The sequence below is a fragment of the Prionailurus viverrinus genome, chromosome F2, assembly GCF_022837055.1.
Source record: "Prionailurus viverrinus isolate Anna chromosome F2, UM_Priviv_1.0, whole genome shotgun sequence".
Taxonomy (NCBI): Eukaryota; Metazoa; Chordata; class Mammalia; order Carnivora; family Felidae; genus Prionailurus; species Prionailurus viverrinus.
The window spans coordinates 23,923,425-24,046,429 of record NC_062578.1 but is presented as its reverse complement, the minus strand read 5'-3'; the positions used below and the strand labels follow the sequence as shown (position 1 = coordinate 24,046,429).

Here is a 123,005-nt window from a genome sequence, read left to right as displayed (position 1 = left end):
TAAAGCTAATTTTATTTGACAGAATTTGATATTTACAAATCTGGACTGTGGATCCTGACTCTGAACTCTGACTCTGAACTCATGACTCTAAAGTGAACTGCCTTTATGTTAATATGTACTGAAGTTAAGTTCTTTATTCATTTAAATATTTTAAAGAATGAAGTGAAAGTGAATTTGATTAATGTTAGAAATAATAGATCACATAACCTCTCCATGCCTGAGTCACCTGACCTATACAATTACGATAAAAATTCTCCAGATATTCTGGCTATGCAGATATAACCAGTTTGGGAAAGGTCCTTGTGCTAGACAGTTATAATATGTCCCTTTGGTGTCCTCTGCTTCAATCAAGTCTTGATTTATCATAAAGAACTGTCATGAAGGAATGATGTATATATTTATAAAAGTTACTATTATTCAAGGTCCTACCAGTCATCTATTTTGGCAGGTATTAGGTAATATACGTATATGTGTGTGTGTATATATATAATATATAATATATATTCTTTTAACATATATCAACTAAGCCAGAGATCTTGAAACCTTTTGACAAATTGTTAATACTCTAGGTTTCTGTTTTTTAAAGTACTTTTATGAATGACCACAAGAGGTCTCTATTTTTTTAAGAATAGTCTTTCTTTTTTTTTTTTTTTTTTTTTGCTTTGCAAATTAGAAAACAGAAATGGTGGTATTCCCAGGAGAGTACATTTAACTAATTAAGCTATCTCATTCAAAATCAAATTTTCCAAAATCAGAAGAAAATCTTTTACTCATATGTAGAAAAACAGCATTGTCTCCACTTCCTCCTGATAATAGCAACCTTAATACTAAGCACCCAGAAGCTACTTCCCCTCCTCTGCTTTGACCCATGCCAGTTATCTGACCCATGTGAATTGCATAGAATTTGTAATTGGTGTGAGCATAAGAAAAAAGGAGGGGAAGTCCTTATTTAGAAATTATTTTTGAGATTTTTTTTTTTCAGACGTGAATAAATCCTGTTGTCTAACATTCTCAAGCATCTGCAGGACTCAAGGTATTATCTAATTGAATGGGCTAAGAGATGGCTCCTGGAGTACATTGATTTGGTAAAAGAACTGCAATAATTCTGGCTAGTTGACCAGAGCTCTAATCAATGTGACTCCTGTACTTGATTTATCATAGTGGTTCTCAAAGTGTGAACCCCTGACAGATCAACCTCACTTGGCAACTTGCTACCCATTCTACTGAATCAGAAACTCTGGAGCAACTGGTGTTTTAAAAAGGCCTCCAGGGGGCGCCTGGGTGGCTCAGTCGGTTAAGCGTCCAACTTCAGCTCCGGTCACAATCTCGCGGTCCGTGAGTTCGAGCCCCGGGTCGGGCTCTGGGCTGATGGCTCAGAGCCTGGAGCCTGCTTCCGATTCTGTGTCTCCCTCTCTCTCTGCCCCTCCCCCATTCATGCTCTGTCTCTCTCTGTCTCAAAAATAAATAAACTTAAGAAAAAAAAAATTTTTTTAAGCCCTCCAGGTTTCTCTGATGCCGGTAGGGTTTAAGAACTACCAATTCAGTATAAAATTGATGAACGGTTCCAATTCTCCATCCCTGTTTTGCCCCATCTGTAAAATTTATAAAGAACAGGGTATGGAAGTCAAAAGCCTGACTTATGGTATCTGGGGAAAAAAGGCAAATAATTTGAAACTACTTCCACAAAACAGTCTGGTAAAACCATGGTGCCAAGTTACCAGTTATAGTTTATAGGCCCAAGATGCCAAGACACCTCCACCTTCCTCTCCAAAAATGCAGATTACCTACTGCAGGCTTCTGAGCAAAAGTCCCAATGACCTTAGAATAGCCCAAACTTGCTTCTGAAACTCTAAAATGTTGCCTCTGGTCTTTCTTGCATCCCAGAGCAAATAATCATATTCAATACCAAGTGCAACTTATTAATTCAGAAGGCTCTAGCTGTGAGGTTACTGTAGACTTATAATAATTTGATTAATTTTCTAGTCCCTCAAAGAATGCCTACTAATGTTAATGCACTAAGTTCTTTATTTTTGAGTAGAGAACTCACTTTGAGCCATATTTCTGGTGGAAAAAATTTGACATATCTGTTCAGCCTCTCATCTATCTCATCTATCTCTGTGATGAATGGTATACAGTTCAGAATAAACACATGAATATGGACTAATATATACTTTGAAGAAAGATGTATTTGTCTTACATGGTTGCTAATATTTTTTGGAGTGTTTACTGTGTGCCAGGAACTGTTTCAAGCACTTAGGTGTAGATTGTATTTAACACTTGCAAAATCCCTTAAGACAGGGAGAAATATCATCCCCATTTTATAGATGAGGATATTGAGACACAGACAGGTCACAAAATTTCCCAAACCCACACTATTAACCCCAGAAGTCTGGTCTAGAGATCATGTTCATGCCACTACAAGATGCAGCCTCAGTATATGAGGGACAACCATAGTGTCATCAGCTCTGATTTCTCTAGCCTCATATGCAAATATTACCTATTCCTTCAGTCACCAACTGTTTTAGCTCAGGAATTTTTTGTCCAGGATTGTTTAGAGTTCATAGAAAACAATGGGGAATAACAGGACGGAAAAACTATGCTCTTAAAACTAAACACTTATTACAAATTTCTACCAACACTCCTCTAATAGTATCTAATATCTTTCAAAAGTTTACAAAGTGCCTTAAAAACAGTATTCATTTGATTTTCCCAACAATCCCCCTTTTAGAGATAAGGAATCAGCACTGAGATAAGACGTATACCACCTCACTGATCATTGGTAGAGCAGGAACTAAAGGCTTCCAGCTCTAAATCCTATGCACATCCTATGCCACCCCACATCTTCCAAGAGGCTCCCCACTTGCCTCAGCCAAGATACGGGCCAACCCAAGAGCCCTCCATTGTTTATTACATCACAGTCTGACTTCGGTCCATTTCTTGACTGTCCAGTGAAGGATTTGGACACAGCGATCCCATATCTATCATGGGATCCTCTCGTTGTATGGGTGTGGTGCCTGCAGTTATACTTCACTGTGTAACTTGTCCACTTTAATTTAGTGCCACCCCCCACTGCAGACCACAGCATAGCAGTTAAGAGCTCGGACTCTAAAGTCAGAGCAGGAAACAAATCCTTGCTCCACCGCTCACCAGCTATGTGATCATGGGCATAGCTTCCTCACTTACAAACCAGGAAAAACAATCATATCACTTTCATTGGGATAGATTGAGGATTAATTGTGACTTATAAAGTGTTAAGTATTTAACACAATTTTTTGCATAGGATATATAAGAATTAGAATAGTGATAGGATGGTAAAAGTAACCGGTATTTTTTTAACACGCTGGGTAAATGTTACCTCTCCAGTCAGAGGAGTTTCGCTGCCACATTGGCTGAAACTTGGAACTTCATTTTTGGCAATTCTCTCTAATAATTTCATGTAAATTTTAGCTATTTACACTTCACAAATACATATTAAAGCATCAGCATTAGGTGGAAACTAAATATTCCCAATGAAAGAAATAACAAAATACTTAGGTACTACGCATAGATCTACACAAGTTCATTTCTAGACTTGATGCTAGCCACTGGAGTAGATCACTAGAAGAACATTTTGATGATTGTATTAATCATATTAGGCAAACATCAATTATAATATGAAGGTAAGAGAGGTCAAGGAGAAAAAAAGGAGTCGCTTCCCAGTGTGCTTAACTAGTATTTGGATAATATCACTAATGTTTCTTTCATTGATGACAATAATAAAAAGGTCTATTTATAAATGTTTGTAGCTCTAAAAGCCTCTAGGATACTCAGACACAGTCTTAGAAAAAGCATATTCCCTACAAGATACTTACAGCTTGGCTCTGAAATTACAGCTTTGTATTAGTTATCTTTCCTAAAGTTAAGAGTTTTCTTACCAATTTACAACGTGCTTGTGTACTGTTTACCCTTTCACGGCAGAATGCCATTCTCTCAGTGGAAAGTGACTTTTTCTCCCCATTTCCCAGTAAGTGCCTCAGGTAGCCTTCCCAAACACCTTATCATTCTCCTTTTATGTTTAAAGGAATCTTTCCAGGGATGTAAGATCATTCAGCGCTTATCTTTGTAATTCAAATTAGAATATTCAATAATACGTTGGAATTTATTTTTCCAATACCCTCGCTTTTGTGTTCTTTCAGTCACTAAATAATAAGTGGAGAAGTTAATTTATGCCCACACTGTCTCTGGCCACATGAGAAAAATGGCATAAAAACTCAGAGACATAAGCTTTAAAGAAAGAAAATGCTAATGTTGCAAGGATTGCTCTAAGTAAGATTTTGCTTTGTTAATGTATAAATAGGACAAGATAAGGTTCTGGGCAGCAGCGTATCCTGGGCACCAAATAGTCGTCTATGTTCCTTTGGCACCAACTCCAACACAATGGAATGACTTTCTTCTTAACCACCCAATGTCACCAGGGATGCTGGGAGAACAAACATAAGAGCTAATGCTACAGAAACGACTTCATTTATCTTCTTGATCTTAACAAGATCCTAAAGAAGCATAAGATAATAGTGACAATAGAATAAAGTGCTGCATGTTACATGGAGATAGCAAAGTCTAAAGCAGCATTTGCTTTAATTTTTACATGCCTTTTTTTTTCAGATAAAAGCAATATTCTGGTTCATAGAGAAAAGATTAATTTAAATCCTAAGCATATAACTGAGACAAATGACAGCATGGAATTGAATCTGTACTTGTTAAAGCTGCGTGAGAGAAATGGGTGACGTGACCACAACGAACCTGTTTACAACAACTCCCTAAGTGACATTGGGGACTGGTTGGGGAGACCAGTGAGCCTCACAGAGAAAAGGAGCTTGGCTTTAGAAGGAATTACATCCTTTTAGGGCATGGCAGTTCAATAGAAAGAAAAAAAAAAGCTGGTCAAATTCAGGTGATACTTTGGGTTCCAAAAAGATGCGTATGTCAACTTTTCAGCCTAAAAGACTAGTGTTCCATGCAAGTTCTGCAAACGTAAAAGCCCAGTTTTGCCAATTCCAAGTGGCAAAACGATATGAAGATGGTAAGATCACAAGCACTTGGAGAAATGACCATACAGTATGTGACACTGAAATACACACGAAGTGGGACAGATGAAGATGAAGCGCCATGAGTCCCAGAAATGTCTAGAGCCCAGAAACTTGGTCTGGATAGGAGACTTGAGTAGCTTTAGAGGGAGGGAGACGCCCCTTCCTCCCAGACTTTCCCAGAGCGAAGGTGCTGATTCCGTACGATGAAGTAGCTGAAATCCGATGGGCCCTCCTCAAATAACCGATGACCAAGAAGAGCCCTCTTTTTCACCTTCCTCGTTACACAGGTGCCTTGATGGCTGTGGCAGCTGCAGATAACAGCAAGTTCTCAGGCAGACGTGCAAGGAAGTTCACGGCTCAGCTCTCAAGAGTCCTGAGCCAGCTGTCCTAAAAGCTGATTTAGAACTTAGTCCCCTGGGGCCAGAAGGCTGCAGGGCCCCGTCTAGCTCTGTGGTGGGTTCTGTGCCCTCTCATGTCGTGTGCTAAATCACAGCTCCAAAATCAAGCCTCTCAGTCAGCATCAGCTTTTGTACATGTCTCCTCCCAACTCCTGAGCCAGCCCCCCATCGCCAGGAGGCCTGCTTGGTGCTGCAAATGTGATCCTGTCTGTCGTTTCGGCCTCAGCAGAAGAGCGACATGACCATATTTATTGCTGTTGCTATTCTGGGGCCCGGATGACGTTTTTCTCCCCTTGTGGCTGAGCACTGCCCGTTCATCTTTCACCACTCCCTCCAAGTCTGCTAAGGCTAAAACCAGGGATACAAATAGACTCTATCAGGAGGAGAGTTATAATGAGAAGTTCTTAAGTATTCCTAGTCTATTTGTTTTAATGCTATGGCTTTAAAAGCTTTAAATTCTGTGGTCCTAAGTTTTACATGTGTACCATTTGCATCCCACTGTTATCATAAACTGCTGTTGGTGGTAACTTTGCTCAGGAAAGAAAACTTTGCAAAGGGAGAGGGGGGCGGGGATGGAAGGAAACCTGACTGATAAACACAATTTGGAAATTTGGCAAATGTTGAGTTTTCCACTGCTGTCTGTTGGGAATGTCCAAATGTTACCAGAGCACTTGAAGACCTCACTTGGTTCCATCCCTTCACTCCTCGTTACTAAGACACTCCCCTCTTGGGACATGGAAGGGACCAAATGACAAACCGCAGAAATTCCTATTAAGGATACAATGATACAGGGCACAGGTGACAGCTCCTGGAAAGTAACTATATACAGATTTTCTAAATGAAGAACGTGGACACATAAATAACTAATTACCACATGCATTACCCCATGCACCAGAAGTGAGTGGCTCTGACTTTACCACTGGCCCCTAGTCATTCCCAGTCCGTCAGGTCTTCAGCAAAGCTCATAATCCGTCCACGTTAGTGCTCACCTTGGCTGATCATCTGCACTTGGCAATAACCACGTCTCTAGCTTTGCTAACAGGACTCTTTAGGTTTCACGTGCCCTGACACAAATCACATTGGTAATGGACACGGAAGCAGAAAGCGTGGGGGAAGCAGTGGGGTGCAGGGGTGACACGTGTGCCTGTGTGGGCTAGGAACCAGCCACCTGGGTTTGAAGCCCTGCTCAATCAAGGCCCCGCTGGGGGACCTCTTTAAGCTTCCATTTCCTCTATAAAAATCAGGATGATAATAGTAGCCCCTCAGGGGTGGTTGTAAGAATTAAATGAGAAAACTATATGGAAACACAGGAAGATTAAAAGGCTGAGAACGGAAGCCTTGTTTTTTCATTTTAGGTAGGAGAAATTTAACCTCACTCTAGCACATTGTGGTTCTCCTTCTGTCTGGGCCTCTTAAAATGACAATACGCAGTTGTGCTCCAGATTCTGATGTTTCTGGCTGCCAGCCGGGGAAATACCTTTTCAATGTCCAGGGTAGTATTTAAAGTGTACTATCAGCTGGCACTTGGATAATTTTCACCTGGACAGTCCATAAATTACAGAACAATTTAAATAGAGGCCCTTAAAACAAGGCCTGATTCTTAGTGTTAAAGTGATATAAATATATATCACATATGCAACCTTTTGTGCCCTGATTTATGTTTTTGTCTTTACTCCCTCTTTTCAGTTGCATATTTCTGCATTCATTTCCACTGATGGTGGAATAACTAAGTAAGAGACCCATTTCCACCCATTTCCTCTTAATTTTGTCCCTTTCCTGGTAATTCAGGCACTGCCATATAATACAAGTCTCTCTGAGGTAAATACTCATTCTCCATTATCCCTCTCTCTGGTGGTGTGCGTGGGGGCGGGGAAGGGTCTAGTGTTCTGATGCCTTAGTTTTCACCTGACCTCAAGAAAAGGGACATCTGACTTGACAATTGGCCTCTTGTCCTCACTGGCCTCCCTGAGGTATCTTGTCCAGGTGGATCTTTGGAACTTGAGCTCTGGCCTTGCTGCATGTGGTGGAGGGTTTATGTCTGAGGTCATGCATGGCCGGTCCCTCCAGCATGGCCAGGCGTAGTCAGTGTGTGGCGGTCTCCCCTCCCCAGCACTGACTCAATCTTGGCTCTAACTAATCGTCTGGAATTCAACCACATCTTCCATCCAGTCCCTGCCCTTGTGTCATCTACCCCACTGCTGATGGATGGGAAGACTTGTGACAACTTCCAACAGTAAACTTTAGTTGACATTCCACATATATTAACCTGATCAATTTACTACTACATCATCTTCTGCCTTGTCAGGAAATGCACATTTATTTTACCGGCTCTTCTTTGCATTTGGAAAATTATACAAACTGTTGAGTGCTCAGTTTTACAGAGTCCCCACTCACATTTCTTTGAATGCTGTTCTTTATGTGCCTGAGGGCAGAGCTAAGCTTTCCCAGGACCCTTAATATTTTCTTCCCACACTCCAATGAATGGGTTTGTGTACCTGACTTGGGAAGCTAGTGCTAGAAGCCTTTTCACCCACAAGGCCAGGGAGGCAGAGAACTCTGGATTGCCTCTTTCTGATCTTGTCTTCCTTGCCATAAACAGGAACCACGGGCACTTGTTGACGACACCCCAGTTGGTCTCTCCTTAGGCTCAAAACTTAATGATCCCTCTTGACTCCACCAAACCTTGGATTCCAAAGACCCCTTTGGAGACTGTTAAAAGAAACAATTCATCCTGTCCCCATGGCTCTGTGAGAAGGAATAGTTTCCTCTAGGAAGACTCTGGGAATAACCCACTCTCATATAGAACTGTCTTCCAAACAGAAGTCTACATGCCCGTGGGAGTTAACCCATGTATTCTAAGGGGTCTAGTAATTCCAGATTTTTCCATCTCCATGGACCGTTGCTGATCTTGTATTAACGTTTAGGCTAACTTTGGCACTGAGTCTTTCTACTTTGTTTATGACTAATGAGAAGAGAGGCAGACCTAGTTGTAAATGATGCACTTCTACCAAGCAATAGTCAAATGGCATGCCAGTACACCGTACAAAGAAAGGCTTCCTAATAGATCCCATACAGGAGTCCTCAAAGGCATCACCATGTGCTGAATCAGGAGAAGCTATGTCTCTGTGGGCATGGCTATAATTTTTTAAAATGTAAGCATTAGTTTCAATTCATCAAAACATCACCTGTCACATTAAATTCAGGTTGTTAATTTCAGTATTGCTTCAACTTATGTTGTTTTATGTTGTAAATAAACTAAGCATACAGAAGTATACTTTGTGGTTTACATATTTAAGTATACATATGCAATGATCACACATTCAAATAAAAATAAAATTATTTAAACCACCATGGGAGGAAGATCTGGATAAATTTTTTTTTCCTTCAAAACCTATTTGTACATCTCTCAAGATTGAAAAACACCGTTCTCTAGAAGAGGGGGTCACATCTTGCTTCAGGGTGTGTATCAGAATGAACAAGGAGAGGTTGGCATTTAGCACTAATTTCGTATTTTTCTTTCCAGCACTACCCTTCTTCCTCTTTTTTTCTTCTCTGCCTTACCTCCAACTATGGCATAAGTGACAAAACAGTCATCATTTCTTACTGACCTCTTAGAATAAGATCACAAATATGCCCTCATTCCTGCCTCCCTCCCCACTATCATCTCTCACCAAGATCCTCTCCTTTGCTCAGTGAGCCTCAGCATATTTTCCCACTTCAGTTCCTTCTATGTGCCAAGTTCTGTTCTACCTCACAGTTATTTCCTCTTCTCCAGCTGATCTCCTATGTATTTTCCAGGCTATTTCCTGCTCGTTCTTCAGAGCTTAGCTTAAATGTCACTTTGTTAGAGAAGCATCTGAGCCGTATCTATTGGTATGATGGATGGGTAGATGGGTGGGGAGGCCTTTCCTGACCCTGCAATCTAAATGAAAGTATTGCTTGACATTCCTTTCCATAGCATTACTTTTTCTTCTATATTACAGCGATTTTCAATGATATATTAACTTACTATCTATCCACACCCCCCTCAGTGGACTGTACATTACATGATTATTACATGTAATATAATTAAATATATATTACATAATACATATTATATATATAGTATATATACTATATGATATATATATAACATATATATAGTAAATGAACAGAAGGAAAACCTGAAGACTACATTCACAGGAGTAAAGTAACTGAAAACACTTTAATGTCCTTTAAATAATTATGACATTAACATGGGACAATCTAAAGAATGATAAATTTTGAGGAAAATGATAAATTTTGGCCTTTGAGGTGAAAAAGAACCACAAACTAAAACCGCCCTTGCATACAGCCAGCCCCCTGAGACTCTAATCAAAGAAAAAATATACACATTATAGCCAGTGTGAAAGTGACTATAAAGACTACAGATTTTTTTTAGTAAAATTCAGTTAGCGATTGGGCAGAATGGCTCTTAAGATATGTATGATTCAGTCTTCTCTAAACCATTTGCTCATAATAGATTTTTTTTCACTTAACGGATATAATTATTTTTTTTAAATCTAGAAGACGTGGTCCCAGGTTCATTTGGACACATTTTCTTCCCATGTGTTTAGCCCTAAGCCCCTCCTATCTCAACAGTGCTCTAAACTCCCAAGAGTGACAGAAAACCCACCTAATCCAGGTACCAATAATCAGTAGCAGGGGGCAGGCCAGTGTGCCCAGTTGCCACAGTGCCCAGCTAGTCCAAGGCCACATGACACTTGCCAGGTAATTCTAAACTGTCTGGAAACCTCAGGAGCTGGGGCTCGAGGTCCTTTGCTGTGTGGTTACCCTCAGGTCTTCCCATCTTAGCCCAGACTCTGTGCCCTGCTGCTTCAAGATGGATGAAGGAGACAGTCCTCTCAAAGCCAGTGATCACTAAAGATAGCATAACTCCCTGAGTCAATGCCCCAGAGATGTTAGGGAAAGGAATGGTGATTGTGCCTGGCCACCAACTAATTTGGTCTAGAGTTATCAGATTTTTGTTAAGGTCTAGATCGCAAGGCCACCCCAGTAATGGCTTGTTTTATTTTGTAAGTATTCACTGTCTGCTGTGCATTTATCCTCAGGAGACAGGCTCTTACATAGTACTTTTGAATTTTGCTTTTAAAATGATGGGAGAATATTATTTGTAATATCAAAGCATTCTGAAAGAGAATCCATTTAAGAAAGATGAACTAATATTAGGATCACTGGTGTCAGGCAACATTGAATTTGTTTTATCAATTTATGGACTATAAGGTAGTCCACATGGAGGGACTGCCTGCCCTACAATGTTTCCCTGAAGAACACTCTGATTCCTGAGCCCCAACTGAAACCCACTAAATCAGAATTCACCATGGGAGACACTTGGGCATGTGTATTATTTCACAAGTAACCCCTGGTGATTGTCATGAGGGGAGTTTTGGAAATTGCCCTACATAAGTGATTCTTCATCAGGGAAATACATTAGGATCATGGGGATGCTTTCAGAATGTATGTGATGAGATTTTGCTAGGGGAGAGGGGAACCTGAACAAGCATCTTTTGAAAATGTTCACCAAGAGATTCAAACCTGCACTTTGGTGAAGTATCAGTCCTAAAGGAATATTTCATATGGATCTGAGGTGTGGAAATGAGGCATAATTTAGCCTAGGCTGTAACACAGAAGAAAAAACACGGTGGTGCCTACTTCCTCCTAGAAGTAGAAAACTTTTCAGACCAGCAAACACAGCAGGAATGATACACCAGTATACAGCTGGAGGTTTCTAAATGTCCACTCTGCCACAGCCAGGCAGACAACCTATGAATTATTCAATCAGTTGGTGAGTCAGAAATCACTCATGCCATCTGGACTACCCAGTCTTTTTCCATTTGGGATGCTGTTTTTGAGGGTCATAAAATTCATTAGGTCCACTCACTACTATACACATTACTGTGTCATATGCCAACCAGCAGTCTATGCAATCATGTATAAAGTACTGACTTTTAAAATAACATGCTAAGATGCAAAATTGATTACAATTATCAATAGGTAGTACAATTTCAAGGTTCAAATTAAAAGCAAATTAAAATAATCTTCAGGGAGGACTGCCACCCGCTTCCCTCTATTTTTCTCTGTATCTTTACAGGTTTTTACATACATACAAATAAAAATACAGCCATGTTACACACACTATACTGTACCTTGTTTTTTGCATTTAATAGATCTTAGGGAGTTTTCCATATCATTTCATAGAGAACTTTATTCTTTTTTTCAAAAAAATTTTTATTTTTAAGAGGGAGAGAGAGAGCGAGACAGAGAGAGCGCACACGCAATTAGGGGAGGGGCAGAGAAAGAGGGAGAGAAAGAATCCCAAGCAGGCTCCGTTCTCTCAGTGCAGAGCCTGACGCAGGGCTCGATCTCACAACCGACCCTCAAAGATCATGACCTGAGCAGAAATCAAGAGTCACTTAACTGACTGAGCCACCCAGGCGCCCCTAGGGAGCTCTCTTCTTAAGGGAAAGCTTAGAAAAGGGGAGTTAATGGGACAAATAGGAGCCCTGTAGTAGGTCCACAGTAGCAGTAGACTGTAGTAGGTCTTGGGGCTGTGAATGATTATCTTCTCCCTTTCCTCTAACCATTCTAAATTCCCCTCACCTACCTTAGCGGCAGGTTCTAGTGGTTTACCTGGTGGTGTGACCTAAACTTTCATTCCTAGAGGGTCTGAATCTTGGTAAACCATGCCTTTCTCATACCTGGGATGCTGAATGTGTGCATCCATAGTCATAAAGGGTCAGTGGAGTACCAGAAAGCACCCAATGGACCACCTGTGTTCCACATATCTTCCCTACTGTCCCCATTAGAGAAAAGCCTCCTCCTCCTCAAAACTTGCAGTTAAACAGGACTCTCATTTTGTCCTCTTACAAAAGTACTTCCCTACTAGACACCCTGCAAAGCCCAGACTTACAGGGACAGGAAGAACAAAGACCATGAACAGGTCATTGGACATAAGGTTGAGTGAGGTACACTTGCTTCCACCTCTTAGTTCCCAGGCCTATGGGTTCTTCCTACTGAGCATAGTGCTACACAGAAGCTGATTTAGTGAATATACTGCATCCTGAAGGGTACCACTCCACCTTTGCAGATCACTACCAGCAAACTGGAACTTGAGCTGTGCCTTTAAACCATTCCATCACTCTGTGAGGCTAGCTCCTCATAGACAATAGAGGTATGCAGTATCTAATATGTAATGCAGCATGTAGTAAGACCAATGGATCCCATGGTCAGGGCTCATTTTAGGATCTCGTTCACTCTGAAGTAGGTCCCCTGGTCACTCGTGACATGCGAAATTCCATGCCTGTGATCAGGTATTCTATAAGTTCCTGGCTAGTGGTGATACTGGTTGAGGTTCTGTGAGCAGAACAGGTAAACCCATACCCAGAAGAGAGTCTCTCCCTAGAGAGGATAAACCACTGGCTCTTCCAGGCTGGAAGGGGCTCAATATATAGTCAACTCGGCACCAAGCAAATTATTGGTATTCTCAAGAACTAGTCTCTGTTGCTGACAGGTTGGACATTCAGAGGCAGAAGTAGCTAAATTGGCCTTGATAAGCCTGAGTCCTTCTTGGCGGGCCCATGTATAACCTCCATCTCTTGCCACTGAGGCCACTAAATTCATATGTCCCTTGTTCCAGATCTGGGGTGGTTGATAAGGAAGAGGGCTGACATCAACTGGCTGAGTACTTTTGTCTGCTTGGGTTTTCAGTGCTTCTCCCATGGAAGGCATTGGCATGCAACACAAAACTCTTTACATTTCCTGTCCATTCCCATGTGTTCATTCCCACGTCTCTACCCTAAACTTCCATGTCTCCAATCTTCTAGTCTCTTTCCTTCCAGGCCTCTGACTAGATGCCCAGGCTGTTGGCCATTACCTAGAAGTCTACATGCATTCCTACCTCAGACCACTTTTCCTTCCACACAAAATAGATGACCAGGTTTACCACTCACAACTCTGCCCCTCTGAAAGATTCTCCCTCTCTAGAGACTTTCAAGACCACTCCTGAGTGCAGCCTCCATTCATTTTCAGCTTCACCCGCATACTGAGCCTGTCCATCTATAAACCAAGTGCAGGCTTTTCTTCCTTTTTCAGCTAGTTGTATAGAACCCCAATCTTCCCACAGGTGAGAGTTAGGGAAGGGGTCCTAGTGCAACACTACAGATATGGGGGTCTGGGCAACCTGTTCTGGTAACTTACTCATGCCCCCTGCTTCCACTCAGCTTGATTCTGTACATACTGTATCCAACTTACAGTATACTATTTTGACCCCTTCTGATTTTTGTTTTGGCAGGCTCCACAAGACCCAGTTTATAATGGGAAATTCTAGATGACTGGTCCCTTGGTGTCCTATGGTCAAGCATTCCTTTTCTACCAAGGTCAAGCAACTTACCAGGAACTGTTTCTCAAAAGATAAACAATTCTAGGGGCTCTTAGGTGGCTCATCAGTTAAGTGTCCAGCTCTTGATTTCGGGTCAGGTGATCTCAAGGTTCGTGAGATCAAGCCCCGTGTTGGGCTCTGTGCTGACGGCATGGAGCCTGCTTATGATTTTCTCTCTCCCTCTGCCCCTCTCCCCCCAAAATAAATAAACTTTTTTTTTAAAGAAAGATAGACAATTCTCTTTTGCAGATGATATAGCCTTGCCTCAGATCCCCCACGGACCTGCATTGTGATTCTTCCACTGGGGCTTGCCATGATCTCCCTACTGTATCTTTTCTCACCACTGACACCAAACACCAACACGAAAGGATCTGCCTGATCATATGGCCCAAGAGGCAGGGGTGCCTGCATTACAGCTTGGGCCTTCTGCAAAACTCTTCCCTGCTCTGAGCCCTCTCCAAGATGGTAGCTTTCCTCCGTGTCACTCAGCACATAGGCTGCAGCAGTTTGCAAGTGTGATCTGTGTTGCTTCCATGGCCCAAGAGGGCTACCTTTCTGGATAAGAAGGCATAAGATACAGCAGTTTGCCTTTTGTTTTGGAGGGGGCATCCTGGGAAGAATGTGGCCTTGATGTGACCACCACAGCAGATCCGAAGTTGCACCAGCTAGAGGCTGTCTGATAAGTACCCTCCTCACTGCAGGGTCTCTCTAAGCGAGATCTGAGTGCTGCTCTCCATGGCCACCCCATAGAGTGTTTCTACTTCTCAGTAAGCTTTACCAAGTGCTTGCCATGGGAAAGTAATAAGGAAAACGCCAGCGATGACAAAAATGCTAGGACATGTTTAAGGAAAGGAAGAGGAATTTAAGCTTTATCTGGAACACAGTCAGCACCTGAAGAATCCAACAAGGCTTCGAAGTGTGCATGTTGAGGTGAGCTGTGGATCAGGACAGCAACAGTTGGCAGGGATAAAACATTCTCCTGTGTCATTCAGTTAGAAGACAGCCTTTTCTATTATTGGCTATTATTTCAAATTCCATTCCAGAGCTCTTCATTCCCCAATTGTAACTTACCTTTCTTTTTACTGCCTAATAATTGATCTTTTTTCTCTCCTTCAGCTATCAGGCATCTACCAGCTACTTACCTTTAGTTGTGCCTTCAGCAAATTGTGTACCTCCCTTCTTTATTCAATTCATTATAAAAGGGTTATCTCATCAATTTTCAAAACTTTTAACATCTTAATACGAACACTCCCATGAGCACCAGGTGTTGTACAAAGTGTTGAATCACTATATTGTACACTGGACACTAACACTACGCTGTGTATTAACTAACTATATTTTAAGTAAAAATCGAAAAAATGCCAGCACTTCCAAATATGTTTTTATATTCTTTTGCCACCCCCAATGTGTGCTATTTCCAATATCCAGTTGCCTCAACATCTTCCTATTTTCAGAATAAAGCACTGTGACTTTCCAGGTAGCACAAGAGAAATGAACTTATCACCTTATGTCTGCAGATTCCAGGAGGCCTCCTCTTGCTCACCATCGCAGGCGTGTGTTCCCTTCACTCCCTCCCTCTGTAAGGCAGCTCTTCACGCAAGAAGGTCATCCTGTATAGATGTCTGCAAGAGAGCCCCTTCTATTTTACCCACAGAGCGAAACAATATGCATGTGATTCCTACAAAACAGCTTCAGGTACCACAGCCCACAAAAATCACTCTGTCCTCTGAGCTCCTAGGACACTTTGCATCTATTTGCTGCTTGTAGTTGCCTCCCTTGTCCCTTTATTACTTTTCTTTTTAGATCTTCTGCCTCTAAAGAGATGTTTTATACCCTTAGGAGCAAGGGCTGAGCCTTCTACTTCTCTGCGTCTCCAAACCTAACCCACTACTCATATATACATGTACATATCGGCACACATATGCACATAAACACAGACACACGTACACTTTATGTTTGGCTTCATTCAGGTACTGGGTCTTTGGTACAGACCTGCAGTCCACATGGTGTCTTCAAGCTTACTGCCTGTTTTAAGTCTCCCTTTAGTCTGTTTTCATCTTTGTCACTGTGAGAACTTTCCTGAAACCTTTTGTAAGCCTTATCATTGGACATATACACTAAGTCCACGTGGATCTCTGCCCATTAGGAAGAGCAGGCAGAGACCCACAAGGGACAAGTCATGGGAAGAAACCAAAGCACTGCCCTTAAGACTTAAATAAGGCTCAGCTGGTGTTTTTATACCTGAATTAGACTATTTCTAAATTAGACTCGTAGCCCCTAGGGCAGGATTGCCTAGTTGGATAAGATAACCCAACAAGTATCCAGCAATTATACAAAATTCTGCTACCAAGAAGCTAATGCTTAGAACACAAAAGACAGCCTAAAATTAAGGAGACTAGAAAGGGATAAGAAGAACATACAGGGGATGAGACAGCCGAAGTGGTGGGAGAGGTACAGAGCGAGCAGAGGCGAGAGATGCGGGTTTTTCAGAAGCTGAGGGAGAGAACTGCTCACAAGTATCAAATTCACAGCTGCCACTAGTGGGATAGAAATTGAAGAGCTGCCATTATATCTGTCAGCTAGGAGGTCCCTAATGGTGAGATTAGCTTCATTAGACTCGTGAGGACAGAACCCAAATCGAGAGGCCTGCGAATGAGAGCTGGGATACGTGAATGTATATATGAACATATATGATACTTGAATATGTATGTTTTATGAATGTAATAGACTTTCAAGGAGGTTAGCAGTTTCGAGAAGAACAAACATAGAGCACTTGAGGTGCACCAGGAAATTCGGACTGTTTTTACATGGAGGACACATGAGCATGTTTGTTGGACAGAAGAAAAGAAATAACAACATATTCAAATGAGAGGAGGAACTGACCCAGAACAAGGAAAAGAAAAGGGATATCTTTTCCTCTGGGACACAGTAGGTGGGAAAAGGAAGAAAATGAGAACCAATGTTAAGTTTCAAAGAGAGGAAAAAGAGGGAAGATGTTCCCAAGTTAGCCCTTCTCCTCTGTGAGGGAAAAGAAAGGCCCCTGTTCAACGGGAAGCAGCTGGGGCTGAGAGGGGAGCAGATGACAAGCATCTGGAAGTTTCCTGGGAAGAGATCTGCTGTGTGTGTGGAAAGACTGACATTTGCCATGGCAATGGCATTCAGTACATGATGTGCTTGTCTCCAGAAGGGGCTTCCTAAGAGCAGGGGATGAGATTGGGGATTGGGCAGGCACCAGATCACTGTGTAAAGCACAGTGTGGTAGAAATCATTCACCAGGGCCTTCAGGCAGGGTAGGGAAGGGATAGGAGGACATGTAGTGCATGAAAGGAGTAAAGACTGGCTAGTCAAGGGCTTGTTCAGTGTGTGGAAAAGACCAGACAGTGTTGTCAAAGAGTAGGATTATAAACTTCCAGCTTTCAAGCTGGCCTACGTCACAGTCAAAGTAAGGTCCAGACTGTGTCTGATGATACATTAGGATAAAGGTCATGATGCTGAGAAAGACAATGGACTGTGAGGCAGGACAAAGCTGCTCAGGACAATGACTGGGAACAGTGTGTGGGGTGAAGAGGGCATGAGCCACCAGTCCTGGATGAACATGGGGCAGTGACCTAGAGAAGATGGAGCCAAGTTAAGAATTATTTACTTATTGACTAATTTATTTCTAGTTTTTGACCTGCATTACCCAACTGTCTACTGAACATCTCCCCTGGGATATATTTCTGAATCTTTTTCTCCTTAACAAACCTATCTTCCCACTTCTGTAATTTACTCTTCTTCCTCCATTTCTCTATTATTTCTTTAAATGTTTGTTTATTTTTGAGAGAGCACAAGCAGGGGAGTGGCAGAGAGCAAGGGAGACATAGAATCTGAAGCAGGCTCCAGGATCTGAGGTGTCAGCACAGAACCTGATGTCGAGGGGGCTCTCATGAACCACAAGATCACAACCTGAGCCAAAGTCAGCCACTTAAGCCACTGAGCCACCCAGGTGCCCCTTTCCTCCACTTCTTTGATTTTATACAGTAGCATCACCATTCATCTGTCCAGCTAGTCTAAAATATAAGAAATAAATGTCACCTTCATCAGCCCTTCCTGCTCTCCACCCAGCCACTTCCTTCCCTCATTTGAAAGCTCTAATCCTTGCTCCAGTGAAGGATGGTAATAAAGAGAACCATGTCTGAGGTGCCTGGGTGGCTCAGCCAGTTGAGCATTTGGCTCAGGACATAATCTTATGGTTCTGAGATCAAGCCCCACGTCAGGTTCCATGCTGAGTGTAGAGCCTGTTTGGGATTCTCTCTCTCTCTCTCTCTCTCTCTCTCTCTCTCTCTCTCTCTCCATTCTCTGTCCCTCTCCCCAGCTTTCTCATACTCTCTCTCAAATTAGAGAGAGAGAGGGAACAAACTACCTCTAGAGTCAGACAGACCTGGTTTGAATCCCAACTGGACCATTTCTACCCAGAATGATCTCAGGCACATAAAGTGTCTTAAACTTTATTTTCTTCTTCTGTTAAAAAAAAATTATACCACTAATATTAATCGCATGGGTATTATGTTATTATGAGATTTAAATGAATTAATGCATGTAAAGAACTTAGCACTGCATCTGGCACTTAGTATTTGCCTTCAAAGTTTTGAAGACCATTAATTTTGCAATTTTCTTCCCCTTTTGATATCAAGTTGTCTGCAGAGCTTATAACCATATTTCTTAACTTTTGTATCTATTCCACACAACATTAAATTTTTATGAATGCTGTATTAAAAATGTGATAATGATACTCAGTTTGATTTATTTACCTAATGCAGTAATTAATTGCAAGTGATTTTTTTACACACGTTGAAGCAACAAACACACTTTAGACCATACACACCTACAGATTAGACTTTGTCATTTGTAAATATTTACCAAGAATTTCAACAATTCCAATATGTAAATAAAATGGGGTCCCCCAATACATTTTTAAGCACATCTTCATCATAAAGTATTAAATTCTAAACAAAACATCCTCACCAACAGGTTGTCACTAGACATTCACACTCAAAATGGCTTACGTTTTGTTACAAATTTTTTTTTTAGAATAGAAGCCTATAATAGTTGAATTTTGAGCATGGAGAAAAACAAACTGCTAGAGTGGTTGTTGGCCCCTGGGCTTTGATGGCCTCCCCCATCCCACCTGTCAAACCAACATTCACATTCTCTTCTTACTAATCCCTTCTTAAAGCTAAATTCAACTCCCCCTTATCCAGGGCAAAGGTTCAGAGTGTGAGGGAAAATAAGGACATTACTAACCCCGACTAGTGAACTGCAACATTATTCCACTGCTTACTATATGCAATGCCCTCACTGTCAGCACCTCTTCCTTCTCCTACTTCTCTTTCCCAGTCTTCTCCAACCATTGAACCTGAACACTTACAAACTTAACAAACACATCAGTGTGACTGGGGAAACATTCCATTGTGATGGCAGCAGGCAAGTGGAAGCATGGCTTAAATGGTTACTGTGCCAAAGTTGTTCTTTTGAATTTTGAACCAAAAATTCAATACTAATTTCCTCCCATGAAGAGAGCCAATGGCAGACTCAGGTTAGGATTATAATTACTTGAAATGGAATACCACTATCTGGTGGTGGATTATCTCTTTTAATGAAGATTCCTTCCAAAGAAGACATCTATTAAGGACAGCAAGAGATAAAGAGACAAATGGCCTTGTCTCTTATCTTCCCCTAATCTCCATATTCTATCCAGATATTTGTGCATCATCATCCTCTATCCACCCACCATAGATGGAGTAGACATCCGTCACAGAAGCCAGAAACTTGCTCAGTGAGAGTTAATTTCAGAAAAATCCATCATTTGCATGAGAGCTCATTAGGAAAAGGTTTTTTTAAAAAGTGTTTCTGGGGGCGCCTGGGTGACTCAGTCGGTTAAGCGTCCAACTTCAGCTCAGGTCACGATCTCGTGGTCCGTGAGTTCGAGCCCCGCGTCGGGCCCTGGGCTGATGGCTCAGAGCCTGGAGCCTGCTTCCGATTCTGTGTCTCCCTCTCTCTCTGCCCCTCCTCCCTCGTTAATGCTCTGTCTCTCTCTGTCTCAAAAATAAATAAACGTTAAAAAAAATTTTTAACAAAAAGTGTTTCTGGGGTGCCTGGGTGGCTCAGTTGGTCAAGCATCCGACTTTGGCTCAGGTCATGATCTCACGGTTCGTGGGTTCAAGCCCCACATTGGGCTCTGTGCTGACAGCTTGGAGACTGGAGCCTGCTTCAGATTCTGTGTCTCCCTCTCTGCCCCTTTCCTACTGTGCGCGCGCACACTCTCTCTCTCTCCCTCTCAAAAATAAACATTAAAAAAAATTTTTTTTTAAGTGTTTCCACCATGCTTGCAAACAAAAACTTAGCCGTGAGATGTTCATATATGGATTCTAACACAAACGGGTGTGTTATTTTTTAAACAATAAAAAGGCAAAAGGACAAAAGTTACTTCATGAGAAAAAACAGTTTAAAAAGAAGAAAAAGATGTTGATTTGAGTAACTACACTGTTTTTCACATCAAATAGAACCCCCCAATAGATGGCAATGTGCGTCTCTATGCTAGATCCTGATCGTGGTGTACCCCATAACAGAGAAATGGAATTATGGCTCAGCTGCAAAGTCCTGGGCCCTTGTTTTCCCAGTGGCCTAAATTAATCCCTAGTCCAGGACAAGATGCTGAGCAAGACGCGTAATTATTCCAGGCCACTAGGGTAAGCACTATTCCGGGCGACTCTGCAGGCGGTGCCGTGGATGAGGGTTTCTAATTCTCTTTGGTGATTTTGTTCTGTGTAAACTGAGATTTTTCTTTCAGTATTTCAGCCAGATAAGCAGGGAAGGCCAGCTCCAATCCTGAGATAGAGCCAATCAAGGTCAATTTCGGTTCCTTTCCTGTGTAGTTTAATCTATTTTTCTCCTGCTCCCTTACCCTGACACCCTGACATCAGATCATTTTTATCTGATTATCAAATACCTACTGAGAGAAACTTTGGCAGCCTCTGGTGCTCCCCCAGTCATCCAAAAGCCTCTCAGCCTAGGAATATCATGAATACTCTGCAAAGCAGTGTCCTTGAGAGGCCAACCTAAGACTCCAGGCGATGAACCACAGAGAGGTGTCTCCCATAAGTATTTTGAGGGTGAGGTTGAGACCAATGCCTGCTTTCACCAGAGACAATACTAACTTATTCAACTTGCCTTTTACCAAATCTCTAATTCTTGGTTTTGCACTATACCACAACATACTCAGTTATTATCTAACATAGAGAGGGGCAAACAAATCTTGTCATTCCCATTAGGCAGATAGTGACACAGAGGTTTGCAAGTTCAAAAGAGTTGCCTAAAGTGAATTCAACAAAGCAGTGTTGTAGCTGGAAAGTAGATCAGCTGACACCTGTCCCCAGTTTTTTAGGTCACAGGCTTTTTGTAAGTTTAGATTAAGCACTGTCTTACCATATTCCTCCTTGAGATCTTCTATTTACTTTGGTAAACTGTGGATACCAGTGGAGAGGTACCAGGTGTACATTCCAGATACTTACACAATATTCAAAGACTGCTCTGTCTGCCTGTTGGGTACATAGCTCCTGGCTGAAGAATTTCTAAGGTTGTCAGAAGAACAAATGAGGCATTAGGGGCTCTGATGTGAAAGGAAATAGCTCATACCCCTGGAAAGACAGATGAAAAACATCCTCTTCGTTATTACAAATAAAAAGCTAATCTATTTAGTCTGCGCCTTTTCAAAGTTCATTGCTCCCCCCGCCCAGTATCTTCATTAAATAAATGCAAACACATGTGCTTAGAAATGGGTAGGTGTAAAAGAACATTCTGCACAATTATATCTAGGCTGCCGGAGATTTATATCACATGCATACATCTATCTAGGAGCTGTTAATTCACGATGACAGCTGAGCATGACAAATGCAACAGTACACAAGTTGGAATGCCGAAAAAATGCAACTACAAACCCCATGCAGACAAACACGCATACAGGAGTTTTCCCTCAACGCACACGTGGTCGCACTTACAGGAGCTTAACCACTTTGATAAACCCCAAACACAAACATAGGAGGCTCCGCCGCCCGCGAGCTGCCCCCACACATGCAGCCGCGCCTTCGTCTACCGGCAGGGATTCTCGCGCGTCCCTGGCTACACTCGCCCCCCACCGGCATCCCACTGCGCGAACACACGCGCGCCAACCGCTCCCCGCGCTCGCCCGCCCGCCGGGGAAGCGTTGGCTCCCGGGGCTGGGGGCAGGGCCGGGTGGGGCCGGAGCGCCGCGGGGCCGGGCCTCGGCGCCCGGGGAGGGGACGAGGGGCGGGCGCGGGGCGGCGCCCGGCTCACGTGGGCGGGCGGGAGCAGCTGAAGGTCCGCTCCGGAGCCTGGGCTGTCCTCTCGCGCGCGGCGCTGGCCGGGGCGGCGGCGGGGAAGGAGGAGGAGGAGGAGGAGGAGGAAGGCGGCGGTGGCGGCGGCGAAAGAAGAGGGGAGGACGGGGGCGGCGTCGGACTGGAGCCGAACGGCGGCGCGAGCTGCCCGGGGCGCTGTCGTGAGCTCGCCCGCCGGGCCCCCATCCCCGAGCTACACCCTGCCGTGCCCAGCTCTGCCCGCGTCCGTGCCCCCGCGGGGAGCGCGCCGGGGCTGCCCCCCGAATGACGGGCGGAAGGTTCGACTTCGACGATGGCGGCACCTACTGCGGCGGCTGGGAGGAGGGCAAGGCGCACGGGCATGGCATCTGCACGGGGCCCAAGGGCCAGGGCGAGTACTCGGGCTCCTGGTCGCACGGCTTCGAGGTGGCTGGAGGCTACACCTGGCCCAGCGGCAACACCTACCAGGGCTACTGGGCGCAGGGCAAGCGGCACGGGCTGGGGGTGGAGACGAAGGGCAAGTGGATGTACCGGGGGGAGTGGTCACATGGTTTCAAGGGGCGCTACGGGGTCCGGCAGAGCCTGTGCACCCCCGCTCGCTACGAGGGTACCTGGAGTAACGGGCTGCAGGACGGGTACGGCGTGGAGACCTACGGGGACGGAGGTGAGCAGCGTCGCAGGCGGCTCGGCTGCTCCGTGAGCTGGTGCGGTGGGCTTTGCCCAGGCTGCGGGGAAGCGGGGAGGACGAGAGGCGCACGTGTCCGGAAACCCGCCAAAACACCTGGGAAAGCCTCCCACCCACCTCCCGCGCCAGCGTGGAGACGCGACTAGTGCGCGGGGGTTTGATCTGCCCTGGTTCTTGGAACGGGCTGTGTGTCCACACCCGGGGGAGCAAGGCGTGAATATACCTGGCCGGCGCCAGCGCTGCACTGCCACCAGGAGGGAGCGCCGCCCGGGTGGGTTGGGCTGGAGAGAGGACGCTGTCACTTGAGCCCGTCACATTACGTTCCTGATCCCTCCCTCTCCCGGCCGGGTTTGAAAACGCCACTCCCGTGGAGTTAGAGCGAACGCCCTGGGCTTGTGAGCCTGGCGGTCGGTGCTGACCGCTCCCCGGATTGGTTTCACGTGGAGTCGTATTTCGCTTCTGGTCCTCTCGTAGCCTAAAGATAGAAAACAGAACCCCATAACTAGGATGTAGGGGAATTGTGCCTTATTTGGAGTGCATTTGGAAATATCCTAGCTAAGGAAGTGGAGAGGCCACCTGATGCAGGTGGGGCTCAGAGGGTGTGGGTTTTTCTTCCTAGTTTTCATTCGTTCCTTAAAGTAGTGGCTTTCAATCAAAAGAATGGTTGGTAGTCATTGTTGACCTGGAGAGCTTTGGGCAAATTACTAGGAAAATGTCTCAGAAAGGAACGAGGAAGCCTCCGTTTTAAGAAATATGTTAGAAAGCTCTGGTCCTGCAGTTGCTAAGTTAGCCACTTTACTCCAGAGAGTGGCAATATGGAATCACCCAATTGCACTAAGGTGTATGACCTCAACATGCTGGCTATGCACAAAATCACCTTATTTTAATAATCAACAGTATTTGCAAAATGAATTGTGTAGAGGCAGAGTCCTTTTTTTTTTTTAATTACAAAAAGTATACATTACTGAAACAGGTGCAAAACCTGATGAATTTCCTTGTGCAATAAGTGGAGAAGGATGAATGGGTTATACTTTGGCAAAATACATTTTCTGGTAATAAACATAATCATAGTTAATTGAAAAGGGTTATAGGAGGCAGTGTCAGCTTCGTAATTATGCAGCTCAGAGCTGAAGGGTATGAAAAGGATCCAATTAAAAGTTTCTCCAGCCCACTGCAACCTCAGTTAGGCCACTACTTATATAAAAGCTTATACAATTTGTACACTTCAGTTACTCAGAACACTTGGGCTGTATTTCAGATGCAAAACAGTACAATGGTAGAATTCGATAAAACGGACATCTTTCCATCCCACAGTATAAATAAAGGATATGGTTCTCATGGATTAAGAGGCGGGGGGTGGGGGGGGGACTGTTTCCATAATACTTTTATAAGGGTTGCATGGGTCTTGAGCTCCACAGTAGTTAATTCGGGCCCTTAAATGTTCTGAATGGGCATATAGTGCCTTGGTTGACAGCCCTATAAATATGCTAGCTTGTGATAGGATTTTATTGGAGGCCCCAGATCTGTAATATAACTAAATTCCATGCTCAAAAGTAGAATGCAAAATTTATTTTTTAAATGTGCGTGTTATTTTACAACCTTTTAAGAAGGACAAGGATAGTTCTCTTCAGTTTGGGAAGGTTAAAAATAAATTCATCTTTTAAAAGTTACTACTCATTAAACAAAATCTCTTAGTTTAGAATATTCATTACACTTAGCAATAAAATACATGTATATATATAATATGTAGCAATAAATTATATTGTGTGTGTGTATGTATATATACATATATATATATATATATATATATATATATATATATATATATATAATATGCAGCATAGCAAAGGTCCTCTATGTGTTTTAGAAGCTCAATTAAGTGACTGGGATGACTTTATGGATAATCTGCCTTCTGCTTTAAAACTAACTTAAAAATTTTTTAAACCCTTAAAATTTGGCATCACCATAGGACTGTGGTTTTCCTTTTCTATTAAAAGAAATCAAATATGCTACCAATTAGGAAGGGAAAAAAACCCTTAAAAATCACTTTCAGGGTCTCCTCTGTGCAAGTTGATTTTCTGCTTTCTTTCATATGTCACTCCATTTAATTAGAAGGTCCTTAATCATGAAGTGGTGCTCTAAGTAGAGGTATATTGCAATAACTTATTTTGTACAAAAGTTTTGGCCAAAATAGGAAATATCACCTTCCCTATTCTTACTTAAGAATTAGCTTATTTTTGTCTCTGCACCACCACATGCCCATCCCTGTGCACCTTCTGTCAAACTTAGGTAAAATCTGATTCCATGTATTTTGTGATGACATTAAACGAGAAGTTTCATGTGGGAAGTACCACTTATTTCATCAGTAATTTGTGTGAAGTGTTGCTGGCATAGAACTTGCCTGAAAATTAATTAAAAATAAATTAGTACCATAGTAATGAAATCACATCTAGGTGCCCAGATTTTTTGCATAACTTCTGATCTGCACCTCATTTTTTTCCACCAGTCATAAAACTATTGAAAATATCTAGGAAGAGGCATTGCTTTATCAACTGTATATGCTTGCATACGCCCATTCATAGCACGTAGATGTAAGTTTGGCATAGCACAGTATACATTTTACTGGAACTGGATGCCTTCCACTACAAGGCTGTAGTTAAAATGGCTATATCTAGAAAACCAGCTCCCAGATGAAAAATCATAGAACGTAGTTTAAAAACCCATCAAAATACTTTTTACACTTGTGAAATATGCATCTTTATTTGAGGAATGGAGAGGAACTAATTAGAACTTTATTTGGACAGCGGGGAGAAGTTGGTACCCACCTGCTTCATAAAAATAGAAGCCCTTTATTCCTAAGTTCGTTGACTAACCCTATTTTAAATTTCAGATGAACTACTAACAGTTTGACTGTAAATTGGTTTTTAGCAATTCTATGGAGGAAGCCTTCCATATACTGTGATTTAACAAAATAGGATGGGAATGTGGCCAATGCTGTTGCCCACCCCCCACTTCCCTGTTTGACAGTTAAGCATAGAGATAAACTTTCTAATTACTGCTGTTGCCTCAAACTGCTTGGATTTTCAAGCAGTACTTATTTGGAAATTCTGAATGCTTGTCTTACTTTTGGAGATACCAGTTCAAGGAAGCTACTTATTAATTCTCCCTCACTGTTAAACATTTACTAAGATGATATGGTTGCATTTTAAAAGTATAAAACTTAATTGATCTCAAATAGCACCTTTGGAAACTATTTTTGCAAAATTAACTTGGCATGATGTAGAAAGGTAGGAGATGATTATAGGATTCCTTGTTTATCTAAACAAAATATTTTTTAAAAAGGTTGTTTTAGTACATGTAAGTCGAGTTGTAGAACTTTTATCCTGGAACTTGTATTTTATCTATATAGACAAAGGAAAAGTCAAAGTTCAAATTTCCTAATAATTTAATTCCCTTCCCTGTTAAGGTGGTGTATTTGGAAATGGCTAATATTCAGTAGAAACCTTCTTAACCTGAATTGTCTAAATGACTATCTTATCCTTTTGGATTTACTCCTTTTGAGAAAGCTATGGCCCACCTACCTTCTTAGAAGTTCATAAAGGTCAGGTTCAAACTTTTACATTTGCCTAGAATAGGACATTCACAGTACCAGGCATCCTAGAATTTCATTGTTGCCCTGCTGTTAGGTCTGTTTATAGGACATAAATATATCAGAATAAACAAAAAGAGAAGGTAGTCTTGAAATGAGTCAAAACTTTTGATTTTGGATCCATTACAGTTTTAACTTCTAAATGCAATGAAATAATCAGTACGTATTAACACAATGGTACAAAACCACTAGCATCATTGCTCAGTATTTAAAAAGTAAATGTATGCCACACAGTGGAAATCTGCGTGTAGCAATATAAAATGAAAGGCGACTGCAAGGTGGATCTATATAATCAGAAACAGAGAGGTCAAGACATTTGATTACATCAAATAATTATATCACTGTAATTTATTTTCTATGATATTGTGAGTTACTATGAATCATACAGAAATACATCTTAAAATTTCTAGATAACTTATGGGGGATACTGTAATTTAAAATGTGCCTTTAAGTAAAGGAAATGGCCTTGATTTTGAAAAGAAAATTCTAAACTCCTAAATTTAATTTTTTCCCTATGTTCCCTAATATTTTTTAAAGTTTACTTATATTTATTTTGAGAGAGAGAGAGCAGGTAAGGGGCAGAGAGAGAGAATCCCAAGCAGGCTCCATACCACCAGGGCAGAGCCCAATGCGGGGCTCAAACTCCCAAACCATGAGGTCATGACCTGAGCTAAAAATCAAGAGTCCTGCAGCTGACTGAGCCACCCATAAGTTCCCTAATTTTAGTAGTCAGTTTTTCATGTGATTATTTTAAAAGCAGCACTATGTTATTTTGCTAACTTGTTTAAAAGTCTACTGAGCACAAATGCTTTAGATTAGAGATTATCCTATTCCTAAAAAGGCATAATATTCATTGAAGTGATCCAGTGTCAACAGAGTTTTGAGGGACACTGTCAAACACCCCTTTGCTCTGAGATGAATTCCAGACTGTTAAAGAATGGAAGTTTTACTTTGGCCTTAGTCCAGTTTTTCTAGGGGTAAATAGCATATTCTTTTGAGCCATCATAGCTGTTTACTATAAAGTCATCAACACCTGCAGACCACAAGACACATAAACCGTGAGACTGGAAATTTTGCCCTCGCTTAGGAGGGAACTCCTGCTCTCTGAGTGCTTCTAGTCCATGATGTGGCTCATGTAGTGGCAGTGACTAGGGAAATCCATGAAGAGAATGACAGGGAGAAAGCAGAAATCTGGCAACGAGTACAGGGCAAATCTTTGACCATTTCGCCTGGAAGTACAAAATGTTAAATTGCCCATTTTTTTCATGTCCCACAATATTCAGGAGCTGTATCATATTTGTCAAATCACTCTTCGCTTCAAAAATTTCTCCCAAATCTAATCCTAAATATTAAAGTTTTCCCTGCCCTAAAAAAAGATGGTGAACATGAAAGAAAGAAAATGTAAAGTAAAATAATGTGTTTGATGACCCATGTCCCGATCATTAACAATTTTAAGTCTTTTAGCTTGTTGGAATGTTATTGTGACAGACCTAGAGATTTTAGAGCTTTTCAGCTGAATGAGTAAAATTAAAATTCAAGAAGAGAACTCATTTCATCTTCTGTGACACTGCCTTCCTATGAGGGATTTTGATCAGGGGAGAAAAGTTGTTTTCTAATGATCACTCTTTTTGTATTAGAAAGTGGTGGTTTCATCTGAAGCATTCGTATAAATTTTTAAATGAAAAGGAAAATTACCAAACTTGGAAAATGCTAAGCAATTACATTGAAACCATTGACACAAAATTACAGGGCGGGAACCCACAGTGGATGAAACGTAAGGTGTCACTTAGAGTTGACTTGGATACGTGTAGGATTTGACCGTGAGCCTGCCTGCTCTGAGCACCGGGCTCTCCTGGGACGCACCCAGGTGCTGGCAGGCGAGATTGCACCCCTTGCACCCCCGACTCACACTGTGCTTTCTTGCCATCTCTCTCGAAGGTACTTACCAGGGCCAATGGGCCGGCGGCATGCGGCATGGCTACGGCGTGCGCCAGAGCGTGCCCTACGGCATGGCCACCGTGATCCGCTCGCCGCTGCGCACGTCCATGGCCTCGCTGCGCAGCGAGCAGAGCAATGGCAGCGTGCTCCACGACGCCGCGGCCGCTGCCGACAGCCCCGCCGGCACCCGCGGCGGCTTCGTGCTCAACTTCCACGCCGACGCGGAGCTCGCGGGCAAGAAGAAGGGCGGCCTCTTCCGAAGGGGCTCCCTTCTCGGAAGCATGAAACTTCGCAAGTCCGAATCCAAGTCTTCCATCTCCAGCAAACGCAGCTCGGTCCGCAGCGACGCGGCCATGAGCAGAATTAGTTCCAGCGATGCCAACTCCACGATCAGCTTCGGCGACGTAGATTGTGATTTTTGCCCGGTGGAAGACCACGTCGACGCCACCACCACGGAAACCTACATGGGCGAGTGGAAGAACGACAAGCGAAATGGTTTTGGCATTAGCGAGCGCTCCAACGGCATGAAGTATGAAGGAGAGTGGGCAAATAACAAGAGGCATGGATATGGCTGCACCGTGTTTCCCGACGGCTCCAAAGAAGAGGGGAAATACAAAAATAATATTCTGGTCCGTGGAATAAGGAAGCAGCTTATACCAATAAGAAATACAAAAACTAGGGAGAAGGTGGACCGAGCAATTGAAGGCGCGCAAAGGGCAGCTGCCATGGCGAGAACCAAAGTGGAAATAGCAAATTCAAGGTATGTAAATGCAGGGCCGGTGGTTGTGCATGGTCGTTCAAAACAGTGGGATATCAAATATTTTGGTTGTCATTCTGTTGGTAACATCACCATATTTGCTTCTGTAACTATCAGAATCAAAGTTAGAAAATGATTAATTCCAATGGAATGAGAGTCAGAAATGTACCTGCACTGTTCTGAACCTGGCCGTCATCGCAAAATGTGGAAGCACATTGAGATCCCCTTGCTGTCACAAACTACTTCCCTAATACTTAACGTCGGGTCACTCAGACTATGCACATTTTCAGGAATCGAGAAAGTTACTTTCAGGGGTGTGTTGTTTTGTTTTAATACTACCACAGAGAATGATTTTTTCTTTTTTTCTTTCTTTCTTTCTTTTTTTTTTTTTTTTTTTTGAGAAAGCCACCAAGATCTAGATATGGCAGAAATGGAAAGTTACAAGACCAAATCTCCTATGCATTGTTTAAAACAACAGAGCTCAACTGTGGAATGGCAGAGGGACTAAGGCTGATACAAATTGTCACATTCTATGCTGGAATGATTAGATCACCGGTGTATTAAAAGGAAAGGGGTGGGGGGAACCTGCCATGGACAGATGGGACTGTCAGTGTGCCAAAGTTGGAAGAAAGTAGAGCAGTAGAGAAGGGATGGAGTGAGTAGGAGATCGCGATGAATTATAGATTGAGAAGTGGGGTGTATGTGGGCACAGAAGGACTATGTGCTTGAAGTTTTGCCATGAATAGCTGGATTTGGGGTCCAAAGAGAGGGATGGAGAAATCTATTGGGAATGGAATTGTCATATTGTAGACAAAAAAAGAAAAAAAAGATGGTTATAAATGGAAAATATGATTTTTAGGCTTATTTACATGGCCACCGAATGGCCACAGTATCATGTGACTTGAGGCGTACATTTAGCATAGGATATTAAAAACCCTTTTCTTGCTTCAGTAATATTTTCCTGTAGAAGTAAATGTCCTTTGGACGCCACAGAATATTAGCGTGTCTTCAGGTTTTTATTCTTAGCATTGATTTAAGCTTCTCTTTTCTTTGGTTGAACCATACAAAATTTCTGATACTTGAACTTCTTGATGTTCAAAAAATGGCACTTGCACAAGGTTCAACCTTATACTTTCAGACTTTTGAGGTTTCTTTAAAAAATAAAAACTTTATGGTCACTGTTTACTTCTGAGTATCTGAAACATTACTTGGAAAATGAAGAGGTCATGTTTTTTGTGTTGTATTGAGATAGGTGTCAAAAGTTTTCAGGGTTTCCATCTTTATCCCAAACTCCTCCTATTTTAAAGTTAATACTGCTTATTGTTGATTAACATAAACTTTCGGGAAGGGCCTCTCCGCGTTTCTCTTTTGAGCATATTTTATTTTAGACCATAGTTTCCCTAATAGCCAAGCGTTGAATTACTTGCTTTTCGGTTTGCTTATAGATGGGATACTTGGCACCTCTAATCTTACTGGCTTCCTGGCCCTCAGCTAACTTTTGACCTAGTGCTATACCTTTGATTATGCCCTGGCCTCTAATTTTAAATGCACTCCTGGATTTTTCCATTTGCTTTCACCTTACAACCTAGTGATCCTAGTAGAAGCAGTTTGATCTCTGCAGATGCAAAGTAAAACTGTGCAGGACACTCTAGCAAATGATTTTCTTAAGCTTGTTTTAATTATTGACTTTTATGATTAGTTTAAATGGGAGGAATCTACATAATGAAAGGGAAAGGCTTGTAATTCAAGGATCTCTGATTATACTAGTATCATAAACTCCTACCCAAGTGCTAGCCACATCCTCTCTGTTGAAAATCTTTTGGGGGTAGTGGTAATATAGTTTGAGATTACTGTGTTGTATAGTTTTTAATCAAATATACTTTTGGCCAGTTAACTACTTCCTAAAAATTTCACCTAGCTATCTTTTCAATGCTCAATTCATTATAGTAAGTGAAATAAGCCAGTCACAGGACAGATATTGCATGATTCCACTTAAGTGAGGTGTCTAAAATGGTCAGACTCCTAGAAACAGAGACTAAAATTGTGGTTGTCAATGGCTGGAGGGAGGAAGAAATGGGAAGCTGCTGTTGAACAGGTATAAAGTTTCAGTTAAGCAAGACGATTCTGCATGCAGTTAACAATACTGTATTGTGCACATAAAAATTTGTTAAAAGGGTAGATATCATGTTAACTCTTCTAACTACAGTAAAAAATATATGTATACTATTTGGATGATGCAATAGAGAAAACAAAATTCTCAAGTAACCTTTTATGTCTTCCTTACTTTCATTGTGTTACTCCTCTTTCCAGATTCCTTGCTTTAATGATACTTCAGATACAGAGTTTTGCCACTTGTTTTTGTAGAAAATAGCTGATGGATTGACATTCCCCTTCAGTAGCTCTGAGTTTAAAGTTCTACGTTCTTTTAAAAGCTTTTTTGTTTTTTTTTTTAAACAAAGAGAGGGACACCTGGCTGACTTCATTGGTTGAGCCTCAGACTCTTGATTTTGGCCAAGGATCATGGGATTGAGCCCCACGCTGGGCTCCGTGCTTAGCCTGGAGCCTGCTTGGGATTCTCCATCTCTCCTTCTGTATCTCCCCTGCCCCAGCATGAAAGCATGCTCTCATTAAATGAATGAATGAATAAATAATAGAAAAAAAAAAGCTTCCATTAAGGTTTTGGAGATTGCTGGCGGGGAGGGGGGGGGGGCGGAGAACTTCTTGCTATATTGTCATAAACCATGGCTCTTTATAATGTCTCAGTATCTGCTCAGTACTTCCTGGACCCTCCAGTAGTTACTGTTAGTGTTTTGGTTTTACAAAATAGCAGAAGTTTAAGAACATAAGGTGACATTCTCCCCCTCATCCTGCCCCAGTAATGGCAGAATGACAACTAGAAATAACTACCTCCTGGCAGCTGCTGATCTCAAAATCACTTGTTCGCCATTAGCAACAGAGGGAGATGATAACTTTAATAGTTAGTGACCATCTTAGTTTGCCACCCAGATAGTGGCAATCATTATTCTGTTGCTGTTATTTCATAGGCTGTGGAGAATTTTTGTTACTTAAGTCTCAGGGAGTTGGATCCATTTGTGTACCATCACCTTATATTATCCTGAAGCAAAGCCTCAAGTTGGCTTTGAGAGAAAATAATTATATCCTCCTCAGGGAGATGGGGGGACATGGAACCAACCAACTTCAGCCCAGAAACTCAAGAAGGTCTGTGGACCTTTCTTTTGCTTCGTTGAATAGGGAGTAGTGGTGTATCTCCGTAGGAAATGCACAGGAGGCGTATTTCACAAGACTTATTGTGGGCCCCTGTTTAATTCTTACAGATAAGAGAACGTGGGGAATCATGTTACCAGTAGATAGTAAAAATAATGCAGCAGATAAAGAATCAGTAGATACTGATCCTTTACTAGCAGGTTAGCACTTAAAAAGTGACAGCTCTGGGGCGTCTGGGTGGCTCGGTTGGCTGAGCATCTGACTTCAACTCTGGTCATGATTTCACAGTTTGTGAGTTCGAGCCCCGCATTGGGCTCACTGCTGTCAGTGTGCAGAACCTGCTTTGGAACCTCTGTCCCCCTCTCCCTCTGCCCCTCCTCTGGTCACACTGTCTCTCTCAAAAATAAACATTTTTTAAAAGAAAGAGTGAAAACTCTAAGGGGTACTATTAATTTGCTGACTCCTGTAACTTTTCCTCAGGTTTCTGTTCTGATCTAAAAAGTACCAAATGTATAAGATTTAACAAAATGCTTTCTTCCCTTTTTGTCTTGGTCCTGCGGGTAAAAATTACCTGCTAGAATTGAGAAACTGTCTCACCCTTGTTTTTAAAGAAAGGTTCCCGATGTAGGGGAGCAGCTCTGAATATCTCAAGCCCCTCACATTCAGAGGCCGAGACCAGCGCTGTGCCCAAGATCACCCTTCCATACCTGTTGTTTCAATGACAGTTCTCATTTGGGCATTTTTACCCCATTTAACTCCTGTCTTCAGTAATTTCTTAAGACATGTTCAGAGTACTGTTTCTTGAGAAAAATATTTTAAGGAGTTTTAAAGTGAGGCATTTGGCTGAGATAGCATATGAGTGGCCCTCAGAGAACCACTCTTCTCTGGAAAAAGATCGTTTAGAAAAGGATGTAGACAAAAGAAGAGGTTTGTAGACTCTGAGCCCCAGAGGACATGGTTATCATGCTAAAGGATGGAAGAGAGCTGGCTTAAAGCAGTTGAGAACCTGGGACCCCTGGGGGGCCCAGTCAGTTGAGTTTTGAACTTTGGTCCAGCTCATGATCTCATGGTTTGTGAGTTCAAGCCCCACATCGGGCTCACTGCTGTCAGCACAGAGCCCACTTCGGATCCTCTGTCCCCCCCTCTCTTTGCCCCTCCCCCATTTCCACTCTCTCTCAAAAATAAATAAACATTTGAAAAAAATTTAAAGCAATTGAGAACCTTAGGCATTTGTTTGTACTGCCTTCATTGAAGCACACAGATTCGAAGAAAGGAAATAAGGTGGGAGTGTAGAGTGGAATGGAATAGTTACCCTGTTCTCTGACTCTGTGGCCAGACTGCCTGAAGCTGGGACGGTGCTCACTCGACTGGGCAGGCTTCCAGGACTACCGTGACGTGTCAGTGACTGCTGTTCCCAGCCTCTCCTGAACTTCAGGGGGTAACAGCAGGGCCAGTAATGTCAGGAGGGAGCCCTGTGCTGTCCCTGGCCCAGCACTCTCCCTGCCAGGCTTGTCACAGATGCAGTTGTACAGGGGACAGAAACACCAGGTCGAATGTGGAGGCCTGAAGCCCAAGGAACTGGTGCACAGGTGTGCCTGCTGCACCTGTTTTCACAACTAGAGATTGGATTCCATGTTGCCAGGTTTGGACTTGAATATGAAAAATGGCATCATTTTTTTCAAAACTGCTACATAAAAGACATATTTTCCATACTTTTTTTAATGTTTGTTTATTTTTGAGAGAGGGATAGGGAAAGAATGAGGGGGGGAGAGGCAGAGAGAGGGAGATGCAGAATCTGAAGCAGGCTCCAGGCTCTGAGCTGTCAGAACAGAGCCTGACATGAGGCTTGAACCCATGAACCTGCAAGATCATGGCATGAGCCAAATTTGGATGCTTAACCCAGGCACCCCATGCTTTTTCATTTAAAAAGGTATTTTAAGGGGCGCCTGGGTGGCTCAGTCGGTTAAGCGTCCGACTTCAGCTCAGGTCATGATCTCACAGTCTGTGAGTTTGAGCCCTGCATCGGGCCCTGTGCTGACACCTCAGAGCCTGGAGCCCGTTTCAGATTCTGTGTCTCCCTCTCTCTCTGCCCTTCCCCCACTCATGCTCTGTCTCACTGTCAAAAATGAATAAATGTTTAAAAAAAATTTTTTTAAATAAAAAGGTATTTTATGATTTCTTACCACTCTCCCTGTTTCTTCCATGGCTTGAATGATTCAGCCACGACAGCTTTCCTGAAGTTCTAAAGGACATCTTTGCTCATCCCTTCCCTCTTCCTGGTGCCCTGGCCCCAGCCAGCTGCTCAGGGCTGCTCTGTCTTCAGGTCTAGGCATCAAGTCTCCTCTTCATGGAGGGTTTACCCAACCCCATACCCTCCCACTCTACTGCCACCCCCTTCCACCTAAATGCCCATTTGTCTGAGCTCTCGTCTAGTTCAGTATGTTTGTTTCACATCTCTTTCTCCAACTAGATCAGAAAGCCAGGCTCTGAAAGCAGCTTTGCTCACTTTGGTACACCCAAGGAGCTAGTTTAGATCAGGGCACTTTGGTAAGGGCTCCGGTAAATATTTGATGAATGAGTGAATTAAATTCTCACTACTTAGGCTATAAACACTGCCAGTGCTTCTAATTCTGTTTTCTTGGGCATTTATAAACCAGCTTTAAAGGAAGGAAACATAGCTCTCATAATTCATCATGCTATAATCTGACCGTAGTGAAGGAAGTACAGAAAATGCAGAAGTGCATGTTACAGGTACCTTTTTCCTTAACTATGTCAACAGCATTAAAAAATCATAACAAAGGCAAGGCTGGGAAATAAGAACTTGAGGTTAAGCCAAACTCTTATCTCCATTCTTCATAGGTGTGAGCTGGTCCAGTGATACATGTGAGTGCTTCCCGTAAACAGATATGGAAACTCCAGGAAGTCAGCTTATACTCACTATAAAAATATTAGCTCATCCCTACCTGGTTGACATCACCAAAATATGGGACAAATCAGAGCAGAGCCTAAGAGCTTACTGTTTTTTAAAAACCTGTTCGCCAAATGCTCACTTGTCTTTTTTTCCTTTTGAAAGTTTTTCTTGTCTTACCTCTTTCTTTTTCCTGGTCATTTTTCTTAAGCTCAAAAAATAGCGTTCAATGGAACAGTTCCTCACAAGATTACTTGACTTGATTCACTTCACTTATTAGTAATTAAAACCCAGAGTCAACCATGAGTCAGTGCACATTATGGATCCAAATTAAACTTCTCCCAATTTTAGAAAAAAAAAAGCTGAGTCTCTTCCAAGTTATTGTGAAGAGCCAGGAATTTGAAATTCTTAAATTCAGTTGGAGAAAAGGATTCTCGTTCTCTTTTGCAAATCAAAATTCTACTTTATATTCTATCTTTATTTCTTTTCTGTAATGTTAGTAGTCCTATCATATCTTTAAAAACCATTGTAGTTTGTCAGACCATTGTAGATGATCTTCTACTGGGGCTCTGGTTAATGTTCAGTTTTTAACGTAAGTGATTTTTTTTTTTTTTCAGGAAGGTTGAATTTTTCTGTAATGCCTTGTAAGCCATTTTAATGAAGAGGCTGTTAAGTAGGTAAAGTGATTTTGGAGGAAATCACCTAAAATATGGGAATTCACTACTGAGGAGAGCATTAATTATTTGCCTTATTTAGGCCTCCTGTACTCTTCCATATCAACCTCTGCTACCCGTCACCCCTTTCCCTGTTATCACCAGCTCTTCTACAAGCAGATTCCAGAGGCTTCGTTAATACACTCAGGCTGGGGTGCAAAAAAGTTATTGTAAATGGGAATTGATAGTTGCCTCTTTCTTCACAGGAGAGTTGTTTAAACAGTTGAATGAGAGAGTGGGTATCATAGGGCTTTATAAACTGTAAATAACCACATATAGTTTACGTTTTGTGAGATGTGTCGCCATTTAGTGGGTCATTACACATAACAGGGGAACCTACTGTGTTATGGGAATCTTGTTTCTGAAGATCTTTCTTGAAAAAACTCTTCCACCTGCCCTCTCGAGTCCAGCCCCATTCAGAAACTGAGGCCTGGAGGTGGCCGGGTGTCCTAATGATTTAACAAGTAGGTTCAAGCAATACAAATGTCACGAAAATTAGTCTTATGCCGTAATAATGAGAGGGTCACACAGTTATCCAGACTTCTGGGCCATTAGAAACATACTTTTTTAAACCTGGGGATCATAGAGGCATGGCTTTCCACTTTGATTAAACAGAGAACATAAGGAGGAGATGCTGTGTGTGGTGTGCATGGGATACGAGGTAGTGTTCAGTCCTGCGGAGATCAACTTGGTGAAAACTGGGGCAAAAAGACAACGTTCTAAGGGGAGGGTAAGCCAGGTTTTTGGGACACATGTCACCCTTGTTTTAACTATAGAAATCAGAGTTGGCTTAGACGGTACAAACCGCAGCAGGTTCGATCTCCTTTATCTCTGAAACGTGACATTTTCCTGATGCCGTAAATATGAAGAGTTAAAGCAGCAGTGACTTTCTCACATACATGATGAAAGCCACAAGTGTGATAGCATCCATGTTCCATCTCATGTGCTCCTGGAGACAGAGCCTCTGTCTGCAGGCGAGTGGCAGAGCTCTGCGTGCACGCTCACAGAGCCAGGAGACTCCTCTGAGCGGCAGCTGCCCGACAGCCAGAGGACCCCGCTCACAACTTTCCATCATGGATTAAGCTGACTCCGCCAATCTCACTTTACTCAAGACACCAAACTGGCCGCTTGCAAGACTAGTGCCTTGCAAATCTTTGAGATGCTTTTCTTATTATAGATGAAATATGAACATTGTGTTTAGGAACAGGATCCAACAAATGCCAAAGGTATTTATGTAACTCATTCAGCTTTAGTACAACGGCCCCTTGAGAATAAAACTAAATAAGCCTTTAATAATTTTGCCCTTCTATTTTAGTCGGTGGTTCACATTTATTTGTATAATATGCTTCAATTCAAAATAAGCTTCTTTATCAGAAATTTAATTAAGATGTAAGGAATCAAGATTGCCTCCAAAAGAGTGCAACTCTTTGAAGTCAGATCTTCTTAGGAATTCCCTGTGTGCCGAAAGAAACTTATCCAAGTCAAGTAAAATACATTAACTCATTTTCTAACATTTTAAAAATAATTGTGCCAGAGATTAACAAATAACTGTTAGATTTTTTTCAGTTTTCTTTTGAATAAGGTTAAAATTTTGCTGAGTTTTACTACATAAAGTCCATCAAATTTTGATCTCAATTGGCTTGGTCCAGAGATCCCTGTTTAATTTTTTACATTGGTGTAAGAGCTTTTTGAATTAGTATTTCAAGATTTCCTACACTCACTTCCATCCATTGAGGGAAAGGTTTGATATTCATGTGGGGACCCTACTAAGTCAAAACATGTTAAGGAAAAACCCCATAGAAGCTGGACTTTCAGGTTAAGGAGTAGGAATGGAGGAGTGTCTGGTGACGGGGCCATACCCACCCACTGCCGGCCCTTGTCCCTCATTCCCACCCCTCCTGTTCACTCTAGCAATTTGAGAATGAGTTGAGCTGTGACTGATAGATACCTTGCAAAGATGAAAATGCCCTGGAAGGGCCATTAGCTAACACGTTAGTTAACACTCTGGTCTGAACTTACAGAAAAGACTCTAAGTTACCAGCCCATTTTATAAGGTTTGGTTTTTTATCTCAGGGAAATAATGATTTTAATCACTCTTATAATATTAATCGATGACATACTATGTAAATGTAATATTATGATTAGGATCCAGCTCTTCTAATCATACAGCCTGGTTAGGACAGATAAAATTGCAATTACCCAGGCACCTGGGTGGCTCAGTCCATTATGCAGCCAACTCTTGATTTCTGCTCAGGTCATGATCTCACACTTACGAGATCCCTCCCTCATTTGCTCACGCATGCACATGTGTTTTCTCTCTCTCAAAAAAAATAAAAATGCAGTTACCTCTCAGGTGATTGGTACCTGGCTACAAGCTTAGCACATAGGAGGAGCTTAGTCATAGCCTGGGGCCGGAGGCATGATTGTGCAGGTGGTATCCAGCTGGTACAAAGGATAATGGCCCACATGTATTTGGGGTATTGTAAAATGTTTGGTATGGCTAGAAAAAAGACTACTTAGGTGTGGGGGGTGTTGAGAGATGAAGTGGAGATGAGATGAGGGGCTCACTGACCTATAAAGGGGGAGTTTGGACATTATCCCAAAGTCCGAGGAGAGCTACTGATAGTTTTAGGCAGAATTACATGATCAAATTTAGAAAGATCACTCTGGATGCAGGTGATATAGGGACTGGGAAGAGTAAGGGGCAATACAATTGGAGGCCGATTAAGTGGTAATGTGCTAACTAGCAATCTAGGTAAGAGCCCATGGGCTGAGCTAAGCAGTGACAGCAGGGATAGAAAGAAGAAAATGTATGGTGACAGCGTCCCGGGCAGACTTCATAGGACTTGATGGTTGGTTGAATAAATGTGGCAAACCTAGAAGAGGCAGAGTCAGAGTGACCCCTGAGTTTCAGGATTGGCCAACTGGATGGATGCTAGTAGTGTTTATTCAGACAGGGACCGGAGAGGAAAGTATGGGTTTAGAGAGGAAAATTGGTTTGGATTTTGACTTCTTGAATCGGGAGATGCTGGCCCCAAAGACAAAAGGGAACATAGCCTGGAAGTCAGATTTGTACCATACATAGAGAGCTCAGACCCAACCCTGAGGAACAAAGACATTTATGAGGCACATTGCAAAAGAGGAATTCCATGTCCAGGATACTGGAGGCAGCTCTTTTAAAGAAGCACAAGTAAAGCACTTCTTATGTTAAGGACTAGGAGGAATCTGTTGCCTTAAGACCATGCAATTCAGGTATCAGAATATCTATTCTTGAATTTGTGAAATTATGCTTTCTAAGATTTGTGCTCAAAGGACCGACCCAGTGAGCAAGATCTGTTGGCCTGTTTCTTTCTTGGCAACATCCTGGAACAAAATATCACCCTCACAAATTATTGTGCTGAAGAAACATCCTTTGGCAAACATTTATTTAGTGCCAGCTCTGTCCAAATACGATACTAGGCCCCAGGAATACAAAGATGAATAAGAAACAAAACTTGCCATTGAGAGCAAATACCCTGGGGCGGTGTGTGTTGGGGGTGGGGGGTGTCATAGCACTTCCGTGTGGCAGGTTGGGAGCTGTGAGCCGGATGGGGGCTGTGAGTTGGAAGCACCCACTGGGAAGCACCTGACCCGCTTGGGTGAGCTTGTCACCAACACTCCCCTGTGCTGTTTGCACAAGCAGCTCTCTGCCTGGAACGCCCTCACACCCACGCCCCTTTGCCTAACCTCTCTTAGTCCTTTGTGATCACGCTCAAGGTCCATACGGGACTGAATTAAGAAAACCTAACAAAATGTCTTTTCGTATATGTAATTTTACCCCTGACAATAACAGTGCTAATCAACGGAATATACATAGGTAAGAGTTGAATAGTACTAGGGAGAAGATGACTAGCACTTTCTTTAAAAAACAACAGCAACAACTAATGGGGCCCCTGGGTGGCTCAGTCACTTGAGTGTCCAACTTTGGCTCAGGTCACGATGTGACAGTTCATGAGTTCGAGCCCCGCATCGGGCTTGCTGCTGTCGGCAGAGTCCACTTCAGCTCCTCCATCTCCCTGTCTCTCTGCCCCTCCCAGGCTTGCGTGCAGGCGTGCATGCTCTCTGTCTCTCTTTCTCTCTCAAAAGTAAACATTAAAAAAACTATTAAATTTTTCAGGGTGACTGAGTGGCTTGGTCTGTTAAGCACCCAACTCTTGGTTTCGGCTCAGGTCATGATCTCACGGTTTGTGGGTTCTAGCTGCATATCAGGCTCTGTGCTGACAGTGCAGGGTCTGCTTCAGATTCTCTCTCTCCCTCTTTCTCTGCCCCTCCCCCACTCGCTCTCTCTGTCTCTCTCTTAAAAATAAACTTAAAAAAATTTTTAAGTTTTTCAATACTTAAATTTTAAATCACATTTTAACTCATCTCTGCATAGAATCTGTAAGATGTGATTTTTGATGGTAGCAGAATCCCAGCATCATTTGGACATAGAAACATCAAAGTTAGCTATTTTGCGGTAAGTTGATTTTTTGGCGGTGTTTCCAGCTAAGGAAGCAGTGTCGACACCACTAAACATTTCCCCCACGTATCCTACGCACCAGTGCAAGCACCCTTCCCCTTTTGCTCTGAGGATTGCAATTTTGGTGATGCCTTTTAGCCACATACAAACAAAGCTGACCTGGTTGAGTGCTCACCTGGTGTCTGAACCTATGCCATGACCTTGGCATCTGTAACCTCCCTTAATCCCCATAGCAACCCCGTTAGTGACGTAGAAAGTTCACACAACAAGTAGGTGCCCTGTGTATGGTGGACCCCAGGCAGTACAGCATCAGAGCCCAAGCCTTTAATGTCCACTAGATTTTGAGAATTGGGGTAGGAACTTTTTTCCTTTTACCCCACCTACCTGCCTTAGGCTCATAAAGGAAGATCCATCTGGGAGCAGTGTGATTTAGTCACATGCTTCATGTTGCCAGTTTCATTTAACCAATATTCGTTTGATAGCCACAAATCTTGTAGATGAGACAAACAGACGGATTATGTCAGTTTAATATGGTAAATTCTAAGAAAAACTGAAACCACATCAGAAGAAAGAACACTGAACACATGTGGGGCTGAGCCTGTGCTGTGGAGAGTGAATCGAGATTCCGCAGGAAGCAAATGGTGGCAAGGATGCCCCAGACAGAAGGAGTATCTGGAGGAAGATGGAGTGGGATAAAAGTACATAGGGTAGGTTCCTACCGGCCTTTGGATAGAGGTGACATTGCCTCTCCAGGTGTGGTCCATCCACCCCCTGCAGCAGATCGGAAGGGGCACTTAAAATCTTTTGGCTCCCATCTACTGCTGATTTCACATCTCTTTGGGTGAGGCTCAGAAGTTTGGTTTTACAAGCTTCCCAGGTTATTCTGAGGTATGCTGAAAGTTGAATGTAGGTTAAGATAGGATAGGAAATGATGTCATGAAGGTTTGGGAGCTGGATTGTCTACTGTTTGTTGGCCTTGGGGAGTCTTTGAAGGAAGGTGAGCAGGGAACCATCTGTCTCTGAGATGGATGTAAGTGGGGCCAAGGCTGTGGAGGCCTGGGCTGTGGACAGATGATAAAGACCCATGCCCTTGCCTGAGAAGCAGGAAATGAAATTAGCAGGAATTGGTGGGTAGAAGTGGTGGGCAAGGAACAGAGGCACATCTAAGACATTTGTGCGTGTGATATTCTAATGCTTCTGAATAAGATTAGTGAAAAGGTTCATCATCCCTGGAATGTGGGTCATTTATTTCAAACATACAAAGTAAAGTAATCTTTCTGGGTCTCTCATCAGTGGAGATGAGGAAGTGAGGAACTGGACCACACTGTCACAGAAAGCCCAAGTCTGGGCCTCCACTGTTGTGTGAATTCCCTTCCTTTGCCAGTTTTTGCACTTCACAAAACCACACCAACAATATTTCTTACAGAAATTATTCAGATAGGAAACATGGTGGAACATATCACTGACGTTTCACTTTTCCAACTCCAGATTTGTCCTCAATCAGAAGATGGTGTACTGAAAGGACAAATGTCCTATTGTGTATACTGTTAGGAACAAGATTATAGTGAGGGACATATCACCAAAATCAAAACCATTTTTGAAGTACCCATAAACATTCCAGGAGCAAAACTCACATGCCAATCATTCTTGATCATCTGAGGGGTATTAGTCAATGCTTACACACTTTGTACTGCCCTAGACCTGCAGTGAGAGAAAGGAAGCATGGGCCTGAATCTTCCACAAGTTTAGGGTTGATTGGAGAGACCTCATACCTGTAGGGAGTCATTAAATAATAAGACACCAATTCATTCAGTCAGCTGTTTATTAGTGCCTGCCTCATCCCATACAGGTCTTGAAGTGGTTTATGTAAATGTCTGAATGGTCAGTCTTACGGGAATTAAAAAAGAATAGATGGACCAGTCCATAAAGCACCTCCCAAGGTTTTTTTTTTTCTTGGCCACTAGGAATATTTTGAGGTCTTTTTTTTCATGTTACCTCACAAACTTGACAGAGCATTTTTCAAAATTATGTTATTCTTCTTAACTCCTCACTAAATCAGAATAACTTTCAGCCCATTGTTGGAATGATTAAAATCTAATTATAGAGTGAGCAGACAGTCTCTAATGTTTCATTCTATAAATGAAAACAAAGGAAAGACAACCATGTGTAACAGTTTTCTCCCCGCCCCCTTCGGAATCTCCAGTAATAGGTTAATTTTGTGGTGTTAAAGTTCAGTTACTAACGTTTACTCTTGAAAAGTTTTCTTTAAATTACAGTTTGCTATATTTGTAACAGTTATAGAACCTCCTCTATTCAGTGCCTGATAATGGAAATTTCAAAGGAAACAGAAGGCATAAGCCAACAAAGGGAAGGAAAAAAAAGCCTCAAGAATCCCCCCATAAACAGTGTCTATGTGAACGTGTATGCATATGAATGTATGTAAATTCATGTGTATAAGATGCTGGTCCTAAGGGAATGCCGAGTAATGAGAAGGGGGAGAACAATGAGAGAGACAGCATGAGTAAAGGATGTTCTGGTATAATTGGCGTGTCTGGTGTCAGGTGGAATTGGTCTGGAAAGATTTCATAAGGAGTTTGAGCCTTGAGCGATATTTTGAAGGGAAGCGAAGGCATGATTTGTCACAGAGGCAACAGAGATTTTACCAGGTAGGGCAAGAATAGTGTCTCTGATGACTCACAGCCTGAAGAGAAAGAAAAATGCTTCAAGGCAGTAGAGATCACCAGTGTTCATTATCTGAGGGCATTACTGTGTCCTTGTGCTTCGCTGCAGTGGATATTACTTTTGGCCTCATTGCCTTATTAACCTTTTGATGTTCTATGTTGATATTCCGTGGTGACTCCCATGGCCAACAGAACCTGAAAACAAGGGTCTTTCACATGCAGACCCTTCCCTCTCCCCCTCCTCCTACCACCCAGGAAAAAAAAAAAAAACTATCCAGAAAGTTAGTAAATTTGGGCGTAGCAGTAGTGGTGCTAGTCTGAAGTTCCTGAAAGCTAATGCGGTTGGTTTGTAGAAAAGAATAAAAATCATAGGAAGGTGGGAGGCTAGGGACACCGGATCTAACATTTCTGTTAGATCTTTACTCTGAAGCTTCGTCCTCTTTTGAGAAATCTTACAATATGTGTACAAAAACGTACTCAAAACCCTTCTGGATTGTACACCCCACTGCTGGTGTGTAGAATGTAAGAGGCACAGTATTTTGCTTTGTAGTGGGTGGTGTAGAGTACAGCTGAGTCATGGTGAGAGAGGAGGACAATTAGATAAGGGTGCTGACTATTGAAGGATCTTAAAAGCTCTAATCAGGTGTTATGCAACACACAAGTGGAAACCGTTTCAGAGTCCTGAGGAAGTTAGTAACATGATCAAAACAACATCTGAGGAGAATGGTTTTAGCTGTCATGCACAAGGTGGACTGGAAGCAGAGTTGGAACAGGACCATCAAGGGCATGAACAAATCAGTCTACATGTGAAAAACTGGATCCTTGAAAATGGTAAAGGAGAACTCATCTTGTATATCACTGGTTGTGTGCAAGAGAGTTAAAACCCTAAGGATCTGAGCATAGTCAGCTAAGAGCACACATGGACCGTATATAATGGTGGTGACACTTTGGGGAGAGGGATAATGAATCTTTGAGTCCCGGACTTTCAAAGAAGAACAAAACAAAGAGATTCCTGTAAGGATGGTGCTCAGAAGCCTCTAAATGGTGCATTTAAGAGCTTCCAACGGAAATGAAAACATCAACATCAAAGATTTCCACAGTCACTTGTAATAGTTGTTAGGAAAATGAGTAGAGAAGGCTGGGGTAGAGAAATGTAGAAGGAATCATTGGAGATAGCCATTTGTGGAAACAGGAATTATTTTATACTAAGATAAGTTTTAGGCAAGATACTGGCCAAGGTTTGGGGTTATAACCAACATCTCTATTCTCATAATTCCGTTGTCTGAAATCAAGTCAAATTAGCAAATCCTTTTAATTTTTTATTTACTCTATTAATAGAGTAGCCATCGAAGTATCTACATGGTCAGCAGTATAGTAATCAGAGCTTTCATTAACTCTTTATGCTGCCTGTTGTAAAAGGTTGAAATTGACATCTATGATTTTCTTTGCCTTAGAAAAGGTATCTTTGATTTTTGATTCGTTGTTGTGTCTACAAAATGGATCAAGAAAATAAGCACATGACTTGCATGAAGATGCCTGAGTTACTAATTAAACAAAAAGCGTGAAAACTTTGTAGAAGCTAATTTCAGGCCCCAAACCTTATCAGCTGGGACCTCCCTCCAGAAGGACATTAGTAGGTATTTTACCTACACAGAGGAGGTAGGACCAAGAGCAGAGAGTTACGAGTCTTACAAAGAGCACGTGAGTTCAGCTTAAGATCAAAACCACGGGAGAACCGGGCGTCTGTTTTGTGATGATTGTGTTCCACAGCAGCATCTACATTTTTTTCTCCCCCGGGTCTCTGGTCTAACTCGTTGCAAGTTTATTTTGTTTGGCCCCTCTCTGGTTTGTAATAGAGAATCTGCCTGGCCCCCCAGAGCAGGAAGATCCAGGAACACAGTCCACCCTGCCTGCAAATTCTTGCAGTGGCAAGTCCCAGCTTGAAGAGGCCCCCTGCTCAGCAGGGTCTGACCAATCACCTGAGAGATCACCCCTCCTGCTGGAAATCAGGCAGGTGCAGGCGTGCTTGATGAGGTCCAGGGGTCTCTGTTGATCGGTCTCAATTTTTCCATTAAGAAGAAACTGGTTACCTGTATATTGTGGTCTAGTCGGTCAGCAGTTTTTCTTATTCTCATGAAACAGGAAAATATGAAAAGAAAAACAACTTTCACTAAATGATGAACACTTATTAAATGAATCAAAATATAAAATTGTAGCTCTTTCAAAAGCATGGATTACATCGAGTCATGCTTTATAACTTTTGTGTGTCGGAGAGGACTCTGAATTAGCTAAGAATGTAAAAGTTTAGGTGTTCAAGCCATGGAGATTAAGGAGTTAAGGATTCCTTAATCAAGGATTCCTTAATTAAGGATTAAGATTTTTTTTAGGAAAACAAAGGTAAAACTTGTAGACAAATAAATATATTTACAGTCCCTGTACCAAGCAGGTGTAGTGACTTTTAGGAGCTTAAAATAGGCCATATATAGCTGGTTTTCCTCATGACATTTTCAAGATTTTTTTTTCTCTTAATTTTGTTTGTTTTTCCTTTTCTTCATCCATTGTATCTCTGTATACAGTTAGTATGAAATTCTGCTCACCTCAGTACTAAATAATTTTTAGAAATCTGAGTTACTGCTAAACTAATGAACTATAAAGCTGTTTAGAATTACTATAAGTTTTTCCTAATAATTACTTACAAATCTAAATATGCTGGAATCATTCTTAGTAAGAACTATGAGAGTTATGCCCAGAATAAGATGTTTCTTACACCTAGAAAGAAAATGATAATTGTGGGTAAGTGGTCATTTTTGGTCATTTTTAGACTTCAGTAGTCTACTTTATGTTTATTAATATAGACTGTGTAGCAAATAAAGCTAATTCTATCTTACACAGTACATGGGATCCAGCACAAGTATCAAGAACTCATAGGCACTTGAAGTACTTGGTTTTGATTCGTTTGTCATCTCTTTCTTTAAAATTTTTTAATGTATTTATTTATTTTTGAGAGATACAGGGACAGAGAGAGAGGGAGACCCAGGATCTGAAAGCAGGCTCCAGGCTCTGATATGTCATCACAGAGCCCGATGTGGGGCTCAAACCCATGAACCCTGAGATCATGACCTGAGCCGAAGTTGGACACTTAACCAACTGAGCTCCTCATTAGTCATCCTTGAGTTGATTTTCTCCCCCAGGGATTTAAAATCCACCTCAAAGCTAAGACCTCATCAGGTTTCTGATGGTTCATATATCAGTTCAATACTGCGTAAATATATATATTTTTTAATTTCTGTGCTGAGATCATTGCTTAAAAGTTTTTAAGTTTAATGAAAATGATCATTCATTACTGAGTCCTTTATGGCTAGTGACACCGATTTCCTAGGGCTCAGTTACAACACACACGCACATGAAACCTGAGCAATAGGAGACAAGCAGGTGAAAGAGTTGAAGTTTGAGAGGTCTGATTCACTCATCACCTGGAGACTGTATCCCTTTCTCAAACAGGCTCAGAGCAGGGCCCAGGAGCGAGACCCCAAGAAACCCATTCACAGTCAACCTGAAGAACATCCCGCTCTTCCTCATGGTATTGGCCCCACCTTATGTTTGGGGACCAGGATGCCAGAAAGACTCTGGGAGCTGAGCAAACTGGGCTGAGGTAGGAGATTTTATTCAGATGTCATCTAACCATGTGACATATTAAGCCTTAGATTACTCGTCAAAAAATGGGATGATTTGGCATCCAGCTCACAGAAGTTGGGAGAATTCAATTTGAATGCCCCTAACACGACAAGTAGTACTCAGTAGGTATTAAATGAACTGATAGAACCAGCAGTCCTTGAATACTTCCGTGTCGAGTACTGTATAAAGACAGCCCTCACCCTCTGAGGCATATTCCAAGACAGGAGAGGGGGAGAAAAGCAGCAGATTCTATGATGTGATACAGCAAAAGACAGTGCATATAAGAAAGCAACAGAAGATCCCTCGGTATCTGGAGGAACTGAGAGAGACTTCAAGGGGCAACTCTTGGGCTGTCTTGAGGAGACAAGTAGGCATTGCCGGGAACAGAAGGGGGAAGAAAGACTTTCCTAACAGAGGGAGCCACATGGGGAAAAGCCTGGAAGATTTAGACCTCTCGTTTGTTCCTTCCCTGATAAAATGCTATTGTCATTTATACTCCTGGGGTTCCAGGGCATAGAGAGGCACTGTGTGGTCTTTGTGGTTAAGAACACATGCTGTGGGGGCGCCTGGGTGGCTCAGTTAAGTGTCCAGCTTCAGCTCAGGTCATGATCTTGTGGTTCGTTTGTTCGAGCTCAGCTTCAGATCCTCTCTCTCCTTTTCTCTCTGCCCCTCCCCTGCTCGCACTCTCTCTCTGTCTCAAAAATAATTAAACATTAAAAAATTTTAAGAAAGAACACAGTGGCTACAGTCTGGGTTCAGATCCTGGCACTGTCAGTGATGAAACCCGGGCCTCACGTGCCTTTGTCTGCACAGTGGGGAAAGAACAATAGCTTTTTGCAGGATTATCGTGAGGGTTAAGTGAGGTAATAAATTTGAAGTGGAAAGTGGATGCTGGTTCACGTTAGAGTAAATGTTGTAATTATTTCAATCAGTGGTTCCTGAATACCACTCTGTGCACAAGCAGGAAGAGTGGGTGCTTTGGGAGAAACCAAAATGAGAGAGAGAGAAATGGCCCTGTCCTCCAGGAAATTTATAACCTAGTGGCAGAGATGGATAGGTCAACAACTTGCAGTGCAGCTGGAAATTAAACAAGAGCTATGTGGAGGTTAAAGCAGTGTGTGGGAGCATCACTAGAAAAGAAATCTGTTCCGAGGAGGAGGAGGAATTCTTCAGAGAAGTGCGGTTGGTGTAGACTTTTCACCCAGTGCTCATTTGGGCTTGCTTTGGCTCTGTTGTGTGTGACTCAGCACAGGACCATCCAGGCGCATTGTTGGGCCTGTTTCCCTCTCCAGGGCCGACTTTGTCTTGGCTCCTTTGCCATTTACCTGGACGTCATTCAAATGCTTCCCTTAGAACTGAAGCTGGAAGGGTGAATCAGGTAGGTCTTTATATCGTAAGCCAGGAAGAGCAGGAGCTGAGGGCAGTCAGGAACTGGGACTTTATCTGCAGTGGGAAGAAGTCAGATTACAGGGACGTCCCCAGGCCTTAGGCTTTGGAGCCCATTCACGGAGTTCCCCTTCCAGCCCCTGCACTGCTTCTGTTTTGTTGCTCTTGGTTCCAGCGCCGACTCCCCACATTCAGAAGAACCCCCTCAGAATTTCAGGTCGCCACCCCCACTGCTCCCCGAGCACAGACTGGAGTGAGGCCTGCACTGTGAATGGGAAACTGGATGTGAGAAAGCAGAGAAGTGATAGCAACCCTCCCCTATAGTGAAGGAGCACCTGCCATGCTCTCCAAGAGTCCCCATGTCCCCCAGGGGCTGCCAGCTCACAGGTAAGAGGTGGGCTTCTCTTGGCCCGTGTCTTCCAACAGTTGGGTCCATGCTTTCCTACTTCTGGCAGAACCGTCTCACGGATGGTGGTTTGTGCCTGACTCTGCCCCACAGCTTGAGCTCTGATGATGAGCCATCCCCTCTGTTTTGGTCAGGCTGGTCCTGGCAAGAGAGGCTTGTAAGTCAGCTCTAACCCAGTCATCTTTGCCTTTGGAAATCAAGGAAGAAGTGAATGTGAGCTATGGTGCAGAGTTTCAGAAGGGAGACAAGAGGGAAACAATTCAAATAAATGTTTAACTGACAGCCTGATTTTCCCCAGAAAGGTTTTGGGAATTCTCTCTGGAATATGGTATAGTAGTTAAAAGCACAGATATTAGAGCCAAAGCATCTTCATGTCTTGGTTTTGTCACATTTTTAGCTGAGTGGTGTCAGCTAAACAATGTTACCTCTCTAAGCCTTAATTTCAGCATCTGTGAAATGGGTGTGATCATTAATAGTGCCAAGGGTTAAAATGAGTGTTCCCTGAGTTGGTGTGTGTTAAGTATTCGGAACAGTACTAGACATCAGGAAGCATTGTGAAGGCATGAGCTCTTTTTCCTGTTACGGAGTACATAGAGAAATCTGGAGTGAACTTGTTGTCCTGAGGCCTCATTGGGCACACGTGAGGATATAATGCCTCTGCGGCACTCACTACCCGAGGCTTTTTTGAAGTTCAAGTAATATGCATGTTCAGTCACTGGGTTAGTGGAAGCACATCGGTATTCATAGGTAGCTATAGAGGTTCTTTCCCAAAATTCTGGAATAGGATAGATGATTTTCTCCTAATACATCACTTACAAATAGGAAGACAAACTCCAGCCTGCGGGGTATGGAGCCACACCTCTGTTTGAAGTGCCCGAAGGCTATGCCAGGGTGTGTGCATGCTGTGAATAGAAAGACAGATTTCAGTGGCGCAGGTTTCCTTTCTGAGACTCAGACCAGCCTGATTCATTCGCCATTGTGTGCTGTGCACTGTGGAAGTTTAAACAGCTTTGAGCCGAACACCTGTGTCTTTGTCCAGGTCCTGCCTTGCAAAACAGGATCTGATTGGACTTCTCTTTTCCACAGTTACCCACCTGCACGCCTGCATTTCTGCATTCCTGCCTCATAGTGCTTCAGCCAACTTCCCAGAAAAAATAGCCAGACTTGAAAGTATGAGAAGATGACGTGAAAGTTAGATAGAAAATTCTCCTCCTACTATGTTCATGTTTGGTTAAAAACAGAGAGGGGGTTCCAGGTGGCTCAGTCAGTTAAGCATTTGACTTTGGCTCAGGTCATGATCTCGCGGTCGGGGAGTTTGAGCCCCACATCGCACTCTGTGCTGACAGCTCAGAGCCTGGAGCCTGCTTAGTATTCTGTGTCTCCCTCTCTCTCTGCCCCTCCCCCGCTTGCACTCCGTCTCTCTCAAAAATAAATACACATTTAAAAATTTTTTAAAAAGACAGAGCATGAAATGTCTATTGTATGATGATTAAAACATCCTCCTGTTGTCCTTTCTTGGGCATGTCTGTTTAGGCTTTAGGGAAATAACTGAAACCCGCCTTTTCCCCCATATATAGTTGGGTAAATTTGCAATCTGTGAAGTGACATCAGAAGAATGGAGTAAAAAGTAGGGATCTAGAAGTCAGTACTTACAGACCCCTATGCGGTAGGCCATTGTGACAAATTTGGAAGACAGGAAGTACTTGTGGATGCTTCCATGGGTGAACACTGCTAGGAGTTCAGAAGTGGGTCTGAGATCTTCCTGGCGCTGTAGCAGGATGTCTTCTAGTAGTGCGGTTGTAACAAATCACCGTGGTAGAGAGTAAGTGCCATGATAGAGTCCATTGCATTTTTCAGAATCTTTTTAGTCCTGCATGAAGTTTAAGAGAACAAAGGGATTTGTTTTTCCATGTGGGAGAGTCAGGAAAGGCCTCTGGGAAGGGGTTAGAGTTGGATCTTGAACGTTGGGAAGGGTTCCTGCACACAGAAAGGGGCAAGAGCACATCTTAAGCAAAGAGCATGAGAAAAGGGCACAAAAGCGGATATGGGGGCGGGGGGCAACAGTGACACAATGGGGACCATCCCATAATATACCCAGGTCCTGGTGTGCTACTGAAGGTTTGTGATTATTGTGCATTTTCCAGTTAAATACCTTTGGGGATATCTCCTTTAAAAAAAAAAAAAAGCTTTAATTACCATTATAAATCTGTTAGGCCATCTTGTTCTTGCTGAGCAGATTTGTGTTCTCTCTCTGAAGAGGGCCATATTGTAGCTGGTGGTGTATTTGTGATAGATGCACTCATTGCCATAAATGCAGCTATGTTTATCTCAGTAGTCATTTATTTCCTTTTAATGCTGTAAAGAAATGAAAATTGGATCTAACTGAATTCTCTCACTCCATTCTCTCAGGTGAGGTTTCTATAGAAAATGTTCTTTTCCCCTTTTTGACAGTTGCTTGGTTTAATGGACCTTGTGGTTTTAGTGCAGGTGTATTTCTTGGGATTGGTTTGTTGGTATCCTTTGTAGTTTACACAGCAGCCTCCTTTCCAGTAGTCCATCCACTCCCTTCACGTATGGGTGAGGCCATGTTTGCTAAGCAGCAAACTCTTAAGTAAAATCCTCACTCCATTGCACAAAAGAAATGCATAGTTTGAAAGTCACTTTTAAGGCTAAGTAGCTCCACACGGTGAAAATATTTACTACCTCTTAACAGAAACATGTGAACAAAAGGTTGTTCAAATAACCTAAGACTGTCGTTACAATTAGGTAAGACCGTGGTTTCATGGCCTCTGTTTAACTTAGTGCCGACTAAGGATGATAATCAGATTAATCTCTTTTGAGAAATTGTCCATGGGCTCAGCTTTCGTTTTGTTTCATCCTCCTCCTAAAACATTTCCTTGAATGCTCATTGTCTGCTCCTTCACTGTGTCTCCTTCTGCCTCTTGCTTGTTCTTGACTTCTGCCTACATCTGCCTTTCCCCACCCCCAACCTTTCCCACTTCTGGACTTACCATCCATTATCCTTCTGGATGTCCAGCTCCTCGTGGTTCACTTTTACCCCAATGTCGTTTGTAGACCCAATTCCTTTAATGGATGTTAATTGAGAACCTGCTCCCTGCTGACATGATGCATGTTCAAGAAATGGGTTTTCAAAGGCAGCACTTGCCCTTTGGGTGCTCATCATGTCATGAGGTGAGACAAACAAGTAAACAGCCCATTACAGGCAGAAGTGCTGGTGTGGCTGAAAATCTGCTGGAGAGGGCGGCGGGAGGCTTAGCGACCCACGGATGATGGGAAGATGAAACCTGCCCCCGCCAGAGCCGCTCCTGGGGCCGCATTCTCCAGTCCCCTCCATCTTCCTCCCTGCTCCTTGCCATTCCATACAGACCTTTTGTTTCAGTACTTCTTAGACTATACGTATGTGCTTGTTTTCACCAGCCAGTTCTTACTAGTAATTGTACACCTAACACTGGATGGGGGGTAGGACACATCCAGCAAACTGACTTGCCCAGGCTCGGTCTTTTCCTCTGTAAAGTGAGAACAGTGACTTCGAATTCTTGCCAAAGTTTTCCTGGCTTTAAAAAAAACAGAAAACAACACCTTATGATACTCCACTAAAATAAGTACATATTTATATTGAAAATCCTGTAAACACTTTGTCTTTATTTTGTGATGACACAGACATGATTTAAAAGTTAATTTCTTTAGTAGGATTAATTTCTAAGGACAAAAAGGAGAGAGAACGCAGTTTTTCTTTTTGGTGTTTTTTTTTTTTTTCAATAGTTCTGAATACGAAAGTTTGTTACCAATGCCAAAACAGTGACCTTGAAGGAAATGTATAGTCAGAGGGAAATTTTACTTCATTGGATTGAATTTTAGTCTTCTTCGAAAGGCTGTGTTTTTTGTCTTAAAAAAGAAAAACTGGACTAATTGTTAAATTGAATATAATAATGCAGTTTTGTGACCTTTTCAAAAACCATTTTGAAGTGATTTCAAAGATTCTAAAAAATATAAGGATTTAGTTGTTTCTAAATTCAGTAGCCTATGATTTTAAAGGTTTTGAATCTTAGTTTGAGTCCTCAGGATTCATCACAATTAGTCGAGAACATCCTTTTTTTTTTTTTAAATGTTTTTAGTGTTTATTCATTTTTGAGAGAGAGAGAGAGTATGAGTTAGTGGGAGAGGGGCAGAGAGAGGAGACACAGAATCTGAAGCAGGCCCCAGGCTCTGAGCTGTCAGCAAAAAACTCTACGCAGGACTCGAACCCACAAACGGTGAGATTGTGACCCGAGCTGAAGTTGGTTGCTTAACCGACAAAGCCACCCAGGCGCCCTGAGAACTTACTTCTTAACATTACAGGGAACAGATGCAATTTTTAACTCACAGCAGTTCTTACTAGACCACTTCTTACATGCACAAGAACACCAAAATGAAACTGGGTTTTCTCCACCATCGGTGCACACCTTAGCACTTAGAAATTGGGAAATTTCAAAAAGCTCCCCGTCAGCCCAGGCTCTACTGCTCATTGTCATTACAGGTGGCATTTGAGTCTTCAGAAGCCTGCCTTGATTTATTTTTTTTTTATTTCATTTTCATTATAAAGCCTTCCTGGGAAATGATTTTTGTTTTGTAGGCTTAGTTCAGTTTAGCTAATATTTATCATTTATTATTTGGGCAGGCCCTGGAAGGCTCATTAGGACGACCAAATACACACACAGTATAATTAACCATCAATGTAAGAAAAACTGCCAAGTAGAATGTTTAAAGCCAGATTATTTGATCACTCCTTTCATGAATTTCCAGTGTAATAGAAAAGATGGGACAAATAGGGAGCATATAGCTGGCCAATTCCATGGGTTTTATAGAGTGACAGGCATAACTGAAGTAACCACAGGTGAGTTAGGAAGACAAGAGCTTCATTTAAGAAATGAATTGGGGGCGCCTGGGTGGCTCAGTAAGTTAAGCATCTGACTCTTGATTTCACCTCAGATCATGATCTCATGGTTTGTGGGTTCAAGCCCCATGTCAGGCTCTGTGCTGACAGTGTGGAGCCTGCTTGGGATCCTCTCTCTCTCCCTCTCTCTCTCCCTCTCTCTCTCCCTCTCTCCCTCCCTCTCTCCCTCTCTCTCTCCCTCTCTCTCTCCCTCTCTCCCTCCCTCTCTCTCTCCCTCTCTCCCTCTCCCTCTCTCTCTCCTTCTGCCTCTCCCCCCCCTCCCTCTCTCTCTCCCTCTCTCTCTCCTTCTGCCTCTCCCCCCCCCCTTCTCCCTCTCTCTCAGAATAAATAAACTTTAAAAAATGAATTGAGGGATGCCTGGGTAGCTCAGTCGGTTGAGCATCCAACTCTTTGTTTCAGCTCAGGCCATGATCTCACGGTTTGTGGGTTTCAGCCCCACGTCGGGCTCTGTGCTAATAGCACAGAGCCTACTTGGGATATTCTCTCTCTCTCTCTCTCTCTCTCTCTCTCTCTCTCTCTCTCTCTGTGCCCCTCCCCTGCTTGCTTGCACGCTCTCTCTCTCTCTGTCTCAAATAAATAAACTTAAAAACTTTTTTTAATAATTTTTTAAAAATGAATTATAAATGGCATTTTGAAGGCAGTGGTGGCGGCATTGGAAAGAGCTGGGCTTACAATGAGAGCCAAGAACAACTTGAGTTCATGGTAAGGAGGACTAGTCGAGGGGATCCACTGACAGTGGGTATAAATGTAGCCTACTGAAGACTTGTTAACAGAATGTACTTTAAACAGATGAGGCTTTGTCGTGTGCTTATAAGTGGAGATTTTTTTAAATTTTAACCTTATTTTTTGGATAAATGATAACATGCTCATGGTTCAAAAAAATTTTTTTAATGTTTATTTATTTTTGAGAGAGAGGGAGAGCACAAGCAGGAGAGGGACAAAGAGAAAGAGAGGGAGACACAGAATTGAAAGCAGGCTCCAGGCTCTGAGCCAACAGCACGGAGCTGGACACGGGGCTTGTACCCACGAACCACAAGATTATGACCTAAGCTGAAGTGAAACACCTGACTGAGCTACCCAGGCACCCTCACGGTTCAAAATTTTAAAGTCACAAAATGGTAGGGACTCAGTGATAAATCTCCTTCCCACTGCTGACTTCAGCTCATCAGTTCCTTTTCCTAAAGGCAACCAGTTTTACTAGTATCTTCATAAAATTTTTCCGATATTTATACATACAAATATACATTTTATCCCCTTTAACACAAATGGTTACATACAAGTCCATAATTTTTTCAAGACCTGTTAGGTCCAGATAAGTTTTAGAATTCAAAATTTATTGGATTTTAGAAAAAGCAATATGGTGCTTATAGCATAAATTACATAATATCTACAGGTGGTCTGAACAGCAGAGTAATCGAACAGACTAATTCTCCAAGGAAACTGAATATTCTCACCATATGGGGTAAATAAGAAGTAACTAGGAACCATAAATAGCTTGTTCAGTTGCTCTCAGGTGTTACTGTCAAATAAATTCTGGCATTAAACTTATAAAAGAAAGTTTTGGTTTTTAAAACTTTAGATCTGCAATTACAGATAAAGGATTGTAGCCTAGAATGCGCACTGTTCTGTATCCTGTTGTTGTTTTTTACTTAATAGTATATATTGGAATTCATCCCATGCCAGTACATAACTTCCTCATTCCATAAACAATTAGAATGGACTCATACACTTGACTTCTTGTAGGAAGTAATTTAAATACATATAGTGGTTTGTGTACGTATCCATTTATGTGTGTATAGTTAGCAGAGTCAGGTCTAGATCAAATTATTAACTAATATAAGCCTCTTTACGAAACTCTAATGCCTGTTTTTAAAAAATAATAGTATGAAATATAATACTGGTTTATGAAAAAAATAAAAATAGTAATAATCGTCTTTGTGACACAGTTTAGCCAAACCAACAGAGCCATAATACACAGCATTATAATTTGTTCAGTGTTGGGGGAAAAAAGCCTGAAGAACTAGAATTTCCTTTTCAGTATTCCTTCTGAGAATTCTTTGCCAAGCAAACATATGCAGATGTATTTGTCGTGTCATTATCATCATTCTTTGTAGAATAGTTGCTACTAGGAGAGGCAAGAAGCTGTTTAAATATCGGAGACGCTCTTTTTAATTGGTGTGTCAGCACCAATGACTGAAAGGAGAAAGCCTGGTAATAGCATGTGCCGTTGTCACCATGCACCGGTGTTTGGGCAGAGGAGCCTGACTAAATAAGGCAATGCCCAACTGAGCCTTATCAGCGTTTGAGCGCAGTACGGAGGAGCAGCTGATGTGCGGAGCTTGTCCGCCCTCTGCAATTCCGTAACATCTTGGCAGATGTGCATCTCTCACCTACATCCAAAGTTAGGACCTGCAGTGCTCGCCGTTGTCGACACCTGCATCTTATTTTCTGTAGAGTTGAATGTGAAACATAAAATCTCTAGAGAGGATGAAAGAGAGAGCTCAGTTTACTGTTCCAAAAATGTGTTATGCATGTAAGCATACTTATTTTTAGTGATGTGTCAGAGGAGAGTTTGTTTAGGAGTTCATTCACCAGTCCTGGCTCGCGACAGCTTTTTCCCCAGCCACCACAGCGCCTCCCCAGCCGGCCTCTCCTCTCCGAGGCTGGGGTCCCAGGAGAGGAGATTTGCAGCCACTGCTACCCCTGGGGCTCACTGGGTGCAGGTTGCAGGGGAGGGAAAGGAGGACGAGAGGGAGAAGAAGGGGGGAAACGAACTTTTAATCACATCCAGTGTTTAGCTTGCCTTTTTTTCTTTTCTTTTTTCTTCTTCTTTTTTTAATTTTTGGTCTCCATTCTGCACTGTTTATGCTCTACCATTCTATGTAGTTATAAAAAGAAAGTGGCTTCTTTTTGTAGGAGTAAATCCAAGGGTTCAATTCTAATGCCAGCAAGTATGATTTTCAGTTAATATTAGTATTCAAGCCTACAAACTGGGCTCCTAATCCGGGCTTGGTTGTGCACGGCTTGGGGGTGAGGGATGACTGTGTACACATTAAAGAGCTTCCCAAAGCTGGTGATTAGGTACTGTACCACTAACAGAGCTAAGAGGTAAAGATGAGTGTGGAGACAAAGCTCCAAGCTGGATTCCTAGCTGGTGTCCATCCTCTGTCTACCTACTTCTCTGTCTTCCCTCCCTCCTCTGGCCTTCTCCTCCTCCCCGCCTTCCCTCTCTCCCTCCCTCCTCCCTTTTGTTTTCTTAACCCTTTGGTGTGGAAGATTAAAGTCATCACGGCCTCAGGTTCTGGCTTTCTGTCGCCAACCATTAATACAAGGCCCCTCTCTTCTTTTCCCTCTTTCCCTTTTATCTGTTTCCCCGGGGCCCATTCCCTTCCCTTCCCTAAGCACTCAGTAATAAATGTTGATCCCATGCCATCGATTCTGTATAAATAGAAAAGTATAGTGTTGTTTCTATATATTTTTAGTTTATATGGCAGGCACTATGTTACACAGTTCATTTTCTTTTATTTCTAATTATGTTTAACATAACATGTTACATTTTTTATATAATGTTATAGTTTTGGGTTTGTTTTTGGGTTTTTTTTGTTTTTTGGGTTTTTTTTGCCACTCAACACTATTTAAAGATGTACACCTGGTATTCATGCTGCCATATGTACACCTGGGCCATTGGTTCAGACAGCTGCACAGTATTCTGAAGTACACATGCATCCTGTTTTCCTTACCATTCCCTTAGTGATGGATGCTTACGTTGCCTCTAACACCCCACTGTCACGAACAGCACTATAAAAACATTATGTTCAACTACCTTTTAAAAGCCAAGTTGCAGTTCATTAAAGTACCTCTAGGAGAAATCCTGGAGTACCTATTAAAATTCAAATGTATGTATTCTAAAGTTCTTAATTTAAAAGTTTTTGTATAGTTTAGAATAATGTTGGTGCCCACCACAGAATGAGTATTCTTGGCATCTCTGCCCTGATGGCACAGAAAAAAATAAAACTTTCTGATGGGGAGGATGGAATGCATTTTGTGGCTGGGCAGATAGCCTCTGGGTCTTCTGTTTTAGAATTAAATACTCGCACATCTTCCCTACTAATACTTTGGGTCTTTGAAAAGCAGAACTTGGAGGAACATTCTAGACTAGTGTGGGGGACTGATCTTATTCACACTCTGTAATTTAAGGTCATAAAGTATGGGAAGAACACGTGCTTTGGAGTCCAGGAATGTCTTAACTCTACCTTGGGCAAGTTATTTAACCTTTTTTTAGCCTTCATTTCTTCATCAATAATGGTAGGATTGTAGAGTCCTCCTCATAGGGACGTCAAAAGGATTAAATAAGCTAATACATGAGATGGATCTTTCGTGATGCCTGACACATAGTGAGCCTCCATATGGGGTAACTGTGGGACATTAGGAAAGTCTCACCTCAGACTGGATTAGACAACTTCTCAAACATGTTTCCAAGAGCCAGCTTGGTCATTTCTCTGCAGCCTCTCCCCATCTTCCATCTGTTAAAATGTCAAAGATGGCGGGTAGTAGGCACTCCTGGGCAGGGAGAGGCTGGCAGTGGGCGGCACCAGTGGTTATAAGAAAAGGACAGGGTGTAGGAGGGGGAAATCCAACTGTGTTTAAGAAGATTTATCCCATGACCTAATATCATCAAAGTGTGAATGTGAGGAGATAATTGTGGGCTGAGTTAGGTCAGGGTTGAGTAGCTCCCACTAAGCACAAAGGACAGATGAGAACGGGTCTGGCACATTGTGGGGAGCCAGGGCTGGGTAGTTGGGCTCCAGCAATTGGAAGAACATGGAGCGTCCTTTACAAACTCTCATGAAAACAGTGTATTCTTACCAAGTTTCCGTTAGAAACTTGTCCATGCACACTTGCTTCCAAAGAAGAATGGGGTTATTTCAGTGTGTTGGCTACTAAGACTGGGTCTGTTTGCCTGAAATAAAGGGGTAAACACATCTGTCCACTTAGTATTTTCAGCTCTCTTAACCAGATTGGCTCACTGAGGGATCAGTAGGCTTTTTGAGCCTACTATATTAAGGCAAGTTTTAAATGCCTAAGTGACCACTGGTAACATTCTGACCTGGGGAGGACAATGGTAAGCAGAGCTGGTTCAGCAGTGAATTTCCAGCTGATTATTGGTTTTATATGTAGCTCACAGGATTGATAAGAACCTTTATCTGAATTATCAACTCAGTGGAAAGTTGATTTTGGGATTACGTTAGACTTAAATACAAAAACCAGCGTAATAGGTAAACCATTATCACAGGTTGGCAGATTTCCCCCCATAACATTTTAGTTATTTCCAGAAGATGGTCAGCATAATGTGGAAGAAAGAGCATGGGCTCTTTCATTAAACATACCTGGGTTCAGTCCCGATTCTGCTGTGTACTTTGGATTTATTTGTTTTTAATGTTTATTTACTTATATTAACAAAGAGAGAGCACTAGTGCACGAGCTGGGGAGAGGGAGAGAGAGAATCCCAGGCAGGCTCTGTGCTGTTAGTGCAGAGCCCGATGCAGGGCTTGATCTCATGAATCGGGAGATCATGGCCTGAGCCGAAATCAAGAGTCGGACACTTAACCTGCAGAGCCACCCAGACGCCCCTCTGCTGTGTGCTTTGGGCAAAACGCTACCTGTGAGAACTTGCTTCCTTATATACAATAGACAGAATAATAGCCTTGAAGGACTATTGGCAGGAGTCCAACACAGTAATTTTGTTCATCAAGTGTGTAGCACAGTTCGTGGAACATAGATGCTCAGTGATTGCAGGGTAGTATGTATTTGTGTGTGTACACACACCCATTCTAGTAGTGTAGTAAATATGAAAACCTTAATTTTCATGCTCCTCTCAGGGACTTAAGATCATTTTTCAACATCAGCCTTAGCTCCAGGATACTTGCCACGCGGTTGCCCTCTGCTATGTTGAACCCAGGGTAGCCCCGTGCATTGCCATCTTTCCTCCCCCCACCCCCACCCCCTCGCCTCCCCAGTCACCTTCCTTCCTTTTGTATGGGCTGCTCGTTCCCTGCGGCTCTCCTCTCCCATCCATTTCATCACGAGTAAGCAAGGGGAATACCTTAGAAGTATAACTAATGGGAAAAACACGCGTGGAAAACACCTGTCCGCTTTGCTGAGGAGTAGCCCAGTTGTTGACAGTCACACCTGAAACTGCCATCCCCACGCAGGGGTCCTGACTGTCCCCTGAGGATGGCAGATCCCCTTTCACCACCTTCTGGCTGATGAACTGATACCGTTTACCCAACTAGTTAGGAATATTACTACCTCACATCCTCTGTGTCTGTCATAGAGCCTCCCATCAAGCAGTCCCCGCGGGCACTGGCCTGGGGTCACCTAACACAGACAGCCCCCCCGTGTGTGCATGTGCATGTGTGTGACAGAACCGTGACCCCTCTAGACCTGAACTTCCTGGTCTATGTAAATGAGTTGGAGCCAAATGGTTTCTGAGGTCTTTCTTGCTTTCCGGATTTTGTAAAATACCTTGATGTACTATTAATAATTCCAGTTTTAATTATCTGATTACGGGATGTTTAAAGACTGCCGCCAGCATTAGGTACCCACTTGTAAGAATGATCTGCCATGAATCCTCAAGGAGTCTTGGGCTATTATGCTCATATGTATTAGCACCTATTGCTAGATTTTTTTTTTTTTTGTATCTCTGTTGTCATGAAACACATACGACTTGAGTTTTTACTTTCCTCAGATGATCTGATTGCTGGGTACAGGCTGTTTTTAGAGTTCTTTATCATTCAAATTGTAGGAGAGTTGTAGTTAGAAGGTACAGCTGCCTTTCCGACTTGAATCTGATGCCCCTATCTTTATTTACCAAAGCAAAACAATTCATCAGATTTAGTAGGAAGACCATCATCACTTTAAAAAAACAAAAGGAGGCCTGGTTCTTACTTACATGTAGTGAGCAGATTTCCCTAGAAATAAGTGCACCTGCCACAGTTCTTGAAAACCCAAGTCGAGGAGAACTTTAAAAACTCTTTACTTTTCCAGGGTAGTTGGATACCTCAGAGCTGTCAGGTTTTGTGGAGGGGCGGTGAACAGGAGGCAGGGGAAAGCCGAGGAGGTGGAGATCGGCATCTGTGAGCTGGAACATAAGCACTTGTATCCTATTTTAAAGGGGGTGGGGGAAAGTAGGTTAAGTTTGGTTATAAGAACAAATTCAAATTGTTCTCATTCTGATTCCTTAATTTTATAGATGAGGACACTAATATATCAGAGGAAGGTGAGAGTAAGGAATCAGCGATAGAAGCCAAATCTCTTACATCCCAGGCAAAGCTTCTCCTGGACAAGGGCTCAGCCTCCTAAAGAAGCGATGGGCCCGGCTGCAGCCAGTGTCACCACACAAAGGGAGAAGGCCCATCAGCCATGCCTTCAGGGGACTGAACGCATTTGGCTGCCTCTGAGGAAGTGAAAACCACTAGGTCCTTCAGTCTTCTCTTCTCCTTCCCAATTTTCCTCTCGTTTATTTTCAAAACTTAAGCCTCGTGTCAGGTAAACATTACTGGTGATGCAATTTTAGATCAGCTCTCAAAAAATTGGATCCTTGTTGGAAAAGTTGACCAAGGTAGATCTAAGATACAGAGTGTAGCCCATACCAGGTATTTGTTCCTCAAGGAAAAGTAGACCATTGCCACCTTAGACAAGGAACCTCACCTGGCAGGCCACATACCGGGTCATGTGTAGAGACTTTGTGTCTCCATATCCACAAACCGGTGTTTCCAGGATAGAAGGAGTGGCCCTGTGGGTTGTGGAAGCTTCTAACTGGTAATTACACTGTGGGTTGGGTGTGTCTGTGTGTGTCTTCAGATTTGCATATCTCATAATAAACACGCTGACAACCAGTTTGTGCCTCTAAGACTTTTAAGTAATCTGTCCATGGCTGCATAGTTTGCAGATGGTGGGACCAGGACATACATACAGGTCTTTTGACCGGAGCCCTTGTTACCTCTCTGCTGCCCCCTCCCATGAAGGTTAAGGGTTACATTAGTTTGGCACAAGATGATGCCTAATGCTGTCTGGTCACCACTTTCTTGTTGCATGTCACAAAGGTACAGACATATTGCATAGATTACTTCCTTTTGTGTAGAAAAGGAGAAAATAGGAACTCACATTCCAATTTTCTTGTGTATACTTAAAGAAACTCTGGAAGAATTTTTTTTAAAAAACAGAAACACTGGTTAGCTGTGTCTAACACCAAGGTATGAATAACAGACAAGGTAAGAGGGAGAGTTTTTCCGTTATTATTATTTTTTTAATGTTTTTACTTTTTGAGAGAGAGAGAGAGAGAGAGAGAGGGAGAGACAGAACACGAGCAGGGGAGGGGCAGAAAGAGAGGGAGACACAGAATCTGAAGTAGACTCCAGGCTCTGAGCTGTCAGCACAGAGCCTAATGTGGGGCTCAAACTCACAAATCATGAGATCATGACCTGAGCCAAAGTCTGATGCTTAACCAGCTGAGCCACCCAGGTGCCCCTTCCATTATTTTTTTATATTTTATTGAGCCATTTGAATATATTATTTAGCAACTTAATATATTTTTAAGTTATTAAATGAAATGGATAAATATTATCTATAATGATGTTTTCTGTGCCCAGCTTCATCTGCATTATCTGTTTGTAGTGTCTTACTTGTATCACCTGTGATCCTCATAATGATTCTGCAAAGTAGGTTCTACCACTGTTCTCAATTTATAGAAGAAGAAACAGCATCATAGCAAGGGTAGATAACTTGCCCTGGGTTACAGGCTAGTGAGTGGTTAGAGCTCATTTGTATGCAGGCAGCCTGACTCTAGAACCCATGTTCATAACCAGTAGAGGCAAGGATTAGACAAACAGCAAGAAACTCAGTTTTGAGTGTGTTCCAATATGACACAAGAGATGTTTTTAGTTTGGCACTTTTGAAGTCTGTGAATCCTAAATAATGTGTCCACATCTATAGAGCAAGTCCAGGGAGACCGTGAAATTCCCATTATGCTAATCTAATCCAAGGATTACATTTATGCTGTGGTTGTAACAACATGCTGTAGATTGAGATATTGGGGTTTCAATGCCAAATATTACAAATGCTGAGACACCCAAGGACATGCTGAGGGCAGTAGGTGGGGAGGGAACAGTTCAGAGCCTCCAGATGGCAGGAGACAGCAGGGACCAGGATGGCTGGCAAGGCGGCCTCAGGGTGGCCGGGCAGGCAGAAGGCTTCAGATGCCACTACCACGGGGATGAGGTGCCCGCTGCAGGGGGTTTGGTGTGTGACACCCACTGAAACCCCAGTGAAAGACCGCAGGACCTCAACATCTTACAGAGGTCGGAGGGAGGTATTGCAACCTGGTTAAAAAAAAAAAAAATCCCACAGCTTGGAGTAAAATCATTTGAAAAGCTGGTGCAGCTAATAATCACTTGTTACTTGATAGCATCGATTATACTCTTATTTAAACTAAAAATTATCACTAAAAGATTATTCTACACAAGGATCGATTCATGCAAAAAGGAGAAACGTATATGCTAATTTAGATAATACCTGGAAGAAAATGTTCATCTTTTAGTAACTCAGATGATGAGGAAAACCAAGTTTTCCATAGGAAATGAAAAGATTACCATAGGAAAAGTCTGTGGCTTGACAAGGACTTGGGGGGGGGGGGGGGGCGGTCAGTTCCTATCTGCAGTTCAGATTAGCTCCCACCACTCCACTCACTAGCTCATAACCCAGGGTGGATTTCAGGAGGTATTACACATAAAGCTCTTGGAACGGATAATGCAAGTTAAACCTGGTGTGTAAAAAGCACTCAATAAATGTTAATGGTCATCATCATCAATGCTTGCTTCACCATCAATGCTTGGTTAACTTAATACAATAAGCATATCCCAGGTGTTTATATTTTTGCAATGGTGGTATTTTGTGGAGTGTAGCTCATTGACGAGAAAGGACCTGTCCCTCTCCTTTGTGTCTGGTCCTGTCAGGGCGGCCTAATGACCAGAGTCAGGGCTGACCTCCAGGCCACAGAGGACAGAGCTCACAGGTCACTAACCTGCTTACAACTTCACAGCTTACTGTGGCCTGTTGTTGAGGTTGTGTGAAACCCGGGCCCATGGCTGCTCTAACCTTCTGGGACCTGTCCCATCCACTCACCCCTCCTTATTCCCTCAAGCCCAGAAATTTGGCCTGTGTCCCTTTGTTTTCAGCTCCGACCACCTATGGTTTTAGGGTTTTGTCTCTTTAATGTATGTTTCTCTCCCTGGGCTCCTTAAGAAATATGATAGAATTTCTCTTCTCCTTTTCCCTGTCCTTCCTAGAAATGATGACACATATGCCCTCCGTTTATTTTACTTTTGGGACATGTGTGATCTGTATATATGTGTGTTCTAGTTGATAATACCAGAAGCACACAATATAATAAAAGTTGAATGCTTAAGACCTTATTTAAAACGTCTGTCAAAGTGCTAGTAATCAGGGCGTCTGGATGGCTCAGTCAGTTAAGCATCTGACTCTTGATTTCAGTTCAGGTCATGATCTCGCAGTTTGTGACATCAAGCCCCAGGTCAGGCTCTGTGCTGACAGCACGGAGCCTGCTTAGGATACTCTCTCTGCCCCTCCTTTGCGCTTGCTCTTGCTCTCTCAAAAAAAAAAAAAAAAAAAAAAAAAAAAAAAAAAAAAACAACAACAACAAAAAAGCAAAAGAAAATACAGTGTTAATAATCATTTATTTTTTTTAAGCCAGAATTTTTTTCTTCCCTGCCTTGATTCTGTCCTAAGAGGACAGCTCTCACAAAGACCTTTCTGTCTCTGTGTTCTCGGAGCAGGGAGTGCAGGAGAGCCCCCGTCATATCCAGGTTATAGGAGGAACGTCCTGGTGACCGTAAGCGGAGTTCCATGAGGGGATGTGAAGTTCCTTCAGGGACATTATGTTTCTATTAGCTGTAGCCACAGTTATATACTCCCATCGGCAGCATTTCCAGGGCGGGTTTCTGATCCAGACTTGTAAATCCATGATTTATCCTAAATCCTGATGCATGGTTGTGGTGGAACAGTCGCTTACGTGTTTTTATTGTCTTGCTGCCTTTAAGAAAGTGAGCTTGGACAGTATGTGAGGAAAAGAAAAGGTAAACTGGGAAACCTGAGGTAATTTTCATTCCTAAAAGAATACCAGGGAGCCTGGCAATGAATGCATTTGGCAAAGAAGATGGCGTTGTATGGATTGAAATTTGGAATTCGCTCTCCAAAAGCTTAGAGAACGAAAGGGTCATTTATTTTTTGCCTTGTGTTTTCATGATACTCAGAACGTAATGATATTCCGTGACACTTGTGTGCCTTCTAGTAAAAACACGCAACTCTGTATTGATCAATTTTCTTCATCTCTGGTTTGCTACTATGTAGAGAAGTTTGAAAGCCTGTAGCCCTGACTACATGTAACCAAATAGTCTACTAATGGCCCTTCCTTTGTCAGGGACATTTAAAAGTGGTTTCATATTAATTGACAAGTCTGTGCAAGTGAATGCTTTCCTAACATAGTATGTCTAAAACGGTTTTCCTGTTCATTCCAGAAAACAAAAGCTCAGTCTTCTTTACTCCCTACTTGGGCCGTAAAGTTTATGCGGCAAAAAAAATCAAGTAGAATCTTGGCTGCCAGTAAGTCAGTAAATTGATGATTTTTGAGAGTCCGAGCAGTCAGAGTAAGGATCTCTCAAGTAAATAGGCAGGAATCTGGTTTTTGTATACTTCAGCTGTCTAGGCTGGCTAAATGAATAGGGTCATGTAACTAGTCTCCATTTTAATCCCACTGCCAGCAAAACAAGTATGTTAGTACCAGCATTTGTACATCAAGGTCTAGAGGCAAAAGTTCCCAGACTTGTAAAATATTTCTTTAAAAGTTAAGCGTCTTCTGGTTCTTCATCACGTTCCCAGACTTGTAAAATATTTCCTTAAAAGTTAAGCGTCTTCTGGTTCTTCATCACAGATCCTGCCTTTAGGCTAGCTTTGAACTTCCAAAGCTTAACGAGGACCTCAGCGGAGTTCTCTAGAAAGGTGTTTTTTACATGGTATTTAACTTTTAATGATCAGGGTGCATTTCAGACCTGTTTTTCTTCTCTGAAGGAACAGCATAACTGCAAGTAAAAACTTACACTTCTGTGCTAGGTAGAAAGTATATCAAGTGTTAGCACTGAAGAAGGGCGGGGACACCTCAGGAGGGGCAGGTTAGAACCAAGTGTTTCTTAGAATGTCCACTTCTAAAAGCTCAGAAATGAGAAAGCTGGCTTTCTAGGTGCATGTAATTTCTCTCAAGGTTCTCCCAATAGATGCGTCATATTTTACAAAATTCAACATTCGTATCTGGAAGTTGGTCTTTGAAAAATTATTCTGCAAATGTGCCAGTAGCACTTAGCCAAGAGCTGGAGGTGTTTTTACTTTTCCTTTCATTATTCGTGTTTCTCAGTTTACTCTGTAAGTTTTTGGTGACTACTCCACGGGTCCCTGCCATGGCTCATCGCTCCCGGGGAATAGCCCCCCGCCCCACCTGATGGATAGTAGGCACCTGGAAGGTGGACAGTGGGACCAAGCCAGTGTCGATGATACAGAATCTCACGCAGCTGAACGCAAAGCCAAAGCGCAATTGGATTATGTCAAAAAGGGAAAAGGTGCCACGTGCATTTGCCGTGTTTCTTCACAGAGCAGGCCAACTTAAATATAGCCTACTACCACAACTTGTCCAGAATTAAAATAGCCCAGAACAAGTGGCAAATGGCAGGCAGTGGGGCTCTTTGCCAAGAGATGGCTAAGGGACAGGGAAAATGGGCTTTTGAGATGGATTGTACATGCTTGAATAACAACAGCAAATAGGACACCCCGGGATCCTGCTTTGTAACTTAAATTTCAGGTCAGTGTACATTCCCAGAGCATAAAAGAGAAAACTGGTCAAAACACTCAGAAGCTTCTACGGGTATCTCAGAAACAGATTAAAATGTGCTGTATTATTAATTTTAAATTAGAATCTGGTTCCTGAATTCCAGTTTAATGATTTCTTATCATGAGTCAAGAACAATACCATTGCAATTAGGTTTTCCAGGCATAGGAGATGTTTTAACCGGTGAATTGAATTACATCATAACCCTGTGCCAAAGCCTCATTTTGACAAAGGAGCCTGGTGCTGTACATAATGACATTATAATTTAAAAATATAAGCAGCCCTAAAAAAAATACCATAAAAATAAATAAAAATGCAAGCAGCCCTGATTTAACTAGTTGCCCAGGCAGTGTTAGTGGTCAGCACAAGAGTTTTAGCTAGTATTTTGGTTAAATTATTTATTCCTAAAATTATTTCTTTGGTTGGTTTCAGTTTTCCTTACTTCCAACTCTGTCACGTTCCCTGGGATTCACTAAACCAAAAAACACTTTATTAGAGGACTATAAGTACAGTGAAATATTTGCCCCAGATGAGAACAAACAAAAAACTTTCAGACATTCATAATAGTGGTCAATATTTGTTGGTACAGAGATATATTTCAATCAAATATGATGTCCACATATTAAAATGTGTGTATATTATATATTTACATATATTTGTGTATTCTTCCCCTAAAACTCACTGTCTGATTAAACCTACCAAGTAAACATTTAGTACTACTTTGGAAGTGTTTAATGATAGAAGAGATTCATGGTCTTACAGCATTTAAATTGAAAGCTGAGGGGTACCTGGGTGACTCAGTTGGTTAAGCATACGACTTTGGCTTAGGTCATGATCTCGCAGTCCAAGAGGTTGAGGCCCACATCGGACTCTGTGCCGACAGCTCAGAGCCTGGAGCCTGCTTCGGATTCTGTGCCTCTTTCTCTCTCTCTGCCCGTCCCCCTGCTCACACTCTGTCTCTCCCTTCCTCAAAAATAAATAAATATTAAAAAAAATTAAATTGATAGCTAATAGTTGCAACTGATAGTTACTTTTAAGATTACAAAGCAGGTTTAAAAAAATCATAATCCTGGGTCTTTCTGTTATATCTAGAATAAAAAAGATTTGCTTTAAAAATTAATTTCAGATTTGTAGAACTAAGGTGATAGGTAAGCTGTTTACTAGAATTATGCCAGCACTATGGAAAAGAAATGTTAACATAAATTCCATGAAGTTATTTATCATATTAAAATACATCCTTTGTGCTAACTTACTATATATATAGTGTCTCAGAGCTCATGATACGACAGAGGCCTCTTTCTCAGACCAGCATCAGAACCTTTCTCATTTCATTTTCCCATGCAAGATCATTCGTGTGAGCTGCTATTGCTGTGATGTCTCAGAAAAACATTGCAGAGAAATTTCATATTTACAACTGACTGTTGCCAACAGTGATCATCTGCCAGAGAGAGATTTAAGGGAAAAGAAGCTTTAATTTCACCACCAGCATTGTTGGAATTGCAGTGGGGTCAGAGCAGTATGGTGATGTGTACAATATAAATGTAGTTAAGTAGGGAAAGAAAAGTGAGCATGATATTTAGAATTAAGTAGAAGTATATGTGCCTGGAGTAGCAGATAATTTGAAAGTATTTCTAGACATTTGTAATAATTAAGTACCTGGAGGCTGTGTTTGAGGTAGGAGACATTAGGAGTTGATCATGAAGTGAGGATTTGCATCGCCATGGAGAGATGTCAGGAGAGACCAGCCAGGGGTGATTATTTTAGGAAGCCAAATCCAAGGTCTGAAACCTGGAGAAGCATCAGTAGGAAGACAAGGAACAGCGGGACATTCTGAACATTATGTAGGAGCTCCTAAGAGCGTAGATTCCAGCTAAGGCTGCTCCCCAGCCTTGGTCTTTTGTGTGCTGTCTCCTTCTTGTCGTGGATGGAAAGAGCTTCTTCTCAGTCTGTGGAACTCCTCTTCTTACTCTGGGAACAAATGCTATTTTTCAGGTCATTCTAATTCCTCCTTGTAAGAAGCCCTGTCTCTAGGGCAGCGGAGTCCACACATACTCTAGAAGAACAAGGTCTCTTCAGGACGGGTGTGTTTTATGCATTATGATTGACTCTCAAAGGCATCTCCTTTCTTTGATGTCCTTCATGTTTTCAGGGTATCTGATGGACCCAAGGGCGCCCATTTCATTCTAGAACAAAATGAAGACCGTGAAGTGTAATACTCCATTGTGCCCATTGTGACATTATTTGGGTCCAGAATTATAAATACATTTTACAGGTTTCTACCAGAATCGTACAAAGCCTCTCACGCTACCCGGTTCTCTGCCTTAAGTGCAAGGGGATTTTTCACATTCCTACCTCAGATAGGGCAGAGCAGCCCTAAGGCAAGAGCATGTCCTATTGTCCCCAAGACTGTTGTCATTTCAGTAGATACCGTGATTGTATTGAAAAGGAAGGAAACACTATTTCCAGTACTCTTGCTGTGGCTAGAATTTAGCACAATCAGGAAATCCAACTTGGAAAGTATAGCCCAATGCTCTGAGGTAAACCTGCAGACCTCTAAAGCATCTGTCACAAAGCAGTGAAGCGGCACGTAAGACCCTGGATCTCTCTGCCAGGGGAAGAGTAGGCTTTGGAGTTTGCCAGGTAATTCTTCCTGTCCCTCCAGAGTTCAGTCTGACTTTCCTCCAGTCATAAGATAGCAATTAGTAGATTTTTAATTTGGGGCCTCAGAGGAAATCCTTACTTTAATGCAGATCACATCCTAAATTCCCCCCATTCTTGGGATGTGCAGTATTCCTTCTATGCCTGGAATTCTTCCTGATATTCTTTGGACTTGATCTGAATCTCGGATTGGTGAGAAGTAGCTCCATTTGGGTTAATGCATCCGTCTCCTAAGGAATGGAGTCCCGGAAGACAGCCCCTGCATTCCCTGGGGCCTGCAGCAAGGGCCCATCCATGCTGCTGACAGGCATGGCATCCCAGGCCCCTGTGTCAATCCCACAGAGAAGAAAATTAAAAGTTAAAAGTTCATCAGTATGTGTCTAGAGTAGAAACCCAGGCAGACAGCAGGCGGACAACAACAGGAATATTCCAAGTAGCATAAGCACCATAAAAATGTAGTATTGGAGCAGATCACTCATAGTCTATTGGGATCAGAAGGAAAAGATTATTATTATTTGAGCCAGAATATAACATGATTTTTTTTTACTTCCTTTGAATCCTGCCTTGTGTTTCTACCACCATCGCTGATGAAATATACATTTTTATCTCAATATACATATATTCATCTTCAAGACTGCCTCTGCCCCCCAAATCGTATTGTTACTTTTATTGAAAGATGCAGCACAGAAAACCAGTTACCCTGGTTTATATATGTTTTCTGTTTGCATTTTTCTGTGTCCCAGGGTAGGCCATTATTTTATCTATTGAATACTGGGATGAAAAATTGCTGTTCTCAGTTTAACACAGCAAATACTGAATACAGGTAAAATTACAACAGAAATTTTTTGAGATTCTCAGGGAGATGAAGAAGAAAACTTTTTAAGAATTCCGGAAGAACTGGATGATCTTCTGATATCTCCTTTTAAAGTCGGAGGCGTTAATTACTGGTGATTTGGTGATATGGGGAAAGGCAACTATGAGTTGGATGAATCTGTAGTATTTTTAACACCACCTAAAAATGTTCCTGCTAAAGAATACCCTTGATGAAAACCGAATCTTTCCTATAGTCTATAGTGAGATGTTTTCTAAGCTGTGTTATTTTCATTTGAAAGTCAGCCAAGACTGATTTTTTAAAAATATTTAAAGAAGAAAGCTCAAAATTTGCATTTTTCAATGGGAGTCATAAGTCTGTTAATTTTAAAGCATTGGATAGAGAAATGAGGGCAACAAAGAAAAGCATGAATATAAGAACAATGGATATGAATGAATTTTCATAGCAGAAAGAAGTTTATTACCAGAAAATGAAATTAAATACAATGTTTGCTAAAGCAAAATCCAGAGGATAATAATACAGAAATCATTTCACAACATAGTCACCCCACTTTGCCCTAAAGTTTCAAAGACGGGTTCTGCCCTTTCATCCCACTGGGGACCGTGTGGGTTCTCAGAGGCCCTTCCAGTTCTAAGTGCGTTTTTTCATCTGTCTGGTAAAGCAGAACTTTCGAGAGTCACTTCTTCAAAACCAGAAGATTAACATAAATCAGAGCAAATCCTGTATGCTTTTTATATTGTCCCCAGTACCTGTTGCAGCAAAAGACTGAAGATTTAAAGTAAACATAGTCAAGGATTCTTAGTCGAACTGTTGAGTGATTCCTTGTCACAAACCAGTCATGAAATAACTGGGTTACCTGAATTACAGTTTCTACAAGGAAACATGAAGTGACTAAAACTAGTTTGCTGAGAGAATAACTACAGCTGACCCTTGAACTTAGACATGGATTTTTTTTTTTTGGTACAATACACTGCAAATATATTTTCTCTTACTATGTTCTTAATACCATTTTCTTTTCTCAGACTTCCTTGATTGTAAGAATATTAATACATATTTTAAAAATACGTGTCGATGGACTGTTTACGTGATCAGTAAAGCTTCTGCTCAACAGTTGGCAGTTAGTAGTTAAGTTTTGGGAGCGTCGAAAGTTGCCCGTGGATTTTTGACCATGCGGGGAGTTGGTGCCTCTCACCCCTATATTGTTCAAGGGTCCACTGTTGATCCCTTCTGTTTCGGCATCCCTGTCAAAGAAGTCTCATAAATTATACACCTTCAAAACATGCACATTTAGCATGACAGAGCTCAAGATGCAGGATGGTTTTGCACGGCCAGTCCCAAGTCAGCTTTTGCTAATACTGTTCCACATCTAATGTTCAACAGAGGAATAGGTTCCTTGTTGTTCACCGTCAAAGCATATCTAAATAGAACAAAGTGAAGTGGAAACTGGTAGATTTGGGATATTTAGAGAGCCATTTTAGGTCATCTGAGATAGAAAACGGGTATCTTATTACCTAAGAGAATGTGTTTCAACTATGAGTTCAGGGAGGAATTCTGAGGGTTTTACGTGATTTTTATGAGTGAATGCTGTTCTCTTAATTTTTCCTAATGTAGAAATATTTACCAAATGGAACAGCTTGAGCACCAGGGTGTACATTTAATGGGTACTGGTGGCAGGAAGGTGGAGATTAGGTCCACCTGTGAGTCAGTCACCCTGTCAGCCTGTCACTCAGCTGAACGCCATTGGCTGCTATCATGTGTCTTGATCGCTGGGTAGTCTTAAGTTGCTCTACTTCTTAGTCATACTGTACTTTAATTTGTAGCCATAATGGACCCCTGGTAAAGGATAAGAAGTATAACAACACTGATGAAGAAATAAAAATAGCGTTGACATGCCAATTCTTTTTTTTTTTTTTTAATTAACTTTTGAGAGAGAGAGAAAGCACACATAAGCAGGGGAGGGACAAAGAGGGAGGCGGAGAGAGAGGGTGGGGGGAATCCCAAGCAGGCTCATGCTGTCAGCACAGAGCCCGGTGTGGTGGCTCGAACCCACAAACCATGAGATCATGACCTTAGCCAAGATCAAGAATCGGACGCCCACCTGTCTGAGCCACCCAGGTGCCCCTGACTTGCCAGTTCTTATTACCCAGGTCTTCTCTGTTCGGAGGGTTGCAAAGTTCTTACCAGACACATCCAGATGTTTCTGTTATGGTGCTGAATAGAAAGTAAAGTCATGACGTCTAGTGTCATTTTATTGAATGTGCATCCATTTTCAAATAATTTGACCCATCTTTTGTTACTAAGAGCCTCCTGGCTGATAATTTGAACTGAAAGTATACCCTTTAGTAGTATATCAGACTCAGTCTCAGAATAAGGAGTTTCTATGAATCTGCCATAGGAAAGACAGAAGTCTTACTTTGATCAATTAAAAAGCACCTAAAACTATAATAATAGTCTGCATTGATAGGACTTCGCAATTACCAAATTGCCTTTACATTTTTCTCTTGGTCCTTATTTAACCCTTGCTGTTTCCCCTGGTCCACAGTCCACCATTGGCTATGTGCCCTGTCTCCCTACCTAAGGTTCTGTCTCTGTCCTCCTCATTGATGCATCTACCCTGCATCAAGGCCATCTTCTACTTTCTATGCTTCTCCCAGAAGAGAGAGCCTTTCAAGAGGAAGATGTGATGGAATCATGGAGACCTGAAGTCAGGTCCTCCTGGTCCTGTTCAACAATTCCAGTACTCCTTGTTTCCATTTGCTAGAACTTTTGTACAGTTCTGATTCCAAATCTTCACCTTTTTGACCCCTCAGATTCTTCCCACTGGCCCTAAATTTTAGCAGAAGACTAATAATGGCCATTTATTGATTCCATACCCTAAGTTAGGACTAAGTATTTCATATCAATCAATTGTGATCCAGAACAACTCTACAAGGTAATATCCTCCCCCATTTTATACATAAGGAATTGAGGAGAAAGGAATACAGTATGTGATAACCTGGAGTTTAAACCCAGGACTGTCTTGTTTCAAAGCCCACTGCATTCTCGAGCTCTCGCAGGCTTTCAAAGGATCTTTCAGATAACCTTAAAACATTGGATGGATCCATCACTGTTCTTATGTTTTTTCCTGTTTCCTTTCTTTTGCCTCATCCAGGACCTGTCTCCAGCAATTGTCACCTCAAAGATTCTTCATTTTCTGCTGTTGTCTGGGCATCTTTCTTCCCACCTCGTGATAAGATCAGTTTTCATTTTCTTAAGAGTAAAACGTCTTTTCCCTTGGCCCAGCTAATCCTTCTGGTTACTGTCCACATTTCCTCCTGCCTTTCTGTGTCAAAGGTCTCCAGCATGTGGCCCACACCTGCTTCCTCCACTTCCTCTGCCCATTTCCTCACCAGCCCCCCATCCAACTGGCTTCTGCAGTGGGACTGCTTGTTAGTACTACCCTCTCAAAGGTTCTTATCAAGTTCAGCAGCCTCTCCTATGCCCTCCCCTTTCCCCAGCACCATCAACCCTTACTCAGATTCTAAATGTGCTTGTTTCAGCACCATTTCTATCTGTAGTAAGTAAGCCATTCATCTGGATACCGAGTGAGATACAGTATTGGGGTTATCTTCTGTGTTTCTCTCCTTACCCATTTACCATTCCACTAGTATTCAGCCTCTGTTCCAGGATTTTTATTAAGAGCTGGCTTAACGCAGAGGCTGCCCTCTTGTTTCAGACTTCTGATAGTCCTTCCCTTAAAACGTCCATGGATTATTCCTTCCAGCTCTTGCCCTCACTAGATACTTAGCATGCCCTGGCTTGGACTAGTGCAGTGGCTTCTTATCTGAGAGCCTAACCTTTGGTCTTTTCTCCTCACTTCCCCCAGCACACCTAGGATGCTCCATAAATACTTGTATATCGGGTGATTTTTTTAAATTTTTAATTGTAAAATATACACAACATAAAATCTACAGTCCTAACCATTTTTAAGTGTGCAGTTCAATAGTGTTTAGTACATTCACACTATTATGCAACCCATCTTGAGAACTTTTTTATCTTGCAAAACTAAAACCTATACCTGGTGAATGATAGCTCCTTGTTCCCCTTGCTTTAGCCCCCTGGCAACCACACGTCTTTCTGTCCCTATGAACTTGACTTCTCTGGGGACCTCATATGAATGAAATCATTGGATGTGTGTCCTTTTATGACTGACTTGCTTCACTTAGTGTAATGTCCTCAAGGTCCATCTCTGTTTTATAGCATGTGTCAGAATTCCCTTCTTTTTTAATGTTGAATAATATTCTGTGTATGTATACGCCATGTTTTGTTTATTGATTCATTCACTAATGGGCACTTGGGTTGTTTCTACCGTTTGGCCATTGTGAATGAATAGTGCTGCTAAGAAAATGGGTGTACAGATATCTCTTTGAGACCCTGCTGTCTCTTCTGGCCAGACACCCAAAAGTAGAATTGGTGGATCATACGGTAAATCTATTTTTAATTTTTTGAGGATCCTCCATACTATTCTGTATAACAGCTGTGCCATCTTATGCTCCCTCCAGCAGTGCACGAGCTTCCAAATTTCTTAGCATTCTCATCAGCACTTGTTGTTTTCTCTTCTTTTTGTTTTTTACAGTAGCCATCCTAATGAGTGTGAGGTAGTATCTCATTGTGATTTTCACATGCATTTCTGTTATGACTAGCAATGGTGAGCATCCTCCCATGCTATTTGTATATCTTCTTTGCAGAAACGTCTATTCAAGTCCCTTGCCCTTTTTTTAGTTGGCCTTTTTTGTTACTGAGTTGAAGGAGTTCTTACATATTATTCTGGATATTAACCCATGATCAGATAAATGGTCAGCAAATTTTTTCTCCCACTCGGTGAGTTACCAGTGATTATATTTTAAAGAGAAGTTGTAATCTTATTTAGTGCTTATTTAGTGCTAGTTTTTAAACTTTAGAATGACCTTCATTAAAAAGGACTTTTTGTAAAAATTATTTAAAGAATAAAACATACCTTAAATTTGTTTTTTCATCAGATTTTTCTCAGTGCATAAAATACATAGGGAGGTGACTTGTAGGTAAGTTGTATAAAATTCAGAATAAAGTAGAAGATAGCCAGTTATTTATTTGGCCTCTTTCAGCTGAGGATTATAAATGTGCTTTTGACCTGGCCTGTCCAGAGAATACAGCCTTTAAGCTTATTAAGTTTGATCAAATGTTAGAGAATAAAATCTGTAATATACATAAGAATGAAGATTTGTTTTTCAAGCTTGAAAGTGTTCTGAATATAGAAGAAAATCCTATAAAGGAAGTTGAATAGTAGGTTCTGCTTGTCCCTAAGTTATGATGTGTGTTCCTCAGCTTTAACACACAGTGAGGGGTTAGAGTTCAGAAAACTTAGTATAACAAGAGCTTATTGATCTGGTGATTTTTATTTTCAATATCCTGCCAGTTTCCAAAAAAGGATTTGCAGGACATTATGGTTCACATTCATAGTAGCATCCTGACATTGGGGAATGTTGAAGCCATGTAGCTAGAGAAGATAACCATACACATAGATTGAGGATAGTTTTACTCCCAAGATTCCTCGTAGCCTTAACAAAAAGAGAAATGATAGATTATGTAGTTCTCATCGTATGATACAAGGAGGTGCACAAATTTATCATCAGAGACCTTTTTTTTTCCCCTGGGACTAAACTGTAAGAGGAATGTGTCACCAAGGGCTGTATAAACATAATGGTGTCACACATAATGGACAACATTTTACAAAAGTTATGTAAACATTCTTCATATGGATCTTGGTTCTTCCTCCCTCCCTTTGATAAAAAGCCAAAAGTATGATATGAATTATGATTCTATGAAGGGATTTCTATGATAGCTAAGGAGGTGTGGTTTGACTTTTGATCTCTGGGACAAGAATCATCTGTGGCCTAGACTTGCCTCAGTGTAGTCTCTGGCTAGTAATGTGTTCAAAGCCGGTGTTATCACACCTCTGAGAAAGTTTGAGCCCTTGAAAGATCAAATACAAGACTTCAATGGGAATATCATGCTCCTTCGTTTACATTTTATGTCTCAATCACTTGCTATCACTTTTAGGAAAAGAAGCATTGGGACTTCCGCTCAGGTCATGATCTCGTGGTTTGTGAGTTTGAGCCCCTCGTCGCTCTCTGTGCTGACAGCTCAGAGCCTGGAGCCTGCTTCGGATTTTGAGTCTCCCTCTCTCTGCCCCACTCACACTCTGTCTCTCTCTCTCTCTTTCAAAAAATAAACATTAAAAAAAAAAAAAAAAGTTGAGACAGGCATCTAAGGGGCCCGCCTGCACCTTAGCAGGAGGGAGTATATGCTGAGCCTTGCCAGGCTGGTCTTATCAGAGAATCAAATCAAGATTGAAAGAACAGTTTCTTCCGGGTGCAATAACTCAGAAATCATGCCTCATTTTTAAGCCGAGGTCTGTGTAGTCACCTCACTCTTACTCCTGTCAGGAGTATTCCTTAACAGACTGATTTCTTCTTAAAAAGGACTACAATTGTATACACAAGATGATTGGCTTTCACAAATCTGGGTCTCTTGTAAATGAATAAGGTCACAGTCCAAAAGGAAGGCTAACAGGTCATATCTGTTGCATTTTCTTACCATGATGTCTTAACCCAGGAAAGAATTTTAGCTCTTATCAGGCATTTCCAAGAGAACCAGAAGGGAAATAGGATGGTCGGCAGTAAAGATAGAAGCAGGGTCTGTTCTGCCTCTGTGGTAGCCCCAGTGGGAGACAGTGGCTGTGACCAGACCAGGCGCAGGGATGCGAACAAGAACCGGCTGGATTGAGGATGTGTTTTGGAGGTAGTTCCAGCTGGATTTGCTGACTGTGGCTGTGGCGTGTGACCGAAAGGGAGGCCTCAGGGGTGACTCCAAGGGTGTAGGCTTCAGGAACTGGAAGAATGGGGTTGCCATCACCTGAGATTTGGATTCTTAATGCACAGTTGCTCTCATTTTAAAGTTTTCCTAATAATCTTCTTTAAATGTTGGGACATCAAGGCAAATCACACGTATGACCCCTGAACCAAGTAGATCATAGGCTCTGCCATCAAATGTTAAATCTATCAGTGAGCTGACTTTGATTTAATATAACAAATTTTAAAAGACCTCAAAATCCACATTTTTAAAAAAGCAGTTACTGTTGGGGAGAGAATATATAAAAAGCAGAAAGAACAAAATTTGTAAATGTGGTATACAGTTTGTCCATTCTAAATTAAAATCTTCATCAGCCGTGTCAGCGAGTGGATGAGCGAAAGGTTGAAGTTAGAAGTTGGGACAGACATCTAAGTGGTCAGCATGTTACTTTAGCAGGAGTGAGTATATGCCAGGCGTGTTTAATATATTGTCGATAGACTTTTGTGTGTGTGTAAAAGCATTACTAGGTTTAAGAAAAATCAGGAAAGCGGGACTATTTTGTTCTGAGCACGGTGACTTGAGAGTTTGTGAAAAAACTATTTCGTTAAAGAAAGAAACTCCAATATTCATCATCAAATTACTGATTGGAAAAATAGGTTGAGATTAAGTACCTGTATACAGGGGATGCCTCACATCCAGAAATTTCACATTTACCATTTTGGCTTTTCACACATGACCTTTGTGGGGCTTATGCCCAGGGGGACATCACCCAGCTGCTTGTGTGAGCTTAGCCAGCCTCTCAGGTCTCTTTGCCTCTTCACCCATACATAGTAACTCTCTACAAGCTAAAACTGGGTCTATTTGTAAAATTATGGCCCTAACAGAAAGTCGATAGCTGATGCCCAACTGAAAGAAGTTGCTTTCTACTTACTTTTCACTGCATTTTATGGGAGCGAGTGTATGTGATCATGGTGTTTTGAGATTGGTAAGGGTCTGACCACTTACAGATATCAGCAGTGTTTGAATATGTGAAAGACTTACTGGGCATGTGTGCTCCTTTGTGTGTGTGTGTGTGTGTGTGTGTGTGTGTGTGTGTGTGTGTGTGTGTTCCACGTGACCAGCTACAGCAGCAAGGCGTCCACTTTGCATTGTTTCAGCTGACCTCCCCAGACTGACTTGCCTAAACCCCCCACCCCCCCAACCCGTGAACAATGGCATGTCTTACCACTTGGCTGAATAAAGGGGTTGTGTATGGCTCTGGAACTGAGCCTGGGATTTGAACACATGAATTCACTAACATGAGCCAGAGTTAAGCCCGGATTTTTCCCCGGGCTAATATCTAGACCTGTCAGTGGCCTGGCCACCCCAAGCTGGTGGTGACAGCAAACTCAGATGGGTTCCTTTTCTGCTTCCTGTCTTTGGGTCCAGGGCTACCAAAAGCACTCACGCAGGCCTCTCGTTTAGGTTTTGAATGTGGTTTTGACTCATCTTGCTGGCTGTGCAGGAGCCTTGATGCAGGGTGGGGCACTAGATGGAAAGGTTCCCCTCCCTGTTTGGGCTTACAGGAAGGACCAAGTAAAAAAGTAAAGGGTCACGGCTTTACTGACACTGTACTTCCAAAATATATTTGTAGAAAGGTTAAGCTATATCTGTTTATTCTCCAGCTTAGCATATTGTAAAAAGTGGTGGAGATAAATGGTACCATTTTATGGTGGTGCATTGTGATAGTATCAGAATAAACCGTTTGTACTTAGGTTTACAAATTTATCATTGAAGGGCTAGCAGATTTTGTTATAAGGCAGCATAACTGTACTCTTCTGGCTTCATTAATTATGATGCCCAGACATAGTTAGGCTCTATCTAAGAATAGATAAAATGGAAAATAATTCTGAGAAAAAGGGTTGGGGATTCTGAGAAACTGAAAGAACATAACACAGAGCATCCATTGATTCTCAGACTCAACACGGGGACTAACCGTTAATTTTGTTTCCATTTCATGGTCCCTTATAACCTAAAATGTCCTCTGTGATTCAGAAATAACAATTTTGATGATTGGAAGTTGATCCATTCATTTTTAATTAGTGAATTTTATTTTTTAGAGCAGTTTTAAATTTATAGAAAAATTGAGCAGAAAGCATGGAGTTCATTCCCATGTATATATACCTCCTCTCCCCACACCCACAGTTTCCCCTATTATTAACATCTTGCAGGAGAAGTACATGTGGTACAGTTGAACCAGTATTGACACATTAATATTATCTAAAGTCCATAGTTGACGTTAGAACTCACTCTTCTTTAGTGGGTTTTGACACATGCATAATGTCACACGTCATACAGAGTAGTTTCATTGCCCTCAGTTTCTCCTGTGTTCCACCTCTTCATTCCTCCCCCACTTTTGCCCTGAAGCCTTGGCCACCACTGATCTTCTTACTGGCTTTATGGTTGTGTCAATCTGTTCATTTTTAAGCAACTACCCAGATGTTCCTAAGGAAGCATCATTCAATCCTTTATTCATAAAATGAGCCCCCAATAAACCTTGTGTGCTAGGCAGTGTTGTACACATTGAGAATCTAGCAGAGAACCAGAAATGTAAAATCCCAGTCTTTGGGAAGCTTACATCCTAGTACAGCCAGCCTCCAAGCTTCGCTAAGTCCTGCGGAGGAGTGAGGGGTCCCCTGAGGACACAGAATGAGAGGAGGTAGTTGGAGAATTTGAGAACGGGACCTCCTGCCAGTGAGCCCCCACCCCCGTCTCAGGTCAGACCCCATCTTCCCCACGTCCTTCCTGCAGCTAGTCCCAGCTGGCCTGCACCAGCTGCCACCTGCGTTTTCCCCACTAAGAACTGCTAGGGCACAATGCTATTTCCCAACTTTTCGTCTCCTGCTGTTTCTGAAATAAGCGCAAGCACCTCTTTCAGACTTTCATTTAGCTTTTACTAGTAGTTATCTACATCCCTGCCTGGTGCTAGTAAAATAGGAAGGAAGGTTAACAGAATTCTAAGAAATAGATGCCCATGACTATCATCTAAATACTAACTGGACAAGATCTTTGGAAGGAGATGACCCAGAGTTCCCCGTCTTGCCCTCTAAATCCTCTCTGCTTGGGCAGGTGGACATCAGTTCTCCTGCCTTGCCATAAGAACCCCACCCCACCCCACCCCCGGCCATTCTCTACCCAGCTGCCTTCTCCCTCACCCTAGTCCTCTGGAAAGAGAAGAGGTTTTGTCAGTTGAGGATGGGCCAAGGGGCAGGTAGAAGATTGAAAGACATCTGTTTCTTCCTCCCCAACTCTGTCTCCTTGTTTCACACAAAAACATACATAAAGTTAAATGGGCTCCTTAGAACCTCCAGAGCACATTCCTAAGAGCACACTCTGTGCTCTGCTTCTACAGGCTGGTGAGAGCCCATTGTGTGCGTGTCTCCCCAGCTACACATTCAGTGACATCACATTGGTCGCTTCAGTTGGTCAAGGAGGGAGTATTTATACCACGGTAATCAGTGCCACAAATAAAGAGTTTTACTACTTTTTTCCAGAATTACTTTTCCAGCATGCTATCGGGCAGACCCTTGTCGATCAAATTCTTATTTTGATTCTACCATAGGAAATTAAATTCACGAACACTATATATTCATAAGCTCTAACTCTACTCTCCATGGTTTGGAGCAGGGGAGATTTGATCAGTCAGCAGGAGTCAGCAGGAGATTTGATCCCGTGTTTTGAAAACCAGGCTTTGCATCAAGCTGCACAGAACTTGCTCACCCTTTTCATTTCTCTTGAAAGGACTGAGGCAATATACGGGTGGTTTCATCCATGTCGTCGTCATTGATCTCTCACAATATGACCATAAAACTTGCAGTTGGAGGCGTGTGACCACGATCACAGCATTTTCCTCCCCAGACCACAGACAGCTTGCATGTCCGTGTGTGATTAACAAGGTGCCGCTCTTGCTGACTCGCCCTTTGTGCTCCGTGTAGGACCGCACACGCACGAGCGAAAGCTGACGCCGCTGACCAGGCAGCTCAGGCTGCCCGCCAGGAGTGTGACATCGCAAGAGCTGTGGCCAGGGAGCTGTCGCCGGACTTCTACCAACCAGGTGAGACTGTTGTCCAGTGATGGGAGAGGCAGAGGTATTGCCTTTGGTTTCTTTTTTTTTTTTTTTTCCTCCTTAAAGGTCTATGCCTCGTGAATACCAGCAGTACTACAAAACAAGTAGGTACAAAAAGTCCTAAGTATTTGAAGTCTGAGTGTTAGTGCTGGAGATTTGGCTTGTTGCCCAGTGTCTCTCCCTTCCTGCCTCCCGACTCCTAGGCCACAAACTTGGAGCTGACAGCAGTAAATGAAATGGGAATCTAAAAGAAGCATCTGATTCTAAGAAACGGTGTTAGTGTGTTAGTGACCACTGCAGATGTTGTAACAAATACTCCAAAATCAGAGGCACATATAACAATACCATTAGCAGTAGTAAAGAAATGAGCTAGTAACTACTGTGACTAATTTTTTTAATATACTTGAACTAAAGTTCAAAGGACTGTGGTTAGGTAAGGAAGTAAATCACTTAAAAACAGGTTAATTTGCACAGATTAAGAGGAAATTCCAGGTCATAGTAGAAGAAATTAAAATAACCTCAAAAAAAATCAATCCAGATCATCTCTCTCTCAAATGTCTTAAAATAGCAATATACGAATATTTGCAGTAGGTTTAAATATTTAAGTCCCTTTTAGTGGTTTCGTAGTAGATTGTTTCTATCCCTTTCTATAATGCTCGCCTCTTTTTTATATATGTTTCTTCATTGTTTTAGAACCCACAGCTCCCTAGTGATTGAGGGGCAACAGATTTCTAGATGAAGGGATCAAAATCAATGCTTTAAATTTCTTAGTATCACAATTTATAGTTTCTTGGGAAAGAATCTTTCCACACTGGTTTCTGTTAAGCTGGAAAACAAGCACCCTGCACAACACAGGTGTTCAATCCATGTTTGCTTCCAATAAACGTCCTAGAATCCTGGAGCCCACAGGGCACCGTAACTAAATGAACAAGGCAGGTCCAAGTGCACAGAATAACAAGATCCATACCAAAGCTACAAACTTGGCTGTAATAAAGGATGGAGGAAAGAGAATGAGGGACATGGTGATTTTTTTTTCCCTAGGAAGAATGAGGACTCGGTAAAAGGCTGGGTTGAGAAGACCCCGTTCTTCTAGGAGAATGGAGAGGGGCCCAGTCTAGCCGCTGAGCGCTAGGGCTGTCAGAGTACCTTCTATAGTAGTTCACCTCCAGGGAGACAACCACAGTCGTGGGGGTTTTCTTTCATGTGCCTCCTTTTTAAACCTCTGGGTGAGATTTCAGCCATTTAATACATGCATATGTTTCTTTTTTTTTTTTAATTTTTTTTAACCTTTATTTATTTTTGAGACAGAGAGAGACAGAGCATGAATGGGGGAGGGGCAGAGAGAGAGGGAGACACAGAATCGGAAGCAGGCTCCAGGCTCCAAGCCATCAGCCCAGAGCCCGACGCGGGGCTCGAACCCACGGACCGCGAGATTGTGACCTGAGCTAAAGTCGGACGCTTAACCGGACGCTTAACCGACTGAGCCACCCAGGCGCCCCTACATGCATATATTTCTAAGAAAGGGAAACTCTGCTCATTGCAGTGACCACTGCTAGGAATAAACTATGTTCTGGTGTGAAATGAACTCACACTTCTCTGGTGCCTAAGTACGTCAGTCACTACCCGTTGGTGTGAGAGCTGCGGACAGAGTTCAGCCACCCAGGAGGGACCGTCCTTTGCCCTCCCCAGTGACACTGCCATTGGGAAGCAGCTCGGCAGTCAGGAGCTAGTACTGCTTCATGGAGGAGCCCTGGGCTGGAGCTACTTGGAAAGCAGACAAACTTAGTATTGTTGTCTGTTGTTAATTCTCCTGGGGAATAATGTCCCAATAGATTTCTGTTAGGTGTTACCAAGAGGTAAATGATACTGAAGGTCATCTCAGTTGCCCCGACTAAATGGTTTTAAAAGCCTTTTATGGCATAAAAGCATTGGAGGGAAAAAAAATATTGTGGGAAAATGTAATTCCAGCCTCGGAGCTAACATGCCAGCTTCATACACGCAAGTTGTCCATCAGTAATGAATACATCACAGTAGCACGAGATGACAACGGGTCTATTGGAGACAAGAGCTAAGGGGAAGGCTGCAATCCCCTTTGACCCACAGCCAACTCTTCCTTCAGCAGCTGGATAGAAAGCCTTTTCTGTACTAAGTATTATTGATCTTCTCAAGGGAGCATAACTCAAGCTTTCCACTCTGCATTTATAGGGTGATCAAATCAGATAGACATTTCTAAAAGGGCTTTCAAGTCCTTTTTCTAAGTCAGGCTGCTCATTTAATTCACATATCTTAGATATAAATATTTCCATTGTTTGAAACGCATTTGTCGTACATAGAAGCTGTTGGCCCTGGAATAAAGGAGGTCTGTTGTAGCTTACACTTTGAACACTTTCTCAGGAGCAGGCAGTATTTTCAGATATTTACCATCTTAGTTAAGCCGAATGCTTTTAGTTCAAAACCACATTATTCTACAGTTCAGTTAAAAACTAAGGGGAAAATAGGAGCATGTGGGATGGCTTTGTCACTCAAAGGGTTAAGTTCTAATGAGTAACAGAAAGCATACCTGTGGAGGTATGTGAATGTACGTGTAGATAATTGCACGTGTACACACACAGAAGCCTACACTGTCATGTGTGAGCGGCACGGCAAGGCATCCCCCAGGAACTCAGAAATGAGAGTTCCCTGTGAGAGTGAAATTTTAAAATGAGCCTGTGATGCTGCACAAAGATATACAAAGTGAGCATAAGTAATAGCACAGCTGTATTACAGCAAGATTTCTTTGTAACCTAAGTGTATTAAAACATCTAAACAATTGGCCACCCAAAGTAGTATAGAAAAAAAAAAAGAAAAAGCCAGAGGCAAAAATTGGCAAAGCCCACCCAAACACTGTCCAGAGGACAGAGAAGCTGTGGCCAGAACCTTGGAGTATTGCAGTGGAACTGGCAGGGACGTTTGTGTTATGGGGCAGGATGCAGGGAACTGTGGCCAACCGTGTATGGCCTTATTGGCAAGATCATCCAACTGGGGAAATGGATGCATCAGCCCTGCTCAGCCTGATGCCTGTAGATATTTGATTGATCTCATGCATCTTGTCCTGAGTCCATGCTCACTGTAACCTTCTGATTTCGGGTGAGCTTGTCATGGAGGTCTACCATCAGGAACAGCATGCACTGGCGTTCCCGGTGTAACCCCCTTGGCCTATGTCATGTTTACATTGCCCATTGTGAACTAATGACTTGACCTTCTGGTGTTATACATCAGGATTGTGAGCTCTGGTGATGTGATTCTGCCCCAGGGGATGGCTCTACTTCAAAGTGCTGATGAAATTGGGTTTCTAAGCCAGGAAAGCTGAGATGAGATTTTGCATGACTGCTAGGGAAGTGGAGGGGAGGATGACTGGGAAACTATGTGGTGGTTCTTTGTCCCACTGTTTCCATTTCCTTTCCATCAAGATGCTTACTTTGTTTTTAATTCTAAGTGATATTAAGTAAGGTGTAAAACTTATATTTTTATCAATTGTGGGAGTGACTGGGCTAAAAAAAAGACTGAAAAACACTGCCCCAGAATGTGGTAAACATATTTGCTTTGAGCCCTCTTAAGAGATTGCCAGCTTATTCCCTAGGCAACATCCTCAGCAAGTTTTGCCTTCCTGTGTTTAAGCATGTGTATTAGTCAGCCCGGCTGCTATAACAAAGTAAAATACCACAGACTGGGTGGCTTAAGCAACAGACATTTATTTCTCACAGTTCTGGAAGCTGGAAGTCCAAGATCACAGTGCCAGTATGGTTGGGTTCTGGTAGAGAGCCATCGACCTGGCTTACAGATGGCCTTCTTCTCCCTCTCTTCACATGGCCTTTCCTGGGTACATGTGTATGCAGAGAGAGAGAACTGTGGTTTCTCTTCCTCTTTAATAAGGGCACTGGGGTGCCTGGGTGGCTCCGTCAGTTGAGTGTCTGATTCTTGATTTCATCTCAGGTCATGATCTTGTGGTTCATGGGGTTGAGCCCCACGTGGAGCTTCAGTGCTGACTGTGTGGAGCCTGCTTGGAATGCTGTGTCCCTCTCTTTCTGCCCCTTCCCTACCCATGCTCTCCTGTCCCTTTCTCCAAATAAATAAACCAAAAATAATAATAATGATGATGATGATAATAATAATAATAATAATAATAATAATAATAAGGGCACTAATACTATCATGAAGGTCTCACCTTCATAACCTAATGTAAACCTACTTACCTCCCAAAAGCCGCACCTCCAAATACAAACACATTGGGGGTTGGAGCTTCAGCATATGAATTGCGGGAGACACATACATTCAGTCCATAATAGCATGTATGTGCACACACATACACTCTGTACATTATTTAAAGTAAAAGTGAAGTCTTTAGGTTATTATGAGCCAGGGTTAACTAAGGTCACGTTTGTGGTATGAATGATAAATCTTTAGAAATCAAAGCATATTTTCATTATTTAATGGTCTATGCTTATCATTAATATGTAGTATTTTTGGTTAAGAAAAGGGAAGTATCCTGAAACAGATGACTTCTAAACTTACTTTCCAAAACCCAGAATTCAGAGTAACTGTTTTCATAGCAAAAGGGAAATACAGGATGCCTGGATGGCTCAGTCAGTTAAGCATCTGACTCTTGATTTTGGCTTGGTTCATGATCTCATCGTTCATGAGTTCGAGACCCATGTCGGGCTCTGTGCTGACAGCACAGCGCCTGCTTGGTACTCTCTCTCCTGTCTCTCCCCCTCCCCCTGCTTGTGTGTTCTTTCTCTCTCTCTCTCAAATATTTTAAAAAATATTTTAAAATATTTAAAAATGATCTATTAGTTGACATGAAATTAATAATTCATGAGTTTGGTTATTCTTACCACTTACTCATTTCAGTATGTTCGGTTCCACAAGCATGTGCTAAGAGCCAGCCCTGCGCAAGGCAGCGGAATGGACGTACCACAGCCTGCCGACAAGAGCGCCATGGCTACGTTCAAAGAAGTAGCAGTGTTTTTAAGGATGGGACTCTGAAGTCCTGTAGGAAACGGGTGTTCTTTCCACATAGAATATAAAAGTAATCCTGCTACCACTTATGTAATCTGTTTAGAATCTTCCAATCTTTACTGATTGGCAGTCTCCATAGAAAATATCTGATTTCTATTTAATGACTTCTGACGTTGCCATAAAGCATTTGCTATCCGCCCGGTCCTTGCAGACATTTGTCTGGGGGAATCTTCATGGCACTGCTTCTGCCCATACCCAGCCCTCCACGGCTCACCTGTGAGGAACTAGATGCATACCCTGCTGTTACCATCTGCCGTATCTGTTCAGGGCCTCCATGCCAACTATAGCAAGTAACCTCTCAGTGTTGGTGGATGTCGTGTGGCCTGTATCTGACTTCTTCCTCATATGAATCCCTGGGGTGGGGGAAGAGTCCCTCAGGATTCATAGATATGGTCTGTAAAAATAGATGAAAATGCTTACTGCAACAACTATGAACATGTATCCTAATTTTGCTTCCTGGAAATATTCTGACAAGTCTTTTTTTAATTTTTTTTAATGTTTATTTATTTTAGAGAAACAAAGCATGAGCAGGGGAGGGGCAGAGAGAGACAGAGACACAGAATTCAAAGCAGGCTCCAAGCTCTGAGCTGTGTCAGCACAGAGCCCAATGTAGGGCTCGAACTCACGAACCATGAGATCATGACCTGAGCCGAAGTTGGACACTTAACCGACTGAGCCACTCAGGTGCCCCCTGACCAGTCTTTTTAATGAACTACTGTGGCTCCTCAATCCTGTGTCGCTGGTGTGGCCCTGCCTGACACACATTACTCCACAGAACAAGTAGCAAGCGCAACACATGCCTTCCAAGAAGATAGTCCAGGAAAAACTTCTGTCCTCTGCATTATATGTCTTGTTTAAAAAAGCATTTAATCTCACTCTAGAAAATCTAACTGTATATCCTCCTTCCTGGCCAGTCTCCACATGACTACACCATGTTGGAACCATTGCCAGCTGGATGTAATCATGTAAGGCTGGAGTTTGGTCCATCTCTAGTCAATGTTTTTTTTGTTTGTTTTGGGGTTTTTTTTTGGCATGCTGTTAAATGGCTGTATCTGGGTACATTAGAATCACCTGGAGCATTTGTGAAACATCAAGATTTCAAGGCTGCACTTCATAGTTATTCAAAGTCTCTGGGAATCATATCCCAGGTGCCTCTGATAGGCAGCAAATAGGGAGCCACTGCTTTACAGTACATTTATTTTCTTACCTAGCCATTTATGAATGCATAGTAAAGTTGAGAATTTTTTGAAGATGTAAAGTAGGCCCTAGAATGTACATCCACCACTCTAGTAATCTTTTTTTGTCATAAACTTGACATACAGTGTTCGTGTCAGGTGTACAACACTGTGATTGATATGACAATCCTGTGCATTCTGCAAGCCTCACCTTAAGTGTAGTTACCATCAAAGTTATTACAGTGTCACTGCAATATTGACTATATTCCCTGTGCCGTCATTTCCATCCCCTTGATTTATTTAGTTTTTACCTCTTAATCCCCTTCACCTATCTCACCAATGCCCTCTCAACCACCAGTTCTCTTCATAGATTTATGAATCTATTTCTGTTCTTTTTTGTGTGTTGTTTTTTAGATTCCACATATAAGTCAAATCATAGGGTATTTGTCTTTCTCTGACTTACCTCACTCACCAAAATACTCACTAAGGTCTGTCCATTGTTGTCACAGATGGCAAGATCTTATTCTTTTTTTATGGCTGAGTAATATTCCTCTGTGTGTGTGTTTGTACCACATATTACTTACTGATTCATATATAAATGCACACTTGGGTTACTTCCACATCTTGGCTATTGTAAATGCTGCAGTAAACATAGGGGTGCATATATCTTTTTGAATTAGTGTTTCTCTTTTCTTGTGGCAAACACCCAGTAGTGGGATTACTACTGTAGTGTATGGTATTTCTACTTTTAATTTTTTGACAAATGTCTGTACTGTTTTCCACAGTGTCTGCACCAATTGACATTTCCACCAACAGTGCACAAGAGTTCCATTTATTTATTTATTTATTTATTTATTTATTTATTGAGAGAGAGAGAGAGAGAGAGAGAGAGAGAGAGAGAGAGAGAACTAGAGAGCAAGTAGGATAGGGGCAGAGAGGGAGACAGAATCCCAAGCAGACTCTGTACCGTCAGCACAGAGCCCAGTGTGGGGCTCAAATTCACGAACCAGGAAATGACCTGAGCCACAGTCAACAGTCAGATGCTTATTAACCAACTAAGCCACCCAAGTACCCCAAGGGTTCCTTTTTCTCCATACCTTCAACATTTATTATTTCTTGTCTTTTTGATACTAGCTAGCTATTCCTACTGGTGTGAGGTGACATCTCATTGTGGTTTTGATTTGCATTTCCTTGATCATTAGTGATATTGAGCATCTTTTCGTGCGTCTGTTGGCCATTTATATATCTCTTTGGAAAAATGTTTGTTCAGGTCCTCTGCCCACTTTTTAACCAGATTATTTTGGGGTTTCGGTGTTGAGTTGTAGGAGTTCTTTATATATTTTGGAAATTAACCCCTTAATCAGATATATCATATGGAAATATCTTCTCCCATTCAGTAGGTTGCCTTTTCATTTTGTTGATGGTTTCTTTCTCTATGAAAAAGATTTTTATTTTGGTGAAGTCCCAATATTTTATTTTTGCTTTTGTTTTCCTTGCCTCAGGAGACAGATCTAGAAAACCTTTGCTAAGGCCAATGCCCAAGAGCTTACTGCCTGTTTTATTAGTTTTATAATTTCAGATCTGATGTTTGGGTCTTTAAACCATTTTGAGTTTATTTTTGTGTCTTGTATAAGACAGTCATCCAGTTTCATTCTTTTGCATGTAGATGGCCAGTTTCCCCAACACCATTTACTGAACAGACTGTCTTTTCCTTATTGTATATTCTTGCCTTCTTTATCCTACACTGACAATATAAGCATAGGTACAATTCTGGGCTCTCTATTCGGTTCCCTTGATCTATGTGTTTCTTGTTGTGCCTATACCATACTGTTTTGCTTACTATATAGCTTTGCAGTATAGCTTGAAATCTGGGATTGTGATGCCTCTGGTGTTTGTTTGTTTTTTCAAGATTGCTTTAGCTATTTGAAGTCTTTTGTGGTTCCATACAGATTTAAGGACTATTCCAGTTCTATGAAAAATACTATTGGTATTTTGATAGGGATCTGTAGATTGCTTTGAGTAGTATGGACATTTTAATCATACTAATTCTTCCAGTCCATGAGCATGGGATATCTTTTCATTTGTATCACCTTCAGTGTCTTTCCTCAGTGTCTTATAATCTTCAGAGTACAGGTCTTTCACTTCCTTGCTTAAATTTATCCCTAGGTATTTTATTCTTTTTGATGCAGTTGTAAATGTGATTCTTGTCTTAATTTCTCTTTCTGCTACTTCATTATTAGTATATAGAAACACAACATATTTCTGTATATTGTGTAACCTGCAACTTAACTGAATTCATTTACTAGTTCTGATAGTTTTTTGGTGGAGCCCTTAGGATTTTCTATATATAGTATCATGTTATCTGCAAATAGTGACAGTTTATTTCTTCCTTACAAATTTGGATAAATCCTAAATTTGTAAGCTGCACTGTTACGGTCTCATATTTTCCAAATGAAGCACATGGGCTTTGTGACAGCTTTATTTCTCATGGTTCAGTGACTCTATCTTTTCCTCACAACTTTAAGAATGCATAAGCAATCGTGTTTGCCAGAGTCTGTTTTTTCTCCACTCTCTTCTGTATGGCTATTTAAGTTAAATATTAACTTTAGATTTGATCTTTAGATTTGCAAAAATAACTTTTGCTTGTACCCCTTAGATTGAAGACATTAAAAGAACTCTGTGGGACACCTGGGTGTTGAGTACCCAGTCAACTCAGTTAGTTGAGCATCTGACTTCAGTTCAGGTCATGATCTCATGGTTCATGAGTTCGAGCCCCACATGAGGCTCACTGTTATCAGCACAGAGCCTGCTTCAGATCCTCTGTTCCCCCTCTGTCTCTGCCCCTCCCCCACTCATCCTCTGCCTCTCTCTCTCTCTCTCAAAAATAAATAAAATGTTAAAAAAATAAAAATAAAAGTACTTTGTAATTTCTGTATTTCCGTAATGCTGTAAAATTGAATAACAGTGAAGTACATATAAAACCAACTAACTCTGATGAAATTTTGAGTATAAGGAGTCAGAGAAAAAGTATGTAAGGAACACACTGCCTCAAACTCTATCAGATAATATCCCTTATCACAGGAGGGTAGGAGGGGTTTTATAAAAAAATAAATCTGCCATAGAATAATGAGGTTCTTTCTCCATGAAACACCAGCGTAAATTATCCTAATGGGTTTTTTGAAATAGGGGCAAATCTGTTGATGAAAGGTCACTTTCTGGTGCCGCCGCCACTTCTTTCTCTTGGTGGAGGTATGTGCTGGTCACAGCACCAAGAAAGAATTCAGAAACAGGAAGATCTCACCTTTTGAGGGAAATACAGATCCCCCTTTCTCTTTGCTCCACTGAGATACCTTTTCTGGGCCAGGAATTCATACTTTCAGAGAAAATTGCCAAATTTATTTATTTATTCATTCATTCATTCATTCATTCATTCATTTATCTATTTTTATTTTGAGAGAGAGAAGGGGCAGAGAGTTAGGAGAGAGAATCCCAAGCACACTAAGCACAGTTCCCCATGTGGGGCTTGATCTCACGAACTATGAGATCATGACCTGAGCTGAAATCAAGAGCCAGACACTTCACTGACTGAGCTACCCAGGCACCCCGAAAATTGCCAAGTTTAAAAGGGGTGGTAGCCTTTGGGGGAGCTTATCAGGTTTAGAGAAGAAAGCACAATTGGTGACATAGGATTTTATCCTATTTGGGAAGTTTGCATCCTTCAAACTTCTGGAGGATGGAAAGTGGGATAATGCTGTTTGCTATGTTTTCACCCCTGAATATAACCTGTAATTGTGGATCCTTGGGAATTGTCATTTCTTGGCTTAAGATACTACATTATATGTTGAATTACATTTTGTCTTAAGGAAACACAGGAGCTATGTGATTTTAGGTTTTCAGCTACTATAGCTATTTTCACATCAGCAGATTGGGATAATAATGCCTGCTTCCTAAGATTTTGGTGAGGCTTTAAACTTTGGGAAATACCTTGTATAAATAGTACATAGTCTCATAACAATAAGTTACTACTCAGCACAGGAAGAGCAATTAAAAGTCTAAGTGGACAGTATGTATTTTAAGTATTAAGGATAATTGTTCTTAAGCTCCTCTGTAAATCCTTTAAGTTTGGTGTGAGGGATGGAAGTGGAGGACAGGAAGGAAAGTGAACAGATGCCAATTTCTGTAAACAAATTGGTGGGGTGGTTTCTCCCTATTTACTCAAGAGATGCTGTTGTCAGCTCTTGCCTGTTTGCAGAGAAAAGGGCCACCTGCACTCTGTGACCTTGACTTCACCTCAGGAGATGAGAGTGGCTGATTATCCACAACAAGAACCTGTATCTCCCACTCCCCTTCACCCAATTTGCCCCTCCCACACCCTCCTCCCTTCTGGCAACCATTAGTTTGTTCTCCATATTTATGAAGCTATTTCTGCTTTTTGTTTGTTTTGCTTTTTAGATTCCTCATGTAAGTGAAATCATGTGGTATTTCATGTGGACTTATTTCACTTAGCATAATATCCTATAGGTCCATCCATATTATCACAAATGTCCAAAATCTTATTTTTCATTGCTGAGTAATACTTCAGTATTTATATATATGACGTTTTTATCCATTCATCTATCAAGGGAGACTTGGGTTGCTTCCATATCTTGGTTATTGTAAGTAATGCTGCAGTGAACATAGAGGTGCATATATCTTTTCAAATTAGTATTTTCATTTTCTATGGGTAAATACCCAGTAGTGGAATTACTGAATCATATGGTATTTCTGTTGTTAATTTTTTGAGGAACCTCCATAGTGTTTTCCACAATGGTTACACCAATTTATGTTTCCACCAACAGTGCAGAACGGTTCCTTTTTCTCCACATTCTCACCAATGCTTACTTCTTGTCTTTCTGATACCACCCATTCTGAAAGATGTAAAGTGACTGTGGATTTGATTTGCATTTCCCTAATGATTAGTGTTGCTGAGCATTTTTTCAAGTGTCTGTTAGCCATCTGTATGTCTTCTTTGGGAAAATGTCTGTTCAGGCCCTCTACCCATTTTTCAATCACATTGTGGTGTTTGGGGAGTTGAGTTGCATAAGTTCTTTCTATGTTTTGGACATTAACCCCTCATTAGATATATCATTTGGAAGTATCCTCTTCCAGTTTTAGTAGGTTGCCTTTTTGATTTGTTCGTTTCTTCTTTGCAAAAGCTTTTTATTTTGGTATAGTCCCAATAGTTTATTGTTGCTTTTGTTTCTCTTGCCTAGAAAAGTGTTGGCTAAGGCTGATGCCAAACAGATTATTGCCTATGTTTTCTTCTAGGAGCTTTATGGTCTCAAGTCTCACATTTAGGTCTTTAATCTGTTTTTATTTTTGTGTATGGTGTAAGAAAATGGTCTAGTTTCATTCTTTTGCTTGTAGTCATCCAGTTTTTCCAACAGCCATTTATTGAAGGAACTGTCTTTTCCTTACTCTATATTCTTGCCTCCTTTGTCATGGATTAGTTGACCATATAAGCATGGATGTCTGGGCTCTCTATTCTGTTCCAGTAATATATTTTTGTGCCAGTACAATACTGTTTGATTACTATAGCTTTGGTAGTGTATCTCAAAATCTGGAATTGTGATACCTCCAGCTTTGTTCTTTTTCAGGATTGTTTTTGGCTGAATATTCAAGGTCTTCTGTGGTTCTGAACAAATTTTAAGATTATTCTTGTTCTGTGAAAAATGCTATTATTTTGATAGGGATTGCATCGATTGTATAGATTGCTTTGTATAGTATGGTTATTTTAACAATATTAATTCTTCCCACCCATGAGCATGGAATATCTTTCCCTTGTGTTAACAGTTTCTTTAATCAATGTTTTTGGTGCACTTGTAAATGCAATTGTTTTCTTAATTTCTTTCTGCCACTTTGTTAGAAATTGTTAATAGGGGCGCCTGGGTGGCCGAGTCGGTTAAACATCCGACTTCAGTTCAGGTCACAATCTCGCGATTTGTGAGTTTGAGCCCCACTTTGGGTCTGTGCTGACAGCTTAAAGCTGGAAGCTGCTTCAAATTCTCTCTCTCTCTCTCTCTCTCAAAAACTGAATAAACATTACAAAAAAATTTTCTTTAAATGTTTCTATACAAATTATTAGTATATAAAAATACAACAGATTTCTGTATATTAATTTTGTATCCTGCAACTTCTGAATTCATTTGTTAGTTCTAATAGTTTTTTGGTGGAGTGTTTAGGGTTTTCTATATATAGTATCTTGTCTTTTGCAAATAGTAAGTTTATATCTTCGTTACCAATTTGTATGCCTTTAATTCTTTTTCTTAATCTGATTGATATAACTAGAACTTCCAGAACTAGGTTCAATAGAAGGGGCAAGATGGACATTCTTAACTTATTTCTGATCTTAGAGAATAGCTCTTAGTTTTTCACCACTGAATATGATGTTAGCTATGGGCTTGTCATATATGGCCTTTATTATGTTGAGGTATGATCCCTTTAAACTCATTTGTTGGCAGTTCGTATGAGTAAATGATGAATTTTGTTAAATGTTTTTTCTTCATCTATTGAGATGATCATACAATTTTTATCCTTCTTTTTGTTAACGTGGTATATAACATGGATTGATCTGCAAATATTGAATCATCCTTGCATCCCCCAGAATAAATCCCAGTTGCTCATGGTGAATGATTCATTTAATGTATTGTTAAATGAAGTTTGCTGATGTTTTGTTGGGTATTTGCATCTGTATGCATCATATCTATTGGCCTGTATTTTTTTTGTAATGTCTGTCTGGTTTTGGTATGAGGGTAATGCTGGCCATGTAGAATAAATTTGGAAGCTTTACTTCCCCTTCTATTTTTTGGAAAAATTTGAGGAGACTGTGTATTAACTCTTCTTTAAGTATTTGGTAGAATTCACCTTTTGAATGCATCTAGTCCTGGACTTTATTTTTGGGGAGTTTTTTGATTACCATTTCAATTTCATTACTAATAATTGATATGTTCAGACTTTCTATTTCTTCTTGGGGCACCTGGGTGGCTTAGTCAGTTAAGTGTCCAACTCTTGATTTCAGCTCAGGTCATGATCTCACAGTTCGTGGGATGAAGCACTGCATAGAACTCTGCGCTAAGCCTGCTTGGGATTCTCTTTCTCCCTCTCTCTCTGCCCCTCCCCTGCTTGTGCACAAGCTCTCTCTAAATAAACAAACATTGAAAAAAGATTTTCTATTTATTCCTGATTCAGTTTTGGAAGATTATATGTTTTTAGGAATTTATCCATTTCTTCTAGATTATCCAATTTGTTGGCATATAATTTTTTGTACTAGTCTCTTTTAATCTTTCATATTTGTGCGGTGCTAGTTGTTCCCCCATATTTCTATTTTTTCCTTTCATTTTTTCTTAGGAGTCTGGCTAAATGTTTATCAGTTTGATTTTTTTCTGTTGTACATTTACTCGCTATTTCCTTTATTTCTGCTCTGATCCTTATTATTTCCTTCCTTCTACCAACTTTGGACTTTATTCCATTTTTCTAGTTCCTTTAAGTATAAGGTTAGATTGACATCTTTCTTGAGGTATTGTAACCTGTATTGCTAACCTGTATTGAGATCTTTCTTGAGGTAACCTGTATTGCTATAAATTTACCTCTTAGAAGTGCTTCTGCTGTATCCCAAAGATTTAGATCACTGTGTTTTTGTTTTCATTTGTCTCCGTGTATTTTTTTATTTCCTCTTTATTTGTTGACCCATTGGTTGTTTAGTAGCATGTTGTTTAGTCTCCACATGTTTGTGGGTTTTTCCTTTTTTTTTTTTTCTTATAATTTCTGGTTTCACACTGTTATGGTCAGTTAGGATTTTAATCTTCTTAAATTGAGATTTGTTTTGCAGCCTAACATGTGATCTGGCCTAGAGAATGTTCCATGTGCACTTGAAAAGAATGTATGTTCTGTATATAATCTGTTAAGTCCATCTGGTCTAATGTATCATTCAAAGACACTGTTCCCTTATAAAGGGACAAAATGACAGTAATGTAATAACAGTAGGAGACTCTAACACCCACTTGGGTAGATCATCCAGGCAGAAAATAAATATCTTAATATTTACTTTATGTATTCAGGTGTTCCAGTGATGGGTGCATAGATGTTTACAATTGTTATATCCTCTTGTTGGATTGATCCCTTTATCATTATGTCATGCCCTTCTTTGTGTCTTGTTACAGTCTTTGTTTTGTCTGATGTAAGTATTGCTATCCCAGCTTTTTATAAGTACATATCTATCAATAATTACCTTAAATAATCTAAATGCTCCAAAAGACAGAGTAAAGGGATGGATGGAAAACAAGACCCATTTATATCTATATGCCTACAAGAGACTCACTGTAGACTGAAAATGAAGGAAAGAGTAGGAAGATACTCCATGCAAATGAAAGCAAAAAACAAAAATAATAAGTCCAAGTAGCAACACTTTCTTGAAAGGCAGATTTTTTCATATGTAAAAATAACATGATTATTGTAAACAATCCTAAAGTATTTAGAAAAAGAAAAAAAAATCCTGGGACTACAGAGTCAAAGACAACAACTGCATTGTCATGACTTTAATGCTTACAGAAAATGCTCACAGCCCCTGTGAAGAGACTCCAGGAAGTTTGAATGACCCATTGAGGAAGTTGCGTTAAAAATGTCATCTGCAGGTTCTATTCTTACTTACGCAGTAGATGCTTTATTAAATGTCAGTTTATTAAATAATTTAAATATTTTAATATACTAAACGGACTCTTGTCTGTTTAGTAGAGTATGTACTCTATGTTCTAATTATGCCACATAATTTGAATATGCAGATTAATTCTGGTGTTATCACCAGTGCTGCATCAACCTGAATTTCACCTCCGTGTTCTGCAAGCAGGCAGGAATGATGCAATTATTAGAGAAGTCAGAACTGTTTAACTTTTATAGCTATCACAGTAGTATAAATAATGGTAAATGTTAACATTTTCAGCAACAAATAATCTTTTCCCCTGGGAAATGAAGTGTGCTCATGCTTAATCCAAGCCTTGTCAATATTTTTAAAGGAAAAGAAACAAGAGGAATGGCTAATCTGACTAGCAGAAAATGCATACAGATAGCCCTAAGGAACAAGCCTTTACGCCTTGCTTTTATTTTCTTACCTTCCCTTCTGTTGTCAATTTTTCCCCAGGCCCAGATTATATCAAACAGAGATTTCAGGAAGGTGTAGATGCTAAAGAAAATCCAGAAGAAAAAGTACCAGAAAAGCCACCTACACCAAAGGAATCTCCTCATTTTTATCGCAAAGGCACGACACCCCCCAGGTCTCCTGAAGCAAGTCCCAAACAAAGCCACTCTCCCCAGCCCTCCTCCCCGAAACCCACGAAGAAGCAGAACCCTAGCTCAGGGGCAAGACTCAACCAAGACAAACGGAGTGTGGCTGATGAGCAGGTGACAGCCATCATCAACAAGCCTTTGATGTCAAAGCCTCCCACGAAGGAGGTGGGAGCCATGGTGCCCCTTTCCAAGTACTCTGGCCGCCACCACATCCCTAACCCCAGTAACGGGGAGCTGCATTCTCAGTACCACGGCTACTACGTGAAACTGAATGCCCCCCAGCACCCCCCGGAAGACATGGAGGAAGATGAAGGATCGAGCCAGTCTTCCTCAGCGCTGGTGCACAAGCCATCACCCAACAAGTGGAGTCCCCCCAAATCTGTGACAAAACCAGTTGCCAAAGAAAGCAAAGCTGAGCCAAAAGCTAAGAAGTCTGAACTTGCTATACCAAAGAATCCAGCAAGCAACGATTCATGCCCTTCTTTGGAAAAAGAAGCCAATTCGGTAAGTTGTGCAAGATGTGTTTTTTCTTTCTTTTGGTTCTTTTCAGGTAGCGGTGTAGGATAACTTGCATCTCGATGACAGCTCGGCTAGCGAAAGTTCTGATGAATGAACATAGGACTGTATAGGGTAGAGCTTAGCATGTTTGTAGCCTAAGACAGCAAAGAACTGTCAGAGCAGAAATTCCTCCCTGCTGGCTCAGCCACCCACCTTAGACATTCAGATAGCCGAGCTATTGGTGTGTCACATGTTAGCAAGCCTTTACCCACATTTCTTGGTAAGTTTTGTGGTCACTTAGTTTGAACTGCTTTAACAAAAATGCCATAAACTAGGTGGCTTAAACAATATTTCTTTCAATTCTGGAGGCTGGGGAGTCCCAAGATCAAGGTGCCATAGACTTGATGTCTGGCAAGAACACAATTCCTGGTTTGTAGACCGTCTTGCTGTACGTACCCTTACATGGCTGAGAGAGAAATAGCATACTCTGTGGTGTCTCTTCTCGTGAGGGCCCCACCCTCATGACCCAGGGCCCATCTCCCAAAGGGCTCCCCTCCAAATACCGTCACATTGGGAAGTAGGGTTTCAACATACAAATTTTGGAGAAACACAAACATGTAGTCCTTAACTGTAGCTAATAAAGGAGTCATGGGACCCTGACCAGGGCCAGCACCTCTCGGAGCCCTAGCTGGGAAGAGGCTTTTCCACTACCATTCACTAGGTTCTTAGCCCTGCTTTCGACCCTCGCGAAACACATAAAGGAATGGATGGAAAACAAGACGTATCTGTATGTATATGCGTACAAGAGACTCACTTCAGACCTAAAGAGACAGACTAAAAGTGAAGGAGTAGGAAAAGCTACTCCAGTCAGCATCTTTAGAAAAAAGAACATCTTTGGGGCGCCTAGGTGGCTCAGTTGGTTGAGTGTCCGACCTCAGCTCGGGTCATGATCTCGCAGTTTGTGGGTTCGAGCCCTGCGTCAGGCTCTGTGCTGACAGCTCGGAGCCTGAAGCCTACTTTAGATTCTGTGTCTCCCTCTGTCTCTCTCTCTGCCCCTCCCCTGCTCATGCTCTGCCTCTCAAAAATGAATAAACATTAAAAAAAATAAAAAAGAAAAAGAAAAAAGAACATCTTTTCTAGCTATTGCGAATTATTCCCCTAAATACTTAGTTTGGATTTTACTCAATTAGCCAGGCTTGGCTTTGCAACTAGAACATTTTCTTTTCAACTACTTGAGAAAATTGCTTTGGTCTTCTAACTTGTCAGAGATTTCAGTTTCCTGGTAAATGCTAGTTTTATTGTCAGTTTGGAGCACTTAAGGTTTTTAATTCTTCAACCATATTATTGCTAATGTCATTTGATAAGCATGTAGAGATTTATTTGTTCAATGATATAAGGAATTCATACTTTATCAAATTCTATAGAGTTTATAAAATCTGGAAGCTGACCAGCTGATCTTTTGACCTAGTCACATGTTTTTTGGAACAAAGGTGTTGCTTGTTAAATGTAGCTTAGGGAAGAAGCCACAGCTGACCCAATACTTAGTAATTTCTGAGACTTTTCCGTAAATGTGCAGATTAATAAATTGGGCAACAAGAATATAATACCACTGTAAGTTTTTTTTTCTTCTGTCGGTTAAGTTTAACAGGGTTAAACTGTTTACAATTAAACAGTAACAATGTTAAAAAATTGAAATTCATCTTTTTTATTAACTTACCTTTGATGTTTCTTAGGTTTATTTTGCTAATATTTACAAACACCAGTTCTCATCTTTTTAATTAACTTACCTTTGATGTTTCTTAGGTTTATTTTGCTAATATTTACAACACTAGTTCTCATCTTTTTAATCATCTAAATATAAATTAGATTAACTGCGTTAACTTCCTGAGAGTCATCCTCCATGGGGATAAATGGTTTTCAAAACAGACTAACTCTATTAGTGCTGGTTTGCCGGACTTACAAGGGTGAAATTCAAACAATGCAAGGCCATATACAGTGTCTTGTAAACTTTCTTTAAAATGTTACTAGTGTGTGATAAATTCACCACCTCCTTGTTTAGAAAAAGTTATCTTTTTTACTTCTGTGCAGAACCATCTGATTCTTGGAGATAGCTGGGCACCCTCCAGCTGGGTAGGTCGGTCTCTAGGGTCCCTTCCACGCCTTAAGGTACATGAGGCCTAGCACTCCACAGCCTCTGTGCGTGACAGGAACCAGAAGTCAAGAGTGCCTTGGCACCTCCTTGTGAAGATTTTAACAATTAACCTTCTTTTCCTGATAATAACAGAAAGCTGCCTTTCACACTCCTGGTGACTGTTTTCCTGACAGTTAAGAAGTGATAAAACCGTCATAAAGGTAGTTAATGAACCACCTTTAGAACAAAGGAATAGTGCATACAATTTTGACATAGACACTGTATAAGCTAGAGGTTTACAAATAACTTGAAAGCTCATAGGATTATTCACAATAAAGCACACACTGGACGGAAAATCAGACTAAATCGGTGTTCCTGGTGGGCAGCTGAGAGATCTGGTTTGAGTCAGAATTGCCCATTTTTAGGCTGGTTGGATACACTGGAATCTGGACTTTTAGTCACCAGCCTATTGACTGAGACAGTATAGGCTGGTGGCTAAGCGTGTGGACTCTGGTGCCAGATTTTCTCTAAGTTCAAATCCCAGTTGTGTTGCTTCTCAGCCATGGGCCCTGGGGCAGGTTTCCTACCTGTTCTGTGAGTTGCTCTTCTCCACTGGTATCATAGTGTTGTTGAGGAGATTAACGGAGTTAGTGCTTCCTTCCACAGTTCTTAGCACAGCGCCTAGCACCTGGATAGGTGCTCAAAAAACAATGGTTATTACAGTTTCAACACTGTAGTTGCTAAAGCATAAAATAGTTCACAAATATTCCAATAGATCTGGACCCATTCTTAGGATCACCCTGGATATTGATCTTCTAGAAATAGAGAAAATCTTCTGGGACACAGGCTGACACTAAGCAAATAAGAGAAGGGAGGTGATGCCAAGGGATTACTCTAGCATCCCTTCTCAGGAAACATGTGACTCCTATGGGCCATGGTTGCACATGGACTAATGTCCCAGGGAAACCGTTCTGTGTGGTACCAACATTTTTGTAGGATTTTGCAACATTGACAACTTGTCGGAGCCACGAGAGACATCTTCACAGCCTTATCAAACAGACCAGCAAGGGCTCTCCTAAGCAGGAATCTTGACTCCTTCTGAGAACTGCCTGCACTTGTTCTTACCCTTTACTCTCTTCCAAGTCTATTTTGAAATTTACCTAATCTTGCTTTTCAATTGTTATAAAACTTTAAGGCATCCCTTGAAGTTACACACATGCTGAAACCCTAAAAACAGTAAATACGTAAAAACTTGGCTATTAATACTAAATTGTGTGCTTTCCATGTTTTTAGAGAAGTTTTAGATTTAACATAAACTGTAGTAGCTCACCAGACTATTCCTCACAGTTTTAAAACAGGAATAGTCTTTTGAAGGAAAAACGGTAAATTTCTTGAGCTAGAACTTCTTTCCACATTTTGCCGTCCTACACTTTCTTTTCTAACTGCCTGAAAGTTCTTCCAATCAAGACTTGCACTTTGCCGGCTACAGCTTCTTTTATTCCACCTGTTTCAGTCAGTCTTGAAAAGCAAGACTGATTTTTTTTTTTTTCATTTTGCTATTTTAAGCTACAACTGGCTACCACAGTCATGTTTATGAGACTTCACCTTAAAGCTTTCCACCCCGTGCCCAGCCTAGGTATCTGAAGAACACAGAGGTCACGTCTCAATATCTACCTATTAAACATAGCATCCCAGAATTTATCTTCCACCTGGTTGCTGTTTGAACTTTTTATGCCTGGCTCACCCTCATCTTTACCGGGTCATCTTTAAAAATGGCTTCATAAATGGAGTTGTCCTAGTTGGATAAATAAATACATGTTAGGTGTTCAATATATACATACGTATCCATCCAAAAATGCTAACCAATTCAAAAAGATAAATTCAGGGAACTTGTACGGATTTATGAAATGGGAAGTAAAAAGTCCAGACTCACCTTAAACTTTTGAAGTTAGATTCACCAAAGGCACTTTCTCTGTTAGTCTGCTTTTCCTCGGTCCACTGTAAAACACTGAACTCTACATTATGTTGTTCTGACCCCATATACTTTTCCTTGCCTTTCATATCATGGTCTTTGGGAATTATAAATTAAATCCCCTGACTCAGAAGAGTTAAGTGAATCCAAACTCCTTAACATACTCCTGAGCAAAATCTAATCAAAGTTTGTGATAGTAATATCATTTCCTTAATTTCCATGCTGAGTTACAATGTTAAAAGATTATTTCAATTATTTTCTGAGGTATAAATGTTTCTTACATTATACATTTTAGGTTAATCATTATTGATGAGTTACATAGATTAGGACCCTTCTAGTAACTTAGGACCAACTGTTCTTCTAGAATAGTTGTATTCTATCAAGATTTGATGTTTTTTTCTGCTACCATGAAATCATAGGGTATAGATTAAAATGCCATTTTTAAGAACTTGATTAGAAATTAATTATTTTTAAACCAAGTCCTGTGGCTATAATAGGGATGTGGGGAAAAAAGGGGGCCCTGAAGTAGACAAAGTTTAATTTTAGTTCTGTAATTTGTTTAAACTGGATGAGTAACCTCGGGCAAGAAACTTACCCTCTCAGAACTCTGTGAAATGGAACTCCTAATCACCTGTGAAGAAGAAATAACCTACCCAGAAATGCTTAGCCCACTGCCTGGTATATAAAGACGTGCAGTAAATGTTGCTTTTTCCTCCCGTTTACTTGGGGTTTAGGAACTAGGGTTTTTCTTCTTCCTAATACTCCCTATCTCAACCCGTGTTTACTTCCTTTTCTCAACCACCCTGACTTTACTAATCACCCTGTTCATCATTTAAGATGATGAATTCATAAGGTCAACTACCACACCCACAGTACCTGGAAAAGTACCAGATGATAGTAGGTGTCCATAATGGAAACCTGAATGAATTGGACAATCCGTATGTGTGGGCACACAATGGTGATCAATGCAGGGCCACTGTGGAACTCAGTCTAGGACAAAGACAGAATTTAACAAGAAGTGACAAAGTATGAAGTGTCAGGATGACAACGACCAGGACACTCTGACCTCTGCCTCTGAGGTTGTGGGCCCATCTGGGGAGGAAACCTCCTAGAAGGGTGTATGACCCAAGCTCTAGACCTTGTGACACGAGCAGTGGACCAATGACAGTTCCAGTCTTCCTTACTTAACACCCCCCACCAAAAATCACACAACTGTTTCCTCATCTGTGAAATAAGAATTAAAATACCGACGCCACCCACCTAAAGCCAGTTTAGAACACATTTAATACTACTTAAGAATTAGACTCTATTTTAATAGTAAATACCAAGATCATGTCTCTGTAATAAAAATGGCCAAGCATGAGCAGCTCTGAAAAGATGGGTCATAAGGTTGCCTTTTGTTTAAACAAGTAAACAAAGTTTGGGTACCTTGGCTAGCTGGTATTTGTTGTAGCCTTATTTATCAAAATAGGAGTCTGCAGTTCATCAAATAGAACTTGATTTCCGAAATGTTGTGGCTGTGAGAAAAGACGTAAAGAATTAGACCTGTAAAATAATTTCTGCAAGTGTTCAAATTCCCGCTCGCAATTTTTACTTCCAGGATGTGGTGGTGTCGAAAAATACGACCAGGAAAAAGACCCTCATTTTGAGTTTTCCTAAATTTTTCCCGAGAGGCCTCAGTATCCTAAAGATCTTATTCTTACTTTCCAACTGCCTTCATGAAGAAACAATTCTTCCTCATCTAAATTATGCCTTAACAAAAAGTCATGCCCACTTTCCATTAGTTCCTGACCCCAGTGTGGCAAACTCTCTCTCACCCAGACTGTTGTCGAATGTTTTGAGGTGAATGTTGAGATTATTTGTAAGTCATTTTCTTAGATTAAATCAAGACTGGAGTCATTTCATAGTGAAAGTGCAGAGACGGCTCCATCTAAATACGGCTTATGCTATTTTTAGTTTATACTTTTTGGAGCTGTTGTCATTTGTTCATGCCATATTTACTGCAACGGGGTTGAGTTTTTTTGTATTTTTGGTAATCGATTTTATGAGCTAGTTTACATATTGATGTTAACATGGAAATGTTATGCCTTGTTTTGTTCTGTTCATTTCCAGGGCCCTAATTCAGTCATGATTGTCCTTGTCATGCTGTTGAATATCGGGTTGGCCATTCTTTTTGTTCACTTTCTAACTTGATTGGAATTAGGAAAGGTAAGAATAGCCTTAATTTCTACATAAAAATCACAGTTTCTAACGTTCTTTTCCCATATTCAAATTTATTTTTTTTTTTTTAACAACTGCATATTGTCCTTCACTTTCATTTTGGCTGTGCCTGAATGTGATTCAACATAGTTACTTAATGATATAACTGTTTTGACCCCTCAGTGAAGTCATGACAACTAGCGGTGTTAGCCCACACTTCCCTGCCGTGGCGTCATCAGCCCTTTAAATGGCACACCCCAGTCAGACTCAGACTCAGGGAAGGAGGCTTGGAATTAGGATGGGATCGCGAAAGAGATGACACTTGGAAAATTCAGCCAGAGGACCTGTTCATGTTCCCCTGGGAATGCTTTGTGGCTTTGGGGTCCTCTGGGAGCTGAAGCAAGCAGCCGTGTTGGAGAGCAAAACTTAATAATCATTCTTTTTTAAAATCTGCTGAAGCAGCCCCATCCGGCGAAGTTCTTGGCATTGGCTACTCCATCTGTCCTAGCAGAGTGTGACTAAACTGGAAATGTATGGAGCTGCATTTTTTTTTTTTTTTTCTTGATGGAAGTCAACAGCTGCCTTACTATTTTGCCATCGGACGTTTTTAGTAGGGAGCTGGGGAAACGAGCGACTGCCCGAGGAATGCGGTCGGAGGATTGTGTTGCTGTGGCCACAGTTCCAACGCTCACTCCTGTCTCATTGGAAGAAATAGGTAGCAGCATCACTCACCAGTCTTATGCCGTGACCTGCTGCTTTAACATCTCCTGGAATGTTCTGGGAGAGAACGTTTCGTTGGCTTGTGCACGACTATGTTCATTTTTGCCGTTTATTGAAGTAGGATGTATAGTCCTCTACAATGTGTGGTCCCGGCTGGATGAAACACACTTGTTGCATCTCAAGGAAAAGAAACGACACAATTCTAGAGAAGATGTGTTCATTTCGATAGCAATACATCATTGTTTTCATGTCATGCAGTCTTCCAAAACCTGTAACAGGCTGTTTAAAATTTAGCGATGTGAAGGCATTATACCTTCCTAAGAAAAAAATTGAAATATTTTTAACATTACCGAGATGAATTATTTATGCACTTAGGAGGTGCTAAATTTTAAAAGCTGAAAGACAACAGAATTCTAAGAAGTATAGTCAAAGTATTGCATGGATTGCAGTAATCGGTGTTTAAAGGATTCAGTTTCATTGCTGACGTACTTTACAACCAAATAAAATCTTGTCAGTGACTATGTTAATTCCCATGAAAGTTAAGCAAGATGCTATTAATAACTGCTCTAATCTTTTTTTTTTTCCTCCAACTTAAATTTTTGTTGAATACATTCAGGTAGAGCATAAAGCTTTGTTAAACCTCTGCTTCTCGATTTTATGCCTTTCGTGTCCTTCAAAGTCCTTTCGTAATTTTATTTCACATTTTAAAGGTTTAGACGTTTTTATTTAAATATTTGTCTTTTGCAGTCCTTTGTTATTCTGACATAATCTGATTTTTTTTTGCTGTTTTATAATTTATCCTTTATTACTCAAACGCATGCTTACTTAGAGACACTACGTGGTCTTTATAAAAATAATTATTTAAAAAGAAATCAGGGGAGGAAAGGTATCTTAAATCTCTGTAAGACATTACATCGTGGAGAAGGAGCTAGCTATTCCTAAATATTTTTCACAGTCTGCATGGTTTAATCAGATTCTTGTTACCTTGTTTGCTACCTTTTCAATGCAGAAGAGACAATTCACAGGTTAGCACAGGTGTGGACTGAATGCTTTGTCCCCTGCAGGGCAGTAACCCAGTGGTGTTTCTTGCAGAAGTGCAATATATTGAGAATCCTGGGTGTGACCGATATGGAATAAAGAAGAAAGCAGAAAGAGAGCAAATGAAAATTACAACTTGTATATTTATTTATTTTTTACATTTTGCTTTGACTTTTAAATTTAGGAAGTACGTTTTTTTAGCCAAGAAACGTTTCAGCTCCTGTGTCAGTCTCCGTACACTCACTGCGCCTTCCTAACCCCATAGCTCTTGATGCTGGGAAAGCGGATTTTTTTTAAAAAATAAAACAAAATATTTAATCTTATTAAGTGTTTATTTAAAACGTGTAATGCTTTGGAAATAATGGGTAACAGATAACTAAAGGATATGTTTATAAAGTCAGCATGTTCCATTTATAAATATGTGTATGATTTATAAGCTTTTTTAAAAACAAAGCTCAAATTGTTGGTATTTTTCTAAAATGTGCACAGCTGTATTTTACATGAAAGGCTCTTTCTAATGGGTTGTTATACTGTACTCTACATTTTGGACAGCACATGAAGTCTGCCAATGTACTTAATAAAACATGACCTTGTTTATTTAAAGTTTCTTGCTGTGAAAAAGAACTCCCTACCTGTGAGTTCCTTTATTTATAATCCTTGAAACCAAAATGTATAATGTACAGTTTTCACAACTGTATCTGCTCTAATAAAAAAAAAAAGTTGGTTATTAATAAAGTTGCAGGTGTGTTTCCTTTGTGAGTAAATTATGTGGAATTTTTTGATGGTGGTTGTATTAAAAGAAAGATCTGCTGAAAAATTAACAATAGAAATGGGGTGTAAAATGCTCAGAGAAGCCACATCGTTAGGAGGTAGGTACTCATACCGTGATGTTATTTCTTTCTGCATTTCTTTCTTCCCGGGTGTTTCAGATAATTTTGTAAAATAAGATTCGTTTTTCTGCTGAGTGCCTTCATTATTTGTATTAGGGCCTTATCTGGGGTTTTATGTCTGCTCCTGTTTTTAAGGAAAACCCAGAGTTGGAGTAAATTCCCCTCCTGCTTGGGTACTTTTCAATTAATTAAAGTTTTTGGATCATTGTGCCCCAGATAAATTAATGTTTCGCTGTGGCCCCTGTTTAGACACATTTCTGGAAGCTTAAGCACACTGTGCAATTGAATAAGCTTACTGCCACTGGAATTTCCAGCCCCCGGGCTCCCTTTGAGGCTGTCCGATGCTGGCCTAGGCAGCCTTGACGCACCGCGAGCTGCCAATGAGGTATATAATAAAAGGACCACCTCCAAAACGGCTTCCCAGGGAGCTGCTGTGGTGCTCTTAAATTCCCAAATTAGTCACTCCTGTTGAAGGCTAAGGTATTGGAGACCCCAACATAAATAATGCATAAAGTTATCGCCTCTTAAGTTGTAACAGATTTATCAACTTAAATGATTAATCTCCTAGTAAATCCTAAAAGAATGGAACACAGAACACACTGTTTTGGAGCAGGCGGCAAAGGTACAGGGTGCAAGAAAGATTATTGATTCCAGTTTCATGTCCAAACCACAAGTTTTGATGGCCGAAGCCAAAGCTGGGGTGAAGTCTTTGTGGTTGGGAAATCTGGAAAATATTCTACATGCCCTTTTAATGCAATAGCTATTTCGGGAGCTATGGTAAGCAGGCTCCCCAGGCATACGCTCAGTGCAACTCGCGGCCCTCCTCCCATGCTTCGGAAACTTGTGTAGCCTCCTCTTTCCAACTTACTATGTGGCTGTACACGTGGCATATTTCGCCAGTACAGGAACCCAGCAGTTCAGCAGGCTGAGTTTCATGATCCCAGGTTTGTGGTCCAGCATTTCCTTCGTACCCCAAAAGTACTGAAAAGTACTTCAGTGTTCTGCACTAGCCTCTATAGGAGTCTCATTTATGGGAGTAGGAGCAAATAACAAAACATATAGAATAAAATGACTACTGCTGAATGAATGGATATGGATAAAATTCTGGCTACGGTCACGATTAATTGTGGATTTTTCTCAAGCCCAGACCCTGGTTTCCTCATTTGTAAAATGGACATAACCGTAGCACTTAGCACACACTTCGCCGCGTGGTGGTGAAGGAGAAATGAGCTCATTCATGTTAAGTGCTTAGTACAGTGCCTGGCGCATAATAACTTGTGTTAGCTTTTACCAATTGGAGGAACTAGGAAAAAAATTTTCTCTGTCTCAAATGCATTAAAAAAAATACAGTGAGGGGCGACTGGATGGCTCAGTCGGTTGAACATCCGACTTTGGCGTAGGTCATGATCTCACGATCTATGAGTTTGAGCCCCGCATTGGGCTCTGTGCTGATAGCTCAGAGCCTGGAGCCTGCTTCAGATTCTGTGTCTGTCTCTGCCCCTCCTATGCTCGCTCGCTCTCTTCCACGCTCTCAAAAATAAACATTAAAAGTTTAAAAAAAAAACAGATCCCACTATAAAGGACCCTTTTTAAAGGTTATGCCACAGGTCAGATTATGTTCTTTCCTCAGTGGTGAACACTTAACAGAGTTCCTTCTCTACACTAAAATGCCATTTTCTGTACAGTATGATGTGAGACATTGGCTTTACAAAGAATTTTCACGTCAATGACTTGTTAGATTCTTATGAGATCCCTAGGAAAGAATTCTCCAGTTAATGACTTGCCTGAGGCTACCTGCCAAAATGTTAAAAAAATTATATTAGTCCCAGATCTGACTCTCAATGTGCTATTTCATTTCATATGTTGGTTATCATTACTCCACACTGTCATCCTCATCAACCATAAAAAAGTAGAAAATATGTTGAAATTGAAAGTAACAGTATGGGTTGAATGAACCCATTTTTGTAAGTTCCTTAAGGACACTTGGTCGATTTAACTATAGTACAGTTTATTAGAAGTTCTGAATGATTTATACTCTACTGTTTCATGACTTTTAGTCAGGTATTTATGATATTTTTGAACCTCAGAAAATATTAAATATTAACTAAAGTTTCACATTTAAATGGTATTTTGGAGTCAGAAGCATGTCATAAATGAATTCTGTGTGTATGTGTGTGCTTGAACTTGATCTCAAGAATTAACCTAGAAATTGCACATTGTGCCTAAAAGACTTAAAAGATTTAGACAGATACTGTAATGGTCTTTTGATACTTCATCGCAGTGTTCCATATAGTTTCTTCAGTATTCTCTTGAATCCCAAATCTGATTTAGGTCAAGTATTAGAATTAACATAAGAGTGAGGGCCTAACCTTTGTTCGGCTAGTGATTGGTAAAGCAGTTTGCTTACTATGATAGTGTATCAATCTTTGCCGAGAATTTTGGAGAGAAGATGTGGAGGGAGAGATAGACTCAGCAAAAGATATGACAGTATTGATGTACAAGTCTTTTCTTATTCCCATCCTTGCCCCAAGCAAACTCATTCATGAAACATCAAGAACTGTATCGAGCATTTGATGGAATTATGATATTTGTTCAAAGGAAAGCAACAGAGGTCTTTGATTTCAGGAATGTAAGTCACATTCCTGCCATTGATGGCACATATTTGGAAGAAAAGAATCTGATAGATAAATATCATATTCCCATGCAAAGTAGAAGTGAAGGTGAAAAGCCAAAGATCATCTAAAATTCTCCAGTTCTGGGCATGTTCTAACAACAGCTTCTGACCGCGGGAGCCAGTACCTGGAATCACGTAGCTGCTGCTGAGATGATTGATAAAAAACCAAAAAGATGCTCACACATAGCATTGTTGTAGAGCCAACAGGTGTGGACTCCATCCCTTAAGGGCTAGACCTAGCATTTTGAAAACAGTTTTACATCAGATAATTGGGCCAAATAAAAGCAAAGGTTAGAAACATTCAAATCTAGGGGCACCTGGGTGGCTCAGTCGGTTAAGCGTCCGACTTCGGCTCAGGTCATGATCTCGCGGTCTGTGAGTTGGAGCCCCGTGTCAGGCTCTGTGCTGACAGCTCAGAGCCTGGAGCCTGTTTCAGATTCTGTGTCTCCCTCTCTCTGACCCTCCCCCGTTCATGCTCTGTCTCTGTCTCAAAAATAAATGTTAAAAAAAAATTTTTTAAAAAAGAAACATTCAAATCTATAGAACATTTAAAAGGTAGACAAGTGTCCCTTAAATCTGTTTCTTACTCCTCAGTCCACTGAGACCAAGCAAGAATTTGGGAAGTAATCTGAACACAAGAAAGCTGCAAAGAATGCAGTGCATCTGTGCCCACAATAAGGTTTGATGCTATCTACATCTGTTTGTCATGATACAAAGTAATGTGGGGGACTTAGCATAATTTTTCATTTCTCACTGTCCACGTCATTTCCCAGTATTTACGTACTTTACAATTAGGTTTTCTTCCATTAGGATTTTTGTGTATAGAAAGAACTCCATTTTTTCTAATAATCAGATCTATATTTTCCTTCACAAAACAGAAGACCCTACGCTGTATTTTTGAGTTTCCATTGGCTCACTCCAGCTATCAGCAATTTACCTGTATTTGTGTTGACATTCTAAAGACTACCTGAGTAAATTATAAAGGAAGCACTGTAAGCCTACTTGCTACCCTGCTCTTTAAGGAGTTTTACTTTTATTTTTTACTTTTTTAAAGATTTTATTTTTAAGTAATCTCTACACCCAACGTGAGGCTCGAACTTATAACCCTGAGATCAAGAGTCACATGCTCTACCAACTGAAGTCAGCAAGGCACCCCCCCCCCACCCTTTGTTTTTTTTTTTTAAAGACAAGCTTTCAGGAATTTTAATGTGGCCTATGGGTTCACTACACTGCCTGACCCCTCTGTGCCCTGCAAAACGTGAGCTCTCCATTGCACTGAATCATGGTTCTTTGTCAGTCTCCCCAGACCAGCAGCATGCTTAGACATACACAGTTTACTGGTGCACTTTGACAAACATGTCAGCTGAATTGAGGATATTAGTTCAAATAGAGAAGCATAAAAAGGCTTCAATTCAGCCATGCCACTTTCTCAGATGCCAGTTTATGGAACCAGCTACACACTTCCTTATGAGTTGTCCCCCTGTTCATTGGCTGTGTCAGCACCAAACAGCACATGTCCATTTTGGTACACTGTGAGGAGAGTTTTCGTGTCTGTAAAATGGGAATAATACCTGCCTCTTAGTGTTCTTATCAAAGTAGAGAACTTGAGTCAACTCCCCAACATGCGGTAGACTCTCAACATCTAGTAGGTAACTATTACATTTAATAGTCTCAACATTACCAGCAATTTTTACTTATTCTTTCATCAAACATTTGTTACGTTACTGTTGAAATAACTTTCAGGTGCCTGGGTGGCTCAGTCGTTAAGCATCTGACTTCAGCTCAGGTCATGATCTCGCAGTTGGTGAGTTTGAGTCCCACATCAGGTGAGCTCATGTCCCGTCTCAGGTGAGCCCTGCTTCGGGTGAGCTCATGCCCCGCTTTGGGGAAAAACACAAGCCCCAAGTGAGCCCCGCTTTTCTCTCTCTCCCCCACCCGGTCTGTGTCTCTCTGCCCCTTACTCACTTGTGCCCTCTCTCTCTAAAAAAGAAGAGAAAGAAAGGAAAAGGAAAAAAGAAAAAGAAAAGCAAACATTCTAAGCCCACAATAGAGCCTCCTTTGCCTGGGGTGCTATGTCAACAAATCAGAACTTGAAAGAGAGAGAGAGAGAGAGAGAGAGATAGAGGGAAGGAAGGAGGGAAGGAAGAAAAAGAAAGGAAGAACATTCTAAGCCCAAGATGGAGCCTCCTCTGCCTAGGGTGCTATGTCAACAAACCAGAACTTCAATAACTTTTGGATCCTTGTAAATGTTCCATTTGACCAGAAACACAATATATACAGTCGGCCAATCCCCACACCCCAAGCCAACTCTGGGTCTGCTCATGCCAAACAAGGTTGAGTGTTGTGGCCCCAACCAATCAGATACTTTCTATTTTTCCTCATTCCTGTTCTTTATATTTTAACCTATAAAAGCATCCTGACTTCTACCCTATTTTGCAGTTCTCCAGAGGGAGACTGTTCACTTTTTGAAGTGTTAAATAAAGTTTGTTTACATCGCCTAAATTGTTTTCTTGAATATTTTTAATAGTACTTAACTGGTGTTTATTTAAATTCATTGAAATGAAATTCTTTGTTCATTAAGCATCAGATCCTCCTGCACTAAGGAATGCATTCTGCATATAGAATCAGTTGGATCTCAAATAGTTAAATGAGTTCTTTCTCAAAAGCAAAGGACAGACAATAAAAATCGGGGCTCTTACTGATCAGAAGATACACTAGTGAGCGTTGATGCATTTCTCATTAGAAGCTTAGGCATGCTTGAATACGGAACACTCATACTAGGTACAACTGTTCATTAATGTCTATTACTCACAAAAACTGTATAATAAGAAGATGCAATTAAAGTGTACAAGAAATGAGCCTGACACAGATTTGCCACAATGATTATACTCTTGGTTGTAGGAACAAACTTCCTGATACAGGTAGAGCATCAAGATGTTCACTGATATGCAGAAATGTGTTAATGGACCTAGCTATTATGTTTAATCACTATGATTATGAACATAGGCAAATGGCTCTGTCTTTCAATGAAATTAAAATACATTTAATCAGAAATAGCATAGCAAAATATCATAATGTCAGATCTTCCAGTAGCATCCATTAGTGTATAAGTTCATTAATATTTATAAAGAAAGAGGATAAGAAGTTATCTGCTCAGTTCAGGGTATACATCTTGATAGCTTCTCTCAAATCCTGCATTCAGCTGAACTTGGGTGCTTTTCTTCAATAGAAAAATAGGAAAAAATTCTCCTGTTTGAAACATATTTCACTCACTATTTTAAGGAAAACCTGACATGAGATGAAAGTCACCTCCCTGGACTTTAAATAGCTTTTATATCATGAAAACACACACAATTTTTTTTTTCTTCTCACCAAATCTCATTCTATATAGACCACAACAGGAAGGAAACTCTATTTCAGTGGTTTTCAAACTTCAGTGAGCATTAGAATCATCTGGAGGTAAAACATTGCTGAGCCCCACCCAGTTTCTGATTTAGTAGTTCTGAGAATTTGCGTCTCTAATTTGTTTCCAAGTGATGCTGATGCCGCTGGCCAGGGGACCATGCCTTGAGAACCATTACCTATATAATCAAGCAGTGTACAAGTATGAGGTACCAACTACAGTTAGGTAAAGAAGAGAAAGTAGAAAAAAAATGCATACAACACATACTAACATCTGGTATCACAGTATTATTTGATCCTTGTAATACCTAAGGGAACTAGGAAGCATTTTCCCCACTTTGCATACAAGAAACCCAAAGCCAAGGTGGGTGAAGAGAACTGTTTGACAAAACACAGCTAACTAGCAGAGCCAAGAGTCCCACCCAGGTACCTAGGGCTCCAAGTCCTGGGCGTCCCTTTCCCCTACATCTCAGCAGCTCTGAGTCTGTCCTCTAGCCACCAAAAGGTTAGAACACAAGGCACATTGCAAAGTTGTTCTGACTGCTATCAGGCAAAATATGAAGGTTGAGTCCTCGGGGTTACTTGAAACAAAACACTGATATCTAAGGTTGAAGGTAATGCATTGTCCATGACTTGAATGAGGGTCATTCTCAAATCCATGTAGTGGTTTATCTATAGCCATTTCTCAAACCACATATGAAATTGGACCTCATTCTTTTAAGATCTGCACACTCAAATGCTTCTGTTTTATCAGATGTGCTCACATTTGTAAGCCTACACATAACTCTGTCCATCTGTGTAGTATTTCTCCCCTAGTTTTGACAGGAAAAAGAAAACAAAACTATGCCATTAAAGACGACAACAGCATCTGCACATACAGATTCCATCACGTCCTGCTGACCTTCCTCAGCACCACCAGGCTAGAAGAGGAAACCCGATTCAGCGAAGAGAGAAGGCAGAGATTGGCAGGAAGCAAGGGGGCTTTTAGGAAAACATCCTGATCCTTATTTTTGTCAAGAGATGTGTGTGGGATTTAGGAAATTAATCCTTCAAAGAGCATCAGACAAGTTCCCTATCAGCCTCAGAGGGTTTATCTTCAACACTGAGATTTTCCACAAATGGCAAGAATAGACAATAAACAGAAGAGAAATACACAATGGTCAATAACCATTCAAGATGTTCAACCTGACTTGTAGCCAGGGAAACACAGATTAAAATAATGAGATTTTCAAAATCCAGTGCCTGTGACACTGACTACATTCTTAGTTGAAATGGAAAAAGGGCTTGATGTGGAGTCAGCGCTGATCTCAACTCTAGACATCTTTACTTTCTCACTCTGGGAACCTTTCCCAAACTCCAAGGAATGTCCCTCCTCGATGACTCCAAGCCACCCTGCTTGATTTTTATCCCTTTACTGCATGAACCATTTGTGTTTCAAATCTCTCTACTACCAGGCTGTACATTCCTTGCGGGTAGGGACTTCGTCCCATGTCTCTACCCACCAGTGCCTGATACATACATATGTCCAGTGAGACTGATGAATGAATTAATAAAACTGACATAACCTTGCCCACTTGGACCACTCACTTGCTGATGAAAGAAAGCCATCTTCTGCAACATGCTTTGAGGACATGACACTTATCATATTAATATTAGTAAGCTATATGTGGGGGGGGGGCGGAAATGAATGTTTGTGGAAGAGTAAGAAGTTTTAAGCATGTGTAGAAATCCTGTTCAGATGCCACTCATTTCTACTTGGCAAAAGTTATGACTGAGAGCCTTAGTAAAAGCAGTTGGCCAAGTTAATAGATAATATATCCAAGAAGGAAAATAGGTAATCCACTTTGATTAAGAAAATGATTTGTAGGGGCACCTGGGTGGCTCAGCAAGTTAAGCTTCCAGCTCTTGATCTCAGCTTAGATCATGATCTCACTGTTCATGAGTTCAAGCCCTGCATCAGGTTCTGTGCTGATGGCACGGACCCCGCTTGGGATTCTGTGTCTCCTTCTCTCTGCCCCTCCCCCGCTTGTGTGCTTGCTCTTACGTGCTCACGTGTGCTCTCTCTCTCTCTCAAAATAAATAAATAAAATCTAAAAGAAAAAGAATGGTTTCTAATAAACAAGAATAAAGTTTCAGTTAGGCAAGATGAGTAAGTTCTAGAGATCTGTTGTACAACATTGTGCCTGTAGATAACAGTACTGTATTGTGACCTTAACAGTCTTTTAAGAGGGCGAATTTCATGCTGTGTTCTTACCACAATAAAAATTTTAATTACTTCTTAACACCTTGAAATATTTTCAGGAATTTAGGATTAAGTGGATGGCAAATGGATGCCAGGTGCTCATTATGAGATGAGAGTTCCTGATTCTTTATTTGCCTCAGAGTGGCAACTGTTGAGGGGAAGAAAAAATGGACGGATTAGAGCAACACTGAGGAGACAGAATTAACCCAAAGTGGTGATTTGGTATGGAGAATAAAGGAAAAGTAGGATTCCAGAATGGAATCCAGGGCTCAGGCTTGAGCCATTGAGCGCTAGTTAGAGTCCTTAACTAAGGGAAGATAGGAGGAGCTATGCCCAGATGGCCTGAAGACATGGAATTTAGTTTGAGATATGGTGGACCTGATGGGCTTGTGAGATGGGAACAGTGGAGAGAATGCCATTGGGTATAGAGGCCCAAACTCCAGGAATTCTGTGATCAAGATGTGTACTGAGCATGTGGTGAAGGGAATGTGCAATGATGCGTTTTCCTCTTTACAAATTTTCTGTCTATTCATTAGAGCAGGTCTCTCAACAAGACTACACTCAGGAGATCTTTTTTTATCATGGTAAAATATATATAACAGAAATTTACCATTTTAACAAGTGTTAAATGTATAGTTCAGTGGCATTCTATTGTGCAGCCATCACCACTGTGCATCTTCAGACTTTTGTTATTGGTATTTTTTAATTGCCTCTTCACAAAAGTAACTATTTGGTCATTCATTTCACTAATTCAGGCTTAATTATTCCAGAGGTGTTTGGAGTTATTATAATAACTTCTCTTATCCCTGAGTGTAAGGTCACTATCACATCAAATGTACTCTTTTTCTAATTCATTTTATCACAGGTTTTGACGGTTAGACCACTGTACTGATCTGTAAGCCCTTAAGCTATCTTCAGCTGAATCATGAAGGTCAAGAAAGTTTTCCTTTACGAGGAGGTGCCTGGGCCTGGCCATCAGGCCTGAGGGCAAAAGAGGGCAGCTGCTAATCACTCCTGCACAAACCCCTTCCCGCACAAGGTGGGACTGGCTTCGTGGTCCTCCTTCCGGTTATTTCAGCTTTGCGTGCCATTGAGCCTACCACTGAACTCATAGATACATTTAAACAGAAACAATAAAGTGTGATCTTGAAGTCCACGAGTATTTTTGAGTTATTATCTGTGTGGAAAGACCGGGTATTTGTTTACTGAAATAAAAAGGAAAAAAAAAAAGGGAGTAAAAGAAAGAGAATTAAAGCTTCTGTAAGTCCTGGTAAACCAAAAAGGCAAACATATTTCTTCTTCTAAAATAGTCTTTCAACTCTCTTACCTCCTAGAAAACAGAGAGTTACCTACTCAGCCATGAAAATGTCTGTTGATCTACAGTTAAATGATAAATCACTGGATAAACCAGAATTCTAAGTTTGCCAAAATCTTATGCTGAAATCCCAGCTACCTAAAACCTTACTACTAAGGTAGGGAATTGTTTTCAGGCAATCTCATTCCTCTTGGCTAGATTTTTGCTTTCTCAGAGTCTTTTAATCCTTGCAGGTGACCATGTGACCTAATTCTGGTCAGTGAAACTTTGCCAAGTCTTCTGGAAAGGTTTTTGCTTTCCTAATAAAAGGGATAGATAGCAGAGAACTCAGTGTTGCTGCACCTTCCTCTTTCATCTGTCTTGAATGTAGGTGTGATAACTTGCACTGTGGCAACCATGTTGAAACCATGAGGTAACAAGCATAAGAACAGAACCCAACAAGAATGGGGAAGCAGAAAGTTGGGAAAAGCTTGCGTCCTTAATAACATGGTTGAAATGTTCTTGTTAAACAATAAATGTCACTATGGTTTAATCCTCCTTTAAAAAAAATTAACAGCTGCTGCTAAAAAGGTAATAAAAGGAGGGAAATGATCCCAACATTATGCAAGGATAAAAGAGATTATCAACAGTATTCATCCTTGTTGTTTGCACCTACTCTTAAAAAAAAAAAAAAGAAAGAGAGACCATTTTATAAATCAATTTATTTCTGTGCTTGAGAGAATTGGACTTCTAACACATTGAAGATCTAAAGAAACATCAGCACAAACCCTTGACTCCTCTATGGGTCTTCCCTGAACAACTTAACCAGAACTGTTCACTTTCTTCCACAGGTGCATCCTACCACCACACCCCCAATCTCATACATTGCACCAATCAGACTCTACCCGGTCTCTACTTTTTGAGGGCTGATTGTTGATGCCCCACTGTACATGCTTCATGACATCTTCTCATTAAATCTATTCTTTACAATAAATAACTCTATGAAGTATTCATCATCATCCCAGATTTACAAGTTAAAAAAAAACAAACCAGACTCCATGAGGTAACGTATATCCAATGGCACCCTCACAGCTAGTAGTAACAAAGCTAGAATTTGAAACCAGGTCTATTTTTGAAGTCTGTCTCATAGGGTTTGTGAGAACAGGCTTCCCAGTTTATTCTAATGGCATCATCAACCACTGCGCACCCAGGGCTGAAAGCCGACTTCTCTCTGTGGAAGCCACTGTTAACCTCCCACACATTCTGCCTCCAGTGTCTCTCAAATGATCCCCTCTTTTCCAGTCCCTTCACCGTCATTCTAATTTGGCTCCTGGTAACTACCAGGCAGTGGATCACGGGAGCCCCCAAACTGTTCTTCCTGCCCCCAGTCTGCCCTTTCTATTGCTGCTGCTAGGACTTGCCAGAGAGACAAAGCCAAATATTTCTAGAACACAGCTCCAAACCTGTGACCTCCTCATTATATAATGTACACCCACTGTTTCAGTGCCCTAAAAATAAGAAGAAACAGGGTCCTGTGCATTCACAGGACCAGGGCAGACCCTTTCCAACACAGCTTTGAAGAAGGATGTTCGGAGGTCATGCCCAAGTGGGACCCAGTCCCCTGCCGAGTCTTGGCTTTCCAACTGGCCAGCATTTGCCCATGCGAACTCAGCCAGGGGGAGGTCAGAGAGCCACACAGAAAACTCACTGGATATTCAAGGGCTAAGTTTGTATAACCACAGACAAACCAGGTATGCATACTCCTGTCACTGGTGTGTAAGGACAGTTCCTGGGGTCCCTGAGTTCCAGGAGCTGCTCAGCAGTGAAGGGACCCTCACAGCCCTGGCCAGCCAGATTTTCCAGGTTCACATCAAAACACCTCAGGCTGCTGGCTTAATACTAAGATAGTGCTTCCAATAGCGGAGTGGGGGCAGGGAATCTCAGTCTTAAAAATTACAGCTTTATATGCATAAAATGGAATAAAGAATAACTTGCTTCTTTCATCACCCAAACTATAGAAAAGTCATCCCAATGGAACTTTCCTGGTGGAGGTTAGCAGATGTTGAGCTCTCCACTCTGCACATCAGCATTCCTTCGGAGTATAAAAGGATCTCAAAAGACTGAGATAACTAAAGTGCCCTTCCTAGAATCTGATTCTCCTTCTGACTCCGTGTGGTACCTCATTCCCAACCAGCGCCTTCCAGCTTTCATTTCCGACGCTTTGCACTTGTCCCCATTCCACAGAGCAGCCCCAGGCGCATTTGAAAGATGGGTGCCTCCAGTGACCCTCCTCCCTCCTCCTGACCACTGCTGTCAGCTCCCCCCCCCCCCCCCCCCCGCCCTGCCCCACACACACAAATACTCTGCTCCTCTCACCAGGCCTAAGAGAGAATGTCTATCCCAGACAAGAATTTCAAGGGGATAGATCAAAGGTGGTGGACCCAGACAGGTTGCAGGTCCTGTAAGAGAGTGGGCTTTTGGGCATTCATCCACCTTCCACGTTGATCTCTGTCCTCTTAGCCCCAGCACCTAGGGAGTGGTCTGACCTTTGTAGACTCAACCACAGTCCAAAGCTATAGGTTATTATCTGAATCTGGATATCACAAGTGGGGATCCCCCAGGAAGCTGACTGAGATAGCGGTAAGCTTGCAGATGTCTGTCAAGGAGTGCTCTGAGGTCAGCACCTGCAGTAGGTTGGGGGAAAGCAGCAGGAAAGGGAGGAGAGCGCAGCTGAGCTGCGATGCGGCCTTAAGGAGGGCCTCAGCTGAGCAAGGGTGGGGGCACGGCAGCTGGAAGGCTGAGGTGCCCTTCAGAGTCTTTCCAAGTTGGCTGAGAGGACCGGGCCTGTCACCTGCCTTGCATCATGGGCAGCACTCACAGCCTGCACCACCCCGGCATTCCCTCTCTTCAGAGAAATCCAGGGATGCCGCCGTCACCCCGGCCTCTCTCAGGGACCGCGTCTCCTCTGAGCCCCTCCAGCACCACAACACTCACAGTCTATCTTCCCATGTTAGAAGGGGTGGATGGTCAACTCCTTGAGGACAGTGACACACACCATGACCTACTGCCCTCCTCGGGTTGACCTTTCACTCCATGAAGCAGTACATTTCGAAGGGAAGAATGTGGGCTCTGGGCTAGAATCCGGACCTGAACCCTTACTTGCTCAGGCAGCTTAGACGAGCTAGTTAAACTCTTTCAACCTCAAACATTCCAACTGTAACATCAGGTAAAATACCTGTACCTCCCTCTGAGTCGTTCCTTCATGCAGCAGACTTACACCGAGCGGCCATGACCTACCAAACACCCCATGTACATTATCCCCAGTCCCTCCAGCACTTCTTACTTCAGCAATACCATTACAGAAGGGCCTTCCAAGGCCACAGGGCTCTGAGGGGTGTAATAGGACTCTAAACCTAAGTCTGCCAGATACCAACATCCGGGTTCCTCACACTGCTTCTACACCTGTGAAACCCCTCAGAGGGCTGACATCATGCATGGTGCACGTATCTCCACAGCGATCAAGACCCTCTTCCATTTGGCTCCAGACTCATCTGCCATGATGTCGCTCCAGCCTCGCTAGTCTCTTCCCCCAGCCCAGGATTCACAGCCCCATCTGCCCTCTCTGCTGGCCCCCAGCTGCGACCCTCCCATCTCCTGAAACCCAGCTGAAACCGTGCTCCCTCTGTTGAGGCTGCCCTCCCCTGCCATTTAGAACAAATGGCTCCCAGGGGCACCTAGGCGGCTCAGTCGGTTAAGTGTCCGACTTCGGCTCAGACCATGATCTCACAGTTTGTGGGTTTGAGCCCCACCTCGGGCTCTGTGCTGACAGCCTGGAGCTGGCTTCGAATGCTGTGTGTGTCTCTCTCTGCCCCTCCCTCGCACGTGCTCTGTCTCTCAAAAATAAACATTAAAAAAATTAAAAAGGGGGCGCCTGGGTGGCTCAGTCGGCTGAGCGTCCGGCTTCGGCTCAGGTCATGATCTCGCGGTCCGTGAGTTTGAGCCCCGCGTTGGGCTCTGTGCTGACAGCTCGGAGCCTGGAGCCTGTTTCGGATTCTGTGTGTCTCTCTCTCTGCTCCTCCCCTGCTCATGCTCTCTCTTCCTCTCAAAATAAATAAATAAACATTTAAAAAAAAATTAAAAAGAACTAATGGCTCCTACGAGCAAAAACACTGTTTCTTACTCCATATAAGCTCTTCTGTCATCCTTCTTTCTCCACTTCTACTTGTTTTAGTCTCTTTTCTTCAGGAGATTATAAACTCCTTAAGAGAAGGGCAATCTCAGTCATCATTATACTCCTCAAAATGCTCAGCAAAAGGTGTTTACTTTTTACAGAAATAAGTGCTCAAAATGCATCTATTGAATTTCTTCAAAAAACCATAATTCTTTAGTTCCATAAAACCTCCTGAAAGCTCTAATTTCTTCCTCTTAAGAATGTTCATGATTTTTTTTTTTTTCTTGGTAAAATTTCTTTCTTACCTTGTCTGTGGAAGGAGTTTGCTTTGGAGAGTCACCTGGACCCGATGCCCCACTTGGTTTTTGTAGCCAGTGGCTGTGGCTCTTTCCTTGTTCATGAATCTGTGTCCCACACCCCAACCGCAGCCATTCGAGCAGAGAAGCTCAGGCTGATGGGGGCTCTGGCACACAAGCAGACCAATAAAGGGTTGGAGGTGGGCCTTTGGTGAGCCAGCAAGCTTGGGGAGGGCGTTCCCTCCGGGGTCATCAGGTCACCAAGTGAAAGTCATGTTCTCCAGCTTCAGCCTTGTGGGAAAGCATGAAATATTAGTGTGTCCCCCAGACCCCAAGGGGAGGTAAGCTCTTTCCTCTTCAGCTGATCCCTTAGCCATCCCCAGACACCAAGGAGAAGGCAATCCTGTGTCTGCCCTCTTGAGAGAGATCCTGGAAAATTGGTAACGTGAACACCTGCTCCAAGCCCTATCAGCTCACCTGAGAATGGGCCGGGAAAGGGAGAACACGATGATGCCACTTTCTCAGAACCAGGCCAATTAAGTAAATGGACTTGAACTACCTTTTCTCTGGAAGAACAGGAGGCAAGGTGCTTTGGGAAACACAAATGTACAAAAGTAAACTCCACTCTCCTGTCCTCAGAAAGCTTGCATTCTGGCAAAGGAGACAGACACGTATTGACTCTCTGAGTCCCCTGGGTTTCCTGGGCCCAGCACTGTGCTACTGAAATTCTGGGTCACAGCAGAGGAAAAGCGGCAGTCAAAAGCCAGCTCGGTCACCACCCTGGTGGCCCCGCTGACAGAACAATACGTTAGTTAGAGCCTCTCAGATGATATATGCAATTGGACTGTCTCCAACCATCAGCTTTTACAGCTCAGATCAGTGTGTTTCTAATTCCCAAAGAAGAACAGAGCCTGTGTGCAGGAAGCACAGCTGAACTCTATGGCAGCTTGTTTTCAGGGCAGCGTCAGCAGGCGGAAGACAGCACGCCAATTACCCGCATTTCCTACCCTAACAACAGCTTTTCCTCCTTGTGAGGCATCTGCTGGTTCCACGCAGCGCTCTCACCAAGGGAACCAGCCAGAAAGTGAATCCCTTTGTATCCACTGGGCTCTGACGAGCTCTTCAACACAGGGAGGAACCACAACGCAGGCAAGCACTGGGGGGAAAGGAGTGCTGCATAGAAAGGCCTGGGTTCCCCCAGGCGCTTTGGTGGTGGTTAAGCTTCCGATCCTTAATTTAAGCTCAGGTCATGATCTCACGGTTCCTGAGATTGAGCCCCGTGTTGGGCTCTGCACTGATAGCCCAGAGCCTGCTTGGGATTCTCTCTCTCTCTCTCTCTCTCTCTCTCTCTCTCTCTCTCTCTCTCTCTCGCTCCCTCTCTCTCTGCCCCTCCCCTGCTCATGCTTGCACTCTCCCCCCCTCTTTCTCAAAATAAATAAGTAAACTTAAAAAAGAAAGAAAGTCCTGGGCTCCTTCTCTTCCTGGCCAGCCATAGGATGGTTCAACATAAATTTGTAAAAGAATATTACAAGGAAACAGAGGGGGAAGGGAGGACTGAGAGGAAAGAGAGGAAGGGAGAGGAATAGAAACCTGATCCAGTGGGGTGGGGGGGGAAGAGTTACAGAGAGGGAAAGAGGCAAACCATAAGAGACTCTTACACACTGAGAACAAACTGAGGGTTGATGGGAGGTGAAGGAAAGGGGAAAGTGGGTGATGGGCATTGAGGAGGGCACTTCTTGGGATGAGCACTGGGTGTTGTATGGAAACCAATTTGACAATAAATTGAAAAGAAAAGAAAAGAAAAGAAAAGAAAAGAAAAGAAAAGAAAACCTGATCCAGTGATGTGTCAGCAACAGTACAAGAGATTCCATATTTAAGAGGTCAAATGGGAAAATTGAACTGGACTTTAAAGGGAGAGCAGAACATTTAATCTACCTTTTCTGGAGCCTTTTGAAAGCTTTGGACCTGGTCCAAGTTTACTTAAAATGTAACTTAAGGTGTTTACAAACCACATTTAGGTCTCTAACCAAACTCCTCACTCCCCTCTAGGTCCCTGAGGCTGTTATCTTTGTAATCCTATGTACTTCTTCCTTTTCATTGGTCAAATGCAATTTATCACCAACTCCCATGTATTCAATGTCACTAAATATTCTTTGAATCTATCCCCCACTTCATTTCCACTGCCTCTGACTTAGTTGGGCCTCTCATAAGTTCCCATCCCATCTTAGTTGGGCCTCCAGGGACAGGGTCTGCTCACCTTTGGTTTTGAGACCAGCATTGTACTACAGACCCCCAATGTGATACTTCATACGATAACAACCTCAAAGACACCATGTAAATGCACCATGCTTCCTCATATGTCTCATGATTTTCTTTCTTTCTTTCTTTCTTTCTTTCTTTCTTTCTTTCTTTCTTTTCTTTTGAGAGAGAAGGGGAAGAGTGAGCAAGGGTCAGAGAGAGAGAGAGAGGCAGAGAGAGACAGAAGCGGGACTCATGCTCACCTGAAGCAGGCCTCGTGCACACACGAAGTGGGGCTCGATCTCACCCAAAGTATGGCACGAGCTCACCAACCATGACATCATGACCTGAACTGAAGTCAATGCTTAACTGACTAAGCCACCCAGACTCTCATGACTTTCTTTACCTGTGCTTTCACCCTACCTGGAAGGCCATCCCCCTCCCACCACACTTGTCCAACCTCATTCTTTAATGCTCAAGTCAATCATTATTTCTCCAAAGAAACATTCCCTGACCTCCTCAAAACGAATAAGCCCTTCCTATTG

General features: G+C 41.7%; 1 protein-coding gene across 3 annotated transcripts; it reads left to right on the top strand.

Moving 5' to 3' along the window:
* Positions 1–22,386: 22,386 nt before the first annotated feature.
* On the top strand, positions 22,387–105,950 carry JPH1 (junctophilin 1). Of its 3 annotated transcripts, none has more exons than XM_047842934.1 (6): positions 22,387–22,916; positions 28,525–29,284; positions 81,014–81,132; positions 96,550–97,199; positions 103,409–103,504; positions 105,308–105,950. In XM_047842934.1, exons 1-5 carry the CDS (start codon positions 22,538–22,540, stop codon positions 103,487–103,489), a joined length of 1,989 nt encoding a protein of 662 aa, XP_047698890.1. In that variant the 5' UTR covers positions 22,387–22,537; the 3' UTR covers positions 103,490–103,504; positions 105,308–105,950. The 3 variants fall into 3 exon arrangements, with proteins under 3 accessions (XP_047698890.1, XP_047698889.1, XP_047698888.1); XM_047842933.1 differs by having other exon boundaries at positions 103,958–105,950; XM_047842932.1 differs by having other exon boundaries at positions 103,679–105,950.
* The last annotated feature ends 17,055 nt before the right edge of the window (positions 105,951–123,005 follow it).

Bases quoted from the DNA above. Each gene is read 5' to 3' on its own strand.
- JPH1 (XM_047842934.1), top strand. From the start codon at position 22,538: ATGACGGGCGGAAGGTTCGACTTCGACGATGGCGGCACCTACTGCGGC. The intron at 22,917-28,524 runs GTGAGCAGCGTC...TCTCTCTCGAAG, and splicing joins GGAGACCTACGGGGACGGAG to GTACTTACCAGGGCCAATGG. The intron at 29,285-81,013 runs GTATGTAAATGC...TGCTCCGTGTAG, and splicing joins GTGGAAATAGCAAATTCAAG to GACCGCACACGCACGAGCGA.